This window comes from Pholcus phalangioides, unplaced genomic scaffold, assembly GCF_987345545.1.
Source record: "Pholcus phalangioides strain wild (caught in Gottingen) unplaced genomic scaffold, Ppha-v1.0 ptg000009l_1, whole genome shotgun sequence".
Taxonomy (NCBI): domain Eukaryota; kingdom Metazoa; phylum Arthropoda; class Arachnida; order Araneae; family Pholcidae; genus Pholcus; species Pholcus phalangioides.
Window position 1 is genome coordinate 24,485,454 of NW_028301602.1, and position 144,179 is coordinate 24,629,632.

The 144,179-nt window shown below is 36.7% G+C and overlaps 8 protein-coding genes across 12 annotated transcripts; 5 read left to right on the forward strand and 3 right to left on the reverse strand.

Annotated features, from left to right (window-relative positions):
* Nucleotides 1–1,181: 1,181 nt before the first annotated feature.
* On the forward strand, nt 1,182–5,400 carry LOC149082577 (uncharacterized). Of its 2 annotated transcripts, none has more exons than XM_089235832.1 (2): nt 1,182–1,322; nt 4,067–5,400. In XM_089235832.1, the coding sequence occupies exon 2, from the start codon at nt 4,073–4,075 to the stop codon at nt 5,219–5,221; it is 1,149 nt and encodes a 382-aa protein (XP_089091958.1). In that variant the 5' UTR covers nt 1,182–1,322; nt 4,067–4,072; the 3' UTR covers nt 5,222–5,400. The 2 variants fall into 2 exon arrangements, with proteins under 2 accessions (XP_089091958.1, XP_089091957.1); XM_089235831.1 differs by lacking the exon at nt 1,182–1,322 and adding an exon at nt 1,424–1,486.
* Nucleotides 5,401–9,241: 3,841 nt separating this feature from the next.
* Nucleotides 9,242–36,196, forward strand: LOC149082578 (uncharacterized). 2 transcript variants are annotated; one of them, XM_089235834.1, is made up of 2 exons: nt 9,242–9,363; nt 34,945–36,196. In XM_089235834.1, exon 2 carries the CDS (start codon nt 34,949–34,951, stop codon nt 36,122–36,124), a length of 1,176 nt encoding a protein of 391 aa, XP_089091960.1. In that variant the 5' UTR covers nt 9,242–9,363; nt 34,945–34,948; the 3' UTR covers nt 36,125–36,196. The 2 variants fall into 2 exon arrangements, with proteins under 2 accessions (XP_089091960.1, XP_089091961.1); XM_089235835.1 differs by lacking the exon at nt 9,242–9,363 and adding an exon at nt 31,673–32,919.
* On the forward strand, nt 9,357–27,681 carry LOC149082579 (uncharacterized). Its single transcript, XM_089235836.1, has 2 exons — nt 9,357–9,593; nt 26,457–27,681. Exon 2 carries the CDS (start codon nt 26,461–26,463, stop codon nt 27,592–27,594), a length of 1,134 nt encoding a protein of 377 aa, XP_089091962.1. The 5' UTR covers nt 9,357–9,593; nt 26,457–26,460; the 3' UTR covers nt 27,595–27,681.
* On the reverse strand, nt 18,086–19,342 carry LOC149082580 (uncharacterized). Its single transcript, XM_089236766.1, has one exon. It carries the CDS (start codon nt 19,340–19,342, stop codon nt 18,086–18,088), a length of 1,257 nt encoding a protein of 418 aa, XP_089092892.1.
* A 1,571-nt stretch (nt 36,197–37,767) lies between the features above and the next one.
* LOC149082581 (uncharacterized) lies at nt 37,768–88,959 on the reverse strand. 3 transcript variants are annotated; one of them, XM_089235846.1, is made up of 2 exons: nt 88,844–88,946; nt 37,768–41,442 (listed from the first exon to the last, which is right to left on the reverse strand). In XM_089235846.1, the coding sequence occupies exon 2, from the start codon at nt 41,424–41,426 to the stop codon at nt 40,347–40,349; it is 1,080 nt and encodes a 359-aa protein (XP_089091972.1). In that variant the 5' UTR covers nt 41,427–41,442; nt 88,844–88,946; the 3' UTR covers nt 37,768–40,346. The 3 variants fall into 3 exon arrangements, with proteins under 3 accessions (XP_089091972.1, XP_089091971.1, XP_089091973.1); XM_089235845.1 differs by lacking the exon at nt 37,768–41,442 and adding an exon at nt 61,995–63,777; XM_089235847.1 differs by lacking the exon at nt 37,768–41,442 and adding an exon at nt 82,029–84,008 and having other exon boundaries at nt 88,844–88,959.
* LOC149082582 (uncharacterized) lies at nt 43,145–49,198 on the forward strand. The gene is made up of 2 exons (XM_089235843.1): nt 43,145–43,268; nt 47,572–49,198. Exons 1-2 carry the CDS (start codon nt 43,249–43,251, stop codon nt 48,665–48,667), a joined length of 1,116 nt encoding a protein of 371 aa, XP_089091969.1. The 5' UTR covers nt 43,145–43,248; the 3' UTR covers nt 48,668–49,198.
* LOC149082583 (uncharacterized) lies at nt 49,730–53,924 on the forward strand. The gene is made up of 2 exons (XM_089235848.1): nt 49,730–50,612; nt 52,644–53,924. The coding sequence occupies exon 2, from the start codon at nt 52,675–52,677 to the stop codon at nt 53,752–53,754; it is 1,080 nt and encodes a 359-aa protein (XP_089091974.1). The 5' UTR covers nt 49,730–50,612; nt 52,644–52,674; the 3' UTR covers nt 53,755–53,924.
* Nucleotides 69,090–76,928, reverse strand: LOC149082584 (uncharacterized). Its single transcript, XM_089235844.1, has 2 exons — nt 76,781–76,928; nt 69,090–70,877 (listed from the first exon to the last, which is right to left on the reverse strand). Exon 2 carries the CDS (start codon nt 70,775–70,777, stop codon nt 69,686–69,688), a length of 1,092 nt encoding a protein of 363 aa, XP_089091970.1. The 5' UTR covers nt 70,778–70,877; nt 76,781–76,928; the 3' UTR covers nt 69,090–69,685.
* Nucleotides 88,960–144,179: the final 55,220 nt, after the last annotated feature.

The window sequence follows — 144,179 nt, forward strand, 5'->3', positions numbered from 1 at the left end:
TCCGGCCTATCGCCATGGGCATTTACTACCGAGTTGTGCCAGAAGTGTGGTGTGTGTATCTAACAGTCTGAGTGCGTATATAGTATTACGCCTGATTTTTCAGTGCTCCATCTATATTTAAGAAGTGAAGTGATTGAATATTTGTACTGTTTGTAGGCCTGTTGCTCTCGGCGTCGAGACACTTTAGCTCTGAAATCGACTCGCATGCGTGCCTCGAAGTTGTGAACCACAGGAAACCAACTTCATCCAACCACCACTGTGGGTACGAACGGATCAGTGAAAATTATAAAGTCACGGAAAAAGAGATAAAATTTTAATATAAAAAAGTCTATCAAGTTACAAAATGCACAAACTAATAAAAAGTGGAGTTACGCATTGAAAAGAGGGTAAGTTCGGACTTGAAAGTATTAGTCGCAAAACCCAATAAAGCCCGCTAAGGATGAGTAAATTATTGACAAATCATTGACAATCTTTTGGGTGTCCGGGACGCGTGTTTAAATTGTTCACTTCTTTTTCGAGCAAGAGGAAAAATATAATTTCGTGATTGGTAGCTACGAGTGACGAAGCTAGCAATGCGTCACGAGAGGCGGAATTCTCGACTGAAACTACCGTGTTTTCCTGCGTATAAACCGCGGATTACCGGTTGATTCTACAGAGCTGGATTTGAATCATGGTCTACGAGAGTTTCACAGCGGATTTTACAGACGCATTAACAACTACACTAAAAAAAAGACGAGAAATTTCCTACGCCAGAATATCTAACTTGATATCGGTACAAGATGGTCTGGTCTAGTGGTCAGGAAAAAAATATTGGAAGAATGAAAATGGTAAAAAGCGTAACGTAATGTTTAAAACGTAGAAATTCTCTAATGATGCAAGAAAAAAAAAAGATTCCTTCAGAAATATTGACGCGTTTGCTCTCTGTTGTTGAGTATATATTAGCATTTCAATTTTTTTTGTTTAGAAGAAATTCAAAAATCTTATTTTCGAACTCGATGTGAGAACTGAGGAAGATTTTAGGAATGATATTCAAAGAAGTAAAATAGCATAAAAATGAATAGGTTTGTATGTAAACGTGACATGATTGATAACCAAAGTTTCGCGACATCCACAAAAACCGGTTGCATGCAGATTTCTTCTTTATATAACAAAGCTGAATTTATAAATACGAAGGATGAGAAGAAATATAATGCGTTCTTTTCGGATAACTATACTGACGTAGACAACGCAGAGAATCGACTTGAGACTTCATGTTTGGCAGTGAAGGACATCCATACTGTCATAAAAGCATTTCCTCGTCTACAACTACTTCTTGAACTTAGGTAAGTTATTTCTTTCACTTGTTTAGTCTTTTTTGTTATTATTTTTAAGATAAAGGAAAAATGCGTCTCATTTTCTACTTGTATTGTAAATGCTTATTTTGTGCAGATTACACGGGTAGGTTCCCATCACCTCCGTTGAGTCGTCACATCCCATTTCAATCTTGGTGTATGCTTATACTTTTATTAATCATATAGGATAAAATATTTTCTGATATTTGCAATTAAGCAGAACACCTTTATTTGGAATGCTGCTTTCAATATCCCGTTTAAGTATAATCGTATGTTATGAGCAAAGCCCTGAACTGGATAAACCTTACTATCGTAGTGCTGTACCTGTAGCTAGCTTTATCCTTAATCCAATCTTCACCCGTAAAATATACATAAAACATACCGTATATACTCGTGTATAAGCCGAGTTTTTTTGTGGAAAAATTCTTTCCTCAGTGGGGGGTCGGCTTATACTCTGGTCAGTTTTTGATGAGAGAACATCGACCCCCACAATCGGCAGTAGTAATTTTTGCAGCAGTGTTCGAGAAACCGGCATTAATGGTATGGGATATGTTCAAACCCCGCATGAAACGGATTATGTCAAAGCCGAGGCAAAGAAATCGAAAACATCATTGGCTTCGACACTAGGTAGGATAACGTCGGTTGTATAGCCTTTAGATGTGAGCATCTACAAGACTCAGACTATTTGAGGAATTTGTGGATCGAATGGATGAGTTCCGATGATAAAGAAACAACAAAAAGTGGTGCCTTGGAAAAACCTGACATTGGCCTAGTGTGCTAATGGGTACATGAGGCGTAGCATTCTGTTTCCGCCCAGCCGATCCTTCAAAAAGTGTTGCATCAGCAATGCGATGGTCGGAACTGAAGATGATATCCTCTTTTAAAGTGACAATGGCGATGACAGCCCAGATGAGGATGAAAACGAAGATGCCGCGACCCCTATGATAATCTGATGGATTACGACGAGCTTGGAGAAACGGATTAAAAAGTTTGAATCATTTTCTATTGTAAATTTTCGTAAGCTGTTGATTTTGCATAAAAATATAGGAATTTTTTTTCTCTGAAATGCACGGATTTTTGGGGGTCGGCTTGTACACGGGGTTTCAATTTATTGTGGTTTTGGTGGTCCTGAAGTGGGGGGGGGGGGGCTTATACACGAGTATATACGGTAATTAACATTCGCTTATTTAGATCTGTCTAATCATCAGCAAGGTCTCTCTTTTAACTTTCTAAACTCCAGAGATATAGATGGCTTTTTCTCAGCCCAAGATATCAAGGAAACATTTATTTTCGGGATATTATGCTGAGGTGAACTAGAAAAGAAAAATCATCTTGTCTCCGCCGGGCCCCGAACCCAGGACCTCTTGCATACTGGGCAAGAGGGCATGGGTTCGATTGACCTCGTTAGAGAGCATTGTATTTCATTGGAATTAGTCACAGTCATGTCAGGCCCTCCTTTTGAGTTCCAGTCAGTATATGTTGGCTCTTCTTTGATGTTGTGTAGCAGACATAACCTGTTGCTTTAAACGAAGTTCATTATCCGAATTCCCCCCCCTGTGGTTTGTATCTGAACACCCCCATAATTGGTTACTTCTGTGCAGAGTTTGAGTGGTTTTGATGGGACACCCTGTATTTGAATTTAAAGCGATAACTAAATGATAAATTTTCCTTATTGCTACCAAATTTCAGGGTGAAATACGTTTACTACAGTGAATAACCGTAATTTTATTCTGATTCACTTATTTAATGAGCGCATAGTATAAATTGATACCGGTCTTTTGAGTATATCCGATGATAATCAACTCAACAATGATTGTGTCCACCCAGTATGGATCGACAACGATCCCTTGAATGGACTTTCTTCGTTTTGCGCAATGTTTGTTGATGTGATGAATAAAATTTAAATTGATGTTCCTTGAACCTATTTTTTGCCGGGATGTCGGGAATTGACCAGATTCTAACATTCAAAAAGCTGGTGTCCCCTGACGTCTGCGACATGGCGGCTAATACGAGGGAATAAGGTAAATTGATTTTTCATGAGTCTGACAGGAATTAATCAGCTTGAGCGTTTGTGACAAGAGCAAAACAACCACACGCTTGAAGGAGCTCTTGTTTTAAGGAAATGAATTCAAATACCATTTTTTAGAAAACATTCACATGATAAATTTTTTTTCGTATAAACCAATATCATCGCCCTTGTTATGTTGTCAATATTCTACCAACTTTGGATGAAAAATGATTAAAAACACGCAGGAGGTTTTATTTCAAATCTTATTAAATGTTGAATTTGCTTCTTATTTCATTCATTATTTTGACAGTTCTTGATTGGAAAAATATGTATATTATTCTCAATATACATACATTACAAAAGTTTTAGAAAAGTTCTTTTATGAAACTTGAAAAATGCAACCAATAAGGGCATCGGTTACATTAGAGTGAATGTAAGCAATACCATTATTGGTGTTTTTTTTTTCAAGTTTCGTAAAAGATTTTTATCAAACTTTTGTTGAGCGATCCAGGCATTCGAATAACGAGGGACACGATATAGCAATCCAATGGCATCTTCTTCTGTTTCGGTTTCCGCAAAAGCATATTATACAGCCAAATAATGACGAGGTCTTCGTGAGTATAAATAGAAATCATGTAACATGTGGAAATAGTAACAAATGGTAACAGTGAAATGATAAAAATAGATTTATATGCATGTGCAATATTGTTTTTCATTTCATCTACAGGTTTCCATGCACAAATTTGGAGATATGAAGGAAATCAACGTCACGATGCTGTTATGTGCCATTTCCATCAGCTTATTCGCTGCATCGACACATAGCATAGATGATCAGCCTGATGATGACGTCACCTTAGAGGATCTGAAAAATCTAGGAGCAGATTGTAAGTCCGACAATTGTTTGAACGCAACCTATGAAGTTAATGGACTGATTGATCAAAATTTCTACAATTGGAGTGCTCGAAAATGTGATTGCGGTGCGCTCTGCATCCATTTCGATACCTGCTGCGTCGATTCGCCTTACCGAAAACATAGAACAAACTTTTACCGTAGCCGCAACCGTCAAGTATGCGTAAAACGTTACAGCCAAGAAGTTTTTGATGAAGACTTTCCAAATTCTTTCTTTATGGTAGACGAATGCAATTCGAGGTGGATTGGAGACTCCCAAATTCGGAACAAGTGCCATAACATGGACATACGAGATCCTTACACTCTAGTTCCAGCTTTCGACCATACAATTGATCGGACTTACAAAAACGTATTCTGTGGAATATGTAATGGGGCAAAACCTGAGAACTTAACCCCGTGGAAAATAAAAATTAATGCGGAGCGACATTTTTCAAATTATTCAAATGAAGAGGTCGTTGCAAACATGACATACGATGAAAAACGTAGAACTTGGGGACATTGGTGTAATTCTAAGTATGGATATGTATTTCATAATATTTGGTTAACCGTTGACACTCCAAATCAGCCAAATCTGAAGCCCTGTTTACTGGATCTCATACAAGATTGTGATCCGGCGTGGTCTGATAGAACAGTTTTACAGAAATGTCGTTCTTATATGGCTCCCATATATGCCTGGAAAAAAAATAGCTCTCATGAATTTTATCGAAACATTCATTGTGCTATTTGCAATTACGCTGAGTTGGATCCAGAAAATGTTTGTAGCGTCACTCAGTTTGGTGGTGGTGGTGGATATGCACCACCGATTTCGTTCACGCTTCTTTTCGATGTAAATCCTAGAGACGGTGTTCAAGTCGGTAAAATTGATAAGTGTAAAGCTGGCGAATCATACGATCCTTTCTTCAAGAAATGCAGGAACCTCGTTTGTGGAATACCAGGTTACGTTATGAAAGGCAACAGGTGTTTAATGTCCTGAGACACGAATTACGAACAATTGTTCTATGTTTCAGTTTTTCAGTTTTCATAAACTGTAAGGAGTAAAAAATAAGTGTTAGAAACAGTAGGTATATTGCGTATAAAACAATTTCAAATCAGCCAAAACTCAGTCTTTATCTTCCACTGATATTTTGAATAATAATACATTTTAACTTTCGAGATTGGTACGTACGTGTGTTTATGCATTCATTATGATTCATGGACTACGAAGAATGAATTATTTAAATCTACAATTTGATAATTTTTGACGATTTTCTGCGTATGGGGAAAAAATAGACCGCGATTTACAGTTTATATTCCTATACACTTGTGTAAGAATGGCTGGCTGGCATTGTGGTGATTCGTGTTGGATTCGCTGCGGCGGCAGCATAGTGTTGGTGGGCTGAAGCAGCACCTCCTAGAGATAGAAGGCCTCTGCACCCTGCTTGGGATGTCAGTAAGTAGTCCATTTTTCCTCAGAATATTCAGGGAAAAAAAATTCCCTGCTCGTGCCAGTATCATCGTTGGAAGGAAAAGAAATGTGATTGGGCTCAGAATTGTGGCGATTTCTATGCCCCACATCCAATCACTATGCGGTATTTGTGAGCTAATCAGGAAGATTCTACGCCAAAATAAGAAGAAACGAAATAGGATGTGTTTCAAAATGTGGAAAACTTGCTAGGTAGTCTGAATGACGTTTACGGCAAACTGTGCATAGGCCTTCTATCTCTAGGAGGTGCTGGCTGAAGTTAGTTTTCTGTGGCACAGACTGTGTTTCGAGACTAACAAAAGAAGATCCATGTTTCTAAGTGCAATATTCGCTGAGATATTTGAATTCAGAAACCGGAAAAACGTTAACAAAAACAGGATAAATTAGGGTAAAACACGTTTTAAGGCCTTGGATAAAGACGCACACACTTTCCAGCATATACTGATTTGCTATAAAGTGTTCTGAATGTTAACTTGAAATATAGATTCTGCCATGGCTCCCACATCCTGTAGCGGGGCCCCTACGCTGGGATCTTTTGCGGGCCCCTCGATCAGATTTTTAACGGGCCCCTTCTGTAGTTAATTTATATCGTGAATAAGCAAAAAAAAATTGTAATCCTCCCGGGCCCCTGGGCTAGAGCCCTGTCAGCCCCTCCTATGTGGGGGCCATGGATTCTGCCATCGGGGTGATTGGTCTATTAGCTTTCCTTCGACATAAAGCTAGCTTGAGAGACCTTGAAATCTGTTGTATGAGATAATTAAAGTCAGAACAGGATTTACGCCCACTTACACCGTCCAGTGTGAGCATCACACCGTTTCATCCACAAAGGTTCCAACATTGCAAATCAAACTAACTTGAATGTCAAAAAACAATGCCACCATAATTCTTCGAGCAGTATATTTTTCAAATCCATAATTTAAATTTCAATTTTACTTTATTATTAACAATTACATACTCAAATATGTCATTACCCAAGACTGCCAATATCGGGGTTATAATCATAAGAAAATTGAAAACGGATACAAACTTTTGATTGAAGAAAATTAAAATTAAAATCACATGAATGCAAAATCGAGTTAATTATTAGCATATGTAGTTAAAGTAATACAAAGTATCATGAAATAAATTGGTAAAATATGCACAATACGTGAGTATGTCTATAATGTTGAATGAAAAAAAGAAATGTATATGCACATAGGCATAGGCAGAATTTTCTCGAGGAGGGGGGCTTTCAGATTTTTTTCTTCTGAGGGGGGTTTCTACCTTTTTCCCTGCAAAATAACACTATTCAAGGGGCTGGGGTTAGAGCACCAACTCCCTCCCCCTTTGTGTACGCCAATGTATATGTATATACGTGTACTGTATATGTCGTGGCTGGCTTTGGGAGTACTACATTTAATAGACATTAGAAAATAAGTAATAGGTTTTGCAGTCGCCGCTGTGGTGGTCGAGTGGTCATAGTGACGGACTCGCATCGCGGGGACCCGAAACCGACCATGGCCCCAGCTTTGTCCCCATAGGGGATATAAGCTGATCACCCAGAGGGTTTGGGTCATGGTGGAGGAGCGATGCAATATCCGGAGCACTAAGCACCAAAAGACCACCAGCGGATAAGAAAACAAAAAGTTGAGGTTACATGGGCAGGTGCATACGCACGTCGCCAGCAGGCCACGAAGGGGGCCCACAAATAACTATAGACACACATATATAAGATATATAAGATATGTGGTATAAATTGTAAGATATGTGGAAAGATATATAAGCTATGTGGAACGATATATAAGATATGTGGAAACATATATAAGATATGTGGAAATAAATTTCAATACTATTTATTGTGTGATGATATTCTTTAAACTTTCTTCTGAAATGAGGTAGATTAGTGATGATTTGCATGTCATATGGTATTGAATTGAAAAAAACCTTGGCGCTATGAAAATAAAGTGTTTTGTAAAGTACATAGTGTGTATAAAATATTCTTTGTGTGCATGTGGTAGAGAGTAAATACGGTTTGATCTACGCGGATTTACTGTAGTGCGAATGGGCAAATGACATTGTTCTTGAAATATAGAAATATGCACACTGTATACTCTATGGGTGATATGGAGAAGTCGGATTATTGTGAATAGCGCAGGTTTTCTCTGCCTTCAGGTAGGATTTCATGTGGTAAAGGGATAAAAACTTCAAAATACCCCATGATGCTATTGAGAGAGTAACGCTCGGTTGTCGTCACCATCATTAGGTCTACTATAGGAAAATATTTGCTTTTCAGTTCCAGAAATTTACTCAGGCAAGTTTTCAAAACTGTTTATTATTTATTGGAAATATGCCCAATAATTTTAAGCTAAGCAGAATGCATAATAAAAGTGTCTTGTTTCATTGTGCTGTGCTAATGTTCAGCTTGCAATTCCGTCCGGTTAGATGGAAAGCTATTTTTTCGCATATGCTGTGCCGGATAATATGGGATACTATAAGTATTATCTGAGTTGGGCGAGAATATCTCTTATTTTACCCGAATATCTCTTCAAAATAGAAAATTTAGTAAGATAAAAGAGGAAAAAGGTTTCTGGAAATGATGCGTGTCCTGTTCTCTGTGGACCCACCTTGATGGTTTTGGGGTGGATTAGGAATATTTCATTTTGTGACTATGACACTACCGCATTCTCAACTACAAAAAGCATCCGATGAAATTTTAATTCTTCATCATCACACTCTCATTGAATCTAGTTTTTGATCAATTCGAATCAGTTTTCTTCATTGTGAAGCCCATATTCCTTATTTTACCCGACTGTTACACATTTACCCATGAAAATGGTTTTTTTAAATGACTTTTTTCATAGTTGTAATATTTACTTTTAAATACAATACACTTGTATATGCGAAGGCAAGAAACAAAATTTTATAGAAATGCAGGTTTCAGGTTTCTCTACCACGTTTCGAATTGGAATAATCGAAGCAAATAGAAATGACATTCCATATTATCCGAATGTTGTATATACTGTATATATATACATATCGAGCAGGTGCAAGTTGTGATATGCTGTGTCATGGACACGGCCACAAGTTTTGACTTGAATACCTTTTTTATGCTTTGAATCGTGTTGTAGGTATTGACGTAATGAAATTATATCATTGTCATCGGCTTTGTCTTTGGAATTGCTAACAAACGATACCAATGTCGTCTATTTTCGTTGCCAACTGCTTTGCAACAATTTGTTACGAATCAGAGTCGCGGCCCTGGTGCCCAGACGGGAAGAGATAGCAAAACCGGAGTGCTATCATCGAATGTACCTTGACAATATGCATCTGACGACACCCTTGCTTTGGACTTGCGTTAAGTACTTCCTGAAATATGAGCGTTTAAAGACACTTTCGTCACGCAACTTTTTGCGAATGCTCCCAGTATCGTTATATCATTTAAAAGATGTATTCACGTCAAAAAAATAACGAGTTTTTTCGATGACGTTCTTTATTTGGGTTATAGGTCTGTAATACTGTTAAAAATTGCGCTTTAGATGTGAAACAGTGTAATAAGAATCATTATTAAGCCGGTATTAGTGGAAAGGAGAAAGTGGACAAGGCATGCATTTTTCGATTCATTTGAGAACCGGTTCTACAGAATCTTCTCGCTTCCACTGTTTTCAATTCATTTGGTGAGTAAGAAACATGTGGAAGGACGAATTTGTATTCTGCTATATTTATATTTTTTCTTATCGTACTAGACACAGCATTGCTCATGCACGTGACAAAAGTGAACGAATTTGCGTGAATTTTTTGCATGATACATTTATTAAATTTACGATTCATTTTTCAAACTTGTGAAACTCTCACAGGGATTTGACAATTCTTCTTTTTCTGAAACAAGCAGGGAATCGAGAAACACGTAAGTGGTTATCTTTTGATTTTGGTGATGATTTTTTTTCTTCATAAAAACACAAAATTTTTATAGTGACAAAGCATTGGTTGTGGAATTTTCTAAGGACGAAAGTATAATCCCGGCCTTAAATCTTGACCAGTGGAACGAGAGTCCTCGCTGTGTGTAGACTCAACTGATAGCTTCTTCATCATATCTATGCTGATTAAAAAACATTAGTGAGCTAAGCAAATTACTTTAACAGGGTATAATGCAAAATACTTTAAATTTTCTGGCGCCTTTTCTGGGCTAGAAAAATATAATTGATCCGGCCAAATCAAATAAAGTTAGACAGTGGGGGGGGGGGGGGGGGAGGACCATGCTCCTACCAGGTACAATACTATCGTAGGTTATGCAAAATAAGAAGTGTGAAGATATAACATGACGATCAATGTGAATAATATTGAAAATATTGTGAAAATGGTGTCTCGATTTTAAATATTATAAATAAACAAACACACACGCGCTAAAATATTATCTCATGAATATATTTCTTTAATTTTTAATAGTAACGTGATCTTCACGTATTCCAAAGAGAATTTGAATGATCCGTCCAAGGAATTTGTCAGTGTTAGGTTAGTAGACATCTATGCCCGAACCGGGATTCGAACCAGACCTGCACAGTGAGAAGCTAGTTCCCTAACCACTGTGGCAATTTTCATGTGAAACACTCGTATTAAACTAAGAAAAACACTAATTTTATAGCGACATGTAGAATTTTCTAAATAAAATGATATAAATGGAGGATTCTCAAGGCCTTCTGTGTAAATCAATAAACATTACAAATGAGATAAAAGGATATTTTAAAAACGAGGGTAAAAAATGCAAATATTTAAGCGCCATCTGCCTGTTGTTGCAAAGCTATGTGATGTTTTGTTTAATTTTCGGTATGCAATGATAAATTACTGCAGAATCAAAGTAAATTAAAAAAACTAACTGACTTTTTTGTCATAAATGTGTTCTAATTTGTAATAATTTGATATTGACATAACATTAGAACATCGGTTGAAAATTTTCTAAATAAAATAAGAAAAGAATAAACTTTTTCACATACAATATTAACTGTTGATAGTTAAATAATTGCTTACGCGCGCGCGTTCCAATGAATTATTTATACATTGAGATGACCATGTACGGTATATACTCCGTTGTAACTCGTGGAGGTTCCGTTCCACACATATTTTTCAATTATTAGCTCGGGTTATTGACGGATTCTGTAATTGTAATATCATGAAAATCATTGCTAATAAAATGAAATGAGTTCATATACTCGGCGTTCTTGAATTTTGACACTTAACCTATTTCGGACTTAGCTCTGCAAAGTCAAAATTTCTACTGTAAATAAGCCACAAGTTATCGAATTCACATTTTTTGTTTTGTAAAATGCTTTCAATTGATTTCATATATACTGACTCTCAGAGCGGCATAGGCTTCAAATTTTATTATATTTTATTGACACACGTCTTATACACATACACTCACGCGTGACCCAACAATCACATACAAACAATTTTCCATCTTCTTCATCTAGCTCAGTGATTTCCAACGTGACCGATGGAATGTTCCAGGGGGGCGGTAGAAGCTACGGGTATAACATAGGATTCTATGGGTTAGATTCCGTTGGGGGGGGCGATGAGACAAAAAAGGTTGGGAAACTGATCTAGCTCGTACGGAGCAGCATCGAACAGGGAAGCTTATGGGAGTCTATACACTCGGTACATCCTGAGAAATTGCATCTACCTCAGTCAGTATAAGTCTCAGTCCAAATCACCGATCATCGCCATATATATATGTGTGATCAGAGTACTTCCCCCCCCCCCCTATAACCGAACCGCCATGGGCCCATTTCCGACTGACGCAACGCTTTGTCTAATTTTTTTCCTTCAAGTAATTTTTATGCAAATATTTGAATGAAATGAATATTTTTGGGAATTAAAAAGTTTAATAAGCGTTACAGTATTTTTTATTTTTTTTAAAAAAGTAAATTCAATTTTCTATGACTTTTCGAAAATGAAATTTTTAGAAATTGTTTCCTCACTCCCAATCTGATTGATTTCTCATGACTATAAGCAGAAATAAGTTTTTAAAAAATATAAAAAAACAGCAGTGGTAGTAGCAGTTTTCCGCAAAAATGTTTTGTCACCAGGTACATAATATTTCCCAAAATCATATAGTTAGCAATTATATTTTTAAATTAAGTTAATTTATATAAATCTTGACAGGTTAAGTAATTGGAAAGTTACATTAATTACAAAGAAAAACATGCTAAAAAAACTAATGCTCAATTTTTTGTTTTTTCTCAAATATGCCATTTAAGCAACCTCATCATATATGATAATGAAGGTGAACAATTATTTTTACCCTCATTTATAATGATATTTTTTTTAAAATTATGATATTTTATTATTTTTATATTAATGATATTTTTTTGTAACTTTCCTCCCTTTTTCGAATTCGAATATCGCAGCGAATATTGCACTTGGACAGGTGTTTTTTTTGGACAGGGCAACTTTCTCATTGGGTTTTTAAGGACAGAGTGTCCGTCTAAAAATGTGAGTTTTATATTTTAATAAATATACACCTTCTTACAACATGGATGACTTAACCAAGTTCTACACGCTATTATTTATACTTTTGCTTATTGAAAATATGGCTCTAGGATCAACGGTTCGCCAGTAAAATGTCATGATCGCTATTACCTATGCACCCTGTATACAGAGAGATTCAGAAAATAGTCGCCGAAATAAAGGAAATGAAAAGAAAATTCGAGCATACGATAACAATCCAAAATTACATAGGAACTTGGGTACGCAAGAACCATCCGGAGCCGGTACAAGGAGTTGTTGCGTCACACACTTTTGAAGGAATCGTAAACTCACGAGAGCAAGAAGTTGCAATTCTGGCAACATAAATACGTTAGGGGCCATACATGCATTCAGGACATATATTTCGACATGTACTAATTCGTTAGATATTCCGCAGAGGAATGTTTACGAGGTGCATATACGGTTAAGTAGTAGTAGCAGCACGCATGCAGTCCATGAGGAATTTCTAACGAATCGGTACGTCTCGGAATGTGTATGTTGCGCATAATGCATTTATGGTGTCAGAATTGTGACTTTATGCTTGCTGAGTTCGGGATTGCTTTAAGAGTGTATGACGTCACAACTCTCTGTAGCGGGCGGGGGGGGGGATGTCGTTTGCGCACCTATGTTCCTATGTGATTCTGGAATGTTATCGTATGCCTTAATTGCCCTTTCAGTTTGGCCTTATGTTTTTCTGAATCACCTTGCACGTAAATTATGTAATTTTGTCGAGAATTTGAAGCGCAGTCAAAAATGGGTTAACGGGGGTAATCAAGACTTGTAATCATCAGCGTATGACAATCATGTCGAATAAACCGAGTTTTAAAATGTGTCTTCATCGTACGTCTAGTACAAGTGTTTCATGTTCACCATTACACTCATCCCTTCATCTACTGACAGTATTTAACCCTTTAAGCGGCAATTCAAAATCACTAAACCCCATTTCAAAACGTCATATTCTTTTTAGTTAAATAGATTTTCGTTCATTTTTAAGCAGGTGAAAACTAAGGGATATAGGGAAAAGTTTTCTATATTGAGAAATCATTTTACAACATATTTGGGCTTGCCAATGCTAAAATAAGAAGATTTTATGGAGACGGGTTATCTCGCCATTGCGGCTTGAAGGGTTAAAGCACCGGGCTAGATAATTCGTTATGTAACCATGTAATTATATGGAAAACCGTATATATTTTATCCTTAACTAGAACTAAAATGACTTACAACATAATTTTACATATTTATAATTTATTATTCTTATTCTTTTATATTTTTATTCATATTTATTATCGCTTTCTTATTGTTTTTCCCATAACCTGGTAGGTAAAGGATTAAGATTTAGGAATTCACCATAACTATATGATAAGGAATTTTCGTCTGTGGGACTTATAGTTAGCGAAAGGAATTGTGGGACTTCACAAAGCAAATGTTTAAAATGTCTCTCTCTATCACCTAAATTCATCGAGGCCATTTAACACTTTACCTGCTCCTCCTAACGAGAACATGGCCAGCCACTCTATCTCAACGAAGAGATATGAGCAGGTGGTCAAAGACCTGGATCATGCTGGAAATAACATAGCCCTGCCCCTACACCCGGGAGACCAATCACCGACCCCCCCCTCCTCATGACACCCCGCCCAATATGTCTCTTCTATCCCTTCCTATTTATTGCGTTAAAAAAACGTTAAGGAGAAAAAGTAAAATAAAATAAAAGAGAAAAACTAGCGTGACATTAAAAAGATATAAGAACAAAAAATGAAGAAAAGGCTAAAAAAAAAGGAAAAAAAAATGTTCACAAAAGCCCAAGTATGCACAGAAAAGGCATGAATATGTATATATATTTTCAGAAAACATGGGTATAGACAGCGCCTGGTTGGTGCGACAATTATCCATGTATCTGTGAAAGAAATTTGTTAAATGCGCTAACATGGTTATAAAGCAAAACAATCTTCAACCCTTTACCTACCCTCATTATGAAATAGGGGAAAAAATCGCGTGAATTTTTCACCAAGTCATTTTAGTTCCAATTAAGGCTTAAAAACAAAACAAAAAATATTATTTTTCAAAAAAGTTATTTAGATTTAATTCACCTGTTACTTTGAAAGTTTCGACTCAGCAATATAACGTTTACAATGAAAACAAAAAATACCAATTCAAATATACTGGACAATACATAATAATGAATATTTACTAATTTACCTCAAAAAAGAAGCCATAATGTGTTTTAGGTATTTGTTATGGAACATTTTGTAAAAGCAGTGTTTTACTGCATTACACATTTGTAAAATCTCTCCTTAAAGAGTTCTAGGATGACGGATGGAATGTTTTCGCTTAGATTAGGGGCTCTTAAACCTTTCTGACATCGAAAAATCCAGCCTAACTGAACTTCCCACGAAAGCTGCGACCACCAACTCATACTGAGGTAATTAGAAGATGCAGTACAACCTTGTAACGCCCCAGTGACATCTTAGAAGAAGGGCCAGCGGGACCCCTTATTTAAACAGGGGCACAATTGGTTGATTTCCATTTATTCTGAATTTATACTTTTTATTAATTATAATTGCTTTTTAGTTCTAGAATCATTTTTCCCCCCCATTCTGAAACATATCTGATTAACTACTTCTTTTAATTATTCTAAAATTGCTTTAATGGGTTGTACAATTATTTATTCCTGTGAATCTGAAATTAATTATTTCCTTCAATAACATGTTATATCTTGAAATTATTTCTACCATTAACTCCGATCATTTTTTTTGTTTCTTCCAGTAATTATGAAAGCATTTTCCTTTACTTATAAATTTTTTATCAATTACGAAACAGTTTCAATAATTCAGAAATTATTTCATTTCAAAATTATAATTTTTTTTATTTATGGAGGTATTTTTCAGCATTCTGTTAATTTTGTAATTATAGGTAGCTATGCCATTCGACATGCAGACTTTTCCGTCAAAAAGAGTGCTTGTTAAAATATGTGTCGGGACCATAGACTTAAGATATAAATAGACCGCGCACGCTATTCATAAAACTTATCGAACGTGAAGAAAAGATGAGCAGTATTGTCGGGGAAGAACAGGTTCTGCGCTATTACATTTGGCGCGTTTTCGCAGAAGCTAGGATGTTGCTGTAACGAAATTTGACTCAATTCGATCAAGTTGATGAAAACTTTCCTTCATTTTTTCAATGAATTTCACTCATTTTTATGTGAAATATTTAGGGAGTATCAGATTTGAAAAAATAAATTCTATAAAATAAACAAATATTGGAAAACGGAATTTTTTTATTTTCCATTAAGGGATAATTCTTAATAATTTCTTAACACATGGGTTTTTAAATTTTAATTGAATATATAATATTTGAAGGAAGTGAATATAAACAGGATAAATTTCATGAAATAAATTTTTTTGGCACAGTTTTCAATAGCTTTCTAAATATCTATACACACACAGGAAACAAAATATTGTATACAACAAATATATAATGTTTATGTTACTGTAAATTTGATAAATCCGTAGTGCGCGTTATCTTCAGAAATTATGCATAATAGTTGGTAAATATATGCATAATTACCAATATTTTTAGTAAGTTTGATGAATTTCGTAGCATTTATCACTTTTTACGAATGAATCGAATAATTCTCAAAATGAAGTTAGTAAGTTTGATGAATATGGAAAAAATCCATGCTGAAATATCACTTTATTTCAACAACTTCGTTCTGTCCGTATGAGATGCGTGCACTACACATATTTCGCCATAAAAATTAAATTAATAATAAATGCGAAGATAGAGAGAGATTTTTTTTCATCGGCTTAGTTCATGTTGGCTTTTGCTGTATTTATCAGCATATGCAAACATAGCCGTTACGAAGAGGGGTAAAAATACTATTATTTTTAGAGGTTGTTATGCATTTTTATGCAAAACTGCAATTGTCTAGAGGGGGGGGGGGGAAGTTTTCCTCACATTCTATTTAAATAGAATATTTTTCATAAATTTCTCCTTCTGAAAAGCATATTTTCTTCCAAGTTGAGCAAAACTCGAATAAACTCACTAGCTCGCCAAATCTCGCCAAATCTTGCGGAGACGTATATTTCAGTTAAAACTTCATAAAACTCACAATTTCAATCATTTATTGCCAAAAATTCTATTAAAACATTTAATAATGATTCATGACATTTGAATTTTACCAAAACTTGGAACTTTAATTGAATTAAATCCAAAATGGAGTCGTTAAAAACTGAGATTACGTCAGAAATCCATTGCATCGTCAATTCAATATTCCAATTTTTAATTTATAAGAAGGGGAATAAGCAAAAAAGTATTCCTTTGTGAAAGGATAATGTTCCTCCTTTCCTAAACCGTTCCGAACATCCGAAAGCTGCACACGTGGTGACCATTCTAATGCAAACACCAAACATGGCCCCCGCTCTGTCCCTTGTGGGATATAAGCAGGCTACCTTGCGGCTGGGCCATGCTGGAAAAAAGAAAATGCCCCGCTAGCCACCAAGACCACTGTCCGACCTCCAACCCACGGAAAGGAATACAGACACCAACACCAAACATGGCCCAGCTCTGAGGCAGATTACCCAGCGGCTGGGACATGCTGGAAAAACTATCTTGATGTTCGGGCCCGGCAGGCATCCCCGGCCCGTAAGCCACAGGACCCAATCCCGCCGAGGCCCCCCATCGCCCCCGACTCCTGGCAATTACACCCCCAAAGTCCCCGGAAACCCCCGCCAAGGAGCCCGGGCGAATCGCCCGCAAGAGGCCAACAAAAACATCTCGAGCCATCCGCCATCATCACTGTACTCTGTCCCCAACCATCAGCCAATCTGCAAGACCAACTTCACTCATCTTGTCTTTTGTTGGAAGGGTTTTTTCATAGGTCCGAATCTGCAAATAGAACATGAAAAACAGGATACATGTACAAATTCAGGTCCAATGAACTATAAATATGTAAGTGGGAATTATCGATATTGATCAATTGCTGGTGTTAATAATATCACAAGACTGAAGGAGCCGGGGGGGGGGACTTTTCATTGCCAGTTAGAGACATGTTTAGATTTGGTTATTATAGTCCTAATGATGAGATCAAGTCCGAAGAAATTACAAAGTTCACTTGAACATACAAAGTTCAGCTGCGCACTAGTGGATTCACCGGTGGTATACATTGGAACACATGAATATATTGATGAATAACAAAAATTATGGCGTTTCATAGCAGTTGAGAAAGTATATAAAATGTGCTTATAAGCAGGTGTCCGGGTACAACGTCAGAGTTTTTATAACAGATGGGCTGTGGGAATGATCTAGACAAACAGCGATGCCACGAAACGTAAGATATATAGCGTACATGATGATATTATGTAAGCATTAAATAGTATATAACATGCATAGTAAATATACATGAAATGAGATAAAATTTAATTATGCTTACAGGACAACATCTGCAAACTACGCATGATTCAATAATAAAAATTTAGTGAACAATTCAATCAAAAAAAAAAAATTAAAATTCAATCGACAATGCAAGTAATAATAAAATTCAATCAAAATTCAATCACAATCAATAATTCAATCAAAAATAAAATTCAATCAATAATTCAATCAAAAAAAAAAATTCAATCAATAATTCAATCAAAAAAAAAAATTCAATCAATAATTCAATCAATAATTCAATCAACAATTGCGCTCAGCCCATCAAAGCAGAGCAGAAAAATTCAAACAGGATATTATTAAACATTGAATCTGAAGTAGATACTTTGGATACAAAAAATATATATGAACATGGAAAGAATACATATTGGCATCACTGACAATGATAAATTTCATTAAAATATCACTATACATATTTTATAGCACATGGGGTTAGGAAAGACGTCGCAATTATGGTACATAGTCTGAGTCCGAATCAGAGTCCAAGGGATCTTCTCTGTCTTGATATGCCATAGGTCTCGGGAAGATGTATAACTCTTGATTATTTTCCATAAAGTTGATAAGATTTTTAATCTTATTATAACTGCCAGGATTTTGGAAGACCTTCAACTTCCAAGACTGTGTATCAGCAACAGGGATTTGTAAGTGGAAGTCTTTGGTGAACGGGCAGGCTGTAGAGTAGTGGATGACCGTGCCCTCCCCGCCACATTTGCATTTCTCAGTCTGTCGATGAAATCTCGCCAGATATGCTGGGAAAGGACCATGTTCGGAAAAGAATATAACCATTTCCCTGGTCCATTTCCTATATCTGTATCTTGCTGTGGGGAGGAGAGCATATATTTTCCTGCCAACTTTGCGTTCTGTCTGCCATCGATTTTGCCACTTCTGCATCATTTCCTCAGATAAGATGTTCTTTGCCCATGACTTAGGGAAGAGCAGCGAAAAGTCAGACGTCACTCTTGCAGTCGCAGCTTTTGCAAGTTGGTCTGCCTGTTCATTCCCATATGTTCCTGCATGAGCTTTCACCCAATTGAGACTGATTTGAGGATTGGCACACAGAACCTTTCTGATTTGCCTAGCGATGATGTGTTGAGACAGGGGATCCCTGATTGAGTGGAGTGATGAAAGTGAATCTGTGAAGATAGATGTTCTCTTCTGGAGTTCTTCCGCTTTCTTAATAGCCATAAGTAAAGCAAAAAGTTCGGCTTGGAATACTGTGTTATTGGTATTCAATTTACAAGACCATCTGTAGAAGATGTCATCTTTCTGAAGGATAGTAAAAGCTGCTGCAACTCCATTTTCCGTCTTTGAACCATCGGTATAGATGTCGAAATAGGGTTTTTTAAACAGTTCAGTGTCAGTCGGATCTGCAGACATTTGTCTATCATCAGGATATTCTGCCGGGTGTCTCGTCCATCCGGTGATTTTCCTTTGGATTTGAGTGTGACTGATGTGAGTTGCATCTTGTAGTTGGATATTGCGTTTGTTCCGAAGTGCCCCCATTTTAGCTTCGTACTCCACGATATATCTTAGTGGAGGCAGACCAGCCAAGATTTGCAGGGCGTTTGTTGGTGATGTCGAGTAAGCTTTGAGGATGTACAATAAGCAACCACGTTGGATAGAATCAAGACGTCTACCCTGTTCCTCCGTTAATGTGATACCCCAGGCTGGGGCACCATATGCGATGATCCTCTCAGCCACTGTCATATATAGGATTCTTCGCATTGACGTGGTAATGCCCCATTCCTTTCCAGTAGAGCACCATAATCTTGGCATGAGGGCATTAATTTTGGTCGAAATTGTAGCGATATGGCTGTACCAATTCAGTTGGTCATCAAATGTCACCCCGAGAATCTTAATATTAGATCGTTTCTTAATGAAATTGTCGCCAATTTTTACCGATGGTGGTCTTTTGGAAGAGAGCCATAAAAAAGTTGGTTTTATCCATTGCGATGCTGAGTCCGTGTTGGTCTAACCAATGATGGATTTCATTTAGCACATATGTGGCTAGTCTACCTGTGCCTTCTACTGTAGGGCCCGAGGCTATTACCGTAATGTCATCTGCGTAGGCCTGAACCCTGACATTCTTCGGCCACCTCTTAAGGAGGAGATCATTAAGGAATAAGTTCCAAAGTAGTGGCCCGGAACACGATCCTTGAGGACATCCCCTTGCCATTCTATGTCGAACTGTTCCTAATGGTGTCCGCATCTGTACCACCCTGTGTTGGAGCATGCTTATCAGAATATTGGCTAGATTAGATGGTATAGGCAGATTAAGCAACTTTTCCCTGATAATATTATGATTGATGTGATCGAAAGCCCCCTGGATGTCCAGGATAATTATTATGACGTTATGTTTTTTAATTCTTTGATTTTTGATCTCTGTGACAATGTCCATGAGAGCTTGTTCTGCCGAACTCCCATGGCGAAATCCATATTGAAGGGGGCTGATGACATTAGATTTTTCCAAGAAGAAGATAACTCTCTGGCAAATGACTTTTTCGAACAATTTACCCAGTGTTGATAACAAATGTATGGGTCTATATGATTTAGTTGATGTTGGATCTTTGTCTTTTTTGAGGAAGAAGAGGACATTGCTAATCTTGAAATGTCGTGGAAAATGTTCAAGTTGAAAGCATTTATTAAATAATGCGGAGAACACCTCGGGAAAGCTTTGCAGTAGAGCTTGAAGGGTTACATTATTAATTGCGTCTTCGCCAGGAGCTTTTTTCTTATTTAAATGACTTGCAATGTACCACAGTTCTTGGCGTGAGATTTTCTTATTATCCGGCTCGTGAGACACCAAGCTAGCCGTTGAAAAGTTTATTTGATGATTGGTTGGATAGTTAGCCTCAGGGAAAAATTCTTGAAGTTGCTTTTGGGCTTGTTCTAGGACAGTCAAATTCTCGTCTGTATCAGTTTGGAAAAAAAGTTGTGGGGACAGAGAAGATTGTTTCACCGTTGCTTTGTAAAATATACCGTACGGATTTGTAGCTGAGTTACACAATTCCCTCCAGGAGCTTCTTTTTGTCTTCCTGATTAATTTTGAATATAAGGCCCTGTTACGGTGGTAAATGATTCTCAATACCTCCTTATTATCTAGGTTTGCCGCTAGATACCTTCTCTTACTAGTCCTGCATTTCCGTCTAGCGACCTCTAAATCTTTGGTCCACCACCCGTCGAAATATCGTGTCTTTTGCTTTGATATTAGGAGATACTTGTTACCCTGCGTTTTCAAGAGATTGAAGAGATCATTCGTGCATTCTTCCAATTGTTCAGTGGATGTAGCTAAGTTGATATTTTGTACATGGAGAGGTAATTGATCAACCATTGATCTCGTGAACTTCTCAATTCGGCGTCTCGAGTTGGAGAATTTGACCGTCTTAATGATTGATGGTTGAACAGAAATAGAAATTTCTATATGTGAATGCGGGCTATGTGTAACATCGAGATGCCTGACCTTCCAAGTTACATTATCAAGCGGTGGAACAAAATTTGACAATGTAACGTCTGGAGCGCCTGTGGCCCCGAAGTATTCGTATGTGTTCGAGCCATCATTGTGAAATATCAGATGATTGGCATTAGCGAAATCCAGCAGCGACCATCCTCTGTTGTTATTATCCTTATATCCCCAGCTTTGGTGGTGGGCGTTCATATCTGCAGATATTAAAATTGGAGAGTTACCAGCTTTCCCACAAATAAGGTTCAGTTCTTGAATGGTATTTTCAATTTTCTGGTATGGGGATGAATATGCCGAGACTATAATTATTTCTCCAGAAATGGTGCAAATTTTAATTGCCACACAATTTGTCATGATGGAAAAAGTGGCACCGGAGAGATGTTGACTAGCAAGGACTATCGCTGCTTTTTTATTTAGAGAGGTCCATTTCGGCCAAGACGCTGGAAGTTCGAGTAGTTTACCTTTACCAATCAGAGGTTCTTGTAACATCAATATACCCCAAGAGTTTTTGGTGGCTTGCAACGGAAGAAGCGCAGTCGCATTTCTGCATTTGTTGGCATTAAATTGTAATATTTTGATGCCATTTGTGGAAGATGTTGGAACAGACACTGAACGTTGATGATCAGGAGAAGACATAATCCTATATAATGACAAATAAGGTGTTCTCTTAAGGGATGTTACACAAGAATTTAGAACCACGAAAAGAAGAAAAGTCTTTTGATCCAACGATAAGCCTGAGGATTAGATGACGCGTAGGTGAAGTTTGAGTTTAAAATTGTTATTGATCTCTCTCCTGATCGCTGCTTGTCCATACAAGGAGGAGCAATCTATAAAAAGACCATTCGGGCATTGAGAAGTACGCCGAACTAGATGTTGGAATCCGGCATATTTGATCTGTTCCTCCAGGTTTTTCATTGTGAGAGTTGGATTTCTACTGCTACAGTAGGTCATGTGAATTGGAAATTTCTCCTGTTCCTGATATTGCCTGTTATCGGAGGGGGTCGAAGATTGTGTTTGGTTCCATCGGTCACTCTTTTTACTAGGCATTCGAGATTTGATAAAGGCAATAGCATGATGATTTAGATAGTCATTATTCTCCAGGGAACTCTTAATATTGTAGCAAATTTCCCTGGATTTACATTGAATAGCCAGCCCATTTCTAACTGGACGAGTACAAATAATTTCTGAGTCGAATTCATCAAGAAATTCAATGAGGCTGATTGTTTCTTGACCTGTTGACTCTCTTCTCCTGTAAATTAAAACCGTCCCTGCCTGTGATGTCTTCTCCCGCTCTAGGTAAATATTTGATCGAGATTCAGCATTTTTACTAGATGATAATGTATTCCCAAGAACTCGATTAATTTTTGACGATTGTTGGCTGTTTCTATCCCCCATTTGGGAGTTGTTCGTGGGGATGGCATAGATATTGTCTCTTGTCACTTTTCTAGAGAGGACAGCTGTTTTTATTTCTTGACATGTTTTATTTTGGTAGCAATCAAGTGCATATCCTCTGCTTATTTTTCTGATTCTGCCTATGCCATTATGAAATTGGTTTAAAATTATTCGAAACTCATTAAAAATATAAAATATATTTTTTTGTAGAGTTATTGTTTTTCAAAAGAAGAATTGTAAAAAATTCATCTGGATTTCTTCGTTCCTGTGAGATTCCTCTTTCCTGTAACTTTCGCTTATTCTTTTTCTTCTTGCGCACCTCTTGAAATTGTTCTTGTATTGTTTTGTCTTCCTGTTCTACGATCAGCTCTTCTACAATCTCAAATTGCCCCAATTCTTCTGACGCCGTTGCTTTTTCAGAAGCAGATTCTATTGGAGGCGGAATGGTTAGATTATCAATCTCGGTCTTCTCTTTATCCTCCGTATTGTTTTCCTGGGTCTGTGAAGAAGAGGGATTTTTGAGACTCACCTTCTTCACCTTTTTCTTCCTCTGCGGAAGGGGGGGAGGAAGCCCGAGAATTTTAGTAGAATTTCCCTTCGTTATCTTTGCACCGTCCTCTACAACTGAAGGATTTTTCAAAATTGTATTTCCTCCAATTACCTGTTTCTCTTGTGCTGTTTTGGACAATTTCTCATTTTCTCTACAACTTTCTTCTATCCAATCTTCCACGAGTTTGATTAATTTATCTGCTCTTTTGCGGGCGGCTCGAGGGATGTTGTGTCTAATCTTGTTCTCTACAATTGTAGAAGAATGTACAATGTCCGTGATACAGGTCATCATTTGCAGAATATTTGTGCATTTATCAAATCGTCCATATTCCTTGAATTGTATTTTTTTGCGATCAGGCTGAAGTCGGAACGCCAAGTCTTCCGCTTCTCGGACTCTGTTTTCATAGTACTCCTCCAAATTGCTGTTTTCTTCAGTACAATATAGACCTTCTAGTCTCTCCAATAGTTTTTTAGTCGCTAAATCTCTAAAAGATGCCTTACAGTGTCCACAAACTGGTTCAATACTCTTCTCGACGTCCGAGTCTGTAATATTTTGTGGATTACTGTCCAAGAGATTAAATTCTTTCGAAATACAATTTAATTGATTTGTTTCTGTACCTTTTTCATCTCGACGATTGTTGGGTGTATTCTTATCCCTGATATTCCGATCATCATGTTTTTTTCCCTTCTTAGTTGAGGATATACTTTGATGTTTTTTTGTTTTCTTGAAACTTTTTCTTCTTGTATTCACCTCGTCCATCAAAGCAGTATCGTCCTCTTGCGAAGAATCACTTAAGTTAGGGCTCCTGAAGTATAGAGATTTTTTGCTAACCTCTTTTTCCGTTTGCTGGGATGAAGACAAGTCGTTCGATGCATCGTAGGGTTCGTCGTCTCCCTCCTCGAAGGTGGTAGCCATTGAAGAAGAGTCCAAATTGAGGGACTGATTCTCGAAAAAAGACGAGTTCACGATATTTGAAGTGGCAAATCCGAATCTGGCCTGTGTGGCAGGGATAGGTGGTGTTGCTTGTCGTTGAAGATCTCCAGCTTGATGCGCTGAATCCAACGATATAGATGAGACACCTGATGAATTGTGCATCTCCGACATTGAGGTGACAGACAAATTAAAATCCAATGATGTTTGCGTCGGTCCTTTGGCAGTGGAACACATGGATTGCAGTCGTTGGCTTCGTCTGGGCGGATGAGGAGAGGTAAACCGGAAAAAAGATGGGCCTCTATCACACATTATTGGAGAATATACTGTACTGTTCGGAGAAGCCCGTGAATCGTCAGTTAGCGTCTCTTCCTGATTGGTGATTTTACTAACATTTTCAAGATTCTCAAAAACAGTTGCAAGTTTTTCTGTTGATTTCTCGTTTGCTAACACGTTTTTCAGCAATTTATAGTGCCCGGAGTATGTGCGACTCATTTTACACTGTTTTTACACAATAAGGGACAAAAAGCAACAAAAACAGGACAAAGAATGGGAACGTGACGTATGGTTCAGATTTCACCAATTAGCGCTAAATTTAGGAAGAAACATTTGATTCAACAATGCCAAGAATGACGAAAGACTTAATCCCGTATTCAAACATTTAACAAAAAATTCCCATACAAAATATAGTGATACAAACACACAGTGGTATGCAGTTAAGGCTATTCTCAAATATATTGATGATATAATGCAATAAAATGTCTCAATCTCAGAAAATAAACACATTATGTGTAACACAGGGCCATCATACCACAAAATGCATAATGGATATTGTCAAACTAAAACTTTATCATTCTATAATTGAGACAGTCCAGGATCATGTGAGAGGCTATGGTATGATATATAGATGCGTACAATAGACACAGAATGCTAAATAAAACAATGTCTCGCAAAATTTAAAAGTAATATGGTCACCAACCTATTACGGGACTGCGTAATAATCAATAGTTAAATTATCCACGGGGTACACGACGCTATTAATTACATATATCCATACTATCAGCATATGATGCAAATATACAATGTTCAGATTCTCAATTCAAATTATGGTCCGTCTTCAAATACGGGACTATAGAGTCCAGCTTGCGTTCAATTTATAACCTCCGAGTTTTAACCCTGTATAATTTTTTGCACGCTTCTGTCCCTGGCCACGTTGCTTCGATAATGGCGACCAAATGTCAAAACCAATGTTATAATAAGCATTCAAAAACATATATCTTGAATAATAATCATCTCAGAATTTAAATAATGACAGATTCTGAATCAAAAAAAAAAAAAAAAAAAAAAAAAAAAAAAAAAATATATATATATATATATATATATATATATATATATATATATATATATATATATATATAGTATAAAATAGTATAAAATAGTATAAAATATATATAATATAGTATATATATAAGTATAAAAAAACGCCCCAGTTGGATTTTTCAAAGTTTCCCGTACTTACAGCTCCCGAACATTACACACGACTGTGTTAGCCCCAACACCTCGCAACGGCGTGGCTTTTCCAATATCCACAGAACTTTCTCTCACTTCACTCGATTGCACAATTTTATAAAAACACTGTTTCTCCTACACTTAATGAATACCTATAACACATATAGTACCCGTCATGTTCTAATATACACATAAAAAATGTAATTTTTATTCGAGCACGAAAATAAACAATCCCACTCCATTAAATGAAAAATGACCATTCTAATGAAAAATAAGACAGCACTTGGAGATCGTCATACGAACAGCCATATGGAAAGCATTGCCAGCGAGATTCCCTGACCAGCCTTTCGACCGGAGTCACGTGACTCCGGATCTTTGCTTCACATTGTAACCCCTCGCGCGCACTCTATAGTATTATTACTCTGTGGTCGGGACCCAAATTTGTTTCACAATAGTTTCCGAGATGTGTTTTTTTAGGGAAGCGGCACTATATATACTCTTGTGAGATTGGAGGCCACTACTTTTGTATGAAATATAGTGCAAAAAACTGAAGCATGAGTTCGTATATTTTTGAAAAAAAGGAAAGAGACATCAGCTGAAAAAAAAGTCCTATTGCATATTTTAAAGTAAAAACCAATATGACACAGAGCTTTAAAAATCCAACGATCGGTGGGTATCGAAAAAAGAGGTTATTTGCTTGAACGTAGATTAGGAAAAAAATACAATACTTAATTACTTTCAATAATTATCATTTTTTTTTATAAATTTTATTATTTGTTATTTTAGTCGGTATAAAATTGAAAGTTTCATCATGACAGGAGAACTTGTTTTAACACACGTTTTGCCCATATGGTAAAAATTAGTATCAGCACTAAACGAATTACTATTTAAGGAGGGGGGGGGGGGAAGCATTTTTTGAATCTTTACTGAATAAATTTTATCAGTATTTTAACACTCTTTCTTTCTATATTCTTATTCAGAAACATGGAACGAATTAACGTCACAACATTATGTGTCATCTTCGTCTGCCTTCTCTTAAAAACAGCTTTAAATCAACAGATTTGGCCTGATGACGTCAACTACGAAGATCTGAAAAACTTGGGCGCAGCATACTGTGACCTAACAGACACTTGTGCCAACGTCACGTATGGTCATGATGGATCGGCTGATGTAGATACCGACCCTTCTTCTCGCTTAAAGTGCGATTGCGGCACTTTGTGCATTAAATATGATACCTGTTGTGTCGATTCACCTTACAGAAGGTACAACACAAGGTTCTATCGTGGAAGGGGAACCCAAACGTGCGTCAAAGTTCACCAACAGTCCCGATATTTCTTCATGGTGAGCGAATGCGATCAAAGGTGGAGAGGACGCCCCGAGATCCAAAACAGATGTCATAACAGCGACATGCGAGATCCTTACTCCCTAGTTCCAGCATACGATCATAAAAACGATGTAATTTACAAAAACTTTTTCTGCGGGATATGTAATTTCGCCGAACCCGAAAGCTTTACAATGTGGACAATGACAATGAATGCACAATTATTTCAAAATTATACTGAAGAAGAACTGGTGGAGAACATGTCATTTAATGAAGAAAAGGGCTCCTGGGGCCATTGGCAGGAATTCGGTGATGAGTGGGAATTTTCTCCGATAACTATCAATATTAACGTCGCTGAGGAGTCGTACCCAAAACATTGCTTTCCGAATCTCGTACAGAACTGTGATCCTGCATGGACTGACAGAACCATTTCACAAAAATGTCGTTCTTATTTGGCTCCCGTATATGCTCCAAACAATAGTACTTCCAGTAAGAAGTATCGTAACATTCATTGTGCTATTTGTAACTTCGCTGAATTTGATTCAAGCTACGGTTGTTATGCGGTATACGAAGGTGGTGGTGGTGCCGGTGGCGGGTCCAGTTGGGGTGGTGGAGGTTCGCCACCGATTTCTTTCACGCTTCTTTTCGACGTGAATCCGAGAGATGGTGTTCAAGTTGGGAAAATCAGTAAGTGTAAAGCCGGTGAATCATATGATCCTTTCTTCAAGAAATGCAGGAGCCTCGTCTGCGGAATACCGGGTTACGTTCTGAAAGAAAACAGATGCGTAATATCTTGAGGAAATGAGTGACTAGCAACGCGTTGGTCTTCAGCAGTTTTTTTTATAAACGAACAAATAAATAATAAATCTTTTATTACTCTTGAATATTTTTTAATTATTATGCTGTTCAAATCTCTTGTGCGTATAAGTGTGTATTAAATTTTTCCCTCATGACCCTTAATTAATACGTCGTTAGCAGGAAGGTAGAGAATGCCTCTCTGCACTGTTCGTACAAAGCACGAAAGACTGGGTTAGAACCCCTTAATACACGTATATGAAGTCGTCTTAGACTGGGTACAAAGCGGAGATAAGATGACGTACAAAAAAGAAAATTCACTTGTATCCGTGGGGAATCGAACCACCAAACTTTCACAGTCTGGACGAGTGCTATACCTATTCAGATACAGTGAACTGACATTTCCTTCCGTTAGAGCAGAGGTCTTCAACCTTTTCCTAGTCGCGAGCACTGCCTGCACTCATTAGTTTGAATCTTTGATGTCAGGATGATTTCAATCCTTGAATGCAATTTGAACAAGATGTTTGATTGGAATGTTGATAAAGTGCTCGCGAGGGAATCGGATACGAGTACTCCAAACCAAACATGGCCCCTGCTCTGTCCCTTGCGGGATATAAGCAGATTACCTTGCGGCTGGGCCATGCTGGAAAAACACTCCCGGTATCCACGCCCAGCAGGCATTTCGATGCAAGAACCGCAGGGTCCAACCCCCAGAGCACCCTGCCGTTCCAACACAGCGATAAGCACGTTCGTGGAAGCACATAGAGCACTCTCTCCAGTCCATTGAACCAAGAAGACAGAACCATGTGGCTGTCCTCATCCTGCGACACACGTCCATCCATTCCCATCACCGCACCTTGTCCCTTACCACCCATCGGTTGATGGGTACAGGGATCAAGTCCCCTGTCCCAGTCCCTCCGGCCGCCGGTGTCTATCATTCTGGAAAGAGATCATTTTATGCGCATATACATACACACATATATGTATATATATATATATACATACGCAACAAAACACAGTATATGGAAATAAGACCGGAGTTACAAGTGGAAGATTGACATAGAGTTACCACGCAGGGCAATCAATGGCAAACATCACAGTTACGGGAGGGTGGATGGTACAAAAGCAATTGTAGAATATTGTTCATGTTCAGTTGTTTTGAGAATATTCTTTCCCCTCAAACATCAAAGTCCCAATTAGAATGGTAAATTTGGTTCGACAACGGGAATTCTGAAGAAAGTTGGTCACTGAATAGACATATTTAGCTTTTTGAATACTAAAAAAAGAAAAAAAAAAGGATAAATAAGAAAAAAATATGACAAACACACACACACACACCAAGTCTGCATATCATTAGATGGGTCTGATACATGGAAGTTTGCTGTAAGTGGACAGACTGTAGCGTAGTGAAAGGGTGTGCCCTCTCCTCCGCACTTGCACCTGTCAGTCCGCCGGTGGAATCTTGCTAAGTATGTTGGAAATGGACCATGTTCTGAAAAGAAAAGGATCATCTCTCTGGTCCATCTCCTCATCTTACTTTTGACCATAGGTAAGAGGGCGAAGATTTTTCTACCTGTTTTTCTTTCATTTGTCCATCTATGTTGCCAACTAGTGTGCATCTCTTCCAGCAGAATTTTATTAGCCCAGGATCTTGGTAGGAAGAGGGAAAAGTCTGATGATTCTCTCGTTGTTGCAGCTTTAGCTAATGCGTCAGCTTGTTCATTACCCACAACGCCCGCATGGGCTTTAACCCATGCTAGCCTGAGCATTGGATTTTTACAAAGCTCTGATCTAATCTGTCTTGCCAACAAGTGTCCCGAGAGAGGGTTTTTAATTGCATGTAGAGAGGAGAGGGAGTCGGTGAATATCACTGTTTTTTCCCTTAGTTCTGTCGCTTTCTTACATGCCATATGAATGGCAAAGAGTTCTGATTGAAATACTGAATTATGTTCATTGAGTTTGTATGACCACTGGCAAATTATTACTTCATTTCTGCAGATAAGAAATGCTGCTGCCACATTATGTTCTGACTTAGAGCCATCTGTGAAAGCTAGCAGTTCGTTGGTGTCCCCATATGTCTCGATGTCCGATGTTGATGTAGTTATTTGGTGGTCGGCTGGACTTACAGCAGGGTGTTGTGTCCAGCCGGTTAATTTTTTCTGGAATTGCAGATGCCCTAGGCTGTTGTCATCAGAGAGAAGGATGTTTTTCCCATTTCTAAGAAGAAGACCTTCCTTTGCTTCGTATTCAACGAAAAATCTGAGAGGAGGGAGGCCTGCGATAGTCTGCAGAGCGTTAGTTGGTGAAGTTGAATATGCCTTTAAGATGTATAGAAGACAACCCCTTTGAATTGAGTCCAGTTTACGTCCTTGCGCCTCTGTGAGGTGACTTCCCCAAACCACGGCTCCGTTTACGATTATTCTCTGTGCTACTGTGAGGTAGAGAGTGCGTCTCATGGATGCATTAATTCCCCACTTTTTCCCTGTAGAACACCAGAGTTTTGGAAGGAGAATGTTGATTTTGTTGGAGATTTCCGCGATGTGGTTTTGCCAGCTCAAGCGTTCATCAAAGATGACCCCAAGTATCTTGACTTGGCTTTTTTTCTTGATGAAATGTTCTCTAATTTTGATCGAAGGAGGTCTTTTCGAGGATATCCAGAGGAAATTGGTTTTTTCCGCTGATAATTGAAGGCCATGATGTTCCAACCATTTACTGAGGATACGAGTACCCAGCACTCTGGGTACTTCAGGAACCTTCATAGTGCTTGCGATCAACGGGTTGAAGATGTCTGCCTCAGAGCATATGTGAACGCTAACTAAATGGAAATAGTATTAACAGTACGGGATCGGGCATGGGCCGAGCTAATACTGCACACTTGAAAAAAAAAAAACGTGGAATTTTTTTTGCTTGGTTCAGAAGAAACAGGGCAACAACTTCTTAATTAGAAGTTTGACGACAAAGGGACCGCATAAAAATTTAGATTTCTGATTTGAAACACACCGTATTTTCACTCCCAGAAGTGGTACAGAGCGATTTCTGAACACGTTTTGAGCATTTTTCGAACTATAACCTCACTCTCACGACGAACGGTTGATGAGATGAAGACCGAATTAAGACTTAGAGTACATACTGTATATCACTACAAAACGGATGATTTATTCTGAATCACCATGTATTATAAAAATCACGTTTTTTTTATAGAAATTTACAATTACAATATTTAATGGGCACGTTAATCGTGGGGAATGTGAGTAGAGAATTTAGCTCTAGAATAATTTTTTTCACCCATTCTGAAACATATCTGATTAACCAGTTCTTTTAATTATTCTGAAATTGCTTTAAATGGTTGTGCAATTATTTATTCCTGTGAATCTGAAATTACTTCCTTCAATAACATGTTATATCTTAAAATTATTTTTACCATTAATTCCAAGAAATATTGCTTTTTTCCAGTAATTATGGAATTATTTTTCTTCACATATAAATTTTTTTATGAATTACGGAACAGTTTCAATAATTCAGAAATTATTTTATTTAAAAATTATAATTTTTTTTCTTTATGGAGGTATTTTTCAGCATTCTGTTAATTTTGTAATTAGGTAGCTATGCGATTCTACATGTAGACTTTTCCGTCGAAAACAGTGGTTCTTAACTTACGGGTTGGAACCCAAATTTGTTTCACGATAGTTTCCGAGATTTGTTCTTTTTAGGGAAGCAGCACTATATATACTCTTAGGAGATTGGAGGCCACTAATTTTGTACGAAATATAGCGCAAAAAACTCAAGCATGAGTTCGTATATTATTGAAAAAAACGAAAGAGATATCATATGAAAAAAAAGTCCTACTGCATCTTTTGGAGTAAAAACTAATATGACACAGGGTTTTATTTTCGGAGAAGCGCGGTATTAGAAAGAACCGTTATATGCAAATAGGGTATGGAAAAAATCCAACAATCGGCGGGTATCGAAAAAAAGAGGTTATTTGCTTGAACGTAGATTAGGATAAAAATATTTTCGATTAGATACTTAATTAGTTTCAATAATTTGAATTTTTTTTTATACATTTTAAAATTTGCTACTTTAGTCGGAGAGATTTAATTGAAAGTTTCATCATGGCAGGGAGATTTATTTTAACACAAGTTTTTACCACTTGGTAAAAACTAGTATCAGCACTAAACGAATTACATACATTCTATTTAGGGTGAAAAAAGTAGTAGAATGTGGCATTTTTTGAATCTTTTCTGAATGAATTTTATCCTTATTTTAACTCACAAGTTTTCTTTCTATATTCTTATTCAGAAACATGGAACGAATTAACGTCACAACATTATGTGTCATCTTCGTCTGCCTTCTCTTAAAAACAGCTTTAAATCAACAGATTTGGCCTGATGACGTCAACTATGAAGATCTGAAAAACTTGGGCGCAGCATACTGTGACCAAACAGACACTTGTGCCAACGTCACGTATGGTCATGATGGATCGGCTGATGTAGATACCGACCCTTCTTCTCGCTTAAAGTGCGATTGCGGCACTATGTGCATTAAATATGATACCTGTTGTGTCGATTCACCTTACAGAAGGTACAACACAAGGTTCTATCGTGGAAGGGGAACCCAAACGTGCGTCAAAGTTCACCAGCAGTTCCGATATTTCTTCATGGTGAGCGAATGCGATCAGAGGTGGAGAGGACGCCCCGAGATCCAAAACAGATGTCATAACAGCGACATGCGAGATCCTTACTCCCTAGTTCCAGCATACGATCATAAAAACGATGTAATTTACAAAAACTTTTTCTGCGGGATATGCAATTTCGCCGATCCCGAAAGCTTCACAATGTGGACAATGACAATGAATGCAGAATTATTTCAAAATTATACCGAAGAAGAACTGGTGGAGAACATGTCATTTAATGAAGAAAAGGGCTCCTGGGGCCATTGGCAGGAATTCGGTGATGAGTGGGAATTTTCTCCGATAACTATCAATATTAACGTCGCTGAAGAGTCGTACCCAAAACATTGCTTTCCGAATCTCGTACAGAACTGTGATCCTGCATGGACTGACAGAACCATTTCACAAAAATGTCGTTCTTATTTGGCTCCCGTATATGCTCCAAACAATAGTACTTCCAGTAAGAAGTATCGTAACATTCATTGTGCTATTTGTAACTTCGCTGAATTTGATTCAAGCTACGGTTGTTACGCGGTATACGAAGGTAGTGTTGGTGAAGGTGGCGTGTCCATTTGGGGTGGTGGAGGTTCGCCACCGATTTCTTTCACGCTTCTTTTCGACGTGAATCCTAGAGATGGTGTTCAAGTTGGGAAAATCAGTAAGTGTAAAGCCGGTGAATCATATGATCCTTTCTTCAAGAAATGCAGGAGCCTCGTCTGCGGAATGCCGGGTTACGTTCTGAAAGAAAACAGATGCGTAAGATCTTGAGGAAATGAGTGACTAGCAACGCGTTGGTCTTCAGCAGTATTTTTAGAAACGAACAAATAAATAATATATCTTTATTATGAAGAATTATCTTTATTATGAAGAATTATCTTTATTATGAAGAATTATCTTTATTATGAATTTCTTGAATATTTTTGAAGAATTATTAGTCTTTTCAAGCTATCTCTTATGTACGTGTGTATTAATTTTTTTTCCTCATGACCCTTAATTAATTCGTCGTTAGCTGGAAGGTAGGGAATGTTTCTTTGCAACTGTTCGTACAGAGAACGAAAGACTGGATACCAAGCGGAGCTAAGATGACGTTCAAAAAAAGAAAATTCACTTGTGTTCCTCGGGGAATCGAACCACTAACCTTTCACAGTCTGAACGAGTGCTATATCTATTCAGATACAGTCAACTGACATTTTATTCCGTTAGAGCAGAGGTCTTCAACCTTTTCTTAGTCTCGATCACTGCCTGTAATCATCATCAAAAGAAGAGCACACTTACGGTGATTTTGACCTTTACGACACGTTTGAATGTTTGATGCGAGGGTGATATCAATCCTTTAATGCAATTTATACAAGATGTTTGATTGGAATGTTGATAAAATGCTCGCGAGGAAATCGGAAACGAATATCGAGCAATCTGGGTACTTCAGAGACCTCCGTAGTGTTTGCGATCAACGGGTTGAAGGTGCCTGCCTTAGAGCTTGTATGAACGCTAAATGGAAATAGTATTAACAGCACGGGATCGGGCATGGGCCGAGCTAATATTGCACACTTGAAAAAAAACATGGAATTTTTTTTGTTTGGTTCCGAAGAGACAGGGCAACAACTTCTTAATTGAATATTTGGCGACAAAATGACCGCATAAAAAAATTCAGATTTCTTATTTTGAAACACACTTTATTACTCCTAAAACCGGTAAAGAGCGATTTCTGAACACATTTTGAGCATTTTTTGAAATATAACCTTACCCTCACGACGAACAGTTGATGAGATGAAGACCGAATTAAGACACATTGAACATTGAAGGACCAGACACATCCCGCTTCCCATCTCAAGGAGATATCGAAGCGTTCCCGAAAGATGGGTGCATCCGGAATTTTATTGAATATGTATATATATATCTATATAAATTTGGCATGGGGGTGCGGCATCTTCGTTTTTATCTTCATCTGGGCTGTCTCATCGCCACAGTCACTTGCAAAGAGGATATCATCTTTAGTTCCGTCCATCGCATTGCTGATGCAACACATTTTAAAGGATCGGATGATAATTTCGGTGGAAACAGAATTCCACGCCTCTTGTGTACCCATTGACACACTAGGCCAATGTCAGGTTTCTTCAAGGCACCACTTTTTGTAGTTCTTTATCATCGCAACTCATCCATTCGATCCATAAATTCCTCAAATAGTCTTTGAGAGACTTGTTGATGCTCACATCTAAAGGCTGTACAATCGACGTTATCCCACCTGGTACCAAAGCTAATGATGTTTTCGATTTCTTTGCCTCTGCTTTGACATTATCGGTTCTGTGGTGAACATATCCCATACCAATAATGCCGGTTTCTCGAACACTGCTACAAAAATTACTACTGATTTTGCGGGTCGATATTTTCTCATCAAAAACTCACCCGAGTATAAGCCGACCTTCCCACTTGAGGAACGAAATTTTCCACAAAAAAACTCGGCTTATATATGGTATTTATTTTGGCCAGATTTGATTGAAAGTTTTATCATGGCAGGGGGGACTTGTTTTAACACAAGTTTTTACCACATGGTAAAAACTAGTATCAGCACTAAACGACTTATATACAGGCTATTTAGGGGGGAAAAGTAGTAGAATGGGCTATTTTTAGAATCTTTTCTGAATGAATTTTAACTCACAAGCTCTTTTTCTATATTCTTATTTAGAAACATGGAACGAACTAACTCCAGAACATTATGTGTCATCTTCATCAGCCTCGTCTTAAAAACAGCTCTAAGTCAACAGATTTGGCCTGATGACGTCAACTATGAAGATCTGAAGAACTTGGGCGCAGCATACTGTGACCAAACAGATACTTGTGCCAACGTCACGTATGGACATGATGGATCGGCTGATGTAGATACCGACCCTCCTTCTCGCTTAAAGTGCGATTGCGGCATTAGGTGCATCAAAGATGACACCTGTTGTGTAGATTCACATTACAGAAGGTACAACACAAGGTTCTATCGCGGAAACGAAACCCAAACGTGCGTCAAAGTTTACGATCAGTCCCGATATTTCTTCATGGTGAGCGAATGTGATCAAAAGTGGAGAGGACGCCCCGAGATCAAGAACAGGTGTCATAACAGCGACATGCGAGATCCTTACTCTCTAGTTCCAGCATACGATCGTAAAAACGATGTAACTTACAAAAACTTTTTCTGCGGGATATGTAATTTCGCCGACCCCGAAAGCTTTACAATGTGGACAATGAGAATGCATACAAGATTATTTCAAAATTATACCGAAGAAGAACTGGTGGAGAACATGTCATTCAATGAAGAAAAGAGCTCCTGGGGCCATTGGCAGAAATTAAATGATACGTGGGAATTTACTCCGATAACCATCACTATTAACATCCCTAAAGAGCCATACCGAAAAGATTGCGTTCCGAATCTCATTCAGAACTGTGATTCTGCATGGACTGATGGAACCATTTCCCAAAAATGTCGTTCTTATTTGGCTCCCGTATACGCCCCAGAAAATAATATTGTTAAGCCAAGCAATGGACTGTTTAGTTTAGCTTCCAGTAAGACGTATCGTAACGTTCATTGTGCTATTTGTAATTTTGCTGTAATTGATTCAAGCTTCGGTTGTTACACGATATACAATGGTAGTGTTGGTGGGATTGTTAGGGGTGGTGGTGGTGGTAGTGTTGGTGGTTTTTCGCCAACGATTTCTTTCACGCTTCTTTTCGACGTGAATCCTAGAGACGGTGTTCAAGTTGGGAAAATCAGTAAGTGTAAAGCTGGTGAATCATACGATCCTTTCTTCAAGAAATGCAGGAGTCTCGTTTGCGGAATTCCGGGTTACGTTCTGAAAGGCAGCAGATGTTTGAGATCTTGAGGATGTGAATGACCAGCAACTTGTTGGTCTCCAACGAGAGTTTGTTTTAGATACGAATAAATTAATAACTTAACATAGTCTTTTATTGCTTGTGACTATTTTGTAATTATTATGCTGCTCAAGCTGTCTCTTGTGTACGTGTGTATTGATTTTTTTTCTCATGATCGGTAATTAATATATCATTTGCCATAAGGTCAAGAGAATGCCTCTCTCCATTGTTCATACAAAGCACGACACCACGTAAAGATGAAGTTGAAAAAAAAAAATTCACGTGTCTCCGCACGGAATCGAACCCCCCCCCCCCCACTACCTCTCACAACAGTCTGCACGAGTGCTCTACCTATTAAAATACAGAAGAATGACATTTCCTTTCGTTAGAGCAGATTTTTCAACCTTTTTCTAGTCGCGAGCACTGCCTGTACCCGTCATGAAAAGAAGAGCACCCTTACGCAAGTTTGGCATACGAATTCATTTATGAATACAATTTTGCATACTTGAATGCAATTTGTTCAAGATGTTTGATTGGAACGTTGATGAAGTGCTCGACAGCACGAAATCGGGCGCGAGTATCGAGCACTTGTGTATTTCAGGGATCACCGTGGTGCTCGCAGTCAACGGTTTAAAGATGCCTGCCTTAGAGCGTAAAAAGAACGCTACCTAAATGTAAATGGTATTAATTAAACGGAATCGACCGAATATTGCTCTTGGAAACATGCGATTTTTGTTCGTTCGTTTGGTACAGACGAGACAGGGTACAACCTTTCACTTGAAAGTTAGAAGACAAAAGGACCGTATAAAAATGTAGATTTCTTTATTTCGCACACCCACACACCGAAATTTCTCTCTCAAAACTGGTGCACAGCGATTTCTAAACACATTTTGAGAATTTTTAAACTAGAATCGTAGCCCTATAATGATTGGTTGATGAGATGAGGGCCGAATCAGGACTTACAGCATAGCCTGTATATTATCAACATTTTGAAATCGGATAATTTTTTTGAATCACAATGTATTATAAAAAATCACGTTTTGTTTAATAGAAATTTACGGTTATAATATTCGATGGGGAGGATGATAAATCTCTCAGATTTGATGACGACAGCGTAGGAGAGGACGTGAGTCTCCCTTGATTGACAGATCTTATGAAAAAATTGTTAGCTTGAGGCATTTTGGTCGTTTATCACGTTTCTAACAATTACGTATAACTTCCACCAAGATATGCGGCTCATACGTCTGTTGGCGAGCAACATACACTTCCTTTAAACCAGTGGTTCCCAAAGTGTGGGTCGACATCCCCTTGGTCGAGTTAATGAGCTGTCGGGAGGGGTTCCCGAGAGATTCTCCAAAACGAAAACGTCCGAATGAGAAATTTCTTCTCATTTTTCGCAACGTAATTAAACGTAACGTAATATGTCAAAACTAAAAAATGTCTGAACTCTTTCAGTTGAACAACTTCTTACCGTATCATATAATGCAGTTTTATCAAATTGAGGGATTCGGAAAGAATCAACCGATTTAAAAATATTTTAAAAAATTGAAAACACACAATGAGATGAGTAGTATTGTCTAAATGTACAGGATAAAAATTTCTATAATATTTTATTATTTATTTACTTTTTCATAGATTATAAACAATTGTAGTAATGCTAGTTGTTCGTTTATAAAGCACTTTTGATAAAGAGATGAAGGCATTGAAAATATTGGAAGATTTTCTAAAAACATCTGGACGAAGGAGACAGGAGTCAAAATTATTGTGGCGGACTCAACACCGAGCACTCGAAATAATAAGAAATATTTCTATAGTTGAAAAATAATTTTGTATAATACAGCGAGGTGATCGCGCCACAACCATTGAAATGCTTATGAACATTCAAAAGTAATATATAACACAAATCAACTAAAATTATTCTTCCTACAGAACGAACACGAAAATATTTTTGCACTGGACCCTGCGTTTGGTCACCCAGTTATCCACTCTACACCATTACGATATGCCAGATACGCATTCCTTTCTAAGTTGCAGCTCCGTCGATGACACCGTCCGCACGATTCAAAGCTAAAAAAGCATGTGTGGGCGATCAGTTCGATATCTCATAGTAAAACAGTTCTTCCGAATGAATATCGAAAAGTATTTTGATTTCTTCCGTTATTGATTACGGAAATTGAAGTACATTCAATGAGTGCTCTGGAAAATTCGAATTATGGTCATTTTATAATATGGACATGAACATTCATAAACATTCAGTTAGCAAACTTTTTGAAGTTAAACCACTGTTTTTTAAACCAATGATCTGTACTCTAAAAAGATCCAAAATTTCTTATAACGGTGATGAGTTCGTCCAAAAAGCCTCTGTATACAACTTGATATTTTAAAGCCGAAAATCAGTTGAAATAGCAATACGCACACTTTTGAATACAGAAGGTGCAAAATACTGTGGGTGGAGCAAATTATCCAAAAACCCAGTCGGAGAGTTGCTGCTCTGTCTCTCCTGATGAAAAAAAGCAATTCCACCTTACTAAGTGCTATATTTACTGATATATTTGAATTCTAAAATCGGAGAAATACACCGGTAAATGCGGGAACCCGTTTGAGCGGGTATCTGTTATTCGATTAAGCTGGGCGGAATGTGTATATATCTATAGTTTTTGTTTCATTTACATCGTATGATAAAAAAACAAAAAAAAAATTTACTGAAAACGTGCGAATTTTCGAATGAGTTTTCAAAATATCGTTTCTCACCGTATTCGTAATCTCTGAACAATTCTGACAGTTACTTTTTCTTTTGATTGCGAGTTTTTCTCTGGCCGGGCTCGTCATTTGGGGAGGGGGGTCAGGGGGGCTCCCCCTGGCTTATGAAAATACACTAAAAATGGTATATATATATATATACAAATATACACATATATACGGGGTGACTATAAAAAAACTATCCCGACATATGGGCCCCCAACTATCATACCATTCACAGAAACTGAATGAAATTTTGGCATAAGGTATTTTGAGGTATGCGCTCAAGAATGATATGGAAAACAACAGTGTCACTCTAACAGTGTCCCTAGCCCCGTGCTCGCAAGTATTGAATCACCCGCGTCGTTCTCTCCATGAAGACAGCTATCAAGTCTATTTAACGTACGAGCCATTTGACTAAAACAGGTAGCTGATCCCAATGACTAGGGAGAAAAATTGCACGTGCGCCAGTATCATATAAAGTAAAGTAAAATAATTCACATAAGGTGAAAGTAATAAACTAAAATATGAAGGATTGTATGGCGTTCTCATAAGATACACGCAATTCTGTGTAGGTGTACAGATAAATATTTTGAAATTTCATTTCACATACAGTGTATAAAACACTGTTATTAGGGAAATGCATGTGATAGGCCTTAGACTTTGGTATAGAACCTTAGGAGTTGCGGGGAAAAAAGCTTATGTTTTCGGAGTACTCGTTGGTTTACTGCAAGACTATGCATCAAACTGCACAGTCTGGACATTCCAGAAGCTTATATATTTCATCTGCATGTATCAGACTCAGAAATGAGCTGAACGAATCACAAATGAATGGGGACATCTATGAATTCGTGTCAACACCAGCTTTAGTCTACTATAGTTAGTGTTGGTTTTGTGCGTAGTGTAAAATAAGATTTAGGTATCTCTTGCGTGCAAAGAGCGATATCTGCATACTTTTTTAATGTAATACATACCAATCAAATTTAATGAAACAAATTGTATTTTTCCATGACTGCATAAGTGGATAAATAATTTCAAATGATGCAGAGCTCACACGGTTTCAATGATATCCACTTAAAGAGGTTCGACTGAATATAGGTACACCAAAATAAATATAGTGTAACCAGAGAAAAATGGTAGTTTAATGACCTTCATCACGAAAAGTGATTGTTTATTCTTCAGTAGGGAGATTTGAAGGGAAATAGAACTCCAGCAGCAACCCTGGAGAATGTTTATTTTTTATTTTTTTCCCTAAAAAACTTCTTTAATAATGAACCCTCTCTTTTCTTGATGAAGGTCTTACTATGTCAGAGGCCCATCTTTCCGTGGTCGCACTGTATAATTATATGATTCGTGAGAAAGCAATGTTGAAAGGAGTGCACTCAAAAGCACGTCTTCAGAGTTCGGAAATCTCATTTGTTGAGACTTCGTGATAAAACGATACAAGCACTTGATGTGATTCAAGTCCGAATATTGCTATCGGTCTTGTCTTTTCTAGGACTTGGTACAGTGGCCATGCCTTATGACATGACCTGGCAAACCACACACAAGAGCTCGGCACTTCTTGAAGAAAGGATCGTAAGATTCTCCACTGCTGCACCGGCTGATTTCACCGACCTTGTTGCCGTCGCTGGTATTGACATCTAGGAGTAATGTGAACGAGAAAAATGGTGCATCGAATCTTGATGGAGGCTGATCACATTCCACGTTATTCGCGATAACCTCGAAATTACAAATGGCGCAGTGTATGTTCCGATAACGATTGGAACGTGATTCCGGTGACCGTATTATGTATACAGGTGCCATATACTCTTGGCATTTTTGTCTGACCGTGTAATCTTCCCACCGCGGACTACAGTCCGATATCAAGTAAGGCATACACACGCGTGAGTTTCCTCGTTTCACGAGGAATACGGAAACAGTTTTGAACACCATATTGCCGTTTTCTGTCTCCCATGCACCCCATGCATTCAAAGACTCGTTGAATATGAGTTTATTCATGAAAGCATCCTTGTCTCCCGGTTCCGGAGCATTGTATTGATTTGATGTTATTTGGACATCCCATAGCTTCAGCCTTTCTGGTTGGACACCGTTACATACACCACAAAAAAAATTTTTATACGTTGTATTCGTTTCTTTGTGATACGCTGGAATCACCGCAAATGGATCTCTGATATTCAAAGCGATACGCTGACACATGTTTCGCATGTTGCTGCTTCCTTTCCATCTAGAGCCACACTTGTCAACCATCCAGAACCATTCCGTCGAACCATAATTCGTAGGTATTTGAATACAGACAGGTAACACTTTGTCCAGACGTTCTCTCCATACGTTGGCGCGGTTGGGTGAATCGATGCAACAGGTATCGTATTTGACGCAATGAGGTCCGCATTCACAATGTCTAAAAGCTAATGAGTCGGTAGTATTCAGACTCTTGGGGTCTTCGCATCTGTCAGTTAGACAGGTAGCATTCAGGCTTTCGATTTCTGAATAGCTTACCTGATTGGGAGCACATCCACGAACAAAACGCATGGATGTGATAAAGATAACCGTACGAACCACTGCTATCTCCATGATAATTCTTCTGTTCCTGTAATTAGAAAATTCATGTTACTGTAAATACAAAAACAAAAACCCTTAAGAAATCCGATTAACTTTCTTAGCACATTTCTATAAAATGGTACGGAAGGGAACTTGGATAGCATTTTTGTTAATAAATGTCTCAAAATGGTGAAAAAAACATTAAATTACTATGAAATTATCCCCTATGCCATTTTCTGTAAGAAAGACATTTTTATATGAAACTAGCTATAATACCCGGCGCTGCCCGGGTTTTCTTCAATGAGGCTTTTTGGATCATGCGATATCTCCCTCTTTCTTTGAAGGACATGCAAACCCTGTCTAAGTTAACCGCGCGACTCATGAAAGAAACAAATCTAGATTTAAAGAAACGTAGTATATATATTTTTCCTTTTTTAACGGCGCTAAGTATTTCGATTCCCCCCTCTTTGAACTTCAAGGTATCCATCTGCCTATTTCAACTTCGAAAAATGCTTAGTTAAAGCTGTGGAATTTCTTCGATGCACTTTATGGGCCCATAATTAATTTTAAAACAACCTAAACTATATGAATTGATGCAGTTGAATATTAATAAACAATACGGAGACATTAATTTTATAAGTCCCATATCATCAATGATGTGGAAAACAACAGTGTCACTCTAACAGTTACGGTTACAGTGAGAAAATTTCGAAAATATCAGATGGCAACACCAAGTTTTTTGTATTGGAATGCGATCTCCATACTGAAAAACACTAAATAGCGTTGGAATGGCACCTGTAGCACGAAAATCCCCTGAGCTAGGCAAGGAAAAAGTAAAAAGGACTTTGCCGTGCACCAGAGCATTAATGTTCGTTTCATTCGTCACACCGTTTCTTCGGCTGAGATCCCAGCCTGATTAGTCCTCCACATGGTCATGTGGAAAATTTGTGAAACACAATAAAATGCTTTATTTTATGCTGCTTCTCTGTCCTTATTGGTTGTCCTCACTTTTAGCCTATCTACCGCCGGTAATTTTCATGCTACAGTTGCCGTTCGAACGCTATTTAGGGTTTTTCACAATGGAGATCGCATTCCAATACAAAATACTTGGTGTTGCCATTTGATATTTTCGAAATTTTCTCACTGTAACCGTAACTGTTAGAGTGACGCTGTTGTTTTCCATATCATTCTTGAGCACATACCTCGAAATACCTTATGCCAAAATTTCATTCAATTTCTGTGAATGGTATCATAGTTAGGGGCCCATATGTCGGGATAGTTTTTATAATCACCCTGTATATACATATATTGAGTACATGTTCTTTGCCCCTCCCTCTGGAAAAAGACGTCCCTGTCATTATAGGGCAGACTGGACCTGTAATTTTTTCCACCATTGAATGCCTTTCCTATGCAAGTAGAATAAAGCCAATACCTCATTGAAATTTTGATCATTAGCATTACATTTGAAATAAACATTTTGCGTATTCAGTTTCATGACTGTAGCTCAATGTTTTATGGTTGCGTATTTTTTTTTCTTTTTGTCTGAGATCGCATTGCGAAAAGCAGCATAAATACGCACGTGTCTTCGCTGTCCTTCAAGTGGTGGAACCCATATCTCGATGCAGAATGAAATGTTATGAACACTTATTACCTGACGACCCATTACTCTTCTTAAAGGATAAGAAAAAGAGATTCGAGTACGCACTTATTGTATTAATGCGCGAAAAGTGAGAACCTGTTCTTGGGACGGCAAAAAATTTTCACATTGCTATGTTCACATCTCAATAAAAATTTAAACGAAGAAAAACCGAGCAGAGAGTAGATCTCGTTTAATGTGTACTTATCCGGAGATGTTATGATTGGAACCATTAGAAGGCGAGTTGAATTTAGTTTTTTTTTAAATGCAATGACAAAAAAATGTTTGTCTTTTAAATAATTTATGAGAAATCTCACATCTCTAAAATTCATATGAACTCAGTGATAAATAATTAATCCTCTATGGTGCCGTGTATATTTGAATACACATGGCAAATACATGGTCAAAAACATTATTTATCCCTTTTAGACCCGAGAATTACCTAATTTTTTTTAGAATTTTCAAGATGTTTTCGCACATTTTGGATATTCGAAAAATCATAAATGCCAGCAGGACGCTCGGTAGCACCAGTTCGATAAGATACTTGCCTAAAGTACCAAAGGATGTTTAGACGTGTCGCGAGTTCGTTACCCGGTTCATCCTTGTCAGAAACTTTCCTGACACAGGGCCACAACAGATACGGCGACATGACTACAAAAAGTAATTGCTACCGCAGGGAGACCCATTTCGAGAGGGTTAACGCACCAAACTCTCGGTGAGTATAAAAAACAAGCCTGCCGTTCGGAATCGACAATAAATTGCAGGTCCTGGTCTAATTAGCTCTCGTGTGCAGAAAATGACCGTGGTACGCCAAAAATGATCAAATGATTAAATGTCAGCAAATCCTTATTATATTTCAATTTTTTGTGTGTGAAGAAGTACAGTAATTCACGTCGTTCAAATATTTTCAGCCAAGATGATGTTAACATAGAGAGTTAAAGTTTTTCTTCCTTTTAATTTCTTGACATTCTGGAAATTTTATTCCACTCCGCATAGAGATGAACTTTACTGAAATGTTTGATACAAAAGCAGCTATTTTAGCAGAAAAATTTCATCCTGCATTGAAATTGTGCTATTAAAAGTAACGCTCCTTTACAGAGTATGCATGAAGTACAACCAGAACAAAGAATGTTATGAATCAGAAAATTTTCATTCCAGAGAAAAATTAATTTTTAAGGGAAATGAAATTTTATAATTTTTTTCAATTACGAATTTAATTTAATTTTCAAAACTATGAATTAATTATTAAATTAATTAAATTTTTGAAATTCTAAAGCCCCAGTAGGCAAAGGGGGGGGGGGTGGTAATGAAAAAGTAACAAATACAAATACAAAAATAACGCCACAACAGGCAAAACGCCCAACGAGGTGGCTGAGAAAAAGATGCCCATAACAAATATGGATGTCACATATATTTAAAAAATACAGCAACCAAATTAAAAATGCAATTAACAAAAATTATAATCAATATATACTCATGATAAAATATTATACAATGCCCGTAAAGAATACTTATGGTTGTCTTGTTCTAAGTATAGATAGCTTCTCGATTTACCCCAACATGTTTATCGTATTTCTTTTTAAACGTGTCAATTGTGTTATAATTTACTACCTCCGGAGGTAAGCTATTCCATTTACTAACAACCCTATTAGAGAAAAATTCCCTGCGACACCATAACCTTGCATTGTCCCTCACCAATCGATACTGGTGTCTTCTTGTAAAAGCAGTCGATTGGCGGTGTACTAAAAGTACATGATCCATCCTATCCATCCCATTGAAAATTTTGAACTCTTCGATCATATCTCCTCGACACCTGCGTTCATCCAATGTAAACATATTCAAAAAATGTAGTCTCTCTTCATAACTCAAGCAAATAAGGACACGCGTAGCTCTTCTCTGCACCCCTTCAACCAGGTCTATGTCCCTCTGTAGGTATGGTCTCCAAAACCTTACAGCATACTCCAGTCCAGGACGAACTAAACCTCGGAAAAGCGGAAAAATGACTTTAGGAGAACGCGAAGAGACCTTTTTGAAAATGGGACCAAGCATTCTATTCGATTTTTTGACCACCGCTGAACAATGTTCAGAAAACCTAAGCCGCTCGTCAATGAGAATTCCCAAATCGGTGACCCTGGTTGCATCCGGGATAGTGACATCATTCAACTCGTAAGAGAGCCGTGGGTTGTTCGAACCAAAATGAGCGACCATGCACTTATCAACGCTAAACGTCATGCTCCATTCATTTGCTCATGCTGCAATCCTATTTAGATTGGTCTGGAGCGACTCCCTATCGCTTCGATTCCCGATTACCCCCACTAGCTTCACATCATCTGCGAATTTGCTAGTAATCCCATCGATACCCTGATCGAGTTTATCGATAAAAAGTGGAAAAAGGTATGGGGCCAAGGACACTTCCTTGAGGAACTCCACTTGTGACGTCTGTCCAACCAGAGAATTCCCCGTTCACCATAACTCGCTGCGACCTATCTCTTAACCACGATTCTATCCAATTCAGCAAGTTGCCCCCAATTCCAATCTCGTGTAAACGCTTCAAGAGTTCACCGTGTTGGACCCGATCGAATGCCTTCTGGAAATCAAGGTAAACAACATCTACATTTTTGCTCTTACCCAAAACCTTAGTCACGTGATCATAGAAGCAAAGGAGATTAGTTACACATGACTTCCCCTTCCTGAACCCATGCTGATTATCCGACAATACATTATTCTCGTCTATCCGCTTCACGAACTGCCTTTTGATGAGCAACTGTACGTTTGCTGTTTTGATATAATTGTTCTCATGGTGAATTTTTGAACTGAACGATGTTCAATCATTATTCGTACAAAACAATGCTTGTTTAGCAGTAATCTGCGTTCTCTTAAGTTTCTGAACATGTTTTTAGAGCACTTTGTATGAATTACACATAATTTTTTTTCTCAGTAATACAGTATATCAGTAAAACTAAAACAAAAAAAGCTGCCAATAAAAACATGCATATCTTGAGTGCAACAATTCGGTCCTTTTCTTCTGACATACTGACAATAATTTCTGTACCATAATTTTCGGAGGATGAACTGCATTCCCAAAAATTAGCGCAGAAAATGCCAGTTTTGGAATGTGTGTTGAGTTTTGTGTATGCCGCACCGAATTCCAGAACCAAAACAATAAACAATCAACCATGCGTTGGAAAGATCAAATTAACTGACGTGAATAAGATTCACGTGATTGAAAATTCTTTTATTATCGATTACAAATCATGTTGAGAAAAAAGGGTCATACAAATCATGTTGAGAGGTTTTATTAATTTTATCACATAAAATCAATAAAATTTCTCATAAAATTAAGGTGTCGAGCGTGAAACAAACAGCAAGCAATGCTCAAATATTGGGCTTTCCGCTGTGTTCTTTTTTCTCAAAGCTTCTCATAAGCACATCATCCTAGTTATTATCCATTATAGTTGTCCATGTCTTAACTATAACCGAATTTGACTTGGGCGGGGGGGGGGGAGCTCTAAGCAAAGACGTTAGGGAAACTCTACGACTAAGGAAAAGGTAAAAAAAATACGTATTTGGACAGTCAGAGAATGCATGTTGTTTTACAGTAGGTCCTCAAATTAATGAGCCGCTTCATCATGCTCATGCAGAAATCAGGGGAAGAATATGTTTAATATGAAGTACAGTATTATATCTACTGTACAATGCCTACGTCTATGCTAATCTTTTTATTTTCTCTGAAGAAGAAAAGTACAAACCTTGCACTTTGATTGCGAAAATTTTCTCTTCCATCACACACACTTTTGTGTCAAGTTTTTACACGAAAGTAATCCGTAAATTGAAACATTACATGCATTTGACGGAAAGAAATAATTTTGACATTTTACTTGAGTTTGAAACATGATTTCTAAAAATCTATTGATTGTATCATTACAAAAGTTTGATATGGTATTTTAGTATATATTGGTAAGGTTCTGTACCGAAGTCTAAAGCCTATTACATGAATTTTTCTAATAACGGTGTTTTATACACTATATGTAAAATGAAACTTCAAAATATTTGTCCGTACACCTACACAGATTTGCGCGTATGTTATTAGAATACCATATACAATCCTTCATATTTTAGTTTATTACTTTCACCTTGTGAATGATTTTATTTTACCTTATATGCCACTAAGCGCACGTGCAATTTTCTCCCTGATCGTTGGGTTCAGTTATCATTTTTTAGTCAAATGGCTTGCACGTTACATCGACTTGATAGCTCTCTTCATGGGAAGAGCGACGAGAGGGATTCGATAATTGCGAGCACGGGGCCACTACTAAATACAAATACAAATACAACGCCACAACAGGCAAATTGCCCAACGAGGTGGCTGACTTAAGAGCATCATGGATCCCCGAGCCATTTTTTGGACGCCCTACCTACTACTACTCCACACATGCACCTGTACCATGTAGTATATACACCATAGAAATGTGCTAAGAAAGGTAGTCGGATGCCCTAAGGTTCTTTTTTGTATTTAAAGTAACATGAATTTTCTAATTACAGGAACAGAACAATTATCATGGAGATAGCAGTGGTTCGTACGGTTATCTTTATCGCATCCTTGCGTTTTGTTTGTGGATATGGTTCCATTCAGTTAAGCTATTCAGAAATCGAAAACCTGAATGCTACCTGTCCTACGGACAGATGCGTAGACCACAACAGTCTGAATACTGCCGACTCATTAACTTTTCGACATTGTGAATGCGGACCTTATTGCGCCAAATACGATACCTGTTGCATTGATTCACCCAACCGCGCCACCGTATGGAGAGAACGTCTGGACAAAGTATTACCTGCCTGTATTCAAATACCTACGAATTATGGTTCGACGGAATGGTTCTGGATGATTGACAAGTGTGACTCTAGATGGAAAGGACGCAGCAACATGCGTGACATGTGCCAGCGTATCGTTTTGAATATCAGAGATCCATTTGCGGTGATTCCAGCGTATCACGAAGAAACGAATACAACGTATAAAAATTTTTTTTGTGGTGTATGCAACGGCGTCCAACCAGAAAGGCTGAAGCTATGGGATGTCAAAATAGCACCAAATCAATACAATTCTCCGAAACCGGAAGACCAGGATGCTTTCTTGAATAAACTCTCATTCAACGAGTCTTTGAATGCATGGGGTGCATGGGAGATAGAAAATGGCGATATGGTGTTCAAAACAGTATCCGTATTCCTCGTGAAACAAGAAAACTCACGCGTGTGTATGCCTTACTTGATATCGGACTGTAGTCCGTGGTGGGAAGATTACACGGTCAGACAAAAATGTCACGAGTATATGGCGCCTGTATACATAAGATGGTCACCGGAATCTCGTTCCAATCGTTATCGGAACATACACTGCGCCATTTGTAATTTCGAGGTTATCGCGAATAACGTGGAATGTCATCCGCCTCCATCAGGACTCGGAGCACCATCAGTGTCGTTCACATTACTCCTGGATGTCAATACCAGCGACGGCAACAAGGTCGGTGAAATCAGCCGGTGCAGCAGTGGAGAATCTTACGATCCTTTCTTCAAGAAGTGCCGAGCTCTTGTGTGCGGTTTGCCAGGTTATGTCATAAAGGATGGTCGCTGCACCAAGTCCTAGAAAAGACTGAAGACCGATAGCAATATACGGTCGAATAGCAATATTCGGGCTTGAATCGCATTGAGTGCTTGTATCGTTTTTCACGAAGTCTCAACAAATGAGATTTCCGAACTCTGAAGACGTGCTTTTGAGTGCACTCCTTTCAACATTTCTTTCTCACGTATCATATAATTATACAGTGCGACCACGGAAAGATGGGCCTCTGACATAGTAAGACCTTCATCAAGAAAAGAGAGGGCTCATTATTAAAGAAGTTTTTTAGGGAAAAAAATAAAAAATAAACATTCTCCAGGGTTGCTGCTGGAGTTCTATTTCCCTTCAAATCTCCCTACTGAAGAATAAACAATCACTTTTCGTGATGAAGGTCATTAAACTACCATTTTTCTCTGGTTACACTATATTTATTTTGGTGTACCTATATTCAGTCGAACCTCTTTAAGTGGATATCATTGGAACCGTATGAGTACTGCATCATTTGAAATTATTTATTCACTTATGCAATCATGGAAAAATGAAATTTGTTTCAATAAATTTGATTGGTATGTATTACATTAAAAAAGTATGCAGAAATCGCTCTTTGCACGCAAGAGATACCGAAAATCTTATTTTACACTACGCACAAAACCAACACTAACTATAGTAGACTAAAGCTGGTGTTGACACGAATTCATAGATGTCCCCATTCATTTGTGATTCGTTCAGCTCATTTCTGAGTCTGATACATGCAGATGAAATATATAGAATGTCCAGACTCTGCAGTTTGATGCATAGAGTCTTGCCGTAAACGAACGAGTACTCTGAAAAGATAGGCTTTTTTCCCCTCAATGCATTTCCTATTACGTGAATCATTCGTGTTACATGGAATGGTTCGAAAACTTTCAGAGAGAGAAGTGGAGGCACACCTGATGAAAGATCCCGACAAAAGACATTGGTTTGTTGGACTTGAATGACTGTAATTCTCCGAGATAATGATCGGTGCTAAAATTGAGCTCACGGCGCGAGTGTTTTATGTTAACATGTGCATCCATATTAAAAAAAAAAAAAAAAATGTTCGCTAGCCGAAAAATTTGTAAGCATTCGTTAGCCGAGCTGTCATTGTACGTCAGAAAGATTTACTTATGAAACTTCATCAGAAAAAAAAGTTATTGAATAGGTGGCAGCTTTCAAATACAGTCGAATACCTTTATAGCGAAAATCTCGTTTTAACGAATACCGTTACAGCGAAAATCTCGTTTTAACGAAATACTTTCTAATCCCCCAGATAAGTTTACATAGGAACAATGCAAGAAACCTGGAATTCTTTTATAAGGAAGTGATTTCTTCGGTCTCTTGGAGTTCGTTATAACAGGATTCAACTGTAGCTGCAAAAGTTTAAAATCAACTTTTTAGTCTGAAAAAGCCATGACTTTATTACGATAACTAATATTGTTTATAGTGGTTATTATCAACTATTAATTAAGAAGAATTACTATTGTTTTCTTTCCCTCCAAAATCAGTTCTTATATTGATTTTGGACATTGCTTACCACAGGCATTACATAACATTCAATGATATGCAGGTTTTTTTCGTTGCGGTTGAAGGTCAGTTTTCTGTCAAGGCAACCTTCAGTAGTGGCCATGATAAACATTATAATGATAGAAAAGATGAACGATCCAGCTTGACCAGTTTTCTTTCTTTCTTTTTAATTTTCTTTTTTCCACTTTCTCTAGAAATATCCAAACAAGTTTTTCATTCCTTTCTATGTCTATTATTGTCTCGGATAATTAAGCATTCGCTTCTCGATTCGAGCCGAACATGTCATAAACATAAGACGCATCCTCGGGAAAAACCCCCACATCTTTTTCTTTCATCTTACAACCAGTGTTATTTTTTGTTTCAAATACTTATCCTACCGGGATTATTGTACTTTGAACCTCCTATCACGTATAATCGATGTAAAACAATGGTAAGTACACGATTTCTTTTTCTCTTAGAATCTAGTAAAATTGTTTTCCATAATAACAGTAAGAATATCAATTAGAGATGGTTACAAGAAGTTATAAGGGGCTAAAACAGTTCCTTATACAGTGGAATTTTGATTTACGAGTTTTATTCGTTCTCAAATGTTACTCGTATACCGTAAACTGGGGTGACTTGGAAATAGATTTTCAACTTCATATTTATTTTGCAATTTGTGTAAAATACATATTATATAATGTTAATAGCATTCTAGGAGACGATGTCCCATAATGGTTGTTACAATAAATAGGTTTATATAGGTTTATAACATACAGTGCAATAATATTATTTTCAGATATATAGTGAAAAAAAGTTCAAAAGAGAAAGAAGTTAAAATAAAAATAGAATGAATAAAAAATAAAATGCAATAAAAATTGTAGTATAATAAATAAAGGATTACTTCATACAACGGTGGAGGGGCTATAAAAATATTTTATACATGTTTTGTATTATATCCCTGATGAATTTGAATTGAGATTTGTTTTAAGTAATAATAATTGTTTTATATCTTATTGTAATTGAGAAAGTGAATGCAAAGTCGTACGCTAAATCACCCGTTTGGGGGTGGGGAAGTTGACTTGAGTAAAAAAAAGTAATGGAGTAGTGTACAGAAGTGACCCCAATGAAGAGGTGAGATTGCCATGATATTTTGCTTTTCAAAGCGCATGTTTACATCTCGACCAACCGGAAATAATTATGAACAAATAAAACAAAATTATACATTGTTTTTGTTGCAAGTATGAATACAGGGAATTGTTATATGCAAATCTGCCCAGTCGAAGATGTCTGCTTTGTTGTCAATCTTTAAATGTGGTGTTATTGTCTTAAATTAATTAAAAAGTTAATCTGCTCTTCTGTGCAATTTCTATAGGGCCTGTAGCCTAACATTTTCTTATACGTTTCTGGCATCTGTATAACTGTGTGTGCCTGTAAAGAATGTAGTATATTGTGCTTAAGTCAGCCCACAGATATTAAACTTTACATTAATAAAACTTTTTTTAGCAAACTGATTTAATTAGATTATTTTTCATCCACAGTTAAAATAATAGGTATACTTGCCAAAACAAATTTCCATCCAGACTGTAAGATATAATCACACTAAGCCTTGTAAACAAAGTTTTACAATGTCTGATTGAAATCTTAAAACACAGGTTATGATAAAATTAGGTGAGAAAGAAAAGGCGGAATAATTATGAGAGATTTAGGCACCATATTTTCAGTCATGAAGGTTCAAATTGGCGGCTAGACATGTAATCACCTCTCTATTTCTTTTACAATGACTATGAAGCAATCTAAAATAAGAAATTAGAGAATGTATTCAAGTCATTTCAGTCTACGGAAATTATTAAAAACTATTTCGAAGCAAACTGTATTAGTTCCCACATTCTCAAATTTTTGCGTTGGTTTTTTCTCAAGATTCTTCTTCCACAGTCGATCTCGCTTATTACGTTTTTCGAAAAACCATCATGAAAAAACGTTGTGAGCGGGAAAACGCTTCAAGCGGGAATCTTAATGAGAATTACTTAGAATTGAGACCACGAAAGTATGTTGTACTAAGTGGGAACGTTATAAGCGAGATCGACAGTATATCCTGTTCTTTCCCTAATTTTCAGCGATTTTCGAATATTTTGTTACACTTAGAAACACATAATTTTTCTTTCTTGGAAGTAGATGTATGAAAGGAGACAGGGCAACAAGTTTCTGGTGGGAGCTTAGAGAACAGGGTACCATTCAAAAGTAATTGTATCTCAGCATATTTACGGCCCCTTAGAAAAAGAAATGATATGCTAAAAATGGGTGCGTTATTTGGATACTTTTTATATCCGAAGTTATATTTCAGAGTTATCTAAGCTGAAATAGAATTGAGTTTCCCCCCCCCCCCCCCGTTTATATTTATTATTGTTATTCTCTCTCTCGGATGCTTTCGAACCATCAAAGTCAAATAACTTCATTTTCTCTTTTGAATTTATATACATAGGAGTAAGCCACGCAAGCTTTGAACCAGACTGATGTCCAAATTTATTTCATTCAAGATATTTGTCATCGTGCACACCTTCTCGCTGACATCCTCATTATCTCTGAGATACTCAGACATAAAAGCAGCGAATGGATCCTGCCCGCTAAGGGATTCCTGCAGCTATCCCCGCAGCAATGACTCCATCGAAACACACAACTGTGACTGCGGGAAGTATTGCAACGAGCACCGAACATGTTGTTTGGATTCGCCTTTCCTCAATCATTCCCGGATAGTCGACACCAGGTCGACATGCCGTGTGATCGATCAAGGCCAAATGAGTGTCTTCCTAGTGGACAATTGCAGCGAATTTTACGAGGGACCTAGGGCGATTCGCCGAATGTGTGAAGATGAATACGAAATGGATCGGAGCGATCCGCTCGGTAGCGCCCCTGTTACCAACCAAAAAACTAAGACTACGTACAAGTCATTATACTGTGCTTTGTGCAACATGGAAAAGCCGCAAAATCTTGTAATATGGCAAGTATATCTGGATTGTTCCTCGCTCGGTGATTTCATGAATGTATGCACAGAAAACCACGACTTCGTAGTCAGTAATATAATGTACGTGAGGGAAAGTAGTAAGTGGGGCTTGTGGTTTTGGGACAAGAAAAGCGACTGGAAGTTCAGGCATCTTCCTATATTTTACAGGTTGCCGAAACAGCTTGAAAACTCGGTGAGCGAATGCCGGCCGGGCCTAATCTCCGACTGCCCGCCTAATTGGAGGGACTACGAGGTCTTGAAAATGTGCAAGGCTTACATGGGTGCGGTATATTTTCCTCACGCCGCATTCCGCAATATCCACTGCGCGATTTGCAACGGAGTGAAAAATTTCACCGATTTGAAGTGCGAACCGGAATACCCACCCTCTTTCTTCAGAGGGACAGGAGCGATGTCGTTCAGTCTGCTCATGGATATCGATTTCCGGAATGGAGACAATGTCGGTTTCGTGAAGAAGTGCCAAAAGGGACAAGTATACGACCCTTTTTCGAAGAAGTGTCGCTACATCGAGTGCCCCATCCCTGGGTACAAATTGGTGGATGACCACTGCTTACGGGAAAAGAATGACGAATGACAATGTGCAATTCGTTCGCTGCACAAACGCGGAATTTTTCACATATTTTTACTGATTCACCAAATGTTTGTGTATCCTAACATGTCCAGGTTTCTGCATTCCACGAAAAGGAAACAAAAATGAACATACAGCAGAAAGAAATTGAAAAAAATTAATTTGTGTTTTCTCGATGTACTGTCTTTTTTTCTACAAAATTCAAAAATATCCGGTGAACGAGAGAAAAGTCCTGGACACATTTTAAAAATTAATGACAAATCAACCAATTGGCGTGAAAATACGTGGTTTGCATTTAAATACTTATCATGTTCAAATTCAACTCACGGGTGGCGCTGTGAAACGAAAAAGTGCATAATCCATACAATGCAACATAAAAAGTATATAATTAATGTGTGCGACAATTTGCGTTGCATGACTGACTGGGAAGGTGGTTCTTCGGAAGTAACGAGAACCTTTTGGACTCCTTTCATTCCAGTAGATCATAGTTTATAGCTCCCTTCTTCAGAAATTTTTTCCTCTTATCGCCCTCCAACGCAATCTAACCCATAGGATCCTGTGTTATACATGTACATGGGTCAAGAAACGGGGGTGGGGAGCATTGCTCCCCCATCGTCAAAGGTGGCGTCGACTGATCTAATGTATATATGAATTGACATCGTCATTATCGTGCCCCACCAGATTTCTAAATTCATCTTCGCCTATGTACCTGTAGCTTCTGCCGCCCCCCTGGAACTTTCCATCGCCCCCACGGGGACGTTAACGCCCACGTTGGGAACCATTGCAGTAGATGTACGGCTCCGTGAGAGCATGGGATGCGTTGCATAAAACTATCACATGAGCACCCTTTTTAGCTCAGGCTACATCTAAACGGTGCTCATATTGAAAAGTGGTAGTTTAATGTAACGCAAAATTATCATAAACATTAATTATACACTGATTGTGTTGAGGTCGGATTTTTCGTTTTGCAGAGCCATCTGTGAAGGAAATTTGAACTTTTTTTAATTCATCAGATAAAAAGAAGAAAAAAAACTCTAGCCACGTAAAGTTTTTTTGCACAAATCGCACCACCTTTTGTCAATGCAGTCGATTCCCGTTTTAACGAATAACGTTATAACGAAAATCTAGTTTTAACGAAAACTTTTCAAATCTCTCAGATAAAGTTTACACAGGAACGATGCCACAAACCTGGAATTCTTTTATAACGAAATTTCGTTACAGCAAAGTGATTTCTCCGATCTCTTGGAGTTCGTTATAACGGGATTCGACTGTAATTTTTAAGATGTGTCCATGCCTTCTTGTCCTCTTTGTATAATGAACAGTGAAATTTATGACTAATCATAATTGATAATTCGGGGTCCTCTATTAAACTCATCTAACGCCTTTCAACATTACTCAGCTGATTCTCATACAAATTTTCCGCATAAAATAGTAATCTATTTTTATTTTTCTTCCTTACAAAGAACAAATATTCTTGGGGTTATTGTATAAAAGTATTATATTACAGAATAAAAATATTCTTACTAGCTACTAATAAAAAAATTAAAATTTGAGAATTTTATTGGTTTGGCAACAGATGGCAGCACTAAAATATTGGGACAAAGAAATCGTACCGCGATTAGACGGGTTGCTAATCAGACCAGAATTAAAGTTATACTCCCAAAACTGGCACTTGCGGGCTTAAGCATTGCCCCCACATACTAGAGCAGAGCTCCTAGGTATGGGAGGGGGGGGGGGGTTCCTCTTCATGGGCCCTTGTATAGTTAATTCATAGCGTGAAAAACAAAAAATAATAATTGGCCCGGGCCCTGGGGCTAGATCCCTGCTCCACGCCCTTGTGGGGGGCATGGACTTGGAATTCCTAAATCACGACTCTACTAAATCTATAATGATATTTTAATGTGTGGATGCTTGTAATTAGCTATTTAATTGGTAGGTTTCTTTTTCTTGTGGTCGGACAGCATAGGTGGAGATACGAGGGGGCTGGCGTCAAAAAGGGAGTGGGCAGATCTAATGTATATGTTGTGTAGGAATTGACATCATCATCGTGCCCCCAGACTTCCGATAGATTTGAAAGTCTGGGGCCACGAATGATGATGATACCAGTTCAAATATACATATATAGATTACATTAGTCGACTCCAACTTTGACGCTGGGAGGGTCCCCCCCCCCCACCATAACGCCGCGTATCTCTGCCCGAGTAAAACTGCGAAAGAGGACACTTGCACGCACATCCTTAGTATCGTACTTTCCGATTTCCACAAAAGATGGCACCACGGTACAAAAAAAAACCATCACACACTGCAATACTTTTTCCCAACTACGAACAACTAAAACAAGAACAAATAATGATCCGCCTCCCATCGCTTATATATGTTTCATACACACAACCGTCTGATAAGTTTTATAACTTTGCCTGAAGCAAGGCGAGAAGTTTTTTTTTCTTTCGGGAGCATTTCTTTTTTGTGAGACGATTTCGTCCTAGAAATCATCATTGTGAGTGTTTACATCCCATTTTCTGTATTTCTGAATGGAAGAGTTGGCACTCCGATCCTCTCTTCACTTCAGTACACGGCGTTAGCTGTTGGATGAGCAAAGAATGGTGTTCTTTAAAATGGATGTTGTGGTTGTCACTTAAATTATCCGTCTTTCTCTATAAAACTCGAAATTTACACAATTTAGATCAAAATTCGCCGAGATGTTTAAAGTTTTTCTCTTCTAACGGTATTTGGGGGACCAACTAGTACATAAAAACGTGAAACACTAGAAAATTTTGAAATCAATTGTGTGATCTGCGTAAATTAATAGCAATATTTTACGTGGCAATCATTTCATTTGTGTGAACAATTAATTCCACCTCTAGTGGTTTTGTGATGTATAAATCTAACTACATGCATTATTCTGTGCTTTTATTAAGATCAACTGAATAACAATAAAAAGTATTCACAATATCCTTTTGATACTAAACTCCATAATATATTATGGAGGCTGAAAAAAGACAAATTTTATACCTTTCGATTTTTTTTATGGAATGTAGTCTAGCTTTTTCAAAAGCATAAATTTTCTGATGTTCCCCATTTGGCTCCTCGAAGTCTAAATCCACTTAAAAAAATTTTCTTGAAAGTGCAAAAATCACGAATTTAGATCCAAATTTCACGGGGCAAATTTCTTTGAGTTTCAAAAAAAACACACGAAATTTACCAATTGAAATTTTTCAGATTGGGTATGTATACAAATTTTAATTTTTGCATTTCTGCCAATAATGACTTTTTGGGGGGGGGGGTTTGAACTATAACAGGTACATTCCCTTTGCTGATTATTTTTTATATTTTTGTTGAATTTAATTAAACGAACCATATAGAATTTACGTTCCTTTCGTCAATTATGGTGAAACAGCCTGTATGCCTCAGAGTGAATAAAAAAATTTTCTCCACAAAAAAAAAAAATTCCGGAAACTTGAAAAGGAGGACAAAAGGATGAATTTTCCAAAACATAGTAGGATGTTCGATATGGCATCTATAAGGAGGACGTCTGGTAACCCTAGGTAGGTACACAGCAAATTTCATCATGCAGTAATACGTAACAATTTCCTAAGAGGAATGCATATGAGGTGCATGTGCGGGATAGTAGTTGCAATTTAACCACTTTACGATCAACGACGTAATATTGCGTTCAAACGTCAGTGGAATACTGTTTTTCCTTTTTCTAACATGACATTACGTTAGAACTAATGTATCATATTTATTGCCGATTCGTTAAACCGAGATCACCCGAATTTCTTGCCAACCGCTTGTAAGCGAAACGGTTAATTGAATCGAACAGTGACCACACACGTGTCATCCGACAGTCTTTTATTGCACTTAAATTATCGGAACAGACAAAAGTAACCTATTTATTATATTGAAATTTTTTGATTTACGGTTAATCAATAAATTATGCAGAAATTGATTTTTTTAAATATTTCATTATTTTTGTCTTATTTACCATCAAAACACGCCAATATGAGAATTTAATGAGAAAATACAACTCGGAAAAGAAAACCCTATTTGAAACAACGTTTTTCTCATTCTTTTTGAACACAAGGAACAGTAAAATATCTGAAACATTTCAACAGGCCTATTTTACAGAATGAGTCGACTGGCCATATGGCTCCTATTTCACACGGGAGCGTCTTTTATTTTTTGGTTGGACCAACTTTTTTTATACAAATGTTTAGTTTTCTCAACGGAGCTTATTTTAAAATGCCATATTTTCTATAAATTAGTTTTTCGGGGGGGGGGGGGAAAGGAAAAATTTTTTGATTACAAAGATTTGTAATAACCTTTAATTTCAGAAGTTCACAATTTTAAGAATTGCATATTTTGGCGACAACCAGCGATATCCCATACTTTGGATCAGTTTGCGTCATTTTCTCGATGAAATTTGGTCACAAAAACTTATGAGGTTGTCTCATTTGAGAATAAAAGTATATTGCTACTCTAATAATCAGTTTTACAAATCAAATAATTTACCATTCACTTCAAATTAAATTATCGGGTCTTCCTGTGCCATCGCCGCGGACTATAGGTTGTGAAACGTTGCTTTAACCACTTTACGATGGAGGTAATATTGCGTCAAAACGCCTGTGGAATACAAATTCACACAAGCTTTCTTTGTTTTCTTTCCTCTCATAATCGCGAGGCTTTGTTGTAACCCGACGAAGTTTTTCTATTTACCTTCCTTTCATTTGTATACAATTATTAAGGATATCTCCAACACATGTATCGTACTATATAGATACGAGAGCGAAAGTGAAAAGCTAGGAAGAGGGGGAAAAGAGACATGTATACTTCATATACTTATTCTGTAATCTCTATCTTTTCTCTTATCTGTTCCATTTTATATTAATTTTGTTTTTGTTTTTATTTTTCCTTCCTTTTTTCTCTTTTTATAACGTACTGTTAGGTTAAAACAAGGTTGCCATATTTATCGCCCATTCATCAAATAGATTATTCGAATTTCTTGAGAATAGCTTTAAATAAATTAATCCTTATTTTCTACAATTATTTAATTTAGGTTGTATAGTGCAAACGAAATTTCTTCAATGAATCGAAGGCTGTCATCTTGCCCATGATGGAAGCATAAAATAAGGAAGTTTCTTGTTCTTATAAATGCATCTCAAGGAAAGTATTTTTCTATTGGCAGAAGAAAGTTCCATTAAATATCTTTCCTCATACAACTCGACATGGTGCGGAATTAAAAAAAAATATTCAAAACTGGTTTGTCATCATTATAGCCTTGAAGAAATTCCATCAGCTATCAACTCAATATTTTAATATATTTTACGACAAAAAAGTCAATGGAAAAACTTTTGTCCATTGAAAAATTTATGAATAATAAAAGAACATTTACTCAAAATAAACACAAAAGTTTTACAGCTGCTTAAAATCATGTACTTTTATTACCAACGAAAAAATTGGTTTTCATTGATATATGAATAACTCCTGTGTCCAATGAAATATCGAAAAATTTATTTATTTATACAAGAAATCTACAAACATTAATGTGAACATTATGAAAGTTAAAAATTTTCATATCAAAAGTATCTCGAAAGTATGTATGGCCTATGGAAGACTTCGTGGAATGGAAATTTCACATACTAAAAGATATAAAGACATTTTTCAATAATCACGTAATTTCATATAATAATTTCGTCGAGGGTAAGAAACTTCTACAAAAAATCAAGCAACTCAAAGAAAAATTCATCATTTCGATTGTGGATAAAGCTGCAAATAATTTTGCTATTATTCGCAAAGTGTTTTTTTTATAAAGAGTTACTTATCAACGAGTGTACTCTCTTAATACCTACACTTCAACTGACAGACCCATCAAAGAAATCAATAAAAGAAACTTAGAAAATTTCAAAAAATTGAAAATTGCAAATGGAAATCTCAAATTTCCATCTCTCTTAGCTACTGTCGAATTTCACAAAAATCCAATTAAATTCAGATTTGTGACATGCAGAAAAAATAGCTACAATCAAAAAATTGGTTTTAAATTCTTCACAAATTGCTTCATAATAACCTTGAAGAAATTGAAAACAGCAAATCCGGCATTATCATCAACAATAATGCCAAAGTTTTGGAACTTCACGAAACAGATAAAATTAAATCCATTAAGACATTTGATTTTGAAAATCTTTCCACTAGCATTCCACATAATGTGGAGAAATTCACAGATGTTAAGAATCTCAACTTCGAAGGCATAAAAATGGAAAAACACGAATGGTTGAATATTGCAAAATTTTTATTTTTGAGAACTATCTTTTTAATGGTATTTGTACAAACAAACCACAGGGATTCCTATGGGGACTTAGTTTTCAAGTGCTTTTGCAAATATTTTCTTGCATTACTTTGAAAACAAAAATTTAATTTCTCATATTTATGGTTTCAGATACATTGATGATTTAATAATCTTCAACTACAACAATCTATCTCCTTAGCACATTAAATCTTAAAACAACTAATCACAACAATAATAATCAAGCTGATTTCCTTGACTTAAAAATAAACATTTCTAACAATATGGTCTTTACTGAAATCAATGACAAAAGAAAAGACTAATTTAAAAAAAAAGTCAATTTTCTAACCAATCACAATTCAAATATCAGCAAAAAGGTTTTCAAAAATATTGTATTTTCTCAAGTTTCTCGCATCAAAAATATCTGTAATAATGCCAAAGATTTTAAAAATGGTTTGAATAATCTCAAAAAAATCTTAATACGCAACGGGTTTTCTCCTCACACCAATAACTAACTGTTCACTTTGAACACAAACAACCCGCGTAGGATTAACACAAGGTATGTATTTGCACCTTCTGCATCTATTTTATATCAACTACTTATTTCCTTTTTTCACAAAAAAACACACACACATTTGTTTTTGCTTCTATTTTGATTTTTAAATTCAATTGTACTTCAGCACGTCGGAGGATCGAGCATCCAGTTAGACTTTGAATGATAGAATATGCTCTCAGAAACGTTCTGTGTTAAGCCAATTCCGGGTGTTCCCCCTGATGAGAGTCCTAGACATTGGCTATAACTCATTTTTGAATTCATTTTTGAATTTTTCATTTTTGAATTCTTTTTTGAATTCCTTTTTGAATTCTTTTTTGAATTTTTCATTTTTTCTCTTTGAAATTTTCATTGTTCTTTTTTGTTTTCCAGTTCACATAATTTGTTTTCTGTTTTCTATATAATATATTGTTAATAAAACATTTTTATATCTATATATATAAAATTGATTATCTGTATGTGTGCGTGTTCTCTATACAAAACTACAATTTCAGATCGACCGTCACCAAATTTTGCATATATACCAAATGGGACCCGACTTGAACGGTAGGCTACTTTAAAATTTCGTCAGAGCATGGCAGATGCCCCAAATGGGCAAAAACTGTCGGGCAACAATGGTTTTTGGGCCTCAACAATTACTTTTCGAACGTTTACTTTGGTTACTGTGGTTCGCTAGCAATGCGTTTCAGACGTGTATATGCATTTACAATGGTTTGTCACTTCTTTATATATATGATGCTGCCAGTATATATTTACAATATTTTATTCCTTTATAATAGTTTGCCACTTTTTCAATAGTCGTCAGAATCATCATCATCATCACTTTGAGGGTCAGGCAGAGGTCAGTCAGGAAATCAGTGTTAAAATTACCGATTTTAATGTATAAATGCGGAAATTTAGTGGGGATTTCCTGCCACATCAATAATTTTAAAAATTATATTAAATTCTCGATTTTTGAGATATTGAGTTCGCTTAGAGATAAGAAGCCCAGAAAATTAAATATGAAGTAATTAGCCGGACCAATTTTTGATTTGGATATCCATGCAATAACATTGATTTCAACTTTTTATCTATATCTTCTCAAGCATGAAAATTAATGTCTCCTTATTGTCTTTTAATATTCAACTGAATAAATTCATATAGTTTAGGATGTTTCAAAATTAATTATGGGTTCGTAATGTACATCGAAGAAATTCCACAGCTTTAATTAAGCAATTTTTGAAGTACAAACAGGCAGAGATGGATAACTTCGGGGAATCGGAATACCTACCACCCCCTTAAAAAATAGAAAAAATATATATTAATTTCTACGTTTCTTTAAATATGGATTCGTTTGTTTCATGAGTCGCGTTGGTTAACTTAGACACAGTTTTATCTTCCTCAAAGAAAGACGGAGCTATCACGTGATCCAAAAAGCCTCATTGAAAAAAACCTGAGCAGCGCCGGGCATTATTGCTAGTATATATACATATTAGAATAGAAAATTTATAAACTGTAAATACTAAGAAATTGTTTACTGAATTATTATTCAATTTTTCTCGTTTATAAAACCACGTCAATATTATGTTTCAATGATATACTTTATACTTTTCGTTTCATAAAATGTAATCTCAAGACATACATACCATTCGTCGATGGAAATCATCGATTTATATAATGCGAAATCCTTAATTCTGTTTTTAATAACAATATACGAGATAAACATTTGCGGCTTCGAATAAATGACCCAATTACGTCCCTGCATCCTTCGATAGAACAATATTGTGACTTGCTAAATTTGTGACGTATCGGACATAGACCGGACGCTTTTGGCAAAAAATACAATCCGAAAATTTGATTTTTAATTTCATTTCAACATACTCGCGTACTCAATGATTATAATGATGGCGCTAATAAAAAAACATTGTAATGTTTGAAATGATACTGCATCAGACGCGATATGAGGAAGTTCAGGAAGGAACAAGTTAACTTGTACGAGATATTTCAGCGGCTCAAAAATCACTGAGACACACATCTTCCATTGACGAGGGTTCTACCAGGTAGGATACAAACAACTGATCTGCATTTTTTGAAGGACGAGTCCCAAATTTGTCCTCTTGGACACCTGTTGATTGAACCGACTCGGGTTCCATCTTGCGAGTTGACATCGAACAGTAGAGTGAAGGACATCGGTGTCGTACGCCTCTCGGTAACGTGGAGATCAGTTTGGAAGCAATGCATCTGCTTCAGACCTACTCCGTTGCACATCCCGCAGTGAGGATTCTTATAGATTCCGCCGTTCGTGTAGACTACCGCCATGTATGAAGCGCACTGCCGACGTACAACTTGGCGCTTGTAGCTTCTTGGACAAGTAGATATCACGCGCGGCCTACAACGTCTTACTTTTGTCTGTACATTCTCAGGTAGTCCGAAACCCAGCTGGCATTCATGAAACCTTGGATTGTCTAATGAGTTGTTACGATAATTGATACCCCATTTTCCCGTGGAATCGGAAAACTGCAGGTTATTCTGTATATAGTCGTCTGTTATCGCTTCCGCTGTGTTCAAGTCGCACGAAATCATGACCTTCCAAAGTGTGAGAGAGGAAGCTTCGGCGTTATTACATTCGGCACAATACAGATTCCTATAAGTCTTGCGTAGTATGGAATCAGTTACCGGTGCAGCCAGGACTGGATCGGTGACATTGTCCTGGCTCTGTTCACAATTTTCACGGACGTATGCGGCACCGTTCCAGCCGTTCTTGCATTTACTGATGACGTACACTCCAGTCGGGGGTCTGCTGTTCCTGTCATCGACGCAGCGGTACAAAGGCTTATCGGACGGCCTCCTCAATCTGGATGACGTTGAACGACTGTCACTGTCGATGCAACAATCCTCGTAAAAGTTGCACTTGTGATCACATTCACAGCTTCTCAGCGAGAAATTACTGTTAATAGACTCGTCGGCACAGCTGTGTCGACCATTACACTGTATTCCCAAACTCAATATCGTATTGTAGTCCATCTCTTGAGAATATGTATGAACAGCGAAAATAAAAAGCACTGCAGCAGCAACGGCTTCAAAAGGCGTGGAGTGCTTGCACAACCGCATTTTCGGGTGGTCTTCCAGCTACTGGTTGCGAGCTCTTTCTACGGAATAATGACAATAAACCAATGACAGATAACCTTTCCTTTCCAATGGAACTAAACTGGTCGACCTACAAGAGAGTAAAGAACAAGAAAGGAAAAATGATTTTTTTTTCTTTCAACGCTGATTAATTTCCTAATTGAACGGAATGAATTTTCAAAACAAAAGTTCCGGAAATTCCAAACTGATCTGATCAAAAAAAATGTCTAAGGGTTCAAAAACCAACGAGATAAAAAGGTCACAGGGCAAGTTGGGGCTTTTGAAAGATTTGAACGTGCGATAACTTACGTAAGATCTGTTCGCGTGAGAGATTCGGAGCATCGCATTTGCGTCAAAGCATCCTCGATACACGCGTTCACTTCTTTTCCTACGGTTTTTCCCCTTGCTTTGTTATTGAACAGCTGATTAATCAGATTTGTCATGCAGTTAAAAAAACTAAAAATATATGAATTCATTTCACATCAAATTGATAGTTAGTCATCAGCATATACATATATGTATGCAGAACGGAAATGTCACTTTCCAGAATAAACATTAGCGTTATATTCGTACAGGGTGATTCGGAATTGATCGTTCAAAATCGGTGGGGAGTTAGGGAATAACAAAACACGATAGCATATGAGAGTTCGAGTTTCTTGAAATACCAGGTTGACTCATCCTCCTTCTGAGAAAAAAATTTAACTTCAGTGCTATCACAATAGCCGTAATGGTCGCAGCTATGGTAGACCGGGAAGGGGGGTCTGGTGCCAAGGACGCTGAGTTTACGATTTTCCAGTTCAAAATTACCGGGGAGAGAGGGAGTGCCAAAATGAGTACTGCCCCCCCCCCCCGTTGACAGAAAGTTTTCTTTTCCGGCCAATCTCGCTGTTCCTTATACTGCTTTCTTAAACAATTTTCAAGGCATCGTGGAGCACAAATCTGTTCTTTGCTCAAAGATGGGTAACGAGTCCGTTCTCTTTTACAGGTGCCTTTAAGACAGTGTGGCTGCGAACGTGTGTATACAACTTCTGCTTATGTGCAAGACAAATCACGAAGAGAGAATTTTTGCTCTCCAAAAAACTCAGTTTTCTAGAATAAGATATACGGGATAATCCCGTTATAGCGCCCTCCAGTGGAAGTAAACGAGAATATAATTCTCATTGAATGAATTTTCCATATAGGGATTATAAACTAAAAATCCGTTTTAACGCCAACTCGTTATAACGTCAGATATTGTTTGAGTGTATATAAAGTATCAGTGTCATTTTCCGGAAATTCCCTCATTTCTTTTTCCCACCATTATGTTTTTTTTTTCTTTTTTCGAAAGGAGTTGAGAATTTATCTCTTTAATTTCATAGTCATTTTCTGGAGAAGAATCAACACGAACTAAAAACAATGCCACCTTTGCCCTTTTACGCACTCATATTCACTAAATTTATGCAGAAAGAAATAATTTCCGAAATGTATGTTTCTGTTAAGTTTTATATTGAGAAATATTGCAGTGATTGCGCAGCGTTTACAATTTCACGAATATTCTCAACTTACAGAATGCGTAAGAAAGGTAGTTTATTCGTGTGGAGTAACACAAATAACACACCGAGATACAGTAATTCATAATAAACGTGACAGTTTATGTAGTACAGCCTCTCCGAAACGCTAATGACTATGATCCGATATAACGCCAAACTCGTTGTTATAGTGGATTACTCGGATTTATAGTGGCGTTAAATTGGGGTTCGACAGATACGGGAAACTGGCCGAGTGAGGAAATATCGTTGTTTCACTAAAGATAAATTCATCTCTGTGCTCACTGGGACTCGAACCCCGGTCTCTCGTTTGCCGGACGAGTGCTCATCATCATACGTGTGATAGTGCTCATCGTATGATGCATCAGAAGAACTAATGGTAGAGTAGAATCATTTAATTCAGCGGCACTTAATGTAGCAACGATTTAGTTCTTAGATTTCCAGTTGTGGATGAAACGAAGACTAAGCAGCAACACGGAGTTTAACAAACGATGAATACTTGCTGATCAAACTCCATTCTTCCACGCTTTCGTGAGATTGGGTTGCATTCACCGACTTCTTTAATTCTAATTCATCTTCCATCAACTGGTCTGAAGGGTCGGAATCGGATTGTTTCATCAAACCACTTTCACTTAATCAATCAGGCTCTCTCCACCACAAGACATTTTCTCTCAGCTATGACGGTGATAACCACCTGGAGGCACAATCAGCTGGGTTCTCCTTGCCGCACACGTGATGCAATTGATTTGGATTACTTGATACTTGAATCTGCTTCATTCGGTTCGCGACGAATGTCCTCCTAGTGGGATCCGATTTTATCCAATGAAGGTTGTGCGTCTAGACAGCCCACAGAATTGTGTTGTTGATTTTCAGATTCAAACTTCCATTCACTCGTTCGGATAGTTTATCCAGCAACACTGCTCCAGTACATTCGAGAGACCACTTCAAGTCCCAAACACTGTGGATTTCGTATTGCCTCGTTCGCCGTGTCCAGCACCTTCAAGATATTTCTTGAATTCGTGATTTTCACTTGTTTCAGCTGGAAAATCTTGGCGCACTGCGCATACGCGAGTTCAAGCTTGGTGTTATATCTCGACTTCAGAGAATCCCACGCTTGAGAATAACTCGCACTCGTAATCGCAAATCTCGCCGCTTCGCCTTTCAGGGCCGCCTTCAGATACTAGAACTTCTGGACATATGATAAATTGGGATTGTTCCCGATAGAACCTTCGAAGCTTTCCTTGAAGCTCAGCCACCCTCCGAACTCGCCCTTGAATTCCGGTAACTCGAACGTTGAGATTACTGTCCTTCGACTGAGATTTTTCACTGGGTTGGCTCAAACCATCTTCAGCCATAGACACCGAACGTGTCATCTCGCGAATTTTTCGTCTCAGCTCTACGTAGCCGACATACTCCACTTTACCGAGTGATTCATTCGATTTCGCGGTAGCACCTCTCTAGATTTCGATTCAAGTCTTTTAGCTCGCGCTTGAATTCCCGCAGCAAATCCCGTCATCGGATTTAAAAGGGCTGACACCTTTCAATCCGCCGTTCAAATTTCCTTAGTCCATGACTTGAATTCCGAGAGAATATCGCTAGATTTCCATTTCGGCATATTGGAGAACGATTGAATTCGAACAGAAACGCAACGGAAAAGAGTTCACTCACAGATAACAGTTGCTATTTTGGTAGATTTTGCTATCGCCGAGCTGTCCAGACTTTAAATCGAAACAAGTACCCACGAAGAGCCTCCGGCTCAACGGGCCATTATCATGGCGCTTCACAATATGCACCTGTTGATTTCTTTAGGGCTTCCTTCGCGGTCGCTGGTGAATGAGATGACATTTTAGAACTAGATTTAATTTCAAATACAAAACATGCGAGCTACATACATGCGCGACTTGCCACCACGATGTTTAGAATTTAACTCTTGCCATCTTACAAACACATAGAATTTACGTTCCTTTCCAAAATTATGGTGAAATAGCCTGTATATCTCAGAGTGAAAAAAAAAATTCCGGAAACTTGAAAAGGACAACAAAAGAATGAATTTTCCAAAACGTAGGAGAATGTTTGACAATATGGTATCAATAAGGAGGACGTCCGATAACCCTAGGTAGGTACACAGCAAATTCCATTATGCAGTAATACGTAACAATTTCCTATGAGGAATACATATGAGGTGCACGTGCGGGATAGTAGTTGCAATTTAACAACTTTACGATCAACGACGTAATATTGCGTCCAAACGCCAGTGGAATACTGTTTTTCCTTTTTCTAACATGACATTACGTTAGAATTAATGTATCATATTTATCGCCGATTCGTTAAACCGAGATCTGAATTTCTCGCCAATCACTTGTAAGCGAAACAGTTAATAGAATCGAAAAGCGACCACACGCGTCATCCAACAGTCTTTTATTGCACTTAAATTAGCGGAAGTGGGAAAAGTAATCAATTAGTATATTGAATTTGATCAACGGTTAATCAATAAGTTATGCAAAAATTGTTTTTTTAAATGCTTTATTCTTTTTCTTATTTACCATCAAAACACGACAGTACGAAAATTTAATGAGAAAATCCAACTCAGAAAAAAAACTATTTGTGTGTGAAACAATGTTTTCAAAATATATTTCTCAATATTTTCTCAACATTTTTGAACACAAGGAACAGTAAAATATCTGAAACATTTCGACAGACCTCTATTTCACAGAATTAGTCGACTGGTCATATGGCTCGTATTTTACACGGGAGCGTCTTTATTTTTGGTTGGACCAACTTTTTTATAGAATTGTCTAGTTATCTGACCGGAGCTTATTTTAAAATGCTATATTTTCTAAAATTAGTTCTTCGGGGGGGGGGGGGGGAGAAAATTTCGTTGATTACAAATTTCTCAATGACATTTGATCCCAAAAAGTTCTGGTTTCAAACGAAACAGAACATAAGTATATTGCTACTTTAATAATCAGTTTCATAAATCAAATAATTTACTACTAAATTCATATTAAATTATCTGGTCTTCCTGTGCCATCGCCGCGGGCTGTAGGTTGTGAACCGTTGCTTTAGCCACTTTGCGATCGAGGAGGTAATATTGCGTCCAAACGCCTGTGGAATACATTTATATATAAACAAGCTTCTTGTTTTCTTTCTTCTTCTCCTCCTAATCGCGAGGCTTTGTTGTAACCCTACGAAGTTGTTCTATATTTACCTTCCTTTTATTTGTATACAATCATTAGTGATTTCTCCCACTATATACATATGAGGGTAAAAGAGATTACTTCGCGTACTTACTCTCTTATCTATATCTTCTCTTATCTGTTCTATTATATCGATTTTCTTTATTTTTTCTTGCTCTAACGTACGCTTAGGTTAGAAGAAGGTTGCAATATTTATCGCCGAATAGAGATCCGAAGTTCTTGCCAATAGCTTGTAAGCGAAAGGCTTTAAAAACACACGTAATAAAAATTAATGCTTAGTTTCTACAATTATTTAATTTGGGTTGTATAAATAGTGCAAATAAAATTTCTTCAATGAATCGAAGTCTGTCATTTAACCCATGAATGATGCATAAAATAACGAAGTTTCTTCATCTTAATAAATGTATCTCAAGGAAACTTAACTATTTTTCTATTGGCGGAGAAAGTTCCATTAAATCTCTTCAGTGTATTTCCTCATACAACTCGACACGGTGCGGGAATTAAAAAAAATATTCAAAACTGGTTTGTCATCATTATAGCCTTGAAGAAATTCCATCAGCTATCAACTCAGTATTTTAATATATTTTACGACAAAAAAAAATCAATGAAAAAATTTTGTCCTGTGTAACAATTTTATGAATAATAAAAGAACATTTACTCAAAATAAACAAAAATGTTTTATAGCTGTATAAAATCATACTTTTATTACGAACAAAAAAATTGGTTTACATTGATATGGGTAATTCCTGCCCAATGAAATATCGAAAAAAACTTGTATATAAATATTGGAATAGAGAATTTATAGACTAAATACTAAGAAATTGTTTAGTGAATTATTATTCAATTTTTCTCGTTTATAAAACCATGTCAATATTGTTTCAATGATATTCTTTTTACTTTTCGTTTCATGAAATGTAATCTCAAGACATACATACCATTCGTCGATGGAAATCATCGCTTTATATAATGCGAAATCCTTAATTCTGTTTTTAATATACGAGATAAACCTTTGCGGGTTCGAATAAATGACCTAATTACGGCCCTTCATCCTGCGATAGAACGATATTGTGACTCGCTAAATTCGTACATGGACCGGACACTTTTGGAAAAAAATTCCTCTGAAAATTTTAATTTCATTTCAAGATAGTCGCGTGCTGAATGATTATAATAATGGTGGTAATAAAAGAGCATTGTAATGCTCAAAATGATATTGCGTCAGACGCGAGATGAGGAAGGAACGGGTTAAAGTGTTTGAGCAATTTCAGCGGCTCAAAAATCACTGCGACACACATCTTCCATTGACGAGGGTTCTACCAGGTAGGATACAAACAACTGGTCTGCATTTTTTGAAGGATGAGTCCCAAATTTGTCCTTTTGGGCACCTGTCGATTGAACCGACTATGGTTCCATCTTGCGAGTTGACATCGAACAGTAGAGTGAAGGACATCGGTGACTTACGCCTCTCCGTAACGTGGAGATCAGTCTGGAAACAATGCATCTGATTCAGCTCTACACCGTTGCAAATCCCGCAGTGAGGGTTCTTATAGATTCCGCCGTTCGTGTAGACTACCGCCATGTATGAAGCGCACTGCTGACGTACAACTCGACTCTTGTAGCTTTTTGGACAAGTAGATATCACGCGCGGCCTGCAGCGTCTTACTTTTGTCTGTACATTCTCAGGCAGTCCGAAACCCAGCTGGCACTCATGGAACCTTGTATTGTCTGAAGAGTTTTTACGATAATTGATACCCCATTTTCCCGTGGAATCGGAAAACTGCAGGTTATTCTGTATATAGTCGTCTGTTATCGCTTCCGCCGTGTTCAAGTTGCACGAAATCATGACCTTCCAAAGTCTCAGAGAGGAATCTTCGGCGTTATTACATTCGGCACAATACAGGTTCCTATAAGTCTTGCGTAGTGTGGAATCAGTAACCGGTGCAGCCAAGACAGGATCGGTGACATTGTCCTGGCTCTGTTCACAATTTTCTCGGATGTATGCGGCACCGTTCCAGCCGTTTTTGCATTTACTGATGACGTACACTCCAGTCGGGGGTCTGCTGCTCCTGTCATCGACGCAACGGTACAAAGGCTTATCGGACGGCCTCCTCAACCTGGATGACGTTGAACGACTGTCACTATCGATGCAACAATCCTCGTAAGTGTTGCAGTTGTGATCACATTCACAGCTTCTCAGCGAGAAATTACTGTTGATGGACCCATCGGCACAGCTATGCCGACCGTTACATTGTATTCCCAAACTCAATATCATATTGTAGTCCATCTCTTGGGAATAGGTATGAGCCGCGAAAAGGAAAATCACTGCAGCAGCAACGGCTACGAATGCCGTGGAATCGTTGCACAACCGCATTTTCTGGCGGTCTTACAGCTACTGGTTGCGAGCTACGGACTAATGACAATGAACCAATGCCAGATAACCTTTCTTTTCCAATGGAACTAAACTGGTTGACCTACAAGAGAGTAAAGAACAAGGAAAAATGATCTTTTTCTTTTATCGCTGATCAATTTCCTAATTAAAACTTGAACGGAATGGATTTTCAAAAAAAATGACCCAAAAAATTCCAAACTCTGATGTTTAAAAAAAATGTTTTAAGGGTTCAAAAATAGATAAATAGGTTTAAAATTAGGTTTAAATAAATAGCTTTATTTTTCACAGGGCAAGTTGGGGCTTCTGAAAGATTTGAACGTGCAATAACTTACGTAAGATCTGTTCGCGTGAGAGATTCGAAGCATCGCATTTGCGTCAAAGCTTTCGGTACACACGTTCACTTTCTTCTTTACCTGCGGTTTCCCCCCCCCCCCCCCACATTCTTTGTTATTGATTAGTGGACTAATCAGATTGATCATCCAGTTAAAAAAACTAAAAATATATGAATCCATTTTTCACAAATTGATAATTATTCGCAAGGTATATACACATATGCATGCAGAACGGAAATACGTATCCCTTTCGAGAATAAACGTTAACATTATATTCATACAGGATGATTTAGAATTGATCGTTCAAAATCGGTGGGGAGGTAGGAAATAGCAAAACACAATATCATATGAAAGTTCGAGTTTCTTGGAATACCAGGTTGACTCATCCTCCTTCTCTGAGAAAAAAATGTAACGTCAGTGCTATTACTATAGCAGCCAGGGTCGCAGCTATGGTAGACGAGGGTGTCTCTAGTGCCAAGGGCGCAGATTGTACGACTTTTTCAGTTCAAAATTACAGGGAGGAGGGGTGCAAAAATTAATACTGGCCCCCCCCCCCCAGTGACAGAACATTTTCGTTTCCAGTTGCGGCCAATCTCGCTGTTGCCTATACTGCTTTTCTAAACAATTTTCAAGACATCTTGGAGCACAAATCTGTTGTTTGCTCAAAGATGGGCAACGAGTCCGCTCTCTTTTACAGGTGCCCATTAAGGCAGTATGGGTGCGAACGTGCATATACAACTTCTGATTATGTGTAAGACAATCATGGAGAGAGAATTCCCCCCCCCCTCCAAAAAACTTATTTTTGTAAAATAAGATAATCGCATTATAGCGCCGTCCTGTGGCGCTAAGCGGGATTGGCGACTAGCGCCACAAATTTGCATTGAATGAATTTTCCATATAAGGATTATAATCTAAAAAATCCGTTATACAGCCAACTCATTATAACGTCAACTATTGTTTGAGTTGTATGAAGTCTCATTTTCCGAAAATTCTCACATTTCTTTCCCCACCATTTTGCTTTTTTTTTTCTTTTTTCGAAAAAGAGTTGAGAATTCCTTTCTTTAATTCCATTCATTATCGGTCAACATTACTTTTTGAATCATTCGCTCAAACTTAAGACAGGTAAGGCCAAAAAGTTCTAGAAAGTACATTTCTAAAGAACCAACCTACTAAGAGTGGTTTTTAACAATGCTTTTTTTTACTCGCATTAGTCACGGTATATATTGGTAGTTATTATATAACAGATCATCTCCCTGGATTTGCTCAATTTAATCATGTCGAAAAAGAGTTCTTTTAATAGGTTTGTGAAAAATGAGAAATTAGTGACTATAAAGAAAATTAATTATAACAAGGTATTTCTGGAGAAGAATCAACACGAACTAAAAATAATGCCGCCTTCCCCATTTTTTGTACTTATATTCTCTAAATTTATACAGAAAGGAAATAATTTCAGAAGTGTATGTTTCTGTTAAGTTTTATATTGAGAAATATTGCAGTGATCGTGCATTGTGTGCTTACAATTTCGCGAATATTCTGAACTTATAGAATGCGTAAAAAATAGGTTATATTATATTCCTGCGGAGTAACACAAATAAGACACTGCGATAAAGTACTTCGTTATAAACGTATGAGTTTATGTAGTATAGCCTCTCCGCAACGCCATTGCCTATGATCTGGCATTATAGTGGGGTTCGACAGATACGGAAAACTGGCTGAGTGAGGATATATCGATGTTTCAGGAAAGGAAAATTCATCTCTGCCCTCACGGGGACTTGAGCCCCGGTCTCTCGTTTGCCGGACGAGTGCTCGACCAACTAAGCTATGGAGACAGAATTTCCCCTCCTTGGAGGGAAATTGCTGAATGGCTACGTGCAATGGACGGTAGCAACATTTTGCTAATAGCTCTCAGATGACATCAGGGCCACGAGATGGCGGTATATGACGAAAGATACGTCACTCTGCCTTGTTAATACGACGGATACGGAAAACTGGCTGAGTGACGGTATGTCACAAAAACTGTTAAAAACTCAATTATAAAAGTTGTTTCCGTCTTTCGTGATGCTAAGAAATATCATTCTGAATTTACAAGTGTGATATTCGCCGAGATATTCAAATTCGAAAATCGGATGAAAAAGTTTGGAAAAACAGAATTAAATGCGGGTAAAACGGTTTACTCGCATTTGACAATTTATTTCTTATCGATCATATTTCAGTCTCATTTTCACAATATTTGTATAGCCACCATTTTTCTTATTTTACATGAGTTGTAAATATTATACCGGATAATAAGGGCATGGTCTTTCCAAACCATTTAACTTGTTTCACTGAATTCATTCGCTTTTTCTAGTCCAAAAACAAAAGGAAAAAAACACCAGAACATTCGGGTATTTTATTTTCTACCTTATTAAAACTGCTTGTTTAGCTCAACTAATGTTTTATAATCCGCATAGATATGATTAAGAGGCTATGAGCATATGCATATCTGACAAGACCCTCGTACCACCATTCAAGATTTCTGGTGTAAATTAATCCAATCCAAAGGTTTTTCTTCTGGTCAACCATTTTAAAACCACCAGAAAAAAATTTGTAAGTGATTATCCATAGCACATAAAGGACCATGACGTGGAATAAAATAAAAAATTATGTAAATTACATTAGTTAATATTTATATCATGAAAATCAGTTTAAACTATTTTTGACAGATTTTTCAATATAACAAAATTGTATAATTTGTTTAATGGATAACTGGTTACATGATTAACATATTCGAGACATTTTAAAATATACGTTAATTTATACAAATACAACGCCACAACAGGCAAATTGCCCAACGAGGTGGCTGAGAAAAAGATGCCCATAACAAATATGGATGTCATAGATTTAAAAAGTACAGCAACCCAATTAAAAACTAAAATTATAAACAATATATACACATGATAAAATATTATACAATGCCCATAAAAAATACTTATGGTTGTCTTATTCTAAGAATGGATAGCTTCTCGATTTACCCCAACATGTTTATCGTATTTCTTTTTAAACGTGTCAATTGTGTTACAATTTACTACCTCCGGGGATAAGCTATTCCATTTATTAACAACCCTATTGGAGAAAAATTCCCTGCGACACCATAACCTTGTATTGTCCCTTGTGTATCCTTGCATTGTCCCTCACCAATCGATACTGGTGTCCCCTTGTAAAAGCAGTCGATTGGCGGTGTACTAAAAGTTCATGGTCCATCCCATCCATCCCATTGAAAATTTTGAACACTTCGATCATATCTCCTCGACACCTGCGTTCATCCAATGTAAACATATCCAAAAAATGAAGTCTCTCTTCATAACTCAAGCCAATTAGGAACCCTCGTAGCTCTTCTCTGCACCCCTTCAACCAAGTCTATGTCCCTCTGTGGGTATGGTCTCCAAAACCTTACAGCATACTCCAGTCCAGGACGAACTAAGCCTCGAAAAAGAGGAAGAATCACTTCCTCTTTTTAGGATGTTTAATGTGTAATTTAGCATGTTTGTATTCGTAATTAATGAAAATTTGCAACTGATTTAATATAAATTAAATAATTTTTTTTAGAAATTAACTTTATTTGTAGTTAAAATAGTTTAGTTATGATTTTGAAAACTTCATGTCATGTGACGAAAAGAAATTAAGAAAAAAATTCCTATCGAAAATCTGGACGAAATTTCTAAAAAGTCATTGAAAAAATCAAATTTCTTTGCACAAACAAAACCGTTTAATTTTCAAAAATTTTCCCTTCATACAGAAGTGGGTATGGAAATTAATTAAAAAAAAAAAAAATTAAAGAAAGCGTTGAGCAAATCTTCCCCTATCAACATGTGTCTTCATTATTGCATAGATCGCAATTTTGGAAACAACTTGTATGATTTGCGATTTACAGCTATGATACTTGTGCATAATGTGCTATGTGATCATGCGTAGGATCAATTTTATAATCTTCTAACAATAGAATGAGTAGCATGATATGTTGGAGGTGAGACGAAATTAAAATGTGAAAATATGGTTCAGTTCTGTGTTATAAGTATGGGATTTGTTTGTTTTGATATGCATATTATGGTTTCGATTGATTATTGTGTCATGATTGATTACGCTATGAAGTAAAACATATACTAGTATCCTTTATATGGAGGAAAGATGTTAGAGAAATTATATAGTTGGTAACACGAATAGATAATTGAAATTTTTAGTGGCATCAGAACGTTTTGATGAACGACTGTGTAATACCGTCATCCTCAGCAAGAATTTCATTTGCTTGTATTCGATTTCACAAGAATTACATTACTGCGATTTCCTTTTGTTGGAGGAGAGTAGTTGATTTGCCTATGTGTCATGTATGATCAGTATTAAAATTAGTTTTGCCAACAAGAAACATAGATAGACAGACTTGCTATAAGAGTATAGTATTTTCGACTGTTCTGTATACATGCATTTGAATCTTTTTTTATACACTTCGCATAACAAAAAAAAAAAAATTGTGCCAAATTTTTTTTACCCCCTTCCCGTAGGTAATATGTTATGATAGAAGTCATAACACATACTTTATGTAAATTATATTATTGTTTTAGATGGCTATATATTGTACATAAAGTGCAGGTGCTTTTCTTTTTCTTCTCGGCTGGTGAAAGGGAATTTTCTCACGGATCGTGGGAACGGAAGTTTGACCACATGGCCCCCTCGGACATTCCTTTAGATGGACGAGGTCCACTTTCACTTGGAAGGGGTCGGGTGGTCTAGGTTCCTGGAAACTGTCTGTGACGTAGATCTCATCCAGCACGCTGATTGGCTCAAAGTCCGCTCCAGGAGTACTATCTTGTAAGTTTCGCTTCACTCGGGGCGATTCTTGATGAGTATGTCGAGGTGTTAAGATGTAGTACATTAATACTTGAGCACGACTTCAATTTCCGTGCTTTTGGTGTAATCTTTTGTTATTTATAATATATATATATAATATAAATAACAAAAGATTACAACGATACCCATCTTTTAGACGTGCCTTTCCATACACCCTTACTATATTCACACACCACAAGCACGGAAATCGAAGTCGTGCTCAAGTATTAATTTACTACATCTTAACACCTCGACATACTCATCAAGAATCGCCCCGAGTGAAGCGAAACTTACAAGATAGTACTCCTGGAGCGGGACTTTGAGCCAATCAGCGTGCTGGATGAGATCTACGTCACGGATAGTTCCCAGGAACCTAGACCACCCGGCCCCTTCCAAGTGAAAGTGGACCTCGTTCATCTAAGGAATGTCCGAGGGGGGCCATGTGGTCAAACTTCCGTTCCCACGATCCGTGAGAAAATTCCCTATCACCAGCCGAGAAGAAAAAGAAAAGCACCTGCACTTTATGTACAATATATAGCCATCTAAAACAATAATATAATTTACATAAAGTATGTGTTATGACTTCGATCGTAACAAAGCGATTCATCCAATGACAGATGTCAAAAGATCGCACATTAGGAAATTTCTTATGACACTGCCACGTGTCATAAGAAAATGTTGAAAATAGAAAGAATCTGTTAGGATTAAGTACGTATCAAATATATATATATAGAGAGAGCACCGATATTTTATGCGATCGTTTCAAAACAATTTTTAGAGAAAATAGACTTACACATGAGCTTCCTCTCCAAGAAGAGAAGTGTTTTCTATTTCAAAACAAAAATGCCAGCTTTAGTGTTTCTTATAACGACAGGGTGAAGTAGACTTTTCGGATAGGCGGAGTTGACAAACTCTCACGCACGTGCTTAGCATTTAGAATGAAAGCATATAAAAGAATTGAGAGAGAAAAATGAAATTGACTGCCGGGGCTATTTAAAAAACAAACGAAAGAGATTTTTCTCTTCTCTCGATGTATCGCAGAACACGTTTTATACGTGGTAAAGGTAGCTTTCATGCTCGAATGCTTTGCAGATGGCAGTAATAATTTTACGATTTATGGTACGACAGCAAAATGTTTCTTCGGATGCTTCACTGGTTTTAGTGATTCCTTTTAAACGTCGTCTCTAGGCTAAGAATTTTTTCGTAGTCTAATCGTACCTGTGCACGTATTAGAAACTTTTACCCTTTTGTCCCTCAAAAGTTTCCAAGTGCATTGTTTTGTTTCTTCAACGTTTCAAGCTTCCATTCCTAAACACGAACAAATTTCAAAGTCTACCATGTGGATCTGATATATTCCCAAAGATTTATGTCATAAAAAAAAATGAATTAAAACGGGAAAAAAATACCGTATTTTCCTGCGTGTAATCCGCGGATTTACACGTTTAAAACATCGGAATTTCTGAGTAAAAATTATATACCACTGCGTCTCTTACATGCAGTTTCTTTTCCGAGAGAAATTGGAATAGATGCAAGTATTTTTAAAACTTGCAAAAAAAAATTAAGATGTATAGATTCGAGTAGAGAAATATATAATCTATACTAATAATGAATAATCGATAATAAATATAAAAATATTTACACTAATATAATATCTAATATATTTTTTCGAAAACGTGACATAAGAACTGGAAGGGTTGGGGGGGGGGGTTAAGATTTCATTATTGATGGATGAAATTTGAAGATTATACGCCGCTGTGGACTGTACATGTCTTCCTCAAAGAATAAAAATTCATATCTGCGGGAGCGTGGTAGCCCAGGTCGATAAGATACTCGCCTAAAGTACCAAAAGATGTTTAGAGGTGTCACGAGTTCGATAGGATGCACATACGAGTTGTCTGTGAATTTACTCTGAGTACGAATTCAAACATACATTTTCAATGGTAAGTGAAAACTATGACACCCCCCCCCCCCAATACAACAATAGGCCTGGCAGGGCTCTAGCAAAGTCACCGGGAACAGTTTTTTCACACTATACATTCATTAAAAAGGAGGCCCACATAATATCAGTTCAGGAAGCCTATCTCCAGGTTGTAGGGGGGGGGGGGTCATGGGTGAGCACCGAAATCTTTTTGGGGGAAAGGAAAAACTTTATTCCTACATTAAATGTGCCCTCCCACTTTTTTTCCAGATGGTGCATGTCTTATTTTACTTGTACAGACATGTTTCTCTGCGCACAGAACTTTAATTTCTCGATATATACGCGAAAGGACAAAAATGAAATGCCAACTTAGATAATACAGGGGGGATTTTTCTCTACTCAGGAAAGAAAATTGTATGAGGAAGCATTCTCAGTCACCCTCAGACTCTAAACAGCAATACTTCGCAAAATTATTACCAGTGAAGAAAATGGCGCCTTTCTTTGCTACTTTTGTCCATAACCAATAAACGGGTGAAAATAAAATTTTACCAGTAAAAATGTGCCTTCTAGGAAATATTGAAAATAAGTGTATAGTACAGTACATGCAAGATGCATAGGTAACAGGGCGTATGACATTTTACTGGTGAACCATTGATTGTAGAGGCACACTTCCAATTAGAAAAAAGTATCCAAATAATGTAGTACTCAGACATGTCATTCTAATTGCAAGGGGTTTCATAGTTATTAAAAAAAAACTTTTTATACATTCCCCGTGTACCGCAACCCGAGTAGAAAGTTGCCGCCATCTCTATCTCTCCTGATGCTCGAAAACAAATTCCACGTTTCTAAGTGCTTCAGGAGAGACGGGCCAACAACTTTCTAATGGAGTTTTTGCGCACATGGGAACTGTATAAAAAGTTAATTTTTGTTACTTTAATAACTATGCAACCCCTTGCAGCATGAATGGCATGTCTGAGTACATGTTATTTGGATACTTTTTTCTAATTGGCCTCTAAGATCAGTGGTTCGCCAGTAAAATGCCATATACGCCCCGTTACCTATGCCACCATCACCATCTATAGCAAGGGGCCTCCGCGCGAAGCTCGGAACCTCAATGAAGGTCATCTCACCTAAAGTCATTGGATATATCAGGCCGACGCAGGCACCATTTTTACCCGTTTTTTTTAGTATATTCCATGGCTATAGGAGAGATGACCTTCAGTGACGGCACGATCTTCGCGAGGTTTTTCTGCTATGAATGGTGTTGTCTATGCACCCTGTGAACTGAATGAATGAACGCCAGAACTTTGCCACTGGACTTATCCCGTTGCCGAGATCTCTTCCAGCCCAGCTTCTTGGCAGAGTCTGGAACAACACCCTGTGAACTGTGCGTATACATGTAAAACATCATTGAACTGTAACTACTGCTGTCACTACCAAAAACCTAACCGCACGTTTTAAAAAAGGGGAGAAAATGAAAGGATACACCAGTATAATGCATATGTTGAGAAAGAAGTACGTACGTGAGAGAGAGAAGTAGATTTCTTTTTTCATTCTCACCTTACCTGTTCGCTTTCGCTCTTATATGTAGTCGGCCCCCCCCCCGTATTCACGGGGGTTACGTTCCGGGGGTGGCCGCGAATAATCGAAACTAAGTTTTTTACATATCTTGTTTATTGAACATCACGAGAAAGAGCAAGGTGACGCAGGTAGAAGGGAATGTAAAAGAGGGTTCCGCAATTGTTGGCGATGTTTTCTGAAAGAACATTGTAATTTCTGTTTATTATTTCTTCATATCAAGTATTTAGACCCCATCCTCAAATCTCTCCCACTTCAACATGTCGACTACTTCTTACTTGTCCCACAAGTCTTTTCCACACACTTGAAATCCCAGGCGGCGGTCTCCGGAACTTATGTGCCACTGGGCGCACGTGAAATTGATCTCTCGTCATTGGGTTTAGCTATCCATTTTAGTCAAATGGCTTGTACGTTACATCGAGTTGATAGCTGTCTTCATGGGGAGAACGACGCGAGTGATTTCATACTTGCGAGCACGGGGCTGGGGGCACCACTATAAATCTTTGCTAACTTTTACCGACACAACTCGGCCTCTTTTGAGGTAACCGATTAAGTTGCTTTGCATCAGTCCGAGGTTGAGCGGTTCCATCTATCTATGAAACCACCCTTTACGTGCATAAAATTCTGATGGAAAATCGGCGTTTCACCCGAGCTTTCCTTTACAGAACAGTAAAATTTTTTCGCCTTTTCCGTTATAATATCCCAATCAATTGGAATAACTTTTTTGTAGCAATCTCGTACCCCCCCCCCCCCAAAAAAAAACACCAGCATTTTCTGTACGAGAAAAACACGGATCCCCGTAGGCGATGCAATGTTTTCGCTGACAAAGGTACAGCTACAGCCATGGTTGCTCGAATTTTAGATTCCTTTTTCTTGATATATCTAAGCGTAGACTAATTCCGTAGGCGGGCCACAGCAGCAATTGACTTACTGTCATTATATCCAATTTTTCTTGTAAAGTTTCCCCTTCTTTAGCCTTTTCGAAGTATTATCAGTAGCACTAGGAAAATGAGCCATCCTTAACACGCACAACTCAAATTTTGTAAGCAAAACACGTGGACGACGATTGCTGAGTGTTGCCGAAAAAAAAAAATTCAAATAAAGGGAAAAAAACCGCGCATACAGGGGGGCCAACTGTATTCCTAAATTATGATCAATTTCTTTTCTTCACCATAAAATAAAACGTCACTGCACATTCAAAAATAATTGATAAATATTTTTTTCTTATACGATTTTATTTTACTTAAAACTACAGTTCATTATTGAAAAATAAAATCACGAATACAACATAATCATAATTAGATACTCATTTCCGAAAACAAGGGGTGGGGAGCAAAGGCGTAAGTGAGAGTCGTAGGAAACTCCTGCCTCTTCCAAGCCAAGCAAAATTTTTAAAAATATTTTCTTAAAAATATTGAAATAATATATATTATATATATATATATATATATATAAAGGCTGTTCCCAAATTATTTGCACAGCAGTTATCTCTACAGCCGTTGACTTTAGAAACACACATTCACATACAAAAAAGTTTCAGGTGATGTGCAGTTACTCAAAATTTCTATTTGTAGGAAGAGGGTCGTATACATAAAAATAAAGTTTTAATACAGTCCCCGTGTGCTAAAAATTTCAATTATTAAATATAGATCCCACTCTGAAATATTTACAAAATATATTTTTAAATGCAATGTTTTATCACGAGTTATATATATAAAAATCACTGTTTTTTGGCAACTTATCACTGTGGCAGCAAGTTTAAATTATCGAAAAAGTTGCAATTTTTTTTAGGGACTAGACAAATAGAATACATTCAACCATTTTACATTAAAAATAATTTTATTTTTGACAATTATGGAATTTCGAAACTTTTCGCAATTTTCGAAGCACTTTCAATCATTGAAGTTTTCGGCATTAATCACCAAAAGTCAAATATCTCTGTTTATATTACATTTAAAAATATGAAATTTTTTGTAAACGAATTCTCAGTCTCATTTCCATTTCACCAGAGTTGGAACTTTTAACACACAGGATGTGCATGCATTAAAATGTTTTATACATACGGCCCACCCCCCATGGAAAATTTGAGACATTTTGAGTATATAGCCTGCTATAGCCGCACGTCATTTGAAAACTTTATAATTGAAAGTATGTTTCTAAAGTCAGCGGCTCAGAGATATCCGCTGTCCAAACAATTCGGGACTGCGTATTATATTATGTATATATTTAGCGATTAATGCCGAAAACTTCAATGATTATATATATAGGCCTATATTATAAAGATTAATTTATATGGCATTTTATTCAGCTTATATTTAAATGTTTTTCGAAAGTTTTTAACTCAAAATTTCTGCGGAAGAAGTGTGTTATTTTCCCTCCAAAGTCGATGCTGCGATTGTTGAGTTTCCCCAAAGGAAAATCATCAACAATCGAGTCAACATTCAGCTGAATCAGAATACACATCGAAATACGAATTCGCACAAATATACAGTAATATATACTTTTCTAATTGGAAGTTGTCTCTAGGATCAACGGTTCGCCAGTAGAATGCGTCAGAGGGAACTGAGTAATCACTCTGTATATAAGTTAAACAGAGGTGCAAAATCATTCACAGAGAAGTAACGGCTTAACAATTATGAAATGTGATATAGAACATTGCTCAAGCGTATTTACCCGTTCTTGAATTACATGGAAAAATAATTTAAATTATTCTGGCAATACGTACTTGCATTAGTTTCATGTAGAGATATCCGATAGTGCAACAATTTAATAAAAATTCAATGTTTTCATAATTTTGATTATCTCGAGATGCTGTAGTTATGCCGAGTTTCACGAATATGAATGAAATATTCGGAATTTCTTTGGTCAATTTCAATTCAATAAATATCACTTCTGAACACGAACGAAAAATACAGGGTGGGCCGAAAGTCCATGACACATTGTGAAAACACAAACCAATTAAACTTTGACGAGCGGAAATTTGAAATAAAATCCTTGTCATGATCAAGAATTTTTATGGAGAATAGGTTCCCGTAAACCTGCGTGATTCGTATCTTCAAATAAGCAACCACATACGGTATCACAGCATTTTATACGTGAAACTTTGAATCACTTTTTTAAATGAAATTGGTTGTGACAAACAATTCACTGTTGGCCACACACTCATATACTACTTCTTCGTTGATTTCATAGCGATATTCAAAATATGTTTTGGACTTTCAGCCATCCTGTATATGCTTTACATAAAAAGTCAGTGCATATCCGTTTAGTAATTATGACTTAGAACAATACCTCTTGCTATAGACAATAGCATTCGTCGAAATTGCACAAAAAAAGTCGCTTGTCTTAGTTCGTAATGGAGATAAGATCAACAATATCAAGTTTTTATCATGTGCTACATATACTTTATCTTACGCATTTTCCGCCAACCATTTTGTATCCGGGTAGCGCACACACCATAGACCGACACTTTTTGAAGAAAGGGTCCCATTTTTGGTTCTGAGGGCACGGATTCTCTTGGAGGCGACCTACCCTATTACCGTCCCGAGTATTGACGTCCAGCAGCAAAGTGAAAGACATCGGCGGACCTTTCCTCGGCGTGACACCAACATTGGTGCATGACGTGCTCTCTAAATTCAGGTTGTTACAGAGAGCGCAGTGCGGATTTCTGTAAGTAATGTAGGAGTCGTACACGACAGCCATGTAGGCTTCACACTGTTGTCGCAAAACGTGCAGCCTCCATTCCGGGGAGCAGGTCGATATCACGTCTGGTCTGCAGAACCTCACGTAACGTTGCAGGTAATCTGGTAGAACGAATGAGATTTTGCACGGGTGGAAGTCCATCCTCGTCAGCGTGTTGTTCCAGTAATAAACACCCCACGTGTTCCTGTACGGGTAAGTGGTTTTGAAGATCAAATGCTTCTCAGGATATCCCCGCGGTATCGCCCCCGTGAAGTTCATGAGGTTGAAAGAATCGCACTTTAGGCCGATGCCCCACGATTTCAGTGTCGAAGGATCGACGTTGTTACACTCGGCGCAGTAACGGTTCTTGTAGGTGACGCTGTCGAAGGGATTGGTCGCTGGAGCAGCCATCAGTGGATCCCTAACATCTGTGGTCCTCTCGCATTTCCTACGGAGTTCCGAAGGTCCGCGCCAGAACCTGCTACATCTACCGATGGCGTAGACGCCTTGAAACTCTACGCCATAACTCATACATTTCAAGTTCGTCGTCCGGCGCATCCTGTGATACCTCAGTGACGGAGCATCGATGCAGCAGTCTCGGAAGAGATGACACTGCGGGTCACATTCACAGTTTCTATCCAGGAACGAGTCTTTTGTGCCATTAGCGGAACAGGTATCGTGCGGTGAGCACTGGGCCCTCAAGAACTTCAGATCGTCGTACGTTAAGCTTTGTGCAACGGTACAGCAACAGAATACTAAAAAGATCGTGCTTTTGATCGCAAACATTACTGACACTTCGCATAAATTAGCAGTGAATCAAATAATCCCGTTGACGTTGTTTGACCTGCAGAGAAAAGGATGAAAACATCAGAAAAACTTTAGAGATGAACAGATTATTTGTAGACAGTCTTCATTCTTGACATATTTAAAGTTCATCTGATTATACGTCAGAAAAAAAAATGCAATCATGAACGATGTATAGTAAGTGGTTTTTATCTTTAGGGAGAGGATGGACAAGATCAGGGGTAACTTGTGTTTATCTAAGTATATTTTTCACCAAGCTGTATCGGAATCTAAATATCAAGACCTATGTCCTCCCTCTTGAAAGGTGAAAAAACAAGTTGCGTATCAGATGTCTAAGGCGTAAATTCGATTGCAAAAAGTCGGTTAAAATCGGTAAAAAAATGCTTATTGATCCTCTGCAAAGCATCACATAGTAGTTAACCTACAATCGTCATCGATAATTATCGATTTTTCAATTCTGTTGACGTCAAGAAAAAAAAGCTGTGCTCTTGTCAGTAAGAGCGAAAGGTAAACCACGGATTTTTCAAAACGTGATAAAAATGTAAAATGCAGTTAACTGACATAGCAAAAACTTTATTAAACATTCATTTCAATTCATAAAATTCACGCATTGAAGATTTAAGGAAGCACTGGTATTTCCAGCAATAGCGCAGGCATCTTCAACCTGTTAGGGTGGTACTCAACACCGACATGGTTTAAACTATAGTCACAATTTCTTGATAGGAGGACGGATTGGCGAAGTTTTTAAGGACTATGACCTTAGGGGTCGCAGTGTATATTCGTTATATGTACGTCTTTTTTATTCTTCGTTTATATTCCTTTTTGTTTGTTATTGTCCAGTGTTTGTGTAATGTGTATATTTTCTTGCAATAAAAGAATTCAGGTTTTTAACCAATCCGCGTGTCGATCTCTTATCCAAAAATTGTGACATATTTTAAACCATGTCGGTGAATACCACCCTCAGAGCGGTGTTTCTCAAACTTCTCACACACCCATGACCCATAGATTTTTCTCTCATATCCCCTCCATGTTATCCAGGGGAAGAGGCTCTTTACTTGATTCAGTAAATTTGTAGAGAACAGAATTTTTTTTATAAACAGTCTCTCTCCGAGACCATGGGAGAGTGGGCTTTCGTCTTGTGAAGATAATATTCAGGCAGTCTCAAAATTATGAACCACCAGTACCGGTTAGAGTGATGATGTGGTGGCCACTATTGACTCTGGAAGTAACACCTTACATAACAGTCACCTTATATTCAAAACTTCGTACATAATTTTTTTTCGAAAATTAATTTCAGACAGTTTTAGATCGGGAACATCCCACCTATTACAGAATATGTATAATTTATATATATTTTATACATAAAAAGGCAACAATCTGCTTTCTCTATGTAGGAAAAAAGAACCCTTTTATGTTTATTCAATGAGATGTCCCAAAATTTCTCGTCCTGTAAAGTTTGGAATTTTTGATGTACGAGGCTATCATTATAAAGCGACTATACGTAAATATTACGCAAGAATAAAAATGTTTACTCTCTAAAATCATTAATAGATCTCATCGCGTAGGGCCCCGTGAACATAATCGGATGAAACATACCGCATTAGAAAAAGGAGCCCATGTTTACGAAGCACACGTTCCTTCAGTGCAAGACTCATAGCACGTCTGAACATTCTAGGAGCTAGAGACAGAAATGAGCTGACCAAATCTCACGAATGGATGAGGTTCGTGCCAAAAAAGCAGCTTTAGTAGTAGAATAAAGCCTGTTAGTTGTGTACATAGTGTAAAATCGAGAGATCTTTAGTATCTCATCTTCCTGTAACTTTTCATTTATCCAGTTTTGAAGCTGTTGGTTTTAGCCTTCGGTCAGTTTGTCTTTCTTATAACGCTCCTTGGCGTTTAAAAAAAAACTAAATTTCTGGCAGAACCTGGTACGAATTAAACGATTTTCCCCAAAAGCCTATGTGAAACCACGTTTCGGCTAACGAACGTGATTCCGAGAGAAACAAATCTTTGTTAGCCGAGGTATCACTACTTTATTCAACCTAAATTTTACGCCCACTGAATTCCGAAAGGTAACCAATATTGTGACAAAACTTCGAATATAAAATCAAAATTTAAAAGAACAGAAAGACTTACTTACCAATGATATTTAGCAGCATGATGCTTATTGTCTCTCATCTGCTTGTGGTATTTTCCATCGATATATTTTTCCCCCCGCAATGGAGGTCGATCGGATACATTTACAAAGAATTTCGTTTATTTTCCACGTGCGCGCAATCGATGAATGAATAACCTTGTATGAGTAATCCGACTCCGGATTTTTTTTAAAACTAATGAATAGTCATGTTTTTAGTGACCAAATCATTCGATTATGTATATTTTTTTACAGTTGAAGTTTTCAAAGTTTATATCCATATATAGTATGTGAAACGAGGATTTTTGCGACCTTACGATTTTTTTAAAGATCTTTGCGATCTTGCTGAGCTGAGTTGCCAAATTTTTTTGCTAAATGTGTAATTGCATATCGTACCCCTTACGCTACAAACACGAATATGAATGTCCTTGGAATAAAAATAACTTTTTTACACTTGAAAATGTCGTTTGAATGTTTACCCACGTTGCTCTATAGAAGTTATTTTCCTAAAATGTTTCGTAACGCGTTTTAATAGGGATATACATTCGTGTTTCGGCAAAAGTTAGTAGCAAAATAAGGTATCGAACCAGCTGATTAAAAAAAATGAAAATTTGTACATTCGTGCTTTTTTAGCATGGTGTGACGATTATGTTGTGGAATTTTTTTTTAACCATGATCATTTTATGCATTACGTTGAGTTAGTGAAATCAGTACTTGCAGTTATGAGGCGATGATTGAACGGCTAGAAGGAGATAAATATTCCTAGACAAAATAAAAGTTCATAATATTGAACTTTTATATCACTGAATAAGTGACAAGAAACGGGTTTAACCGTCTCAGCGGTATTGACGAGATATCTCCCCTCCTTAAGAGGCTCTTATTTTAGCATTGATAAACCAATATATTTTGTGATAAAACGCTTTTCTCTATATACCCCCTTAGTTTTCCCCCGCTGATTTTTGCTGTGCCGCGCCAAGGGCACAGCAGTCATACGTTAAAAAACTGAGGAACTTTAATCTTTCCGCTGAAGTATCTCCGAATGGTTCTTAATAAGAACAAGGGCTGAAATTATAAATCGGCGATGGAGTCTGGCTCCAGGGGCGTACGCAGCATCGACTTTTGGGGGGCGACAATTTAAATTCTTTCAGAATCGAGTTAACAATATTAAAAAGCATTTAAATTAACTGAAATTGATTGGAATGACATATAAATGGCATTTTCTTTCGATATTTTACTTTTTTTAGAAAATACTTGAAATTTTTTATCTACTTGGGAAGGTGGGTACGCCCCTGACTATGTCCCTGGCTGCACCATGTACGGTTCGAAAAACCTGTTAAAAGACTAAGGCCGGGATTACACTATAAAAGTTCGTTTATAAAACTTGAAAAAGGCAACCAATAGGCGGATCAGTTAAGTTCTCTCGAATGTAACAGATGTGTTTATTGGTTACATTTTTCAAGTTGTATAAAAAGGGATTTCATCAAACTTTTATAGTGTAATACCGGCCTAAGGCAGTTATTACACTATAAAAGTTAGTTTTTTTATAAAACTTGACAAATGCAACCAATGAGAGTATCGGTTACATTCGAACGTAACCAATAGGCTTTGTTGGTTGTTTTCAAGTTTTGTAAAAGATTTTTAACAAACTTTTATAACAATCCCGGCGTATGAGTACAGCATCGAGGTGCACGATAGTACAGTAGAGGCTCGATGATCCGAGGCAAACGGAACCGGGGCAACCTCGGATTACTGAACACTTACCCATAAAACTATAGAAATCTGTTTCTATGGGTGAAGGCCCTAGGCCTTATGACATTCACTCTCTCACACACTTCACTCACACGTACATGTATGTTATAGCAACGCATGACATCGGATTATTCAGCACCTTGAATTTTCGAGAGACTTCTGCATACATGATCAACCCATATCCCGCGGGCCGAATGTGGCTCTTGAAGTCACCTGATATGCCCCGTGACCTCAAACTTGATTATGAAAAAAGGAACTGACACATTTAGAGACTACAGTTAAACGGCCCGTGGCACATTTATAGGGCACTTGAATGGCCCTCGGTTTAACATGACTAAGTGACCGACGACATATTTACAGATCGTCGTTTGAGTGATGATCCACAGCAAATTCCTCTAGCATTTAAGTGGCCCCCGACATATTTTCAGATCACTTAATTAAGGGACCCGTGGTACATTTCCACATCACTCAAGTGTGGTTCGTGATACGTTTACGAATAACTCAAGTGACCCACGACATACTTAGATTTAAGCTAGGTGTGACACTTCCAGAGCATTTAAGCGGCCCGCGGTGAAATGCCACATCACTGAAGTTGTGTGTGGCACAGACCTGAGATCGCTCAAGTTGCCCGCGGCACATTACCATATCACTTAAATGACCCGCGACGTGTTTTCAAATTAATGAAGTGGCCCGCACTATCCTGACGTTTGGGTACCCTTGCTCTACTGTAATCGTAGCAAACTTCGACTTAAAATTAATTTCAATCATCAGTTCAATAGTTTTTACACGGATTCGTTGAAAAATTGAAATTCATTGTTTTTAAATTAAAAATTCTAAAAAGGGATTCAAATTATTATTTTTTTGATATCAAAATAAAATTTTGTTTGAATGGTACAATTAGGAAATTGAGACATAATAGATCTCTAAAAGTGATTAATTTGATAAGAAATCAATGCAAAAATTGATCTGAATCGATAATTATTTCTCCTTACCTTCACAAAATCAATGGTTTTAAGGAAGGACTAGATGTGAATCGCTACATTCGGCTGTATAGCTGTTCTTTGTGATTTTTCGGCCGGTTCTAGTTATCGCGTAGAAATATATGGGGGGGGGGGGTGTGAGAGTACTGTTTATGAACGGTGATGCGCGCGTGGAGCGACGAAGGTCAAACCAAAGACGGCTCGGACTTTCGAAGGGGGAAAAAAAATTAATCAAGGTTGGCTGAAGAACTTGTTTGTTTTAATACAAATATATATATATATATATACACATTGAGGTCAACAGTCCTTGACACTTCACTTGTCAAAGAACGCATTACACTTTTGTCACCCATGCTTCCAGACATATCAGATATCATCGTTATTTTCTATCTCTGAAAGCATATCGTTGTTTTGTAGAATTTCTGAAGAATATTTGGCAATCAAGCTGAGGACATTCTGGATCATTTTTTTTTATGGTTACTCAAAGAAACAACAAATCTCCGTTGATGATGAAATTATCACGATGGACTCGTGGTAACGCGCAAAAAATATAATCATCGCGGTTCGTGGATACGTAACATTTATAAACATAGAATGGAATTTTTGAGAAGTGCGTGGCGATGTATGTTTCAGCAACGCGTGGCGGATATTTACGTATTGAAACTGATTCAATCAAAACAAAGTGTGTGTGTGTGTGTGGGGGGGGGGCTGTTAGGCTATATCACATAGACACGGCCGCGCGTTTTGACGTGAATACGTTCTTTGTTGCTTGAATAGCGTGGTTAGGTATTTTCTTTGATATCTAATCTCTAGTCTAAAGCTGGCATTACACTTTAAAATTTTGATAAAAGATCGTTTATGAAACTTAAAAAATACAACCAAAAGGCGGATTAATTAAATTTTTTCGAACGTAACAGATGTGCTTATTGGTTACATTTTTCACGTTTTATAAAAGTTTTATAAAATCCCTTTTACAAAACTTGAAAAATCCAACAAATAAAACTCATAGGTTACATTCGAGTAAATGCAACAGGTGATCTTGTTGGTGGAATTTTTCAAATTTTATCAAAGAGCTTTTACAAAACTTTTATAGTGTAATTCCGGCCTTAGGTCGGTTTTACACTATAAAAGTTTGATAAAGTCCTTTCATAAAACTTGGTGGCATTTTTCAAGATTTATAAAAGTTGAAAGATGCAACCAATTAGAGCATTGGTAACATTCTAGCAAATGCAATCGATCACTTCACTTGTTTCACTTGCTGTATTTTTCGAGTTTTATGAATGAATTTTTATGAAACTTTTATAATTCCAGTCTAAGGCCGGCATTACATTATAAAATTTTGATAAAAGTCCTTTTATAAAACTTGAAATATCTAACCATAGGGGTTTTTTTTGTTACATTCTAGAAAATGCTACCGGTGACCTTATTGGCAGCATTTTTTTCGCACTTTATTCCCAAAATTTTTTTTTTTTTTTAAAGTATAGTCATGGTTGTTTTTGAATTATGGCATGTTTTTAATTAAAATGAACAGCTGCCCTTGAAAAGTTGAAGTGCCAACATTTTTTTTGTCGTTTGAAGTCTGCTACTACTCTTACTTAACCGTACATGCAGCTCGTAAACATTCCTCTGGGAAATTTCTACGAATTGGTACGGGGGTGCGTGTATTCTCCCCAGCACGACCCAACCCACGTGGGTAAAAGGCTTATATCCTGGGAGGGACACAGCCTGGGTCGTGTCTGGTCTGTCCGGGTGTGTGTACACGCCCTAACACAGTTATGTTGCCGAAGTTACTCATGTTTCGGGTTATACTGGGTGGTAGCATCTCAATTCTGAATGACATATCTAAAAGTCTGTAAATAAGGTCGTTTTCCCAATCACGTGTCACGTCCTCATACAAATATTTTTCGAAAACACTTTCAGTAATAAATTTGGCTGCAAAGATGATGCAGGTGTTGTGGCTGCTTCAAATGTCCAAAATATCCACATGCTGATAGGTTTCAGTCGTAGCGTTAGATGTCATGTGTGTAGAGTCAGTTTAGCCATATACGTGCCCGAGTTGCATGGTGGTAAGATGCTCGTCTACCATCGTGAAGGTTGTTGTCAGGGTCCCGGGTTCGAACCCAAGGGAGGATATCGATAAGATATTTTCCCTAACGAGCTCGAAGCGACCACCGATAGGCAGCGCCTTCACTTCCAACCCATCTCACTACTGGCAGTAAATTGCGATATGGCCAGAGTTGGTGTTTGGTGAAGTAGTTTAGTTATATGTTGCTCTCTTTAGAATTATATTTCGTGCCCTTTAATTCATTATATTCGTTTGGCAAAAACTTTTCCGTCTTTTTTCAAAAATGACTTTACTTACAAGACCATTTACTTACTCCCCAAGACTTCGCGAATGGGTAGTTTGGTCGTTCGAAATTGCCGATTAGTTCCATGCCTTACAGAACTCATCAACAAAAGTCAGCCGAACACGTTATTATACGAGTTAGAACATCGCTTTCAAAACTGAAGGAAGATTACATGAACCAGGCATCACATGTTTTGCAAAACTATCTCATGAAAAAAGAAAGGTGATCTAGTTTTTGCGAGAAATATTGTCTTTTAAACATATAATGACGCAAAGCCCCGGTATTGAGCCAAATCAAGACCATTTTTCGCTTATAAGACTACAAATTATTGATATTACACACGGACCATAAGTAAAAAAATCAAATTTTCACATTTATTCGCTAAAATTTACAAAAATTTCGCATTTATCGCATTTATTTCGTGAAGACGAAATTTATACGCACCCCTCTACTTATAAGAATTGAAAATCTTTGAAGAAACAAACCTTCTTCAAAGATTGATGAGAGGTTTTCTCGTCATTTTCGTCAATTTTTTTTAAATTTGTAAAAAACCAAATTTTCACATTTATTCGTCTCAAAATTTACAAATTTCGCGTCAATTTTTAATCTTTTTTTTTCTGGTAAAAAAACCCAAATTATCGAACAAGACAACGATATAATTTTTTTTGCCAGAAAAACTAACAAAAAAAATTTACTGAAGCAGTGATACTTTTGTGTCATTAGCACATGCACATTCGCACTAGGTTTTTACCAGAAAGAAACATCTGCCGTCCAAACAGGAACATTTTTACTTCTCGTGCTTTCTTTATGACTTTGAAATGATTAAGTGATCTGAAAACACAACAGCAGGTTACTTAAGTAATCTGTAAATATGCCGCGAGCCACTTAAGTGATCTGAAATTGTACAGCGGGTAACTTAAATGATCTATAGATGCACAGCGGGTCGCTTAAGTTTTGGAATTATGCCACGGTGATCTGTAAATATGCTGCGGGTCACATAAATGATATGGAGCTGTCCTGAAGTAATCTGTAAATATGCTGCGTGTCACATAAGGGGCAGTGCTACCGGCTACTTTGGTGATGTGGAGAAGGGCCACGACCATCGATTAAATAATTTGTTAATGTGAATTGGGTCACCTAAATGCTGTGGAACTGTGCCGTGGTGATCTGTAAATATGCTACGGGGCACTTGAGTGATCTGGGATTATGCCGCAACTGCACCGCGGGTCGCGTAAGTGATCTGGAAATGGGACGCTCAGCTCACTTTTTACAAAATTAGGTTTGCGGTCGCGGGCAAGATCAGGTGATTCCGAAAGACACATTTGACCCGCGGGCCATGGGTTGAGCACGTATGATCCTAACAATTTTTAAAAATTTTCATAAGCTTTTCTTTTTCGGTTTTAATCATTTTGACTAAATAAGCTTAATTCTCTTATTCTGTGTGATGGGTTATTATTATTATTAGTTTTTTAAATTACATAATTGGTTTGACTTGGAAAATGAAAAATCTTTTGGTCAGATGACTGAATTCTCATAATAACTTCACGATTTTTGATGACAGGGTTAACTAAAATCGGTAATGTATAAATTAAGTTTAATTAATCAATTATCACGCGACTGCACTCCTCTAAATTACAAAATGGTGTAATCGAATGCATCAATATATATGAATGAGGTGGTGAAGTGAGATAACGGCTTATTCCGTTTAGCGGGTCACTCCGAGAAGGGTAATATTTTTGCTCTTCCAAAAGTGGCACCTTTATGAAGTTTGCCTGTATCAGTGAAATAACAAGGACTTCGGGTTTGAAAACATTCAAGAGGTGAAATTTCGTCCAGTTGCTTCAATCGAAATCTGAGGTTGCTGTACTTGAGTAATAATTAGAACGGCGTAAGTCACAAAAGCACCGACGGATGTTAGGATGCTGCTTTTATCGATGTTCAGCATGTCTCCAGCTGTCATGTAAATGACCTCTCTTTCGACGATAGCTTTCGTAATCTTCAGTGTGTCCGGTATTTTCGATCGACGGGAAAATAAACATTGTTCGTAGATGTCTCTATAGGTCGCTCTGATCTGCTCCTGAGCGGCAGGTATACGCGAGGAGAAAATTATGGTCCCAAATACCGAACAAGAGCAAAAAAGAACTGCAAATAAAGAGGTAATAATACTGTTTGCGTCTTCCATTAACTTCGGTGAATATACGTACATTGAGATTGCGAGAAACATGTTGACGAAATTCTCTGTCAAGACAAAAAGCAACGTCTGCGAAAAAGCATCCTTCAGTTCTTGCACGATGTTCAACATGCGTTTATATCTATGAAACATGATCGGTAAGGCTCCATCTGGTACACCACGCATACACTGTGTTCTGAAAACTACTAGCATCCGACACGTGTCATCACATAGCAGAAAGTAGAAGAACATCAAAAAAGTGGGCACGATGAGCGTGCAATAAAATTCAGCGAGGATCCCGATCATCACAGCAAACACAGATAACATCTGAGAAGGATTTTCATTACCGAACGTGTAATGACTTGAAAGAAATGTTTTTAAACTGGACGAGTAAGCAGCCAAATGCTCGCCTAGAGCGATAACTGACACCAGGAAAAATGTGAAGAAAAGTTTTTTAGCCAAGTTGCTATCTCCCACAGTTGCTCGACTCAACTTTTTAGCTATAGCAAGTACCTCCTTGGATTTAACCTGCATCGATATCCAAATAATAAGGCAAAGAGTTATCAGAAACATTTTAGCAACTTCGGAAACGATTCCCAGTTTGGCTCCGAACAAGGACACTATATGGATCGAGAACATATAGATGTAGCATACCAAGTACAATATCGCTGACTTGCCGAATAGTATTTTGCAACAGAAATTCCGGTGAGAGTTTGTATCGATACCGCATACTTTCAATATCCGTATCAGTCGAGTAAATTTTTTATTATTGTCGGGATCATTTGCACCTTGTAATTTCCGTGAAAATTGCAGCGGTGGCGATTCACCATTTCTTTTATGCGCTGCTTTGGTAGTACCGCTAATGGAAGCCATTATTCTGTGCGACTTTTAAGAGACGTGAAACAAGTCTTTAAAGTTTAAGAAAAAATACAGGCCTAGCTGGTTTTGAGAATCAGAGCCTCGATATTATTTTCAACCTCAACTTCTAGTGCTCGAAGTTAATCCATTCGGTTCTTTTCAGGAGAAAGACATTGCGAATGATGCTCAATAGGTGTTTTTATATTGATCACGTAACAGATAAATTCACACTTCAATAAAGAGTCGATGAACATATTAACAAATATTTGTAGATGTGTCAAACTAACGCGAAACATGGAATAAAATTTTTTTTTTTTGACGGAACAATCAATTTTCCTCTACACGCAATATTAATGCACATTATCACGGTAAGAGGTCGGTTTTATTTATTGGAAAAATTGTGACACCTTCCTATGCTATATTAATAACTTAATGGGAAAAGTATCGACGTCTGAAATAGAATACACCCCCCTACAGTTGCCACAAGTTCCTCATGTTCGCGTGGTTTTAACAGTAACTGCGGATTCTATGCGTGAAAGAAATGGCACGGTTGTCATTCATCACAGTGTCTGCTTCACGTGGTTATAGCAATCTTGAGAGAGCTGTAAAATGATCAATATAAGGTGATAATACATGAAAAAGAAAAGAAAAACTGAAACGTTGAGTCATAATCTGGTAAAAAGACATTTATTTAGCGTGAGATGCTTTTCATGCTTTTAACGATTTCTTTGTTTTCCCATTGAGCGTTGAGCGTACACGATATTGTTTTCTTTGTTTTTTATGTATGTAAACTGAAGGGAATACTATTTTTTTGAACGAATGTAAGAAAAAGTGAATATAGAATTCTCGAATATAATTGAATATAATCGAATATTTGAATATAATAATCCCGAATATCTCATTCTAATGTACAGTATAATTATATATATTAAATATATATTTGAATATATATTTAATATATATAATTATAATTATAATATAATTTTTTCCTCCAGTTGTTATACATTTATTTAATGTCAGCTTGACTTTAACATGGATAAGTCGATCCACCGAGACTTCAACAAGGCATTGGACCCTGAAATGAAAACACACATCAAAAATTTTGAAACATTGACGAGATCCGGAAGCAATTAATAAAACGGAAGAGCCGTGAAATCGTCCGGGATTTGTCCGTCCTCCAAAACCACAACTCGGAGACCTCGTGTGTGAAATTGATCCATAAATATCATATATTGCACTATTTTATGTTTCATTAAATAGTGCAGTAAACTAACTTTGTTTCATTTTGCAATTCTCCAATTTTTAATAATGCTAACACACACCCACATACTTTTAACCGAACGATGGCGATATCTTGGGTTTCAAAAGTTGTAGAATGAAGCGGTTTTCACCAAAAATTATGGTTTGTGATTTTCTACCCGACTATGTGCAATTTGTCTTGATGAGGGGTCATACACAAATTTATTATTGTTCAAACTTCAAAATCTTCAATATAAAACCTTATTTTTTTTCCCATGTGATCTGATTTATCGCATTTACCCTCAAAGTAAAATTTCATGGCTGTAAGTATAAAAATGAGAGAGATATCAGTGAAAATGTGTTTGGGGACATTCTAAACATTGAGAAACTGAAATTTTGAAGGTTGATTTCAGGGGAAAAACACACAGCAAACAAGTTTCGAACGATAGATACTCCATATGCTACGCGAGTGTGTGTTTGGGTCTAGTGCTATTAAAAAATAAATAGTTTTTATTTTATGGAGGTGAAAAACAAACTTTTTTTTTTATTGCTCTTCATTTTGGTGACTTCATATCCGTGATTGAACGAATATTTATACCATACGTATTTCAAACGATGTGTCATAAAGCAATTGTTTGTGACGACAATTTCATGAATTTAGAATTTTGAGAATTTTCCGTCGAACATTGCACTATTTTATGTTTTATTAAATAGTGCAATAAACTAACTTTGTTTCATTTTGCAATTCTCCAATTTTTGCTAAAAATTAAAAAATACGGATGAGAAAGTAAATGCCGTGGTTTTAAGCACCGACAATTCCACCAATTGCCACTACCTTAAACTTGGCGCACACTAAGATGATTTACGCTATTAAGAGAACCGTTATTTATTGATTATTATCTCCATAAATATTAACATCAATATAATTGTATGGTATTGATTTGTGAATTCTTTGCACATTATTATATTTATTATTTCAGCTCATGTTGTCTAAGGAATGAAACGAATTTCTGAAATAGTGAAAAATTTCAAAATTTTGTTGTTTATTTGTTTACTCAAATATTTAAAAAAAATGTTTGGAAAAAAAAAAATTGGTTGGATGACTTATTTATCGTATCACCGTATACTTAAAACAATAATTACCCCTTTCAGTAAAGTTATGAGCTTCATATTTAATATTGTCCCTAAAAGTGATCATTTTTATATAATCGCTCATATCTCGCGAAATAGAGGTCAGATTGGAATGAAAATTGATTCTATTGGGTTATCGACTATGCTGATTCGAATGACGTAAAAACTAATATATGCTTCTATTCATAATTTTTAAAAAAATATGTTTCAATAATTCATAACTCATATTTAAAAAAAAGGAAAGTTCAAAATGAGTAATAAAATTATGTTTGGCCCGTTAGAATCTATCGTTTAAAATAAAAAGTAATGAGATACCTATATTATTTAAACAATTATGCTCAAAAGCAAGGGATGTTTTTGTTTAACATTACGACACTTGTTTTTCAATAATTTATATTTCACTAACTGTTCGTTCAAAATTGATGAAATTTGGTATTTCGGCATTTTTTGACATACTAAATCCAAATATGGAACAAAAAAATGGGGTAACTATTGCACTTTCAAAAATTGTATCTAGTTTTAACATTTAAATGCCCCCTTAAGAAAAAAATAACTGAATGCATTTATGGGCGATCTTAAGCGAAGAAGAATGCTACTTTTCGGTTTTTTTTACAATAAATAGAACCCAAGATATCGCCATCGTTCGGTTAAAAGTTGTGGGTACTGTACATCACATGAACATTTTTTCCCTAGCAAAGAAATGGTTTGTAAACGAATAATTCAGCAAAAAGCCTTGTCGAGGGAAAAAACTCGAGGGAATTCACAACCTCCATTCACGTACAATAGTATCTATTCGATGTTAACGAACTTTGAGAAATTTGGATATACAAGGTGTTCCAATAAATTAGACGAATTTTAAAAAATCATCAGAAATCATGAAATTTATGTACCGAGATGCGGTTTGTGCACCCTTAAAGAACAAAAATGGCGCAGATTGTTTCTGATTCTGCAAATCTAGGCGTTACGGATCGCTTAAAAACTTGAATTTCGGATTTTATTAACCCTTACAGCGGCAATCCGGAAATATCTCGGATTCTAAAAACTCTCAAAATGGCACCCCGGGATCAAATAAAGTTTTTAGTTTTCTTCTCTTCATGTGTTTATCCCCCCCCCCCCCCGGTCCTATCAAACAACTGCCAGTGGGCGGAGTCAGCCTTTATTCAAAGTTTGATAACGGAGAGAGAGAGGATGGTTTTTCTTTTCTCTTCGCGGTAGCATAGTATCATTGCGTACCGCATAAATTACAGAAAACGATAGTTTTTGTTTTCCTGTTCCTTGTTTTATTATTATTATTTTGTGGGCGCGGTAGCCCAGGTCGATAAGATACTCGCCTAAAGTACCAAAGGATGTTTAGAGGTGTCGCGAGTTCGATACAAGGTTCGTCCTTGTCAGAAACAGGCCCGTCATTTAAGGGAAGGGGGGGGGGCAGGGGGAGCCGTTACCCTCCTGGCTTTTGAAAATACACTAAAAATGGTGTATATATATATATATATATACACACAGAACATATATATACAAATATACTTTATATATACATGCATTGAGTACATGTGCTCGAAAAATGTACGTACATGAAACCGAGTAGAATGCTCGGTTTCATTTTCAAAAATGTCTCTTCGCGTTCTCCTGAAATCATTCTTTAGATTTTCCGAGTCTCAGTTCGTTCTGGACTGGAGTATGCTGTAAATTTTTTGAGACCATAACTACAGAGGGACATAGGCTCGGTTGAAGGGGTGCAGAGAAAACGGGAATTGTTCGTTCATATCAATACAGTAGGGTCCGCCTAATCGAATATCAACAATTCCAGCACACCAGCTCTGATTATGAGGGCAAAAATTCAATTGCCATTTTACAACTTATATAGTTTGTGTATGGAGAACTGATGAAGTATCAATATTAATTAAGTTGAAAATTGTATTTAATTACAATGATCATAATACATACAATTTTTACATTTCATTAGCAAAGTTAGCGTCCTCTATTAGCTCAACAGAGAACAAAAATAAAACAATTAAATGTACGTATTGAAAACAACTTGAATACTTGGAGGCCAGTACTTACTATCAAATGCATTTATCTTCCCCTAGTAACATATTTCCTTTAATTCAAATGTTTCATTCAATAAAAACATTATGTGTATATTGGTCGATATGTATAAACAGTTGACGTGTATGTGCAGCGTAATATGCCAAAAAATCATTGAATTATTATATTAAATGGGGCCGAATGCATTCGCATATGCTGTATATAAGATGGAGAATTTGATCCATGACCAGTTATAATAGCATAATTTTATTTGCTATTGAAGCTTACATTTAGCACAGAAACGTGTGTTGTCAACACACGTGCTAAATGTGAAAGCAAATGTGAAAGCAAATAAAATTATGCTACTATTGTCAAAAGGTTTTTCGTGATACCTCAGAGTTATATTTTTTTCTCAACATAATTGTCAGCATCAATGCGAATGGGCACACATTTACATAAATTTGTAATATTAAAATGTGTTCAGTAGTATTTTTTTTAGCTATAAGTTCTACCTATACATAATTATTGATCTTGTATCTTACATAATATGCTTCCGAAACGCTGAGCTTATGAATATTAGAATAATTAATATTAATGTGTTTTTAGTAGGTATTATTGTTGAAAATACATTAACATGATTAACATTTATAGAAAGTATCTTACCCATTATGCTGAAAGATCTGCTATAGAAGAAGCTTGTACATTGCAAGTTATGGGTAATAATAGTAGTTAATCAAAATAATATGCATCGCTTTCCTGAAAGATTGAACAAGTGTTTTGCCCATCAGTTTAATGGATAATGTACAGTATGTCACTTGTAATGTATATAAAAGTTCTTCTGGATTCTATAAGATAACTATCGATTGCTCTATTTTCTTTTGACAAAAGAGAAACTTGGACGTTTTGACATCGAAAGTTACTCTAGAGATAAAAAAAATTATTTTCCTTGATTATATAATGCGGCAAAAAATGTCGATATAATCAATAATAATAATGCGAACTATAAAGAACCATGAATTCGTGTGTATACTTTTAATGTAAAATTTTATTTTCTAGTTATGAATGAAACAACGTTCAGCTCCAGATCAGATGCCTCTTGTTAGCCAATGATTGATTAATTGATCCCTCACTCGGGTAATGATCGAATTGGAAACAGAGAACCTTAAGCCCACCAAGGGCATGTTATCGGCCATATTTGTTCAACCTATCGTTCGACGGCGAAATGTGGACCTCGGAATCACCTGATGAGGCCCGCGAGATCACACCTATATTTACAAGTGAACTAAGCGGCAAATTACCAGATCACTTAAGGGATGCGCAAAAGCAGTTTCGCATGACTTAAGTGGCCCGCAATCCAGTCACATCACTTCAGTGGTTTTTTCGCTGCACATTCTTAGATCACCTGATGTACCTGCGGCACACTTACAAATCACTTTAGAATGAGCGGCACAATTATAGATCATTAAAGTGTCCCGCAATGAAGTTCAACATCATTTAAGCGGTTGGCGGCATATTTTCAAATCACTTAAGTAGTTGGCGGCACATTCCCAGATCACTGAAATCACCTGCGGCACATTTTCACTTCAATTAAGTGGTCCGCGGTGCGATTCCATATCACTTATGTGACCAGCCGTACATTCCCAAATCACTTGAGTGACCTGGGGCACATTTAAAGATCACTCAAGTGGTCCGCAGTACATTTCCACATCACTTAAGCCGAACGACGCATTTACAGATCACTTAAAGCACATTTCAAGTTCAATTAAGTGACCCACGACACATTTTCAAACCAATTATGGCGCCCGCACTAACCCTAGCACCCTAGATATAGGCTCTATCCATCACCCACCGATCGGATAGGGTCGGAAGAAGTAAAAAAAAACCATCATGTATTTTTTAAAGATTAAATAGCTCTTAAAAAACCCTAATTATTCAATTTGGTAAAAGTCCACTCAATACTATTAGTTGTTTAATACGTAGTCAGGATTACGGGGTGAAGGGGGGTTCGGGAACCAATTAACTTGAACCATAAATGCTTAATCCATCGTCCACGGACGAAATATGGCCCGCGACCGCAAAACTAATTTTGTAAAAGTTAACTAAACGACACATTCACAATTCACTCATGTGACCCACAGTGCATTCCCAGATCATTTATGTGTCTGGCGACACAGTTCCAGACTACTTTGGAAACTCCGGTACATTTACAGACCACTTGAGTGGCCGTGGCACAGTTTTAGATCACTTAAGTGACCCGCGGCATATTTTGTAGATCACTTATGTGGCTGCAACACATTTTCAAACCAATGACGTGGCCCGCACTCTTCTAAAGGTTGACCACCCTGATGAAAACTGATGTTATTCCCTGTCAATCGCCATTGTGGACAATTTAGTGCCGTTTCACTCCTTATTAGAAGGAAGTGATTTCTTTCGGAAGTGTGTCTATATAATGAACGCAACACAAAGTGCGTGTATTTAGTGCTGTAAGTCAAGGTAGTGCTGCTATATATTTTTCCCGAATTTGGTGCGAAGTGTGATGATGGAATATTTTCATTTTGTAGGATATGTTGCTCTTTTTGGCGAAATTTTTTAACTGAGAGATCGGATTGCATTCGTGCTTTGAAGTTGTAAAACCATAGAAAACACGCAGATTTTAAATCCGGGTCATGCGATGCGAGTCCAGTAGCCGGCCTTTTTATTCAGGACTGCCTGCGCGGGCGTAAGTCGAACTCCCTCACACTGAATCGTTTTTCAGAAAATATTAGTCGATTTCCCTCTCCTCAGTTTCAGAACGACACATCGTTTGCCCTCGTCCTTGATTTATAAGCATGACAGGCAAACCCTTCAGCTAAATGATAGTTCCCCAAACTTTTTGTTCCATCGCCCCCTTCCTCAGAATTTTTTTTTCTCTCATCGCCCCCTGACAAGCGAACCTATAGAATCCTATGTTATAGTCCCTGGACGATTCCATCGCCCACCAGAGGGTGATATTGCCCACTTTGGGAAACACTGATCACAATCAATGTTTTTCAAGCAGCCATTTTCTTTTTATACCGCGGTTCACTTGAACCTACAGACGAACTTCCGCGCCACATTTGAATAGAGTTCTTTTAAAGTACAATTTCAACGATTTAATTATTAACATTTTTTTAACAGAAATTTCAATTACTTTTTAATTAAAAAGTAATTGAAATTTCTGAAATGAAGTGTAATTATATATCTTAGCTTTTTGTTGCATTATGACACAAATGCACTGATGAATGTCAGAATATCACTATTGCTGATTTTAGAATAGCAATAGAATATAAACAAATTAATTTCTTCAGCACTGTAGCTAATCTTTTCTTCGTCTACACACGAATGTAAAACGGCTGTATAAATATTTTTGCAACTGTACAGTGTACGCCACTTACTTTTATCGGGACTTCGGATTTCTTTCAACAATAACCGATTGAAAACTATATCGGAAAAAAATTCGGATAGATGTACGATGACCATACTCTCCGTTCGGTAGAGCGGATTTTTTGTGTCATGTTACATTTGCCTAAAGTCTTGAAATGTCATTGCAAAAGCATCTCCACACGTACATGGATCATAGCGGCTACTGCAGCCGGATTAAGACATTGTGATACGAAAATGTTTGTAAACGAGGGGGGCGGGCACATCTTCTGACCTCCTGCAGGTTGATAACGAAAACTTATGTCAAAAAAAATAAGTCTTATTCAACCTTTAAAAAAAACACCCATCAACTGATAAAAGCTAAACTTGAAAAAATAAAACTGATAAACTAAAAATGGAATTTTCTCCCATGTTATGACATTGATCCGTTCTATATTTTACAAAAGTGATAGTATTATCTTAAATGATAATATTCGTGATTCTATTAAGCCGTTCTACTGCATTTATAAATAATGTAAAATAATAAACATAAAATATTTTACTTTCAGAGACAAACTTTGTGAAGCTAAAACGACGAATTTGACATGAAAAGAATTATCAACCTACGTTGCAGGTTGCATATATTACAGAAACACAGTGATTCACGAATTTGAAGAACCAATCTAATCACCACCGATAGTATTGTTCCTTGGTTATTGTCGTACTTGGGTGATTATCAGGGCAGCATATGATACAAAAGCACCGATGGATGTCAGAATATCACTATTGCTGATTTTCACCATATGGCCAGCAGACATGTACACGATTTCTCTGCCGACGACTGCCTTCAAAAGCTGGAGTTTGTTTGGATCATTCAGCAATTGTTTAGAATAGATTACATCTTCGTAAATGTTTCTGTAGGTAGTTCGTATGTCTTTTTGTGAAGACGATATTCGTGAAGAAAAAATTATGGTTACAAACAATGAGCAGATACTATGTATGACGAAACAAGCCATTCCAACAATACTCTCCACCTTTATGAAGTAGCTGTGGAAAAATGTTAGATACGACAGAAAGAGAAACATATCACAGAATTGTTTTACGAAGAGAATGAACAACGGCACCGAGAAAGTATCACTAAACAGTCGCACAAAGGCCATCTGTCGTTTGTGCTGTCCGAACATCAACTTGATATTTCTGTCAGAGATATTAACAGACCTTATTCGAAATGTATCTAACACGGAGTAAGTGCGTTCACATAGGAAATTGTACGCGGACAATATTAATGCAGGGATTATGAAAAGGCAGTACATCTCTATAGTCAAACCGAACACCCTGACAAATACCGACAAACTTGGCGAGAGAATCTGAATACCTAAACTGAAATGCTTGCCGTAGAGTCCATCATAATCCTTGACGAATGTGACGATGTCCGTTCCTAAAGCGAAAAGCACCATGGTCGATGAAAAAAGCAGCAACTTATAAGATACATTTTTTTGCCAAAAAATTCTGTCATTTCGAATCATTGTATTTAGATCGTTCTCTAAAGCTACTATCTTGTTAGATTGAATCTGGACCGATAACCAGATGACAAGGCAAATCGATATGACTACCGTTTCGGATACATGGATGATGACGACGTCTGAAGTGTACATAAACAAGCTGACGATTCGGATTGTGAATACGTAAATGAAACACAACAGGTTAAAAATTGAAAATCTGCTGGAGAATAATTTCTTGTGAATCTTCTCGTGAGCATACGTATCAATACCACACCATCTTAACAGTGTTATAACACGTCTATTTTGGTTGTGATCATTATTGGGATCAACAAAGGTATTTCGTTTTTGCAGAGACCGCAGCAGGACGACCAGACTTCTTTTGTATCTGGAGCCACGGGCAGTACCTATGAGGACCATAATTATTCTTTTTTTCCCTTTTCTATTATGGTAGTCAGTGATGTCGGAGCTGGGATGTGCTCGAGCACCTACGGTATTTAGCACCACCGGTCTGAGCACCTCTAGAATTTATTGAGAAATCAGAATTTGTCATATAAAGCCAAAGCCAAGCACCCACAAGTGCATAACATATCCGACTCCTCGGATAGATTAAGAAAAAATATTATTTTTTTAGACGTTCAAGGTGATATAACTAGATCTTATCCAAGATGACTTTTGGTATTCAACTCACCTACCGAAATGGCATATGTGACAACAATGCTTAATACACTCACTGTGAGTGAATTACATTTGATGTGCATAATGTAAATAATGTGACACATTCGGCCCTTAGCTCATCATGGATATTCCGTAATAGATATGGGCTTATAATGCAATTTCGAAACATATCGATTTTTATATTTATCCGCAAATTAAATGATATCTATACACGAAAACTTGATATTAAGGAAAAGATGTAATTTCATAAGTGATATAGTGATATATTAATGGTTTATGCCAAGTTTTTTCCCCAATACGCAACAATAACTCAATCGATAATAAGACTTACTGCATACATGACCATTTATTTGCTATCATATCAATATTTTTATGTTAATAAACAAAACATAATTGCCTAGAAATCGAAGCTTAATGTATTTCATACAGATAATACGCCATTTCCAAATTTTCTAGATAAGACTGTGACATTTTCTTATCATTCATAAACTATAAATACCTCGCCACAGGTTAAATTCACAGTGAAACCCCACTTTTGTGGACATTGGCGAGACAAAATAAATTCGTGCGTAAAAGAGGGGTGACCATTAATTAGGGGTATGAAATGCATAATTTTGTTATACAAGGGGAATTATATCATTTGACCGAAAAAGAAGGATTGGGGCCGTTCAAGTATTACGTCAGCATCATTTTTAGCTATTCTTGACCCTCCCCCCCCCCCCGTTAGCAAAAGTCAGCAAAACTAGAAATCCCCACCGTCAGCAAATTTTCGTCAGCACTTCCCCCCCCCCCCACCTCTTAACGCATATTGGGATCAGGTCACTTTTACAGAACACTTGAGTGACCCACGGCATAGTCCCAGAACACTTAAGCAGCAGTACTTAAGTGGCCCACAGTGCAGTTCTACATCACTCAAGTTACTCGCGGGACATTCCCAGATTATTCAAGTGATCAACGTCATAGTTATAGATCCTTTGAGTGACGCGCGGCACAGTTCCAGAGCACTTTAGGCGGCCCGCTACACATTTCTATAACACTAAAGTGGTTCTGTAGAGGACTTATCAATAGGAAGAATGCTAGTTCAGGTGCCCACAAACTAGGAAAAGTTTCTTCTTGTTTTTAGTACATCCAGTAAGATGCCATTAAGAATATCTCATATTTTTACAAAAGGGTGGTTGATGACGTAAGTATTATTAACCCCCCCCCCCCTTGTAATCAAAAGTAAGCAAACCCGAAACCCCTCCCCCACCATCGATGCTGACGTAATACTTAAATGACCCCTTACGGCATCTGAGGGTTGACCATTAAGAGGAGGATTTTACTGTATTAATAATGAGTTATGAGTGTGATTGATAGACCTCCGTGGTGCATCCTAATTGAAATCTACAGATATTAGATGTTTTTCCTTACAGCAAATGACTTGTAAGTGCGCTAACAACTAGATAAAGGGTAGAAGCAAATAATCACAATTGCATCAACTAAAGTCAGACCCACAACAGAAAACTTTCATTCGTTTTCTGAATTATCACTTTTAATTTAGAATACGTACTGTCGGCCCTCGGAATCCACAGAATTCATATTCGATGTTTTTGTATTAGCGGCCCGTTTCCCAGTTTTTTTTTTGCTTTTGTTTGGAAAACACTGTTGAGGTAATGTAATTCTCGTACTGGAACAAAATATAACTTGTACGTGTTAAGTAAATGTTAAAATCCTTCTTAAAGGTTTTTCTGGTGCTTCTGAAACTGTTTATTCAAGACCGTTATTTAAATGCTTCTAAAAGTGAAAAACTTACAATCGAGGGAACAACTTTCGAACTGGCTTTTTTAGAACAGGGTGTCGTGCATAAAAAGTTAATTTTATATTTTGAGAAATATACAGCCCCTGCGACATGAATGACTTACCTAAGTTCTACTCGTTTTTTGGATACTTTTTCCTAATTGAAAGTATGTCTCTAGGATAAACGGTTCGCCGGTAAAATGTGACAAGGGGAATTATGGAATCTTTCTATAAAAAAACCGGGACACACATTGGGGGGGGGGGGGGCGGCAAAATGATTTGGACCCTGGATCCCTGAAATCCTTGAGATGACTCTACAAAGAACAATGTCGAACAAAATAAATAAAAAAAAACTTTGAATCCTTCCGCCTACACAAATACATAAAAATTAAATATTTCTTACCTTATACTATGAACCAGCAATAGCTCTCCAGCTCAGCTTCAACTTATCTTCAATTTATATCAACTTATCTCGTCATTTGTAGTTAAATTTTATAAACAAAACTGTTTGAATATTTCGTTTTTCACTTAAATTATTGAAAGAGTAGAAATATTTACACTTATAACGCTGAAATATAGTTAATAATAATTTATAATTTAAGATATTAATATTTATGTATATATATTGTACGGTATGATTTACGTATATTTATACGCGCGGTTTTTCGGTTAGATTTAATTCTAAGATGGCATCGTACTTGACTGCAGCTGATCTTTGCGTCTTCAACGGAAGCAAAAATCGGCATTTTGAAATCATAATGAGCGAAAGTTTGGATTATTTTCAATGAGATAAATCACAAAAAGATTCTTCTTCTTCAAAGCGAGATGCTGTTTAATGAGAGTAGAAAAATTTTAGAAAAAAAAGACGATATTTTGATGTTAAAATACAGTAAATGCAATTTTTACAACATCGTTCGATATCGGTCACATGCATTTATTTTGATACCCAATATTCATCCGACGTATCGATGTCGGACCAATACGATCCTACATATCACTAAAGTCACTGCCTTACTGGGGAATGAATTTAAAATAAGAATAGCAGAGCAGTAGCAATAAACACCACGTGACACCAGAGGTAGCGTCGAATACAAACTATGTCGTTGGATTGAATTATAAGCGACATGAAATAAAAAATAAAAAAAATATTTCATTATACACATCGAAACGACAAACTTTATCAATTTAAACAGCTGATGAGGTAAGCGTTATCAAGCCATATCAATTTCATTCTCATCGTTTTGCATTTCGATCTACGAAGTTCAAACGGAAGTACCAAAAGTATTGTTCGTGACAGCCACACAAGCTGTTATTCCAGGTTGTTTTACTTGGGTGATTATCAATGCAGCATACGTCACAAAAGCACCAATCGATGTCAAAATGATAGGTTTAATAATTTTTACCATATTGCCAGCTGATATGTATATGATTTCTCTGTCGATTATTGCTCTTAAAAGCTGTGAGTTACAATTTTTCACCACACGTTTAAAATAGATTTGATCTTCGTAGATGTTTCTATAAATGGCTCTTATGTCTTGTTGAGAAGAGGGTATTCGTGAAGACAAAATTATGGTTCCAAACAAACAGCATATGCTATAGAGAATGAGACATATTAGTGTAGCTACACGCTGTGCGTTTCCGAAAACGCTGGGATAAAATATTAGAAGCGAAAGAAAGAGAAATAAATGAAAAAATTGATTTGTGAACAGAATGAATAATGGCACTGAAAAAGCATTCTGCAACTGTCGTACGATGTTTAGCATCCTTTTGTGCTGGTAAAACATGACATCTACATTTTCGTCAGAGATATCATTCTCAAGTCTTATTTGGAACGAATCGAACATGGAGAAAATGCGTTCACTTAGCAAATTGTACACAAACAAAAGTAGTGCGGGGATGACATAAATACAGTAGGTAGATATAGCCTGTCCGACCACTACGACAAATATTGATAAACTTGGGGGATTAATTATGGTACCAAAATTGTAATAATTGCGGTTGAGACTGCCGTGATCAGTAACGTTATTCACAATGTCCATCCCCACTGTAGTGATGTAAATCCCCATAGCTGAAATTGCCAATATTAGTGAAAAAAACAGTAATTTGCAGGATAGATTTTTTCGTGATGGAAAATCGTCGTTCCGGAACATTTTGTTTAGATCGTTATCAAGTGCCACTATCTTGTTAGATTGGATCTGGACTGATAACCAGATTCCAAAGCAAATAAACGCGATAAACATTGCTGATACATGGATGACATTTTTCGTTATGCACATGCTCACCATCCGGAGTGTGAACACGTACGTTATACTCATCAGGTAAAAAATTGCAAATTTACTGCAAAATATCTTCTGACGAATCTTCTCTTTAGAGTTCGTATCTATACCACACAATCTCAGCACGCGTGTAACACGTTGACTGTACTGATCACTGCTAAAATAGCCAGCACTTTTTAGTTCCTTTGAGTACTGGTTGGACGCAGTTCTACTTTCTACCGATTCCGAGCCATTCGCAATATCCATGACATCGATGACATTCATACTTACACTGTTGTTCACCTTCTACTGTTGTTATCGACAGAACAGAACTTTTGGACGTTCGAGGAGATGATTTAATCTAACCTTGAAAGAGGTGTAAGAGTAAATGAAGAAAGATAAAAATCCCATTTCTTTCAGCTCTCGAATTATGTCAACGGTTGTAGTGACTGCCGGCTCAACTCAGGCGGATGTGTTTCCTTCCACGGCAGTTTTTCCATGGTGATAGCGGAAATAGCTTTTGTTTTCGATTTAAAAATAAATGCTGATGTAATAAATATATTTTCAGTACGATGCATCATCATATCCTTGTCATAATTCAGTGAGGACGTATTACTGGCACTCTGTGGCTTTATGTCCCTTGAAGTGATTTAGCATTGTTTTATACTTTGATCATAGTAAGAAACTATCTTCAACGAGAAGAGAGTAAGCGCGGTTCGGAATATGGCTTCCGCCATGGAGGTTTCTGTTCTTGAGATTTTTTCAGGAAATAAAGACGTTTTATCGCTTCTGTCTGAGGATCTTGCAGAATAGATTGATGTGTTTTCTACTCGGTGGAAAATAACTTCCACTTAACAGCACTAACAATCCGATCGATACCCTGATCGAGTTTATCGATAAAAGATGAAAAAAGTATGGGACCAAAGACATTTCCTTGAGGAACTCCACTTGTGACACTTGTCCAATCAGAGAATTCTTCGTTCATCACAACTCGTTGTGACTAATCTCTCAACCACGATTCTATCCAATTCAACAAGTTGCCCTCAATCCCAATCTCGTGTAAACGCTTTAAGACTTTACCAGTAATACCTTTCGTCTTTCCCCAATGCCTTAGCTGCGTGATCATAGAAGTGAAGGAAGTTGGTCGCACATGACTTCCTCTTCTTGAACTCATGCTGGTTTTCCATCAATACGTTATTCTCGTCTATCCACTTCTCCAATCGTTTTTTGATAATATTTTTTTCAAAATTTTCGAGCGAGAGATCGTCAAATTAAATAATTATAACAACAATAATAAAAACAAAAATATAAATCTAAGCGATTTGAATGGGATTCAAACCAGCGACCTTCACCGTAAGAATCTCATGTTCTACTTACTACTACCACAGTGGATATTAGCACCGTTGCTGGGCGGTTGGACTCTGTAGCGAGTCCTTTTAACGGGAAGATGAGCTCATATTCACGCCTTGAAGTTGGGATCACAAATAACATGGACTAAAAACGGATAGAAATGTCGAATTGGACAGCAACTTCTTCTCCGTATGTGCATCTCGTACACATTCCTCTGCGGAATTCCTAACGAATTCGTCATGCGGTAATGCGGGCTCTCTGTATATGAGTTATGAATGGCTCTTAATGTATTCACCTTGTCAGAGTTATGCTTATTTCATGTTCTTGCTGGTACAACCATCTGTCTCCCATGTTGTGAAGTGATAATGGAAAATGCAAATGCTTGAATTTTCATGTTACTTAATTATCATATTCAAGGTCTGCCTGCTCTCTGCGAAGAGTCTTCAAAAAGGAGATCGGTGTCGGATTGAACTATTGAACCATGCGGCTCGATAAGTTCCTCAGGGAATTTGTCAAATTTAACTCTGAAACTCACACCGCAATCGAGCCATCAGAGAATCCTTACATTTTAACAGGTTCAAGAGCATGGAAACTTGACCGTTAATAACCGGTTTAACTCTTTATGTCGTTCACGAAATGCTATTAGTGTGACGAATACGAGTACTTTTAATGGAAGCGATCTGAGCAATGATATTGAAAAATAATATTTTGACTTCATATCTGATGAATCTAGGAATTAACTACCTTGCTATTGTCGCGCATTAATTTCATTGAAAAAATATCCATTCCATCATCCATCGTTATGTAACTTCAATAATTTTTAAGAAATATCGCAATTATATCCCACGAATTGTACAAACCTTTAGATGCCATGGATATGATAAATGTGAAAGTATCGATATAAAAGCAATTGTGTGTGTAAAGTTGTACTTATCAAGATCCTGGTACGTGTTACATGTTCAGGGAACTAAACACGAGCTAATGAAAACTTTCATATTTTGGACTTATCCTATTTTCGTGTAGAGATATCATTTGACATGACGCTAGATGTTAATCAATATCCTTTACATTTTTTATTTCACGTACGTATATTAATTATTCGATGGCACAAGTGGTAAACTCATACGTACTAATTTTCACTTTAACCGTTTTAAAACATAACTCGCCATGAGTGTTCTCACTCTTAAGTCCCACTGAATGGTGAACTCTAAAACCATAAAAATCGACACCATCTGGCATTAGGGTGTGAACATAGTGTTGCCGATTCCAAAAGTGGGCGGGGTTTACTCACAACGGGAGGGTGTACACAGTGCAAGCAAGTTATTCACTGTAGTTCTTTCTGCTATATATTTTTTTTATTCGTCCAAACCGGTGGGAGGGAAAAAAACGAAAAAAAAAAAAAAAATGCTGAGGTGAAGAGAAAAAAGCAGTTTCGATTCTCAGGGTAGCCAATAAAGTCTGTGGAAAAATGGGTTACCATAAAGCAGGGTTGACAATTTTCTGTTCAAGTTCCAACATAACGGTCAGCTGCAGCGTGGCGGTGCATAAACCGCACCAGTAAAATGAGAGACCCCGGAACACTCGCACATTTGTACACGCCATAAGTAACGTGGCAAAACACGGGCAATTTATTTGCTAAACTTTTACGCTGAACATTAAATGTCGTTTCGTCTGTCATAAACATATTCATTGCTTAGCTGGTTGCCTTCCCAGCTAGATGTAATACATCAAAAATTGTTTTTTTTTTTGGAAATTATACCATCAAATCTATTTACTCATCGTTTGAATTTCACAAATGAAATTTGAGGCAATTTGCCAAACGAGGTGGTGGAAAAAAAAAGAAAAAAATATTGGGCATGTGCCAATGTCTATGAGCAATTTGTTTTGTGTTTGAAAAGGCAGTATGTGATAACATGGTAAATAATTTTTGTCACTAATAATAATGAATGTAAATAGATTTCAGTTGAAACGAGAAAAAAACTCAAATAATGATCACAAATTTGATTTAACACATTGTAAATTACTAATTTTAATTGGATAATTTATATGTTCCTTGTTGGGGATGCATCATATTATTTCTCCCATTAACTTTGGGCTCAGTAAACTCACCTCGCGGAAAGAGGTTCAGTTAAATAAATAATTATAAAGTTAATATAATTAATATTTTTTTTATTTGTTAATTATAGTAAATAATCAATCTGTTGGATGAATCTGGAGGATTGAAAATCCCTTCAGAGATGACAAAATGGATATATATCAATGTAGATTTGGTGTGGTATTTGCATACGATGGATTTTTACCACCTTTTGGAAAAACCAAATACAGTATATTTATTGTATAAGTATTTATAATTATATTATAATATCTGATTAAGTTACCCTTAACCAATACAAAACATTTATGTAGCTGAATATCGTCATCTTCTTTCTTAACTACGAACACATATTGAACGATTCTCTCGATATTTTTAAATTTACCAAAGTACCAAATTTGAGTTTTCAAAAGAAAATTTATAAATATCTTATATTCATGTTTATCAACAAATCAGTATGATATATATCGTTCACAATCTAGTTGAAATACTGGTTCGACACCGTTGAAATCTGCTTACCGGAAAGAAAAATTCTTTCCAGTGAATTTTCTGCTTCTCCCAGCCGGGGCTCACACAAAGCAGCGACACTCTATGCCTTATGCAAATGAACGTAGTGTTTCCCCATTCGGATTGGTTCAATCGCCACTGATTGAAGGAACCGGAAACCCCGTGGGATTTCTTACGTTAATCGTCTGATACCTGGAAACTAAAAAATGTTGAAATTCGGGTTTTCAACCAATCACTAACGAAGCGGATTTCCAGAATTGGAAACGCGCACACTATGTTCGCACCACAGGACCGGACTTCGGCAGGCACTAGATCACGCGACTCAGAAACCGGGACAAATCCTGATAAAAAACTGAGACAACATGAAAAAAAAAATGTGCAGAGGGTATTATATAATACATATACGGTAAAGTGTCGTTAGGTCGTCACTTTCTTTTAGATGAGCCTGCAAAATACCGGCTAGTTGAGCTATACATATATCAATTTTTTACGGGTAAGGAAACGGCACCGGGTATCAGCTAGCTATGTATAATAACTAAAGCTAGGATTTTTATGCTCTAAAACTTCTAAAAAATGCTTTATAAAATAGGAATTTATGATCCTTAAAAAACTAAATATGCCGTATAAAACGAAAAATATGTCCTAAACAGTTTTTCATGCCTATCTCAAATAACATTAGTTTTAGCAAAATAATATGATGATGAGAAGTGTTCATGCAGTCTAAACTGTTTTGAACCATTACTTATTTTTGTATGAACAGAAATTCTTCGTTTTACTGACTAATCTCATCGAGCTAAAATTTCCCTCAAAAATATATCTTTTGAGCAAGTTTTTCCCTACAAATTCAGAATTAATGTGCTACTATTTATAGGTAAAACTATCTGGTCAACTAGTGTATTTAGCTTCAAAAAGGGAAAAAAAATTAAAAAGTAAATAAACAATTCTTTTTATTTGATGAAAACTCTAACAATTTCCCACAAACTCTAAAAACTTTACCAATTTTAGCTAATTTTTCCCACGAGTTACCATCACCGATACAGATGATTAATCTATTTACAGCCACACAGAAGTGTCATTGAAGTTCTAGTATTTTTATGCTCTAACAATTCAATGGCATTCCTGATTGGCTAAAAAACCTGAAAAAATTTCAGGATTTTTTACTAATCACCAACGACGTACCGCAAAAACCAGTCTGAAGCGGGATTCGAATAGCGAGGAAAAATTTTTTTTTATAGGAAAAGGATTTTTTTTTATAAAAATCATGAAATCTGCAAAATATGTCTTAAAATTTATTTGAAAACACGCTCTATCACGTATAAATAGCAAAAAAAAATATGCAAAGACATAGAAATCCGAGAATCCGAGCCCTAAAAATTACCGATTTATCACATTTACTGTAACACATACGTAATTATGAATTAAATATAAACTAGTGAAATATTCATATAATATACAAATACAAATAAAAATACAACGCCACAACAAGCAAAATGCCCAACGAGGTGGCTGATAATACACATCATATTACTCGTATTGATATCACACATAAGGATCATAATTTTTTCTTGTACACTTATTGCTATAAAATCTTAACTCATTGCGTTTCGAACTTCTTTAGAAAATAATATGTAGTTAATTTTCTTTAACATATATTCGGCACACTTCCGATTCTCTTACGAAACACCACCAGTAAAAAAGTGCTGCTTTAGGAGATAATTCGAACAAATGGGAGTCCCTGAATGACATTGATATATTACAGATATACAATGATACAATTACTCTTGGCCTGCTATTATTATACAAACAAATACTACATTCTTCTCATTTCTGTCTCTAATAAAACGAAAGAGATGGAAAAATAAAAATCCAACCCAATAATAAAATTATTTTTATTAGCTGCGTCAGGTTCTCAATACATTGAGTTCAATGAGAATACAGATATGCTCTTGTGTGTAAAAGAAAAGAAATGATACAGTTGAACACCCCATTCCTTCCTCTGCACATTTATATGAAACAGTTTACAAACCATATTTAGCGTAGTATTCATCGAGTGGCCACTTTATTATGACCACTTGCAGTTTTAAGCAAATGAGATATGTCGTCAAACTGTAGCTGAACTCCAGAAAGGACACAGACTTTTGGAGACATAGTGTATATGCTGGTCTCATAGACCCCAAGGGCTGAAAGTTTATATTTTTGAAATCCGAACAGCACCTGTTTATCATAAAACAATGAAGTGAGATTTATGAAAAAGCGCAATATCCAGTAAAGTATACCAATTAGCAGTATCTTGACCAATTTAAAGAAAATCATTTCAAAATCATTTAAAAAAAACCCCCCATAAAATTCACTTTTTAGCACGGAAAACAGATTTTTGCATTTCTTTTTCTCCAAATAATCAGGAATGGTCCACTTCTTGTAATTAATGACAGTATCGTGATTGTTATCATTCAAATGTGAAACAAATATTTGAAAAAATAAAGTACTGAAAATTTTGATCTTGTCTCATTAGTCCCCATTTCCCCCCTACATTACGGAGACAAAGTTCGTGGAACTAAAACGACATATTTTAGATGAAAGATGATCCCTATGAATTGAAAACCTCTGTTGCAGATTGCATATATTGCTGAAACAGCGTGATTTACCAAGTTGAATCACCACCAATAGTATTGTTCTCAAAAAGCACGCGAGCTGTTACTTCAGGTTGTGGTACTTGAGTGATTATCAAGGCAGCATACGTCACAAAAGCACCAATAGATGTCAGAATGTTACTGTTGCTGATTTTTATCATATTGCCAGCTGAAATGTACACAACATCTCTGTCGATCATTGCTCTCAGAAGCTGTGAGTTACAATCGTTTACCATCCGTTTAGAATAGATACGATCTTCGTAGATATTTCTATAGACGTCTCTTATGTCTTGTTGAGAAGAGGGTATCCGTGAAAACACAACTATTGTTCCCAACAAGGAGCAGGTACTACTGAGCATTAGGCACATTACTGTAACCACATTTCTGAAGCCATTAAAAAAATATATAAGAAGCGACAGCGACATAAATAACTCAAAAAATAGTCTTGTGAAGAGAATGAATAACGGCACTGAGAAAGCATTCTTGAATTTCCGTACGATGCTTAGCTTTCGTTTGTGCTGGTCAAACATGACATCTATATTTTGATCAGAGATATCGTTAACAGATCTTATTCGGAACGAATCTAACATGGAGAAAATGAGTTCTCCTAGGAAGTTAAACACGAATGAAATTTGCGTCGGAATGACAACAGTAGAGTAAAAAGTCATACATAGTCCAACCACGACGACGAATGTTGATAAACTTGAGGGATAGATTATAGTACCGAAATTATAGTACTTGCGATAGAAGACGTCGAAATCGTTAATGCGAGTAATTATGTCGATCACTGAAGCAGCAAACACCAAGACTAGTGACAAAAACAACAACTTATAAGATAAATTATTTTTCTGTGAAATGTTGTCATTCCCAATATTTATATTTAGATCGTTCTCAATCGCTAAAATCGTGTTGGATTGAATCTGGACGGATAACCAGATGCCAAAGCTAATCAACGCGATAAATAATGAGGCTATATGGACGATGGCAGTTGATCTGTAAATAAACAAATTCACTATTCGAAGTGTGAATACGTACGTCAATGACATCAGGTAAAAAGCTGAATATTTGCTGGAGAGTATTTTCTGCCAAATTTTCTCTTGAAAGTTCGTATCTATACCACAGAACCTCAACACTTGCGCAACACGTCGATTGCGTTGATCATTGCTAGATTCGACGGAAATATTTCTTTTCTGTAAAATCTGAGGAAACTCGGCTCGGCTTGCTTCAAATTTTGATCTTCTTGCTATATCTATGATCACAGTATTCATCCTCTTTCTACCTTTTCTGTTATGATTGAGAAAACGGCGCATTTTAACACGTATTAGACGATGATTTGATCTCACCTAGGATTCCATAGATTTTTCCTCAATTCAGAATCCGAAGTGACTACCGCAGAGCCAGAATAATATTAAACACGTTATTTTTTGGTAGATTATATTTATGACAAATAAAACGATAAATTTCACGCTTCTCATTCGTCACGGATGATATCAAAAAACCAATATAGACTAGAAATATGATGTCCGAAAATATCGATAGTTAAGTTATCTAGATCCACATATATTTAATAATATCACGAAAGATAAGTTCATTAAATTCATAAAAAACGATATAAAAAGTGACTATCAATAATGCCAATGTTTCGTTGGATGGTGTGACTAATTCCCATTATTTATTTACGTCTTCAACAGCTTGTTCACTCACGACATACGTGCCTCTTTTCTTTCCATATCTATATTTTTTATATTGATCAAATATCGTGCCGCAGCTATCAATAAGATCCGTAGCAGAAATATCGACAGGGTGATGCTTTAATTCCTTTGGATGCAAATTACTGGCAAACCATTAATCCTTGAGAGGCATACTTTCAAGAGTAATTTCGTCAACATTTCTTCCATATATCTTCAATGGCTCGCTTAGACCGATATAGTAATAAACTTGGTTTTCAATAAATTAATTCTTACATGTGACATGGATAATTTACGCAAATAGAATTTTAAGTCTAATATATTTAAATGTCAAAAACTTCATCAGCTTGTGTTTAGTACTAAATATCATGTTGTTATGTTATATACTGTTATTTACACTATTATTATACTGTTACCAGCTTGGCGAGTACGATACTTATAACTTTACACGCATATTTAATTGCTTTCATATCAATATTTTTATTTTCATCGTTGTTATGGCATTCGTATAATTACGCTATTTGGTTTGTAATTGATACGTTGAATGAAACTAATACACTGGAACTTCCCTATACGGTCACACCCGTCCAATATTTCTAATGTAATATTACGTTAAGTACTATGGAAGAAATCAAAATACCATTCTTTCGCTTTTTTCTTTGATGTCTCCAAGGGCTGCCTTTACTTCTTATCTTCGGCGAATGCCTTTCAAAGTTCATATATGCCAATGTGCTATATTTTTCAATTGGTGACTGCCATGAAATTATAAACATTCTCTCTTCTGTCTCGTCCCCACATTTGGACGAAATTCCAGAAGTAATACTTAAAAGGTAGATTCTCTATCAAAGTGCTTGTATTCTGGGTGTGTCACACACTTCTTGGATGGAACTTTTAGGGTAGAAAGGTCCGTGTACTCTATTCTGCTGGACCGACCTGATTTTCTTTAAAATTTAGCTTAAAATTAAAGTAATAATGTTATACGCGAGTTTTCCTGCTGTGAGGTGCTGCTAAGGAAAGAGGATGATGGTGGGTGATTGTTTTATTTTATTTTATTTGGGGGGGGTTCGCAATATTATTTTTGTCATGTGTTTTTCGATTTTTGTTATAATTCCTATTTTTAGAGGCTTGTACGATAACTTTTTGTAATGTGGGAGTTTTGCTTTCAGTTTAAATCGAATTCCTGTATAACAACCGAAGTCAGAGTTTGTGTTCAAATTTTCTAACTGGAAGCATGCCTCTGCAGTAATGCGAGGAGTTAATTATACCGTCAGAATAATTTTTTGGCCATGGCACTATACCCAATCGTTCTAAGGTTTTATGGAGAAATAATCGCCGAGCCAGAACAGCTCAAGCTACAGATACGAAATTTGATCAGTAGTTTTATTTCATGATGAATAGACACACTGATAAAGACTCACTAAAAAAAGGGATTTTTCAAAATTCAACACCGAAAGGGATCACAAGGGTTTTTTTTTGGATTACGAAATCCAAATCCACACGAGTGAATCCACGGGGAACAATTAGTTATGAATATTTCCTCACAGACGTCCCTCTCTCAATATTTATATACCACATCGTTCATTATTTATTGAATCGCTAACGCCGTTGTGCAAGTAATTCTATTTACACGTGAAACCATATAAAAATTATACTCTAACTCGAATAATCTATTTTTTTCCGTTTTCTCCGGAATACTTTTCTTCTTTTGGTGAATTTCTGCATGAGGGAAAACAAGGCATTTCATTTGACTGAAGCAAGAAAAAAACAAAACATTTGAGGGGTTGACGGGCATTTACTTATTTATTTTGAATCACGTCAACAATCTCCGATGTATTTTGCTACTCATAACGTGAGTAAAATTTATATGTTTATCACTAGGAATAAAAGACGGTTACAGAAAATTATACTTAATTTTTTAAATCAAAAATCTCAAAATTTAAATTCACTTGTTACTCTTTTTGGAAAAATTATTATTTTTTTCAAAACTTCTTTTTGAATTTTTTACGGGGAATATATACATAACTAATCTGGTTTTTAGATACATTATGTAACTGATCTAGACTGATCTAGATTATGTAGGTCCACTATATGTAATTAGATTACTTGATATGATTATTACTAGATTATGTGTCTGTGTAACGCTAATGAAAAAATAGGAATATAGTTACAAAAGTTTGCATCTCCTGTCGCTGGTTTTTAGTATGCTATAGACACACACACCTACTGAGTAAAAAACAAAGAACTTCGAACTAAAAAGAGAAAGAAAGAAAACGGGAAAACACGGGGCAAATCAGAACAGAAGCGTTAAAGGTTGTCAGAGCCAGGGCAATAATTGATCTATCGGGGTCCCAAATGCTGCTACAACTACAATACAAAGTGTACAAAAACTCCGTAGAAATTTTTAAAAATTCATAAAAACAGGAAAAATTACGAAATAAGAAACGGTTTGCAGGGTCAGCATCGCTAGGTCACGGGAATTTTTTTGACAAGAAAAAACACAAAAACCGCCGATAGGTGGTGTTGACGTACATAAGTAAAAGAAAAGATACGCAAATGACGAACAGACTGGCTCCAAATCGTTTATTACAGAAGTATGTATTCCACATGACCACCACCACAGGGGATAACACATTGCAGGGGAGTCACAAATCCAGCAACGGCAGAGTGCAGCATATGAACTCAGAATTCCGTCGCAACTCACTAGGAAGTAAATTGCCCATGGTGATAGACCGTAGTTGTGTTCGGTGTGAGAGAAAGAATGACCCAAACCCGTGCACTCGAGGGCTAACATTCAATTGGAGTATGTGCAAAACTATAAATAAATATTACATCATTTGTCAGAGAGGCAAATTTCGTGAAGCAAAGTTATATATATATATATTTATAGAGCCTATATATTAACCCCATGCAGAAAAAAATATGAAAATTTAATTTTTAAAGAGATGGACACTGGGTCTCAACGGTTGCAGCCTTATTGCTTATTGGCAAATCTATTAACTCTCGAGTTCATTATTTTTTCTTCAAAGCCGAACCCTCTGTATCGAACGAAACCACTTGGCTTATACGGGGTATTTTATATGGTGCTTTAGAGATCAACAATGCACTCCTAACATTGAGGCGCAAATGCGAGACGGTCTCCTGTTTGTAAAATTCTCTTCACAGAGAACAGGCACGACATTGAAATATGCAAGACAGATTGCAGCTGAGCAAGGTGGTATACTTTCAGAATTATAAGAGATTGCTTTTTTTCCTTTTGACAGGTGGCAGCGCAATTCCAGTGAATCTTTTTCTGGTGTATACAAATTGGTCAAATTGTTGTTACAATGGAACTATTACTGACATCTACAAAAATAAATAAATAAATAAATATATATATAGATAATAGCATTGCAGAATATCCTGTTGCTCGTTAGTTTCAAGAACTTTTCTATTTGGCACGCCAAAAATATTAGGAATTTAGAATTATTTACGTACGATTTTATAAGAGCAATATTATACAGAACGATTTATACAGAACAATAAGGTTGGAAATAAGGAGAATTGATTATAAATATTGTTTTAAAAATTGTTTTGATAATACCACGAGATTTTGGATATGACGAACCAAATCTTAGCCTGCAAGAAATTGGATAATGGTCAGAGAAATTTGCGTTGAAGGTAGCTGAGAAAATTTCCTAAAATTTTAAGGGGCAACGAAAAAATACATGATTGGGGCACATGAGTTTCAGTGATGCCTTGTGACATCAGAAACTAAAAGATTGGAGGAATTTATCAAAAGCATATCTAGTTATTCAAAAGTGAGGACCATTATTAATATCAATAATGTTGTTGTTTATATCGCCTCTCAAATGTACATCTTTATATTCAATAGCTATTACGTACAGGTTGTGTGTATAGCATTTCTTTACGTCATCAACCGTTCGTCGTAGAGCAATAGTTCGAATTTAAAAAAAATGCTCAAGATGTTTTTAAATGCCACCTTGTATCAGTTTCAGGAGTGGAGATTTACGATATGAAATATCTAAATTTTTGTATGGACACCCTGAATTGAAAAAAACACCAAAAAAAAAAAAGCTGCTGCTCTGTCTCTTCTTGGACCACCGGAAAAGTTTCTCGTTTTTAAGTGCAATAATCGGTGAAATATTTGAGTTCAAAAATTGGAGAAAAGTTGGGAAAGAAAAGCGTAAATGAGGTAAAGCATCGTTGTCAATTTTTGCTGTTCTTCCACACCTTTTTGTAAGATTTTTGAATTCAAATATCTCAGCAAATATTGCACTTAAAAACGTGAAAGTTATTTTGAGTCTCAGAGAAGATTGTGTTTTTGAAAGCACGGGGTTTCCATATGAGAATTTTTATTTTTTATTTAGTGACACATTGTATTTTTTTTTCACAAATCATATATGGGGGATTATCGAACACTGTCTAAGCATTTTTTAAATTGGAACCCTTCCTGTACGACGTACGATTGACGAAATAAATCACGACCTGTATTTTCATTTTTCTTTGGAATGGAGTCAATTTCTACGTATGGACGTAAATGAGTGAGACCTACATACATTCAGCGTTAAAGGATTTATTGAAAATAGTTGATCATTTCATTTATGTGAGATTTGAATTTATACCACGAAATTTGATGCCGCTAATTGTATAAATCTGTAACCCTTTTTTGATACATAAAAAACAGATATATTTCTGAATGTCTTTCAAATTGTAGTGCTGCTACAAGTCTGAGGCTGTTGGACTTGAGTAACGATAAGGACAGCGTACGTCACGAAAGCACCGAGAGAAGTGAGAATGGTACTAATGTCAATGTTAAACATACCACCAGCAGACACGTAGATGACGTCTCTGTTCATAACGGCTTTCAGAAATCGCAAATTATTTGAACTCGTCACGGGATACGAAGAAATTCTCTCTTCATACAAGTTAGTGTACATCGTCTTTATCTCGTACTGAACAGATGGAATACGAGAAGAGAAAATTATAGCTCCGAAGATCGAAAAAGCGAAATAGATCACGTTGAATACAAACGAGGTCATATTCATTGGGTTATTCACGTATATGGGTGCATATAAAGCGATAGTGATCGATAAAAACAAGTTGAAAAAGTTTTCTGTCAAAAGCAGGAACAATGTGAGAGAAACAGTATCTCTTAACTCTTGAACAATTTTCATAATGCGTTTGTAGTGATGAAACATGAGTATCATGTTTGTCTCAGAGATGTTTTTCGCAGCAGTTTTGACTTTGAATGAAACAAGTATTTGGTATACGTGATGGCATAATATAAAATACAAAAATTTCAACAAATTAGGTACAATCATGTAATAATAACATTCGAGAGTTACACCGAAGAGTGTGACAAAAACAGATACGCCCATGGGAACATTTTCTGTATTAAAATTGTAAATATTTCGATAAAAATCATTGAAATTATTGACAAGAGGAACAATGAAAAATACCGAAACCAAAGTATACAAAAACAATATCAAAAATAACATTTTGTACGGTAGGCTACACTCCGATGCAACATTTTGTTCGATTAAGGCTTCATTCAGGTGGTTTATAAAAGTGATAATTTTTTTCAAGTTGCCCTGAATCGATAACCAGAAAAATAAGCCGAACAGTGTAGAAGATAAGTCAGAAATCATTGTAATCACAGATTCAGTGACGGCCAATGAAAAAAATACTCGAAGGGTGAATACGTAAGCAAAGCATATCAGATAAAGTATTGCTGATTTATTGAGAAAAAGTCTTCTGTAGATGTTTTCATGGACATTCGTATCGATACAACACAGTCGCAATACTTTTTTCACACGAGAGACAGTTTTTCCATCATTGGATTTAGTAATGTCATGAATTTTCCATCCAGACATCGGTTTTGATCCACCTTCTTCAAAACAGTCAACAATCTTTTCTTGCAACATATTTCGTTCACTCGATATACTTTTTTTGGTAATACTTGTCACTTGTTATATTTATTCACGCCCACACACAGGTGATTTCAAATGTATACTCAGAGGAAGAACTTTCAGAAGTTCTTGATAATCAAAAAACTAACTGATAATACTATACTCCAGAGTGATTTTTTGACGTCTTCCTCGACATCATGTACAGCTAAATTAACTTGAAGCGACACCTATAAAAATTTCATTAAATTTGCAATGTTTTTTTGTCACGAATATTTCATTCTGCTAATGATATAATAAAAATATACTCTTTCAACATATCTTGGTATATACAATCCTTAGCGATTACGGAAAATCAATTACGTTCCTCTGAAAATAAGCTATTAAATAGACAAGTATTCGATAACGTAACGTTTTGTGTTGGTGTAATTTGATGGTACTGTAATTTTTTTTCTTGTTTTTAGTGACATTAGGACACGAGAATAGTCTCGATCGAAACTTTGAGCGTTCTCGCAGTTATAACAAAACTGAGTAACCCATGTACCCGTTATTGAACACTTAACGTATGTCACCCGAGCAACTGAAAAGTACAATATTTGTGATCATATGGTTTGTGATTAAAAAACTTTTTTTTCCCCTTAAACACCAAATTGAGGGGTTTTTTTGTCTTTTTTATTTATAAAATGCACGAAATAATGCACGAAATAAAATGCACAATTTCGCTTTCTAGCTTTTTTGGCAGCTAATCCGAATCTTCACTATTTAACAAATCGGCGATAAATCTGTCAAACCAGACGTGACCCAGGCTCTGTACCTTCCGGGATTTAAGCCTTTCACCCGTCTGGAATGGGTAGTGCTGGGGAGAAGAAACGGCGATAAATCTGGCAACCTTGTCCTAATCCTACCGCACGTTAGAAAAAATGAAGAACGGGAAAGAAAATTGAAAAAGGATTAAAAGAAATATGTAAAACGCAAAAAAAAAGAAAACATCATAAACGATGAGTAGATAAGAGAAATGTATAGAATAGATTTCTTTTTTCACCCTCACCCTACGTGTTCCCTTTAGGTCTTACATGCATTATCGTAGAGAGATATACACTCATGTCCATAAATTAAGGATAATTCAGAATCACACGGAAATCGAAATCTAAAGTAAAAATTTCACCTGTAGAATTATCACACACGTCTGCAAGAATGATATGCAAATTTCAGGAATCCACCGGATGATGCTGATAGTACGTCACAATGACGAGAGTGTAAGAGGGGGGTGTATAAGGAATGGTGGCAAAGAAGTAAAATTGTTCACAAGAGTTCTGTAAGGCGCTCAGTGCCATAAGCGAATAGTTATGACACGGAGGACGCATGTGGATGATTTTTTACGTGGTAGAATTATCGGCCGCCTGGAATGTGGGCGTACTCATATGGAAGTATCCGAGGAACTTGGAATTGCCCAAAGTGTCATCTCTAGGCTTTGGCAACGATTCCAAGATAACGGAAATGTCAGTAGACGTTGCGGCAAAGGTCGCCCCCGAGTTACAACGCCGAATGAAGACCGGTATTTGGCAGTAACTGCCAAAAGAAGCAGACGGAGCACAGCATCCGACCTGTCTCGTCAGCTATCTGCAGCCACGGGTACCACGGTTTCAAGGCAAACCGTGTACAGACGTTTGGGAGATATTGGTCTATATGCTCGCAGGCCTGTCAGATGTGTTCCGCTCACGGCAACTCACTGTCGGCACCGATTAGCCTGGAGTAGAGAACATGCAATGTGGACATCGTCACAGTGGGCTTGTGTGATGTTTTCCGACGAGTCCAGGTTTAGCTTGCAGTCTGATTCACGTCGGACTTTCATATGGAGAACGCCAGGTACCCGTTACCACCAAGACAACATCATGGAACGACACCGTTACGGTGGTGCAGCATTGCTCGTTTGGGGTGGAATTATACTGGGGTCCAGAACAGATCTGCATGTTTAAACCGGAACCATGAAAGCCCAAATTTATCAGGACATCATTCTGGAACAACATGTAAGTTTGTTTAGGGGTGCCATGGGCGCAGAATTTGTGTTTATGGATGACAACGCCCGTCCTCACCGAGCAAACATCGTAAACGAATGCCTTGAATCTGAGGATATAACCCGTATGGAATGGCCAGCATTCCCACCTGACTTGAATCCGATAGAGCATGTGTGGGACATGCTTGGCCGACGAGTTGCAGCCCGTCAACCACCTCCTACATGTGTACCGGAACTTCGGAGAGCATTGCTTGCTGAGTGGAGTGATCTTCCCCAAGATCAGATCGATAATCTGATACTCAGCATGCCTAGGCGTTGTACGGACTGTATTTCATCGCATGGGAGACATACAATGTATAAACCACATACCAACCATGTAATAGTAAGTTTTTGTAAAGGAGATATTTTTTACAATTGCTACAGGGAGCAAAAATCGTAGTTTTTATGAATGGTATCATACATACACCATCGTTTTTGTTCTTTATCTTTTGTTTAATAAATGGGCTTTATGAAGAAGTAACGTTTGTTTTGTTTCTGAACCTTTATTTGCCGGAGCTGGCATTATCCTTAATTTATGGACATGAGTGTATTATGTGTGGAGGAAAAAAATAACTTAAGGGATGTCACGGCCCCTGAAGTCGAATTTTCAAACATGACTTCATTCTATCCTAAATAAAATACTAGAAACTTCGTGTCAATCGTTAATTTGTTCTTTCATACTAAAAGAAAGAAATAATGAATTATAGTGCAAACGTATACAAGAAAAAACGCTTTGAACGCGATTGATTTACTCAGAATGCAGTTTCTGAGCTCATCCGCAAGATTAAAAAAAACTACTGCCCCAAAACTTCTGAAATTTTGCGGAAATCTATATTTAATATGTGTTAGTAAAATGAACCTCGAACTTGAATATCAGACGTTTCATTAGAATTTCATGAATTTTAAAGTTTGAGAAAATATATAAATTTCAAAAATCTAAATTCAACATTTTTTTTTAAAGATACTTCTCACCAGTCAATTGCTAAATCCGAGGTCCATTTTACTGACACATGTCGAATAAACATTTCTACAAAATTTCAGAATTTTCGGGGCAGTAGTTTTTTTAATCTTGCATCAGAAACTGCATTCTGAGAAAATCGCGTTCAAAGTGTTTTTTCTTGTATACATTTACACTATAATTCCTTATTTATTTCTTTTATTATGAAAGAACAAATTAACCGATTGACACGAAATTTTTAGTATTTTATTTACGATTGAATGAAGTATTTTTCGAAGTCATGCTTGAAAATTCGACTTCAGGGGTCGTGATACCCCTTAAAGGAGTATAAAAAAACGGAGGGGGGAAAAACCACCTTTGGTTCATAGGTTTACAATATAGCTTCGCGATGATGAGGAGAAAGTAAAGAAAACAGAGAACTTATTGGATTTATTCCACTGGAGTTTGGACGAAATATTACGTCCGTGTTCGCAAAGAGATTAAACACGGAAAAAACTGGCATTTTTCATGCATTTTCCGGAACATATTCCACAGTTAAAGGGTTAATATTGTTATAGCAAATCTACTCCTGTTTATTCAATAATTGTGGACATTATCGGCAGTAATCTGGATGTTCTTCAGGGACACTTTGCTTATATAATGCATATTGTGATGTTTACTCTGGTAGATAAAGCACTACTGGTGAGGTTGTTTTACCTCAGCCACGAATCGCTAGCTGAAGCTCTACGAAAGTTTTGTACGCAGGAGAGATTGAAGGAAGGCTAAGTTCAATCACTCCTGATGGACTGATTTACAATGCCCTCTGTGGACAAAAATTTTAACTACACTATATTAATCTGTATAAGGAACCCCCCCCCCCCCTAATTTTTCCGGCTCAAAATTTGGAGGAAAAAAGTTTTCATCAAACAAATATTTTTTTAATTCAAGAATAAAAAAAATACTCATCATAGCAACGTTCAAATTTTCCATCACTTTCATGTGATACAATCAGCTGCATCAACTAGTTCTCGCGTGGCTTCATAAAACTAGATATGAAGACTTGAATTTCTGAGAATTGTCCGTTTGTCAAAAATAATAATATATTTCATAATACCTCTCTAACACTATTCACGTGTAAAAACTTTGCTCTTTAAACATCAGTGCAAAGTATTCGAATTCAAATGCACTCAATGTTACCCCGATTTCATATAGCGTTCGGAAAGTTCGGAATCGATTCAGCTTTCGGAAATTGAAACTACGAGTATAAAATAATATATTAAGGATGCATGTCCTAATAAATGATTTGGTTCTTATTAACAAATTTTTATTTACATGTGCGTATACATACTACAGGATAAAACTAGAGATCGCAACTATACAGATGTGAAATGCAAACAATTAGTCAAATGAGAATAAGGGTTACAAATGGACAGAAGGAAAAATATAAAGAAAGTTAAAATTGAAAAAAAAGACAAAAAAATGACGGTGGCTGATCGCTGCTATAAAAGTCCTAACTATACTTTCCAGAATCAATTTCTTGGTGCCGCAATATAACAAACACTATTCAAAGCTGTTTGCCACGAAGTTTCTTAAAACAATCATAAGGCTGTATTGCACCATGGAGAAAAATTTTGAAAATTGTATACAGTGTGCCTTTCAATTTTGACACATGTTTAATTCATCTACACATGCTAACTCTTCTTTTTAACGCTGTTAAAAACACACACACGCACACACATGTTAACACACATGCAAAATGTTACAAATCGATAATTTCGCATATTTTTAAAATTATGGATAATTTTGTCATTCTCGGGTATTGTTATCACTTGCGGAAAGTACCGAACTGATCTGCTGAAATGCTAAATACTAGGTGTGACGGTAGCGCAATTGCATCTGACTCAATATGAATGAGACGTAGTTTCGTGTTTGTACATCACACCCTCTATGGTTCACGGATAGCGTGCGGAACCTTTATCTTGAAAAGAAAAGAGCATTCAGATGGTATAAAAGTGGACGAGGTGACCTATCATTGTTTACTGATAAAAGAAGACTGTTGAAGAAAGCGATAAGGGATAGTAAAAAGCAAGTTGAATCTAGGTTGGCAGATAACATTGGCCCTGACCCAAAATCATTTTTTCGATACGTCAATAATGGATGTAAGGGGACAGTTGGCCCCCTCTCGATAGGAGGCTCAAAAGTAGAGAGCAATGTAGGCATGTGTAGTGCTTTCAATGACTTTTTCGCGTCGGTTTTTAATGGAGATAATGATATTCGATATACGGGTGTTGCATGGGGTAATAAAACACTCAACGATATTCAAGTGGAAGACGTGGAGGTCCTAAATCTTCTAAGAAATGTATGTGCAAGCAAAGCACCAGGACCAGATGATATCTATCCCAGGGTTCTCAGGGAAGGTGCTAATGAATTGTTGGGGCCAGTCGCACAGATATACAGGAGTAGTGTTGCTGAGGGTATCGTCCCGAGAGATTGGAAACTGGCTAACGTTGTTCCGATATTTAAGAAGGGTAGTAGAGAAGTGGTGTCTAATTATCGTCCAGTGAGTTTGACGAGCTCCCTCTCGAAAATTTTGGAAATTATCATCAAAAGGCAGTTTGTGAAGTGGATAGACGAGAATAATGTATTGTCGGATAATCAGCATGGGTTCAGGAAGGGGAAGTCATGTGTAACTAACCTCCTTTGCTTCTATGATTACGTGACTAAGGCTTTGGGTAAGAGCAAAAATGTCGACGTTGTTTACCTTGATTTCCAGAAGGCATTCGATCGGGTCCAACATGGCAAACTCTTGAAGCGTTTACACGAGATTGGAATAGGGGGCAACTTGCTGAATTGGATAGAATCGTGGTTAAGAGATAGGTCGCAACGAGTTATGGTGAACGGGGAATTCTCTGGTTGGACAGACGTCACAAGTGGAGTTCCTCAGGGAAGTGTCCTTGGCCCCATACTTTTTTCACTTTTTATCGACAAACTCGATCAGGGTATCGATGGAATTACTAGCAAATTCGCAGATGATGTGAAGCTAATGGGGGTAATCGGAAATGAAAGCGATAGGGAGTTGCTCCAGACCAACTTAAACAAGATTGCAGCATGGGCAAATGAATGGAGCATGACGTTTAGCGTAGATAAGTGTATGGTCGCTCATTTTGGTTCGAACAACCCACGGTTCTCTTACGAGTTGAATGGTGTCACTATCCCGGATGCAACTAGAGTCACCGATTTGGGAATTCTCATTGACGAGCGACTTAAGTTTTCTGAACATTGTTCAGCGGTTGTCAAAAAATCGAATAGAATGCTTGGTCTCATTTTCAAAAAGGTCTCTTCGCGTTCTCCTAAAGTCATTCTTCCTCTTTTTCGAGGCTTAGTTCGTCCTGGACTGGAGTATGCTGTAAGGTTTTGGAGACCATACCTACAGAGGGACATAGACTTGGTTGAAGGGGTGCAGAGAAGAGCTACGCGTGTCCTTATTGGCACACAGGGCTTGAGTTATGAAGAAAGACTTCATTTTTTGAATATGTTTACATTGGATGAACGCAGGTGTCGAGGAGATATGATCGAAGTGTTCAAAATTTTCAATGGGATGGATAGGATGGACCATGAACTTTTAGTACACCGCCAATCAACTGCTTTTACAAGGGGACACCAGTATCGATTGGTGAGGGACAATGCAAGGTTATGGTGTCGCAGGGAATTTTTCTCCAATAGGGTTGTTAATAAATGGAATAGCTTACCCCCGGAGGTAGTAAATTGTAACACAATTGACACGTTTAAAAAGAAATACGATAAACATGTTGGGGTAAATCGAGAAGCTATCCATTCTTAGAATAAGACAACCATAAGTATTCTTTATGGGCATTGTATAATATTTTATCATGTGTATATATTGTTTGTAATTTGTGTTAATTGCATTTTTAATTGGGTTGCTGTATTTTTGCAACATATGACAACCATAAGTATTCTTTATGGGCATCTTTTTATCAGCCACCTCGTTGGGCATTTTGCCTGTTGTGGCGTTGTATTTGTATTTGTATTTGTATTTGTAGATACATTATCTTTAATTATGATGCTATATGGAAGATATTATTTACATGGTACATATATTAAGAGAGAGAAAGACGACGTTGGTGCATCTCGTGTGAGAGCTGGAGCTGAACTGATGTTCTCACACACATGGCCCTTCGGACCCTCCGAAGGGGCATCCGGTCACGTGATCATCTCGTGTTCCAGTACAGAATGTACTGAGATTCTTTCACGTGACCAGAGCGTGCTTGTTAAGAGAGAGCCAATGTACAAAGTAATAATAATAATAATACATATAAGAATATATATTGAGGCTCTACAGATCAATACCATATAATGGGAAAAATTGGAATTTCATGCTCCTTGCGTAATATTATTACGTATAAACAATTTGTGTTTTTAACAAAGAAAAACACAGCTGGCTTTACAACAGAAACGGCGATAACACGACCATTACCACACAGGCAACTTGCAAATATTTCTCTCGGGAATTTCTCACGGATTGGTATATGTTCGAACGTGATATATGTGTGTGTACATATGCGTGGCCTTAACATATACAGGGTGCATAGCTAACATCACGCACCGCAAATTAATGCTGAATCGAATTTTTGATATAATTTTCTTGGATTTCTCTAACGCTTTTGACCCACAATAAACTTAACTCTACTACTTAACAACTACTTAAACTCCAAAACCTTGGCCTATGTGTTAAGCTGATTAAATGGGTGGAAGCCTTCCTTTTACCAACCGCAGCCAGTTTGTCTCCTTCAAGGGCCAAAACTTCCCATTTCTCCAAGTTTAGTTTGGCACGCCCCAGGGTTCGGTCCTCTCGCCATTATGGTTTTTGATTTTTATTAACGATCTCCCTAATTCCATCAATTGCCATATTAGACTTTTTCCAGATGATTGTGCCATCTACCAAACAGTGCACAACGAATCCGACCAAGCATCTCTCCAAAATAACCTCAACATTGTCTCTGAATGTTGCTCATCCTGGCAATTACCCCTCAATACTTCAAAAACAGTATTTATGAAAAAAAACTTCGCTTCGATTTTTCTTACACTATCAATAACTCTATGATGACCGAAGTTTCTAATTATAAATATCTGGGTGTAATTATATTTCTGCCGACGTCCGTTGGAATCTCCATGTTGATTACGTCTTTTCAGTCTCCAAAAACTCTTTTTTTCTTCGTCGGAGCTTCGAAAAAGGAAAAAAACAAAAACGTTGATCAAAAAACGTCACATCAGACACATCTCTGCTTCCAAACCTACATCCTTCCTGTACTCTCATATTCCTGTGAAATCTGGGATCCCCATGCTCTCTCAAACATAGACATATTATGATCTATTCAGAATAAATCCACCCGCTCCATTCTTAACTGTTGACCATCCAAGCGCCAACTCAATATGCAACCGCTTTTTACCCGTAGATATCCCTCTCGATTATCTTTTATTTTCAAAATCCTTCATGGCCATTTTCATATCGACACTTCGAATTTTCTAACTTCAGCTTCATATTTTTCAAAAAGAAAAAAAATTAACCATTCATAAAAATTGAAACCCATCTTTGCATCCACAGTTTGTTTCAAATTTAGTTTCTTTCCTCGAACAATAACCCACTGGTACAATCTCCCGTCAAACCAAACATTATGTATTGTACAACAGTTTCTGATTTCCTTCCTAACATCAATCGTCTCTGTCAAACTTCACCACCGCATTCCCTTGTATAGGCGTCGGCCAAGCAATATTGAATAAATAAATGAAATCGTTAACCCAGGGGCATATTTCTCTAAATAACGCGTAGACTTCAGATGAGTCATTCATATGGCAAGTAATTGTATGATTATTAAAATAAAAAAGTTTACTTTTTATACGGACGCCCTGTGCTCAAAACCCGGAAGAAAAAGTTGTTGCCCTGTCTCTCCTGATGCCGACAAAAAACATTCCACGTTTGTAAGTGCAATACGAGGCTTTTTTGTGGATCACGTGATATTTCTCTCTTTCTTTGATGGACATACAAGCCGTATCCAAGGCAACCAACATAACTTCCTCTGCAGCTTATGAAAGATTGAGGGAACAAATATGAACTAAAGAAATGTAGAAATGAAATAGATTTTTTTTATTGATGGGTGCTGAAATATTATTTTTTTTTATGTTCAAGTTAATTATCTGCCTGTCCAATTATCTCAATTGCTGTGTAATCATTTCAATTAATGAGTCATTATTAATTTTTTTTAAAAACTTGACCTATATGAACTGATGCAGTTGAATATTAAAGGGCAATAAGAGGACATAAACTTAAATTTTTCACACTCAAAAAGACTTAATTAAAAAGTTTAAATTAATGTTATTGCATCAATCTCCAACGCAAAAGTATATCTCCGACTCATTATTCTATATTCAATTTTCTGGGCTTTGTATTTTTAAATGAACTCAATATTTCAAAAATAGAGAATCCAATTCAATTTTTTAAATTATTGATGCGGTAGAAATCCCCATTAAATTTTCGCATTTCGACATTAAAATCGGCAATTTTAACATTGATTTCTGTAGACATCAATCATCTTGTGCTTGTTCCTCAAAGTGATGCTGATGATGGTTATGACGTCTATTCAAAACGCTTCAGTCACTGATATTCAAATTCGAAAAACGGAGAAAATTTTATGGGGTGGGAAACACAGCGTTAGATGCTGGTTAAACTGTTTTTCCGCATTCAGAACTGTGTTTTCTCAACTCTCCTCCGTTTTTCGAATATCTCAACTGGGATCTTAAAGAGTAAGAGAATGCTTCGATATCTCTCCGAGATGTGAAGCGGAATGTGTCCGGTCCTTCAATATTCAGTGCCAAAAGATGTTTGTGTGGCCATTGGGAAATTTATATGGAACGGGAAAAATCTGAATCATGTCGAAATAAACCTCTTTTCTTAAAGTAACAAGTTCCATGTAACCCCAATCGTAATGCACATCGAATATGCACTCTTTGTGTAACATTTTTAGGTACCGTTTGCTCTACAGTGCCATATATTTTTTTCATTCTTAAAAAACAAAAAAACAACAACGTCACGATAAGTATTTTAATCCAAACCTCAACTTTTCAAGTCAACCGGCATTGCAGATGGTCCAATATCAGCCACCTCGTTGGGCATTTTGCCTGTTGTGGTGTTGTATTTGTATTTGTATAAGAGAAATGCATATTAGTAAATGTATTTATATAATCGTTTTCAATATTTAATTCAACTTGCTTTTCTTAATCATAGGGGGCATATGGGGATTATCTTATCTTCGCAAAGATAGAATGGTATTTGAATTCATTTCATTGTGCATTAGATTTCACGCTCCTTGTATTGTATATATTTATGTAATTGCATTTAATTGTATTTTCTTTAACTTGTAATAGCATTTAGTAGTTCTTTCATTTATTCTCATTCATCATCACGTTTTTTCATGAATTTTGAAAAGGTAGTTCATAAATAAAATTTCAGGACCATTTAATGGATTGGCATTACATTTTGTAGAATCGCTTGATAAAAAATATCGTGAAACGGTGATACAGTAAAACCTCGGTAAGATGTCACTCCGGTTAAGTCTAGCTTTCATAGGTAACAATGGTATTAAACGCTCGTTTACTCGGTGCTAATTCCGGTTAATTCGTTACTATTAAAAAGTTTGAAAGAGGGAGGAACAGATTATTTCTATGGCTCCGTGTTTAAGGAAAGAGATTGATTAAAGGGATTGTTATATGTTTCAAAGTAACCATGAAAGCCTTGTGTATCAAAAAAGCTGGAGTGAATAATGTGACATAGAGGAAGTTCATTTGCTGAAACCATACATGCACCTCGTCCATATTCCTCTGCGGAACTGCTAACGAATTGGTAATCATTTACTGACTTTAAAAAACAAAAGTTGATCAGGTGTAAGGGACTGTTTAATCTCGGCATGATTTCTGCATAGGCAAGGGAAGTATTTTCCAAGAGCCTCAACGTTTCTGGAGGGCTTCAAAATTGAGCAAAATTTGTTGACAAAGCAGACATGTTCTTTCAAGTAAAGGAGGCCTTCTAATGTCTGCACTGAAAAAACCTCCCAGATATTACATCTTGTAGATTCTAGGAAGCTTTGGCACTGCCCTGGCAATTGCCCCTTCAAGTCAATATCAGTGACCGACTTCGATATTACCTTATGTGCTATGAACTACTGCTGAAGAGTTTAAAGATCTAAGTTTAAATACAGTATGTTGTAAAATTAATGTGCATCAATGTACTGTAGGAAAAAGTTGACTATTCTAGTAGTTGCTCTGATCCATCTAAATTGATAAAACAATTGGTATTAACTGTAAGTGTCCTGTGTATTGAACCATAATAAGTTAAATACCGTAAAGCTGAAAAAAAAGTTAAAAACAATTAATTTTTTTCTACTGTAGTTTATGAATTTGTTATTATTGTAATTTTATTTGTATTTGAATAAAGAAATGTTATTTTAAATTTATACGATTTTTTACAGTATCGCGCAGGAAACCGATAGCAATTCGTTTTAGCCGTCACTCCGCGCCGCCACGATTTCACAAAAACTTGAGCGACGACTTATCGAGGTTAAACTGTATAATTTGCACAATTTTGCAACCTGATTTATCAAATCTTTTTTCTCATACACATATTCTCACACAAGACACACACACTTGTTTCTCAACGTGGGGTGGTATTTTTATTGCGAACCTATAGAGTGTCGAAGGTACTTTAAAGTACCACCTCCATTAATTCGGTGGATACTGACTAATTTTTATTTTTTCTTATTTCTAGAGCTTGGTTTCAACTAAAATGGTCTTCCAAAGAATTTACATGATAATTATTTCAAATTTTCATGATGAGGTACTGAAAGAGTTTTTTATCCCGTTAAGCAGCTTTTATAATTTTCTTGATCCACATTATAACTGCCGCACTGAAAATCACAAAAGTTTCTAAAGATTGCCACCTATTTTCAATGAGAATTTTTTTCTTTCCGATTGCGAGTTGAAAAAAAAATGCTCCCCTCCGTAACACAAAATAATAATAATTAAAATAAGGAAGTGAAAATACCGTTTTTTCCGTAATTTACGCTATACGCAATACTATTACATTACCTCGAAGGGAAAAGAAAAACATCGTCTCTCTCCTCTTACGTTATCAGACATTGAACAAAGGCTGACTCCGACCACTGGCATTTGATGGACATTACTGGGCGGGGAGAAAGGGAAAACATGCTATCAGGAGAAGAAAACTTACACCGGTACGTGGGCTCGGGGCTACCGTTTTGAGAGAGTTTTAAAGAACCCGAGAGGTATTTCGGAATTGAAGTTTTGGGAGGATTTTAAGAATCCGAGATAATTCAGAGGGTTATTTACACCAAAAAAGGGTTAAGAGAACAAAAAAATTTACTTCCAGAATTATAAGAGATAGCTTTATTCTCTTTTGATAGGTGGCATGAATGAATGAACGAACGCCAGAACTTTGCAACAACTGGACTTATCCCGTTGCCGAGATCTCCTCCAGCCCAGTTTCATGGCAGAGTCTGGAACACTTTATTTTGTGTCAAAAAGAAAAAAAAAACCATACAAACTTTTTTACAACATATTTTCCCCGGACAATTGTCGCGATTAACAAATTTTGTGGTGATTACAGACGAGATGGGATTAGGAGTTGGAGAAGTTTCGGGGTTTAGTTAAGATGAATGTACACATATTAGGATAGAGGTATGTTTTAAAAGCAATTGAGCCCCCCCCCCCATGCCATCTCATCTGTTATCTTACACTTGCCACATTATATACACAGGATACAAAAAGAAAAAGAAATGATAATCTTATTGTGAAATAAATATATATATATACAATATCCATCGGAGCGAGTCATCTCGCTTAACACCTAATTGGTGAGCAAATGGGTTTGATAACTTGCGGACTAGAAAGAAGCCAGCATCAGTTTTATTGGGTTGAGTTCACTCGCTCCGGTGGATTTTATGAAAATATACCAAATAGAAGTATTGTGTGGGGGGAATATATGCAATAGGGTGGAACGAAAAAGGGTGTTTTTTTCACTTTTTTTGAGAAATTGATGTTGCCTTAGTATTCAAAAGATGCCTTTCAAGGTTTTAAGACGTTATACCAAAATCTAGGAAAATATTTTAATATCTTGAGGTTCCTCACGGACCCTAAAGGTCGAGCAAAAAGACTTTTCTAAGTGTACATTATAAAAATCGATGTAAATGTTATACATATATATAAAATAACCCCCCCCCTTTTTTGGGGGATGGGGTGGGGACAAAACGATAACCATGTTCCAAATTATATAATAAAAAAAAAAACATAGTTTGACGATATAGGTGTCAGGAGGATGCTTCCATTGCTTCCTCTGTCATCACACTTATTACATTTCACTTTTTTGCAAAATAGTCCGCTTTTTTTTTTCAAACGATGGAAGAGTACTCCTTGATTTTACTCTGGCTTGAATGAAGCCTTCACGACTCTCGGTTGTTGATACAGCAATAGATGTTTCAGTTACGAGTCGTACTCACAGTTCAACTGCTTGTGTGTGACACGGTAAAATTCGCATAGAAAAGCAGGTTCAGATAATTTTTGTGGGTCCATTTCCCGATTTTTTATAATAGGTGGTTCAGTCACTCGCACTTGATCACACGCAATTAGTTCCGAATAGTGCTTAGCAGAAATGTTTATTTTCGGAACATGGAATGCACGGATTTCTGCATCTGATAATCTTTCACATTTCTAATTTTCAGAATTCTCTTGATTATCAGTTTTTTGCCCATACTATTTCCACAAGATATATCTGATCTGCACTTAAATCAGTGTTGTCACTGTCCATTATCGGAAGGTTATTAAAGATTGGGTTAAATATCACAATATATATACAAAGGAAATCTTTCACAATTTTCCAAACTTTTTCCGATATCACCTTGAAGTCCGTGTGGACTGATGGAACATCCATCTAGATGCTTCACAAGATGCCTTAGAGGTAACTCATTGAAGTGAAAAAGACAAATAAGCCATTGCAAGGGATGGCCTATTTCTTCCTCTATTAATCTGATAACACCATTTTTATAACCAGTGTTGGTAGCAGTTCCGTCGCATCCAATCGCCATCAATTCCTTCGTATCAAAATCTTGCTTGAAAAAGCCTAGGATTGATAACTTTATATCCCTTGCTCTACTGCTTCTTGGAGTTGTGTGACCGAGATAAATTGACCCGGGTTCCTGCAATATAAAGTCATGTGTTCTTCAGATATGGTTCTTCTATGGAAAGAATTGCCTTCTTTGACATTAGCTAAGGTTTTGTCTTTTTGACCATCAAAATATATTCCTCGCACATTTTGTTCTAGGAATTTTATCTTGCAAAAGAACTCTCTGTGATGCTCTTTCACGCCTTATTTTCATCCGGTCTGTTGTCATATTTGGCTTCTCTTTCGTCAATAATCCAAAATCTTCCAGCACAGCATTCGGAATAATTGCAGCTGATCTATCAGACGCACCAGTTCTATCACAAGCAAAAGCAACATTTCGTAATTTAGTTCTCATCTGTGAGGATGATGGTAGAACTTCAAAAGCAAATGAAGTACTTGCTTCGGCACCGATTGATCGACCAGCTTCAGGTACTGGTAGATGGAAATGCTAACTTCAACGGCAAACTGTGTTTTGGCTCATATACATCACTTTCCTCAGAATCGTTGGATATAGATGAGTTTTCAGTGCTGGATGAAGTAGTTTCCGTCGTTTCTTCTTGAGATGGACTTCAAATGGGACACCATTTTCATTTTCTTTTGTTCATTGTTTTTCAATTTCTTCATTATTAGGACATCTACTCGACCAATGGCCATCTTGCGTGTACTTCTTTGATATTGCAAGAAATCTCGCTCTAAATTTGGGACCTTTCTCAACTTGTCACACTTAAAGTCTTCAAAATCACATTTGCATGCTGTAATGTCGAACAATTTCCGTGCTTCGCACTGAAAAGATTTCAAGTTCAACTTGAAAGTTTGAGAATCTTTACTTGCTTTCATATTTTTCTGAAGATTCTTGTATTTACAGTAAAAGTCTTTGAAAATTTTGCATATCCGTTGGTGAGAAACCGTAGGAATTGAATCAATTTTCCAAATATTTTCTATCGTTGGCACAATAATTTCAAAAATGTCTGCAGTAGCTGGATCTTTACTTGATTGTTGTGCCCTCATATTGCGTTGAGTCAGCAGATAAAAAAGCATAACATCGCCATAGGTAGGCGAGACCCGAGAATCCAACTCTTTAGGATTTCCTAAAATGTCACAATAAAAGCTTCTGGTCGTCATTTTGACTGCTATACACCCTCTCAGTTAAGGGGTAAGATTGCAGATGAATACTGGAAACAAGGGAAAAACATCCAGTTCACTTAACGAATTACGTCTTCATGGGAATAGGAAAGCCTCCTATGCGTTGTCATGTTATAGAATTCCACACGTGCGTAAAACTTTAGGTGCGATGAGGAACCTCATTTTGGGGAAAAAAAATTAGGAATGGCATTTCTTCACATAAAGGCATATTTCAAATTCTATTACAATAAGAATTTCGAATTTTTTTTTTCCGTTCCACCCTAATATGCAATTAGGGATCACCCGTGCCATCTCGCTCAGCACCTTATTCTTTGATAGGTGGCAATGGAATTCCGATGAATTATTTTCTGGTGCATAAAAATAGGTCAAATTGTTGTTACACTGTAACTACTACCGCCACCTGCAAAAAAAAATATATGCACTGCAGAATATCCGGTTGCTCGTCAGTTTCAAGTACTTTTATATTCGGAACGCCATAAAAAGAGTATAAAATGATATTTTCATTTGATAATATACAACCAAAGACAACAATAAAATGATAGCTGAAGTTTTACGACAAACACAAAGAATATTTCATTCGATTTTATAGAGGTATACAATTTCAACCGATGTGCAGCATGAAAATTAAAAAAAAAAAAAATCATGCCATCATTTCAAATACAGCTAGCTCGTTCTGGTTCTGCATACCGGTTTCAAACCAACAACTGATTTTGTTCACAGAATTATAACAGAGAGTCATGTTTTTATTCGAAAGGTGGCAGCGCATGTCCTAACTCAACTTAGTATCTCGAATGGACAATAACATAATATAAGTAAGAAGTACATAGTGAGTCAGAAGGTTGAAAAATTTTCACCGGTCCACAAGTAATAACATTTTGAGGTCGAATTAGGTTGAATTTAGGATTTAGGTTGGTCAGAGAGTAGAACTAATTAATTAGAATGTTGGTTTAGAGATTTGAATTTGAGTATCAATACACACTGCCAAATGATTTTCTTATGTCTCAGAAAAAAATATTTTTATTTTTATTCATGTGGTAGGTCTTGATATGAACGTACTTTGTATTTAATAGTTGTATAGTTTAAGATACATCAGTATCAGTCAAGCTGAGTGATAATATTTTTTCTAGAGAAAGATTTCTGACCCAACTCCATACGTAGTAAATGACTACAGGGTGATATGATCGGAATTGTTGCGCGGTTGAAAAGAAGGAAGTATCAGTTAATCAAATATCAATCCTTAAATATTAGGAATTTAGAGTTATTTATGTACGATTTTATAACAACAATATTATACAGAACGATTTATACAGAATAATAAGGTTGGAAATAAGGAGAATTGATTATAAATATTGTTTTGATAATACCACGAGATTTTGGATATGACGAACAATATTTCATCCTTTGACCTTTGAAGACCGGACATACCCGCTTCCCATCTCAGAGAGATATCGAAGCGTTCCCGAAGGATGGGTGTATAATATTTCATCCTGCAAGACATTGGATAATGGTCCGCGAAGGTTACGTTGAAGACAGCTGAGAAAATTTCCTAAAATTTTATTGGGCAACGTGAAAATACATGATTGGGAGACATGAGTTTCAGTGATTTGTGACATTAGAAACCATATGGTTAGAAGAATTTCTCAAAAGCATATCTAGATATTCAAAAGTGAGACCATGATTAATATAACTAATGTTATTGTTTATATCGCCTCTCAATTGTACATCTTTCAATTCAATAGCTATATACAGGGTGTATGTATAGCATTTCTTTACGTCTTCAACACAGCGTTCGTTCTCGAGGAATAGTTCGAATTTTAAAAAAATGCTCAAAATGTTTTTAAAAGTCACCTTGTATCAGTTTTAAGAGTGGAAATTTACAAAATAAAAAATATAAATTTTGGTATGGGCACCCAGACTTAGAAAAAACCAATCAAAAAGCTGCTGCTCTGTCTCTTCTGAGACCAACAAAAATGTTTCACGTTTCTAACTGCAATAATCAGTGAAATATTTGAGTTCAGAAATCGGAGAAAAGCGTAAATCAGGTAGAGAATCGTTGTCAATTTTTGCTGTTCTTCCCCAAATTTTTGTAAGATTTTTGAATTCAAATATCTCACAAATACTGCACTTAAAAACATGAAATTTATTTTGGTAGTCTTAGAAGAAGCAAGGCAACAACTTTCTAATTGGGGTTTTTGAGCACAGGGGATCCATATAAGAATTTTAATTTGTTATTTTGTGATAAATTGTATTTCTTTCCCAAAATCATATACGGGGATTTGAGAACAAATTTTAAGCATTTCTTAGATTGGAACCTCATTCGTGTACGAAACGTACGATTTATGAAATAAATGACGACTTACAACACACACTGTACTTTTTTTTTTTTTTTTTTTTTTGGAATGGAGTCAATTTCTACGTATGCATGTAAATGAGTGAGGCCTACATACGTTCAGCGTGAAGGGATTTATTGAAAATAGTTGGTCATTTAATTTATGTGAGATTTGAATTTATACCACGAAATTTAATGCCACCAATTATGTAACTGTCAAATACTTTTTTGTACATAAAAAATCAGATATCTTTCTGAATGACTTTCAAACTGTGGTGCTGTTAAAAGACTGAGGCTGTTGGACTTGAGTAACGATAAGGACAGCATACGTCGCGAAAGCGCCGATAGATGTGAGAATGGTACTAATGTCGATGTTAAACATTCCACAAGCTGACATGTAGATGACGTCTCTGTTCATAATGGCTTTCAGAAATCGCAAATTATTTGAACTCGTCACGGGATACGAAGAAATTCTCTCTTCATACAAGTTAGTGTACATCGTCTTTATCTCGTACTGAACAGATGGAATGCGAGAAGAGAAAATTATAGTTCCGAAGATCGAAAAAGCCAAATAGATCACGGTGAATACGAACGCGATCATATCCATTGGGTTATTCACGTACATGGGTGCATATAAAAGGATCGTGATCGATAAAAACAAGTCGAAAAAGTTTTCTGCCAAAAGCAGGAACAATGTGAGAGAAACAGTATCTCTTAACTCTTGAACAATTTTCATAATGCGTTTGTAGTGATGAAACATGAGTATCATGTTTGTCTCAGAGATGTTTTTCGCAGCAGTTTTGACTTTGAATGAAACAAGAATTTTGTATACGTGATGGCATAGCACACAATACAAAAACTTCAACAAATTAGGTACAATCATGTAATAATAACTTTCGAGAGTTACACCGAACAGTGTTACAAGAACAGATACGCCCATGGGAACATTTTTTATATGAAAAATGTAATTATTTCGATAAATATCATTGCAATCATTGAGAAGAGGAACGATGATAAATACCGAAATCAATGTATGCAAAAGGAACATCAAAAATAACATTTTGTATGGTAGGCTACACTCCAATGAAACATTCTGTTCGATTAAGGCTTCATTCAGGTGGTTTATAAAAGTGATAATTTTTTTCAAGTTGCCCTGAATCGATAACCAGAAAAATAAGCCGAGCAGTGTAGAAGATAAGTCAGAAATCATTATAATTACCAGAGATTTAGTGATGGCCAATGAAAAAAATACTCGAAGGGTGAATACGTAAGCAAAGCATATCAGGTAAAGCATTGCTGATTTATTGAGAAAAAGTCTTCTGTAGATGTTTTCATGGACATTCGTATCGATACAACACAGTCGCAATACTTTTTTCACACGAGAGACAGTTTTTCCATCATTGGATTTAGTAATGTCATGAATTTTCCACCCAGACGTTGGTTTTGATCCATCTTCATCAAAACAGTCAACAATCTTTTCTTGCAACATGGTGCGTCCGCTCGATATACTTTTTATGGTAATATTTGTCACTTGTTATATGTATTCAGGTGATTTCAAATGTATACTCAGAGCAAGAACTTTCAGAAGTTTTTGATAATAATCAAACTAGCTGATAATACTATACCCCAGAGTGATTTTTCGACGTCTTTCTCGACATCATATACAGCTAAATTTACTTGAAGCGACACCTATGAAAGTTTCAGTAATTTTGCAATGTTTTTTGTCACGAATAAGGAGTAATATAAATAATGTACAGTCCATTCTGCTAATGATGTACCAAAAATATACATTTTCAACATATATCGGTATATGCAATTTTTAGCGATTATGGAAAATCAATTACCTTCCTCTGAAAATAAGCTATTAAATATGACAAGTAATCGATAACGTAACGTTTTGTGTTGGTGTAATTTGATGGTACTGTAATTTTTTTTCTTGTTTTCAGTGACATTAGGACACGAGAATAGTTTCGATCGAAACTTTGAGCGTTTTCGCAGTTATAACAAAACTGAGTAACCCATGCACCCGTTATTGAACACTTAACATATGTTACCCAAGCAACTGAAAAGTACAATATTTGTGATTACATATACAGTTTGTGTGTTTGTTATGGAAACTATTGGTTTTCTTGACTCACCTAAAGAGCCAAATTGAGTATTTTTCATCTTTTGTATTTATGCAATGCACGGAATTAACCCCATCGCGTTCAAGCTTTTGGCAGCTTTTAACCTAACCGAACGGTAGAAAAAGGAAGAACGGAAAAGAAAATTGAAGAAAAAAAATATGTAAAAAAAGCAAAAAAAATATATAAAAGGAAAACAACATAAACAATAAGAAGATACGAGAAGTGTACAGAGAAGATTTCTCTTTTTCACCCTCACTGTACGTGCTCTCTTCAGTTCTTACATGCATTAAAGTAGTAATATATGATATGTGAGGAGGGAAAAAAATGACTTAAAGGATTGTAGAAAAAACGAAGGGGAAAACAGCTTTGGTTCATAGTCTTACAACAAGCTTCGCGATGATGAGGAAGAGAACGTAAACAAAACAAAGAGAGCTAGATTGAAATTATTCCCCTGGAGTTTAGACGAAATATTACGTCCGTATTCCAAAGGAGCTTGAACACAGAAAGAAAAAAACTGCCACTTTTCATGCATTTTCTGGAAAATATTGCACAGTTAAAGGGTTAATATTTTTATAGCAAATCTACTCCTGTTTATTCAATAATTGTGGACATTATCGGCAGTAATCTGGATGTTCTTCAGGGACACTTTGCTTATATAATACATATTGTGATGTTTACTCTGGTAGATAAAGCACTACTGGTGAGGTTGTTTTACCTCAGCCACGAATCGCTAGCTGAAGCTCTACGAACGTTTTGTACGCAGGAGAGATTGAAGGAAGGCTAAGTTCAATCACTCCTGATGGACTGATTTACAATGCCCTCTGTGGACAAAAATTTGAACTACACTATATTAACCTGTATAAGGAACCCCCCCCCCCCTAATTTTTCCGGCTCAAAATTTGGAGGAAAAAAGTTTTCATCAAACAAATATTTTTTTAATTCAAGAATAAAAAAAAAAATATTCATCATAGCAACGTTCAAATTTTCCATCACTTTCATGTGATACAATCAGCTGCATCAACTAGTTCTCGCGTGGCTTAAAACTAGTTATGAAGACTCGAATTTCCGAGAATTGTCCGTTTGTCAAAAATAATAATATATTTCATAATCAAGGAAACAATTATTTTCCGGATATTATGCTGAGGTGAGCTCGGAATATATTTCATAATATCTCTCTAACACTATTCACGTGTAAAAACTTTGCTCTTTAAACATCAGTGCAAAGTATTCGAATTCAAATGCACTCAATGTTACCCCGATTTCATATAGCGTTCGGAAAGTTCGGAATCGATTCAGCTTTCGGCAATTGAAACTAGGAGTAGAAAATAAATATATTAAGGATGCATGTCCTAATAAATGATTTGGTTCTTATTAACAAATTTTTATTTACATGTGCGTATACATACTACAGGATAAAACTAGAAATCGCAACTATACAGATGCGAAATGCAAACAATCAGTGAAATGAGAATAAGGGTTACAAATGGACAGGAGGAAAAATATAAAGAAAGTTAAAATAGAAAAAAAAAGACATTAAAAAAATGACGGTGGCTGATCGCTGCTATAAAACTCCTAACTATACTTTCCAGAATCAATTTCTTGGTGCCGCAATATAACAAACGCTATTCAAAGCTGTTTGCCACGAAGTTTCTTAAAACAATCATAAGGCTGTATTGCACCATGGAGAAAAATTTTGAAAATTGTATACAGTATTGATATATGCCTTTCAATTTTGACACGTGTTTAATTCATCTACACATGTTAACTCTTGTTTTTAACGCAGTTAAAAAATTCGTTGTTAAAAACACATACGCGCACACACATGTTAACACACATGCAAAATGTTACAAATCGATAATATCGCATATTTTTAAAATTATGGATAATTTTGTCATTCTCGGGTATTGTTATCACTTGCGGAAAGTACCGAACTGATCAATACCATATAATGGGAAAAATTGGAATTTCATGCTCCTTGCGTAATA

What these genes read in the sequence shown, in the direction of transcription:
- LOC149082577 (XM_089235832.1), top strand. Translation starts at nt 4,073, where the DNA reads ATGCACAAATTTGGAGATATGAAGGAAATCAACGTCACGATGCTGTTA.
- LOC149082580 (XM_089236766.1), bottom strand. Translation starts at nt 19,342, where the DNA reads ATGACAGTGGCTGAGAGGATCATCGCATATGGTGCCCCAGCCTGGGGT.
- LOC149082579 (XM_089235836.1), top strand. Translation starts at nt 26,461, where the DNA reads ATGGAACGAATTAACGTCACAACATTATGTGTCATCTTCGTCTGCCTT.
- LOC149082578 (XM_089235834.1), top strand. Translation starts at nt 34,949, where the DNA reads ATGGAACGAACTAACTCCAGAACATTATGTGTCATCTTCATCAGCCTC.
- LOC149082582 (XM_089235843.1), top strand. Translation starts at nt 43,249, where the DNA reads ATGATTGGAACCATTAGAAG. An exon ending in ATGATTGGAACCATTAGAAG is followed by an intron (nt 43,269 to 47,571) that starts GCGAGTTGAATT and finishes TTCTAATTACAG; the next exon opens with GAACAGAACAATTATCATGG.
- LOC149082583 (XM_089235848.1), top strand. Translation starts at nt 52,675, where the DNA reads ATGTCCAAATTTATTTCATTCAAGATATTTGTCATCGTGCACACCTTC.
- LOC149082581 (XM_089235845.1), bottom strand. Translation starts at nt 63,671, where the DNA reads ATGCGGTTGTGCAAGCACTCCACGCCTTTTGAAGCCGTTGCTGCTGCA.
- LOC149082584 (XM_089235844.1), bottom strand. Translation starts at nt 70,777, where the DNA reads ATGCGGTTGTGCAACGATTCCACGGCATTCGTAGCCGTTGCTGCTGCA.